This window comes from Coturnix japonica, chromosome 23, assembly GCF_054131305.1.
Source record: "Coturnix japonica strain WE chromosome 23, WE-NBRP24, whole genome shotgun sequence".
NCBI classification, from domain to species: domain Eukaryota; kingdom Metazoa; phylum Chordata; class Aves; order Galliformes; family Phasianidae; genus Coturnix; species Coturnix japonica.
Genome location: NC_140685.1, coordinates 2,907,540 through 3,029,435, shown reverse-complemented (window position 1 = coordinate 3,029,435; position 121,896 = coordinate 2,907,540). Strand labels below are relative to the sequence as shown.

General features: G+C 46.9%; 1 protein-coding gene and 5 long non-coding RNA genes across 9 annotated transcripts; 5 read left to right on the top strand and 1 right to left on the bottom strand.

Annotated features, from left to right (window-relative positions):
• Positions 1-375: 375 nt before the first annotated feature.
• Positions 376-22,147, top strand: LOC107322099 (heparan sulfate glucosamine 3-O-sulfotransferase 3B1). Of its 3 annotated transcripts, none has more exons than XM_015879737.3 (2): positions 376-1,165; positions 18,921-22,147. In XM_015879737.3, the coding sequence occupies exons 1-2, from the start codon at positions 750-752 to the stop codon at positions 19,537-19,539; spliced, it is 1,035 nt and encodes a 344-aa protein (XP_015735223.1). In that variant the 5' UTR covers positions 376-749; the 3' UTR covers positions 19,540-22,147. The 3 variants fall into 3 exon arrangements, with proteins under 3 accessions (XP_015735223.1, XP_085378592.1, XP_085378593.1); XM_085522466.1 differs by lacking the exon at positions 376-1,165 and adding an exon at positions 1,233-1,899; XM_085522467.1 differs by lacking the exon at positions 376-1,165 and adding an exon at positions 3,644-6,474.
• An 87-nt stretch (positions 22,148-22,234) lies between these two features.
• LOC107322104 (uncharacterized) lies at positions 22,235-29,431 on the top strand. Its single transcript, XR_001558810.3, has 3 exons — positions 22,235-23,198; positions 26,125-26,245; positions 26,782-29,431. It is a non-coding gene; the product is annotated as an uncharacterized LOC107322104 (long non-coding RNA).
• An 8,811-nt stretch (positions 29,432-38,242) lies between these two features.
• Positions 38,243-39,121, top strand: LOC107322103 (uncharacterized). Its single transcript, XR_001558809.2, has 2 exons — positions 38,243-38,401; positions 38,496-39,121. It is a non-coding gene; the product is annotated as an uncharacterized LOC107322103 (long non-coding RNA).
• A 3,318-nt stretch (positions 39,122-42,439) lies between these two features.
• On the top strand, positions 42,440-68,225 carry LOC146757318 (uncharacterized). 2 transcript variants are annotated; one of them, XR_014936627.1, is made up of 4 exons: positions 42,440-44,883; positions 48,381-48,569; positions 48,967-49,055; positions 66,434-68,225. It is a non-coding gene; the product is annotated as an uncharacterized LOC146757318 (long non-coding RNA). The 2 variants fall into 2 exon arrangements; XR_014936628.1 differs by lacking the exon at positions 48,381-48,569.
• Positions 62,015-67,069, bottom strand: LOC146757319 (uncharacterized). Its single transcript, XR_014936630.1, has 2 exons — positions 66,949-67,069; positions 62,015-65,600 (listed from the first exon to the last, which is right to left on the bottom strand). It is a non-coding gene; the product is annotated as an uncharacterized LOC146757319 (long non-coding RNA).
• Positions 68,226-84,196: 15,971 nt separating the features above from the next.
• On the top strand, positions 84,197-87,908 carry LOC146757317 (uncharacterized). Its single transcript, XR_014936626.1, has 3 exons — positions 84,197-84,530; positions 84,603-84,696; positions 87,513-87,908. It is a non-coding gene; the product is annotated as an uncharacterized LOC146757317 (long non-coding RNA).
• The last annotated feature ends 33,988 nt before the right edge of the window (positions 87,909-121,896 follow it).

Genomic DNA, 121,896 nt, shown 5'->3' with positions numbered 1-121,896 from the left:
CCCACCTGCCCAGGACCTGCAGGAGCTGAGGGCAACGTGGGCTGACAGGTATAATCCCGAACTGCATTATCTTTTCTTATGGCTCTATTCTGTGTGTGTCTGTACAGCACAGAGACCTCTGAACCGTGGTCTTTACTCTCAGCAATTAAGCTCACTATTCTGTGCCATTAAACCTGCTTTGGGGATAAGGGTGGGTCTGCTTCGCATTCCTCAGTGAGAGCCCTGGGGGACGGAGCAGCCACGAGGGGAGGGGGGGGGACCCTCCCACATGTGAGCTGTCATCGTGCCGAGAGACACCGACTCCGGGGCTCATCCTGACCGGGGCTGGACGCTCTGCGGGCCGGGCTCTATGGCTGCATATGGGCCCGGTCCGTCACCGAGCGCTGCGAGTCTCGGGGCCGGGCTCTCCGCCCTCTCAGCCCACCCATCCTTCTCATAGGCTGATGTCGGGCTCATTATGCGGCTTGACGCGGCGCTGATTGCCTACCGGCTCTGCCCGTCGGCCGGCCTCCCTCTCCGCCCCCTCCGCTGCCTTTGCCTGCTCCGCCCGCAGCGGCGGCGTTGAGAGCGGCGCTGTGCGGGCAGCGGCCGGGCCGAGGGGCGGGCGGCGGCCGCGGGGCCGGGGCTCGCCGGGGGGGGGGGACCCATGCGGCGCCGGGCGGTGTCTCCGTCCCCGCACTGAGCCGGGCCGGGCGGTCCCCAGCCGGGCGGGCGGCCCCAGCCATGCAGCCCGGTGCGCCCGCGGGCACATGGGGCAGCGCTTGAACCGCTGCCTCGATGTGCCCGGCTCGCTCCCGTCTCCGCTGGTGCCGCTGAAGCGGAGGTTGCTGCTGCTCTCCATCATGCTCATCCTCTGGCTCTACATGTTCTACTCGTGCGCCGGCTCCTGCGCCGCGCTGCCCGGCTTGACGCCCCGCGGCTCTGCCCCGCCGGAGGAGAGCGGACCCGGGGAGCAGCGAGCAGCGCCCGCCGCCCTCAGCCCCATCTCCGCCTTCCTCAACGGCTCGGGCAGCAAGCGGCTGCCGCAGGCCATCATCATCGGAGTGAAGAAGGGCGGCACGCGGGCGCTGCTGGAGTTCCTGCGGGTGCACCCCGACGTGCGCGCTGTCGGCGCCGAGCCCCATTTCTTCGACCGCAACTACGAGCGGGGCCTCGCCTGGTACAGGTACGGGACGGGACGGGACGGGGGGCGGCTCCGGATACCCTTAAAAAACGAGAAATAACCCCCCAAACCCTACAAGTTCCTCTCAACCCTCCGCTCGTACTGCGCTGTCCGAGGCGGTGCGGGCGGCGGCCGGGCGGCTTTTGGGCTTCGCTGTCGGCAAAGCGCCCGTCATCTTGAAATAGAGTTAAAGATTAATTTTTCCTTCCCCAGCTCTTTCCGTGCGCTCTGTTGGTTTTTTATCTCTCGTCCGCCGGATCTCCGGCCGTTCTCGGACCGGGCAGCGCTGTCGCTTCGGGGCGGTCCCTGTGCGATGCGCTGCGTTCGCTTGTTCCGAGATGAGAACTCGGCTTTTAGCAGAAACCGCACCAAAAAAATACATATATCTATATATGTATAGATATATGTAAATAAATAAAAAGGAGGGAGGAGAGGAGGGAAAGGAAAGGGGTTACATTGCGAGAAACGCGTTGATTAGAAGTTGAACATTGGAGCGGAGCGGCGGCCGCACGGGCACCGCATCCCAAAGCGCTCGGAGCCGATCCGTGCGGTACCAAAGCAGCTCGGAACCGGCGGAGTTCGGAGCTATAACAACCCTCCAGCTCATCCTTCGGCTCGGGTCAGTGGATGGGATTTCGGTGCCTCCATCCCGTCGCGAAGGGGATGCGGGATCGGCTCGTTTCGTGGAGTGAATTGCTGAGGTTTGAGCGGAGGATGCGGCGTCCCACGGCCGCGGGGTGAGACTGATCCCATCAAACATTAACTCGGCGTTTGGGAAGGAGAACCTGCGTATTGCAGAGCGGAGGAGCTGTCAGGATTTATTAGCAAAACGGTGTTGGAGGTGTTGAACTCTGTTTTTAATTAGGCGCTTAAATTAGACCATAAAATGGTTGATTAATCTTTTACAAGGAAGAGGTGGAAGGGGGGAGAAAAGAGAGAATAACGCTGATGATTGCACCGGTCTGTTATCCCAGCACGGGGAGGGGGTGGTAATTTTTAACGTTTGGAGGAGCTGTCATCGAAGTTGGGCACAACTTCTTCCATGGTTTCTTCTTATCAGCTGCTCCATTTCCAGCAGTGTGGGCCCTACCCCTGTGAGCACATTGCTGGTGCTTTGGGAGGCTGTAGCTTGATTGGGTTGAAGGGAAGGAAGGCGAAATCGTGCTCTGAGGAGGATGGTAATATTCACCCAAATAATGGCTACGTGCTTTGCAAATTCAGCCTTATTTCTGAGTTGGGTTTGAATGAGACACAAGAATTGAGCGGGATGAATTTCAGTGTTACAGATCAGACCCTGTATGGCTGCAAACCGCCCCAAACCTCGATGCGTTTTGGTTCCTCGGCTCTCCGCAGGAGTGTGCTTATATTGCCACCAGCCCCACTGAGGCTTTTATTTATTATCTCAGCATCAATAAGGAGAAGCGTTTGTGTTTGCTTGTTAACGGCCCCATAAAACCAGATAAAACCCGCTGTAAAATATCTGCCTTGCTGAGCAGGGCACGCCTCAGCTCTGCTGCTCGGGGGCTCAAACACCACCCGCTATAGGGCTGTTCTGTGCCCATCTCTGCCTCTTCAACCCATCGCCATTGGAACGATGGAGACACAGCTGTTGGCTGCTGGAAGGAGATTTTATTCCCACGGATCTGAGCTGATCAGGGTTGGATCTGGGAGTTTTGCTTTGGGTTGGTTGTGTTATCCTTTTGCTTTCCTTTTTCTTTGTACATTTCTTCCCGCTTTGCAATGCCATCCTCCAATGGAAAATTTGTGTGGATCGATGAGGGGCGATTTGGCTTCTTTCACTTTGATAAGAGCTTAAATTTCGGGTGTATTTGTGGTTCATTGTGCCCATCTCAGTGCTGTGCCGTGTTGGAACGTCCCGCACGCGGTGAGGAACTTGGGAAGGAGGGAGAGCAAACTTTTTCTTCCTCCATTTGTTTCACATGGAAAAGTTTAAATGGAATAAAATACATCTCCCCCTATACTTGCAGAACAGCATCAAAGCGAGCTGAGCTTCTAAAAAGCAGAGGGAAGAGAGGGCAAAACTAACAGTGAAATAGCTGGGAATCCAATGGAAGGAACCCCGTGTGCGTGTTGTGGGGCTTTTCCCGGTAATGAAAGCAGCATGTTAAGCACTCCGAGGGAAAATATCCACCATGACAGAGGAGGAATGGGATCCAGCCACGCTGAGAACTAATAGTGAGGAGCATGTGGAACTTTGGGGTGATAAATGAGTTTCCTCGGTCCGGCTGCACCGTCAGCAGCCTGCGAGGAGCTGCTGTGTGTGTACGGGGTGCTGCTCGGGTGGGGAATTGCTTCCCTGGGATACAAGGAAAAATAATATATATATATATATATATATATAGTATAGTATAGTATATACTATATATACTAAATATATATTTAGTTCCCTTTCTTTTCAGGCAATAATGGCGTATTTTTAATAGAATGAGGACTTGAAACCCTTTTGTCCTCTAATTAATGTACGGTAAGGAAAAAACATCATGCTGTTATGGTTACGCTTTGGGGTTTTTTTTACTTTTTTCCCCTTTATTTCTCGTATTAGGCCCCGTGGGCTCAGCACTGTGGGGCTGCACTACACGCTCGTGGCCCCGCTGCCCATTGCTGGTCTATGTGTGAGCACTCAGCCCACAGTCAGACCCTGTGCTCTGGCTGTGGCTGCTCGAGGAGCCAGACTGTGTTCTCCCCCTCCCCTTTTTATTTTATGTAATAGTTTTATTCTGATTATTAGTTTTATTTCTCTGATTCATTTCCCCCCGCATGGTTCGGATCCATTTATACACAGTGCATTCCTTAACTCCGCGGTCACCCCAGTAAGCAGTGGGGATGTTAAAGCACAGGGTGCTGCTGCTTTGTGCTGGTTCTTGAATGATGGCAAAACATCCTCATCTGGTATTTTCCTGTTTTCATCCCCAGGAGAGCCCTTTTATCCTCCAGGGTTGGGTGCATGTGTGGAGCACAGGAAGGGTAACGCATCGGGTGGCTGGAGGGGTGAAAACCTCTGAGAAGGCAGAATTTTACCCCACATTTGGCCATTGTAAAGCCTGAATTTATGGTAGTAGTGAGTACAACACCCTGATGTCCTATCCAACCCAGCCAGCTGCTTGCTAACTGCCATTGCTGCGGGAGGCTTCTCATCGCTGGCGAGTTTGGGAATAGAGGCAATTCTTGCAGCAGCTTTGTGTGAAAGCCCCATAGCTGGGCAAGGAGAAGTGCCCCCAGTGCAGTGCTGGGAGCTGCCCTGCTGCCAATGAGCACATCCCAATGGGATGGTTACATTCTCCAGGGTCACTTTGTCAATCCTTTGGAGATTTTATTTTCTTTATGTATTAAAAAAATAAGAACAAATATTAGATGTATCCGTACGTATCGATCAGTCCATATTTTTTTATGTATATAGAGGTTTGTGATATGTAGATAATGAAATCTTGGCATTGTATTGTGCTGTGCTGGATTGAGTGGGGGTTATTCCAAGCCCAGTGCCCATAGGATCAGGGTCTTGTATGCCCTTCCACCACGTATGCCAAAGCAACCAGACCAATTTCCTTAGCGAACAGCCTCAGATTGCAGGAGCTGGGACTGCTGGAATCAGTCAGCAAGGCCCTTGTGTTCGCATGGGATCATTCCTCCAGATCTGAGGAAGGTTGAGTTGTTCAAACAGATGGCCAAGATTATTCGTGTCGCTGGGGTTTCAGCGCCGCCGCTGCGCTTCCAGCATGTTGCCCGATACGATGCACGTGACGAGGCCTTCCCAGCACGACGCTGGGGGGGACGACATTGTCTGCACTGATCAGGTTTCATGGCCTCACCTGTCGAGCTGCTGAGCTCTGCCACGTTGGCCGTGCATTGGGGGGGACGTGGTGGGCTGCGGCATCGATATGGCAGCAGCCGGGCATGGGAGCAATGGGAGGAAAGCTATAGACTGGGCTCTGGGCTGAGGAGGGGTTTGTGGGGTTGTTTTTAGTGTATTTTTTTGTGCTGGGCTGAGCTTTGTGATCTCTTTCCCCATACACTTCCAAGGAAGGCTTTGCAAGGCTGGATGCGGTGGCTCTAAAACTTGCCCTCATGGAGCTGTATTTCAGAGCTGGCCAGATCTTGTGTTTGTTTCACCATCAAGCCCTGCTCGCTGAACTGCTCTGTCTGCACCAGCTTGGACTCGGTGTCATTAATCCATCCTAATTAAGCCATCTTTCAGCAGCAGCGCTCACCTCTTCTCGCCGGTGTGACCGTGGGTGAGCAGTGGGTCACAGGGAGCGGGACGGGCAGCACGTGGCTCCAAGAACAACAAATCCCAGGGCTCGTTATTTCAGCAGCGTAATTAGGGGGTCAGGGGCTATCGATGCTACCTGTTGTCACCCCGCAGGGAGTGACTGGAGGGGACGCCTCCTCCTGGTGGTGAGTAAGTGCTGGGTTGGGACTTGCTGACTGTACCGGGCTTGCCCAATTTCAGGTCTTTCAGCAGCTGATGGGAAGTTTCTTAATAAGCTCGTGAGCAATGAACGTTGGGTTCTTCTGTGAGGAGCTCTGCCTGGTGGCGGTCAGCAGAGCCAGCTGGGTTGATGGCCCATGTCTTTGTTAACAGCAAGGAGGGGGTTGGGGGTGATGTGTTGGTTGGTTAGCAGCCTGGGTTAATTTAGGGTCCTGGTGATGCTGTTGGATTTGGTGGTCCCTGTGGGTCCCTCCCAACTCAGGGTATTATGTAGTTGTGAGGTGCCCACAGCCACATTCAGAAGGGTCACCAAGGTCCCAGCAAAGGGTCCTGCTTGCTCCTTCTGCCTGGGACACCAAGGATTGTGCAGGTGTGATATGCAGAAGGCATTACTGTTCATTCATAAGTGCTGCAGAATGGAGCTGAGTTCTTATCTCTTCTTCAGAGGTTCCCTGTGGTGTCTTTTTCTCTTTGCAACAGCTCTGTAGCTTCAAGAGATCACTCACAGATGGTGGCTTTGAATGCAGCGTCCTCGTGCTGGAGGACATGAGGGACCTCAGGAGGAGAGGAGTGGGCATGTGAGGGGCTGTTCGTGGGCTGCTGGCATCCCAAATCACTTTGCTGGCTCAGGAGATGTGTGTGCTTCTGCCTTGGGGGCTGTATGGAGAGGCTCAGATATTGGGGTGGTTGGGGGATGTGATGATGCTGGTAGGAACATCCGAGGGGAAGCCAAACAGGAGTGCCTGCAGAGGACCTCACAGTGACTTGGAGTAAATGAATAATTCACTTCTTTTTTTTTCTTTCCTTCTTCTGTTGGAATACATGAGCATGACAAGGCCCCGTCGCACAGCGGGTAGCAGGGAAGGTGAGAACTGTTAAATCCTTTGCATGTCCTTTCAGTTCCTCAGGAACACCCTGGAGCCAGCTGTGTTCAGTATCTGTCCCCACTGAGGGACGCTGTGACTTAGTGCTGCTTTGACTCTATTACAGCAGCGGAGCATCCAACTCTGAGCTTACCTGCAGCTCGAGGGCAGCGCTCCCACTCATGAAGCTGATGCAGTGCCATCCTGCCAGTATTACACTGCTCCAAATCAGAGCTGTGACCCAGCCAGCCCACTCTGTGATGATGTAGGGCCTTCCTGAAATCCACAGGAGTGCCTGATGTGTGAGAAAGGGGGCGATTTTGGAGCCTCCCCGTTGAGCTGGCACAGCCAGTTCCCAGCAGTGTGAGCTGCTGGCAGCCCTGCAGTCAGCTCTTCCAGCAGCAAGTGGGGATTGTGCATAGGATTTTATTTTATAGGCCTGCATAGAGCAGTATAGGTGGGTATATATGTTACACATCCCTTGCTGAGTGTGAATGTCCCCGTGTGCAGGAAGCTGTGCGCTCAGAGCCGAGACCTTCCGTCACTAGGGGGAGGACAAAACCCCGATGCTTTATTCACTAAGTGCTCTGCTGCTTCGTAGGGCAGTGAAATATTTGCTTAAAAACTGGCATGGCCTGAAGCTCTGGCATGTCTGCTGCTGGGTGTTTGGGGCTTTTTAAAGCTGTGTTAGACTTGGAAGGAAGGCACGAGGTGCTGGAGTCAACCGGGTGGATACAGCAGCTTCCTCTGCCCGGTGCACCAGGTAAGGGATGGTGAACAGTGATGCTTGCAGGTTCTAACCCCCCTGTGACCACCTGCTGAGCCACTCACACTGCCATCCCCCACCTCTGCACACAGGGTGAGATGGGAGAGCAGCCAGAGGTGCTCAGTGGGGTGATGGGGTTTGTGGGCATCTCTGCACATCCCCTTTTGTCTGCCTTCACTTTGCTGTGTCTCTGGGCAGTGAGGCTGCAAACAGAGCCATATGAGAAATGAGCAGCCACAGCATTGCCGCTCCTTGGGGAGTTGGATGGGGATCAGCAAAGCCCTGCTGTCCTCCCAGGTGCTGTGCACTCAGTTTGCTGCAGCTTCACACAGAGCTCACAGCTTCCTTATACAATTTCCCCTCTGAGCGGATCTTCTATCTAACAAGCCTTGGGCTGTCTGCATGGTGTTTTCAGAGGGAATAGCTAACAGGGATTGTTGAGCAACGAGCAAAGCCTTAGGAGAAGATACCGGCCTTGCCAAAGCAGAAGTGGAATAGCAGGTTAGTGTTTTGTGAGCTGAGAGGGGCCAGGAGCCTGCTTCGAAGCCTCATAATTATAGTCTGGTGCAGGGAGGGGTGTCCGGGTGCCTCACACACTGCCCCGCTGCACTGGGGCTGCTGGCTCCCCCCAGAGATGGCTTCAAGGTCACGCTGCTAAATGCAGTGTAATAATTAATTAAGCTATATATAAACAGCAAGCTCATGCACTCCTAAAGCAGATTAGGAGCACAGGAGTTTCCTCCTCGTGGCTGTTTCCTCTCTGGGTTCCTCTGCACTGAGCCACGCAATTGTTACTCTCGGCTATCCCAGCCCAGATCACCAGCTGTGCTGAGCAGCTGTAGGGCTGGGGCTGAGCTGGAGAATGATGGGGTGCAGAGCAAAGCCTGCCCCCAGGCCCCCAAGTTCCCCTAGACCCCCATTAAACCTGCTCTTCTTGCTGGGGATGGAGAAAGGGGACCCAGGGTCGAATCTCTATGCAAACTTCACAAGTAAACATGTAGTGGTAAAATTTAGTTTGTATTCAGGTTATTCTTGATGTAGCTGTAGAAACCTTCCAGGAAAACTAAAAGCTGTGTCTTTTCATCCAGTAGAAGTGATGCTGCTGGGAGTTGAAGCAGGGCAGCTTTCAGCTCTTCCAGATCAGGAAGGATTTTGAAGTCAGGGCACATTCATGCTGCAGAACCCATCAGCAAAGTTCTTGGAGAGTCCTAAGCAGACCCTGTGTCCAGCTCCAGGATAAGTAGAGCAGTGAGCATCATTGCTGCACACTTGATTGTTTTCTTCTGCTGATCCTTCATGGCTGATGGGCTCCATGCAAGAGATTGCATCCAGGAGACTTGAGCTGCCCTCCTGCAGCCCTGTGGCTCTATGAGGCTGAGCTGGCTTGTCTCGGTTTCCAAGAGCCAGGATGTGGCTACATCCAGGAGATGAAGGCAGAGAGAAAAGGCTTTGTGAAGGCTCACAATGGAGCCCTGAGTTGGTTCAGTCCCAGTCAGAGGGGGCCGGCCGTCTCTTTGGGAACCCAAGGGTGTAGAGATCAAAGGTGCGGGTGAGTCAATTACAATTCACATTTGGTTCATCCATATGTTTGAGTATTTGAAAGGATTCAATGGTAACCCATTTTATATCTCCTATGCCCATTGATTTGTTAATCTGACACTCGGTTTCATCTGAATGACAATGGCTCTCATTCAGAATTCTCAGTGTTCAGGGAAAAGTCATTTCACTTGGGTTGTGCTTCATCCCTCAGCATTCCAGCCCTCTGTCTTCCCTGTGTCAGGGACTGTCGAGCTGGGGCATAGAGTGGATTCACAAGATCAGCTCTCAGCACCAAGGCCAGGGTTGGTTTGTGGTCCTACCACCTGCCCAATGGGTGGATATGCTCCCAGTTGTTGGGTTTTGGCAAGTGTGACATTGCTCCAACGAGGTCCTTTTGGGTTGTCAGTGCAGCCATGGACCTGCCCCACAGCCATCAGGGTACAAAGAAAGACAAGCCAAGCAGTCAGAAATGAGCAGCGAGCGTGAAGAGCCCTCCTAAACACAGCCCAAGTGTGTAGGATTAGATCAAATCATTGGTATAGCAGCGCAGAGTGTCTAATTAAGTGAATGCCTTCTTAATTAGAAGTAGTGCTTTGCATCTGTTGTACTTGTAGCAGAGCATCTCCACCAGCTGAGTCTGCTCTTTAAAGAGCTCTTGACTGCTTATGACCAGCCATGGTCCCACGTAATGACTGGGGCAGGAGGGGTGTCTGCAGACAGACCTGCTCCTTGTTTCCCTAATTGCTGCCTGTCTCCCTCCTCCACTGGGAATGTCATTCCTTCCCAGGGCTGTCGCTGTTCCTTCTGCTGCACCCAGAGCTCTGCAGCATTGCTGGCACCCACCAGCAATGGAGATGCTGGGGGAGAAAAATCCCATCCTGAACAAATGTGTTGTCACTTACTAACCTGATCTGTTTACAATGGGGAGCTTAATTTCCAATGCACCGCCTACACCTTTCTGGCTGTAATCACGAATCCATTAAGGAATGAGGTGAGACTGCAATCCCATTTGTGCTAAAATGCATTTAGGGATCAGTGCTGAGAGGATCACCGGTGTATTAACTCCGGGGCCTTTGTTCCAGTGGGTGGCAAACACAGCTTGCCCCGAGGTGGGACAAGTTGGTGGCCGAATGGCCACTGGGTCAGGTCATGGCTGTGCCACCTCTCCTTTCCAAGGCATGTGCTGCTGGGGCAATATTGGTTGCTTGCCTTTTGCCTTTAGCATTCCCTTATCTCCAGGTGGATTCCTGGAGTAGCTTTTTAAAGATGTTTAAAATCCTTTCTTCATGCGTATGTACATCTGTCTGCAGGCTTCCCTGTTGCCTGCCCTGGCCTTGCCACTCGAACTGCTTCCTTCTTGTGTTCTGTTCATGGGCCAGGCTGCTTTGGAGGATACTCAGAGGCTCCAGGTGCCCACATGAGATCCTTGCTGCACAGACAAGGTAGTTTCAATGCTCCCCTCTCAATAGCAGCAGGACTGTCACACAGCTGCCACCAGCACCAGTTCCTTTTGGGTCTCTTTGCACATCCTCTGTGCATGTCCCACCCCAAGGGTGCCCCATAGGAGTGACAAACAGCGAGGTGTCCGTGCAGGCAGCACAGGGCTTTATCACCAAGCTTTTATTTAACAGCAGGGTTCTGTGGGAGCAGTGTGTGTGTCTAGGTGTGTGCAGAGCCCTCCCTGTGCAAATGGGAGGCTGCTGAGGGGCATGGGACAAAAGGCAGCACTATCAGTGCAGTTTGTTACCTGCCTGTGCAGTCACACAGGTTGGGGGGCTTTCATTTGTGTGCTCAGGGAAGGACACAAAAGAGCTCTCAGTGGGGCTGTGATTGATGAACAGGGCAGGAGAGGAGCATGGGTCCCGCCTGTCTCTGGGTTGATTGTGTTCTATGGCTGTTGAGTCGTGCTGTGTTTAGTGAAGGGCTGGCTCTGCAGTTGGTGGGTTTTTTCTTTTAGCTTTCCAATAGAAGTGGGGGAAATGTGGTGTCTGGGCTGCTCCAGGGACAGGGAAAGCTGCTGGGGTGTTCTGAAGTGGTGTCCTAAAGTGATGTGGGGATGTTTGGAGTGGCTGTGGTCTCCTGCATAAGATACTGAAGATGTTCCTGTTGGATCCAGCATGAAGTTTGCTCTGCTTGCTGGGTTCCCCACCACTGACATATGGCACAGGGGGTCCCTGGAGAAGGGCTATAGGGATGAGGCTGATGGGATAACCTCTTGTAGGCTTCCTGGGTTATAAGAATATGGCAGGGATGGGAAATACCTCAAGATGCAGAGTACAAGAGATCCAGAGCCCCAGTGTGACAGCCTGAAGCTGACAGGCCCCATGTTGGGGCAAGGTGCAGGATCTGATCCCATGGCACATCCCTTTGGGGCAGCCAGGAGGCTGCTCTGCAGGGCTGATGGGCAATTCTATTCCTGCATTAACCACGGTGCTGCTGGGTTTGGGGTTCTTGAAGGACCTGATTCTCACATCCATGGGGTTTAACCCTGTGGGAGTTGATCCCATCGCTGTAAGGAAGTGCTTCTCCAAGAGGTAAGCAGAGATGTCCAAAGGACAGTGCCTGTGGTGTTCTAATGTCTTTGAAAGGATTAGTGCTGTTCCTACAAATTAGGAGAGGAAATCAATGGGTGTGGGAGCACTTTGGGGCTATGGACTCTGTGCTGGGCTGGTGTATGTGCTGCTGAGAGCTGAGTGCCACTGTTCCCTTCTACAGTACCAACGTGTCTGAGGGGCACAGAGATGTCAACCATCAAACCCACAGCCTCTGTCACCCTACATCTTTCTCAAGCATTGAGCTGTGAGTGTTGGATCCCAGCAGACCTCTCAACTTCTTCATCCTTTTTCCTCCCTTCTGGGCTGTTGTCTGCTTCATTTATAGGGAGAAATGTTACAAGCGCTTTGGGTTGAAGGGTGACAGGGGTGCATGGGGATGAATCACAGCTACACGTTCTGATGGGGTGCACCAAGAGGAGTGAAACACACAGCTTGGCAGACACAGCTGGCCCTTTGGTTCTGCTTTGCAGGTTAGCTCAGGCATGGTTCCTGCTGGGCTTAGCGTTAGTTTTCCCCCCTTCAATCACTGAATTTCCTCTTCCTTCTCCTTCTCTGAAGCACAAAAATGTTTTTGTTTTTTTTTTCTATATTATCATTATTTTTCTTCTTGGAAGCGGTGACAGGGTGATCTCACATGACTCGAGCAGTGGGCAGCGCTGCTGTGTGTGATATTCTGAAGAAGTCACCCAGAAACAGCAATTAGCTTTTAATCGAAGCACCGTGCCTGCCAGGAAAAGGAACCGGGGCTCTTTGTGCCCGGAGCTACAGCAGAGGAAGGGGGGGACCTGATGGCCCTGAATGGGACCAGGCTTGACCGGGAGGAGCAAGATGCTCATTTCAGCCCCACCCCCTTTCTGCACTCAAAAGCTGTTATTTTCAGAGCAAAGCGCTATTGAAGCGTTGGGACAATGGAGACCAAATCCTGCTGGGGGAAGGGAGGTGCTGGCAATCGTATCTTTTGTTGCTTTTCCTCCTTTACTTGCCTGTGGCCTTCCCACTCCAAGAAATCCACATAGATGCTTGCTAGATGATAATGCAATCACTTTCTTGGGACCTTGGTAATAGGATTATAATTATTACTGGAGATAAAGTGGAGTGAATGGAATATTTACCACTTCATCTCAAATTATGGTAAATCCCACCAAAGCAGCCCTTTGATATGTAAAGTGCTGTCCTCCCTCCCCTCAGCGAGATCATTATTTAGTGGAAGTTCCGAGCTTTTAAGTATGATGGGGGACAGAAAGAGGCTTCTCTCTTTACATAAAGAGGGGACCAATATAATGAACTGGTGGAGCTGATGAATATCTCTCCTGGCTCCAGCAAACAAGGAGAGAAACTTCTTGGTGAGTGTTTTAAATGTGATGCTGAGTTGGTGCAGGATGAGCAAAGCAAGGAGCCAGGGTGGGCTGTGCACATGGAATGTCTGTGTTGGTTTGGGAAGGTCCTGGACAAAGGGGTGGGAGAGGGACCCCCAGCCAACAAGCAGGGCTTTCTTTCATGCTGCCTCCTAAGTTTTCATCCCCTTGAGCCCTTCCTCCCAGCACTGGACATCAGCTCTGTGTTGAGGCTCAGAGATCTACCTGGTGCCTCTGTGCCCATTGCTGAGGGTGGGTATATCCTTCTCAGCCTCACGGAACCTCTGAGGCACATTGGTCCCTATTACTCTCTCCAGTGAAAGCACAAATTCCATTCCAATGCAGACAGCACTGCCATTTAACATTGCTGCTGCTGGAAGTTATTCCCACCCCTATAGGCTGCAGCTCTATGATGATGCATCATGTATTGCACTGTCGCTTCCTGTTGTACTGTGCCTGCATGCGGTATAAGGACCGGTGCCCCATGTCCCCACTCTCACCCCAGCATGTAGTGGAGTTTGCACCTGCATCAAAAGAGTTGAGATCAGACTTCATGGCTGGAGCCTGTTCCCATGTGGTGGTGGACACCTGGGCCTGCAGACATCATCAAAGCCCACAGAAGGGGCGGCTTCTTGATGGGAAGCCTTCATGCTGTTACCCTTCCTCTGCCTCTCCTAATCCCCAGACTCCCCAACAGGTGAAGGGACCTGGCATATTTGGGGGCAGGGAACAAGAAGGGTGAGAAAAACATGACTTTCACGCCCATGGATTATTTTCCCCTTTTCCCTTCTCCTTTATCTCCCCTTTCTCACCCCCGAAATTCATTAATTCCCGTCATCTGGTTCGTGTCAATGTCGTGGCGAGTGTTTGATGGAGCTGGATAGAGTTACACCCGTTTCAAAAAGGCTGGGGCTGCTTCACAGCCGTTCTCTTTTATTGTTGTACAGTTGGCCAACCCAAACAACGGGCTCCTGCTTGAGACAAAGGCGCACATGTTGCTCTAGGGCTGATAACAAAAAGAGGAGAGGCTGCATGCTACTGCACCGGTCCTCTGTGCAACCATGGGAGGAGAGGGCAACCCAAAGCAGGGAAATTGTACTACATTCAAGTGTATCAAATAATAAACCAGCAAGTTTTGTTGCATCTTCCCTGCTCCTTCCTCTCCATCGTGTTCCCTTTCCCCCAGCTGTATCTGCTACCAACAGTGAGCCAAGTGGGAGCCACATGGGTGATGCCAAAGCCAATGGACCTCGGTGCTGAGCTGTTGTGTAGTTAAACCTCTGTTATGCTCACGTTCTCCCTTTGCTTGCTTGCCAGGTTCTTGCTTTAAAGTAACACTTCTGTGACTTGATGATTTTATGATCAGCCTTTGGGGGAAAGCAACCATTAAATCCTCAGAGGCTTGTGGGGTGACTCAGCCGTGCTGTTAGTCCCTTTGGCTCTGACTTTGGTGATGTTCCAGTCTTCTGTAAAACTCATCCTGGACTTTCAAGGTCCTCCTAAATAGCACAGTCTGTGTCAGCTTTTGCTTTCTTGTAAGAAATATAAGGGGTTTTTGCTTGCTACTGATAACAGAGATAACAGTGTGTAATTTAAGCTCCATAAAGCCAGCTTAAAGCCAGTGGTAAATACCAGTGAATGGGGTCTGGGTGCTGCCATATTTTGTGGATGGATCCTGGAAGTTCTCTTGCATCCCAGTGAAACTGGGACAGGGTCGGTTCTCTAACAGAACAGTGGTTAAAGGCATGAGATCAGGATGGGTCCAGTGTGGTGACCTTTGGTTTTGGGTGAGGTTTTGGGGTTACCTTGCCCAGAAACTGTCATGTTCCCAAATTTTGGTTGTCTGGGCTGAAATCACTTCTGGTTGTCTTGAAAGATCAGTCAGAAATTTGGGTACAAAGTGGCCAGGAATAGGTTGGATGCTTTGCATGCCCACTGCTGTGTGGCCAAGCAAATGGTTCTGATTTACAGGGCTGAGCTCGATGTGAGCATGGGTGGTATCTGAAATAGTTTGACTTGCTCTTTTCCCCTTTCTTCCCTATTAACAACACTTCTCTTCTTAGAGTTGCCTACACAGACATAGCCCTCTCCCTTTTGGAGTGCAGTTTTGTTGTCCTTGCAGAGGGAAACGGAGACAACTGTCCAGAGGGGACTGGGCTGGAGGTGGGGGGGCTTTGAGACTGGAACGAGCCATTGCTGTGACCATGCAGTGGTGGTGGCAGAAGTGACTCACTGCAGTGCAGCAGGTATAGGGAACACTCATTCCTCCCTGCCATGGGATTCCCAGCTGGGTGATGCTACCAGCCCTGCTATTCTCCACCACATCCCTCACAGCTCTGGCTGCAGTCTGTCCTGCTTCCCATTCTGTCCTACCTGCCACCAACACTGCAGCCATGGGACGTGGAGGTCCCTGCAGCCCCCGGCCCCTCCTGGAGAAGTGGCGGCAGATTATCTCGGACCCCCTCCTGTGCAGACAAAAGCTGCCACAAAGGGCATTAGCCTTCAGGATTGGATTACCGTGGGGCCACCTGTCATTCCCACTTTGTAAATTTATGTCTCTCTGAGTCCAGTTTTCACATTAGAGAAGTTTGTACTTAAGAAGCAAAATAACTCCCCCCCCCACCGTCCAACCCCCTCCTCCAGGCAGCAGCCTGGCAGGGTTATTTTAGCATCCCGTCTAATTGTGGGCTTCAGAGCTGAGAAGGGCTGGGGATTAGGGCTGTTTGAATGAGGAGGACCTTTATTACATTAGTCTAAGTGGTTAATAGGTAAAGTAGGCCAATCCATCTTTAGACTAAGCCTATCACTTCGCCTACGGAGGATGCAAGCTTCACCGAGGAAATATTCATTAGAGGAAAAGCTTTTCCTCTGTCTCTCTTGACATGTTCATAGCTCGGAGCGAGGGGCTCTGCTCTCTGCCTGAAGGAGATTCATGGCTGTGATCCCACTGTATCTCCATCATCTCATGGGGCCTATGTGTCCTCCAGGAGCTGGCTGCTCAAATCAGGGATGCAGGAATCTGCTGGCACTGTCATCCTTCTCTAGTGGGAATGTAGGGGGAGGGTTCAAAGGTAGGGCTGCAGCACTGGGACTCTCTGCTATGGGATGTTCTCAAGGCGAAAAGAGTTTAAAAGGCTCAGGCAGTCCGCAGTCAATATAAAATGGGATGATTTGGGTGCTCACGCTGGCTCCAGAGGTCTTTGATTCCAGGTTGCCAGAAGGCAGGAGGATAACAAGACAGGAGAACTGCTTGCCAAGCTTTTCATACTGTCTTTGTTTCCCACCCTGCTATCCACTGCAGCCCTCTGCTCTGTCTCCATCCAGCCCTGTCCCGACTGGTGCAGCAGCTTTTGTCTGTGCTGGGATCTGTCTTTCCCACGGCCTGCTTCAGCTTTATCATCTCCCTTTTCCATACAGGTAGTGGTGGTGGCTGCACCTCTGCCATCACTGCCTTGCATCTGGAAGCTGCCCATGTCTGTATGACCCAGAGGGGCCATATCCCACCAGCACATCATGGCTGCAGCTCTTCCAGGCTCTTTCTCTTTCCCTCTACCACTCATGCAGACCTTGCTGTCTGGGAGCCTCGGGAGCAGATATTCAGAGTTGGAGTCTGGTCCTGCTTCCCTCATTGAACACGTCTGGTGTGTTGTGTTGGAGCTGCAGTGCTACAGCTGGGCCAGTTTGCCCTCTCCAGGTGTGGTTTGAATGGGAATAAACCCTCCTCAATGACTCTTCCACCTCTGTGAGTTCACAGCAGCGAACTTACCAGTTCCTCCTGTCCCCAAGGCTCTGTCTCTGGCTGCTGGCGTGATGGGTGATGCCTGTGTGGGAGCTTATGGAAACCATGGGAAAGCTGCTTGCTACTGAGGGGCACGTGCAATGAAACACTGCTTTCCTGGATGTAATGCTATCAGAGGTTCAAACCACATCCACAGGCCACGATATCTGACTTCTGCTGCTCTCCAGCTTCTGTGCAGACACTTTTCAGTTGGGTCTGACATGCTGCATGTCCTCAGGCACAAACCAGGGGTGGGCTCAGGTGCTGCTGGCCCTATGGGTGCCTCTCGTGCTCTCCCACTTCTGCAGTACACTCCTCTGAGTTCATGGAAATGCTCATTAAGAGTTTCCCAACCCCAATCACCTGACGCAGCAACTCTGCCCCCAGCAATTTCCTCCTCTTCCACAGGGCAGAGCCCTCCCTGAGGCCTCTGTTGTGCAAGGAGGAAAAAAAATAAGCCTTGCATCATTGCCAGGAGCCCAGTAAACACTGATTGCAGCAGCCCTGCAGGAGAATTTGACCTTGATGTCTGGGGCCTCAATGCAGGGTGACCTGATGGACTCACTGCCTTCAGTTGGACCTGGGCCCACCATGGAGAGCAGTCTCCTCTCTTGGCATGTCCCCAGCCATTAAAGTCTTCACGGATTGAAACCTTAAATCAGTTGGTGGCCAGCGCAGGATGCAGAGCTCAGATTTAATGTGGCCATAAAAAGAGACACCACTTAATGAGTAGTCTGTCAAAATCCACATCAGCCCACGTCAGATTTAGGAGTCTGAGCATTACTGACTCGCGCTGTTCTCTGAAGGCGTTACTGGTTTGTAGAGTGAGCCAGAAAGGTACAGGGTTAGTCAGAGCCGTATTTTGGTTCTGTTTGTTGGCACATCCCAGCTCCTGACTTGCAACAGCATTCACATCCCAGAGGCCTATAGGCTGGGGTGACTTTTGTCAGCATCAGAAACTCCATTTGTGTGATGCTGAGAGGGCAGCCCCTATAAGGTTTGCCACCACCATTGGCTGGAGGTTACCCCAGAGTGTTTGCCCCTTTGTCCCAGGTCTGCTGACTGCTCTATCGACCCATGTGGGTATGGACTTGATGATCTTAGAGCTCTTTTCCAACCTTAATGATTCTATGGACAGGGCAGTGCAGAGTCCACAGGTGTGAGCATGGGGTGTCCCTTGCCAGTAAACACATTGCATAAACTTAATGCCAGAAGGTGAAATAGAATACTGTGTACAATCTACCTCAAGCAGCAGTTACCTAAACAGCTACTGACCAAATTCCATGGCCATGCAGCAATTTGTTGTTCTGTCAGACTATTCATTATGGATTTTCCTGCTATTTACCCTCAGATGGGTCATTTTTTCCCCTTGGCTTCTTACTCAGGGCAACCACTGGCATTAGCACGAGTTAGCAGCAGTATTTGGAATCAAGAGGGCTCGCAGTGATCTTTGATCCACAGCAATGTGGGAGAGGAACAAGCAGCCTCTGTGCACAGTGCAGTACAGCTGGGGAAGCACTGCTGGAGGCTTGCAGATCACACGCTCACCCATCATTTCTCTGCAATGGGTGGATGCTTTGAAAACTTAATCAAGTTTTATAGCTTTAATTCTGTGACAGACTCCCCTCTCGCTGTCTTTAACTGTCTCACAGCCCAGAGTAAACGAGTCCCGTGGGGTTGTAAAGGGAAAGCATTGGCAAAGGGTCTGAAATATTTAGGCTTGTTTGGTGGGTGTTAGGAAAAAATGACTTCTTGCTTTGAGCCATTTCAGTAATGTTAGAAAGTTCTCCCATTTTTTATCTGCTTGGTTAATTAGATATGACCAGAGGAGGGAGGCTGTCCTTGCTGGGGACTGGCTGGAATGTGCTGTAGCAGCACCAGCAGCTCTTGGTGCTCCTTCTGGTTCTCATCATCAGGGAAATACTCTGCTGGGTGCAGAGGACTCACTGGTTGAGTGACCAGCTGAGCACATGCTATGGGCAAATTGCTTTCTTATGCCTAAAAATGAGAGAAGTGTCACATTGGGGATGCTAAAGGAAAGCAGAGTGGGCATGCTGCAGTGAGCTCCTGGCTTTCAGTAGCTCTTCCTCTTGTTACCCTTGGGATGATGAGCTGTGACATGGAATCAGTCTGGTGCTGACCAGAGCCATGCACAGTGCTGCTTTGGACTCATCCTGACCATCTGGCGTGGTGTAAGCAGCCACACTGCAGGTGTGGAGTACAGCCTGGTTCACCTGCCCTTGGAGAAGTGGGAGATGGCTCAACTGGATTTCTAATTCTCTTTAATAATAATACCCATAGCCCCCATTGGAAAATGGATTTATTCATACGAGCTAAATGGCCCATACAGGCAGGTTAAGGAAGAAAAATTCTTGTGTATGTTTGTGTATTTATATGTATGTGTGTATTTTCCATGCTGTTACCTGTTGATCTAACCTGTATGCTTTGCTGGCAGGGACCTCATGCCCAGGACCCTGGAGGGGCAGATCACCATGGAGAAGACCCCCAGCTACTTTGTCACCAAGGAGGCCCCAGCCCGCATCTCCTCCATGGCCAAGGGCACGAAGCTGATCGTGGTGGTGCGGGACCCCGTGACCAGAGCCATCTCGGACTACACACAGACGCTCTCCAAGAAGCCCGACATCCCCACCTTTGAGAGCCTGACCTTCAAAAACAGGACTACGGGCCTGATCGACACCTCGTGGAGCGCCATCCAGATCGGCATCTACGCCAAGCACCTGGAGAACTGGCTGCTCTACTTCCCCATCGGGCAGATCCTCTTTGTCAGCGGGGAGAGGCTGATCAGCGACCCCGCGGGGGAGCTGGGCAGGGTCCAGGACTTTCTGGGCCTCAAGAGGATCATCACTGACAAACACTTCTACTTCAACAAAACCAAGGGCTTCCCCTGCCTGAAGAAGGCGGAGGGCAGCAGCAAACCCCACTGCCTGGGGAAAACGAAAGGCAGGACCCACCCCGACATCGACCAGGAGGTGGTGCAGAGGCTGCGGGACTTCTACCGGCCCTTCAACATGAAGTTCTACCAGATGACGGGGCAGGACTTCGGCTGGGACTGAGACCAGCGTGGGAAAGTCCCCTGTAATGACTTGCCCATCACAGTTTGCGTATATAAAGAGATATATATGTATGTAAAATGTACAGAAATCTATTTTATAATAATTTATTTTTAATTCCTAAGCAATTAATTCACTAAGCTGCCTAACCGCACTGGCTAGAACGGTAGCCTGTAACCTGTTTAACATTCCACCGTGTTTAATTCTAATACGTCTCTTCTTTTTTGGGTTTGTTTTTTATTCTCCTCCTGTTCTTTTGGTTTGGTTTGTAACAGACGGTGCTTCCATTTTTTTTCCTAAAGAAGATTTGTATTAAAAATAAAGAAAAAACCAAAAAAATAACAATAATTAAAAAAAAAAAAAAAAGGCAAAAAAATAACAACATGAAAAGGGGAGGGGTGGGAAGGGGGGTGGGGGAGGGAAAGCACAGGTTTATTTTTGTTACGGGTATCTGGCCTTTATAAACACTTGCTTTCCCTATTCCGGTGTCACGGTCTCTGCTCCCTCATCCCAGGGGTTTAATGGGGCTGGTGGGTCAGAGCTGGTGGGTCAGAGCATGGGGAACCCAAGCCATAGAGCCCCTGCCTGGTATCCCATGCTCCTTTCCTAATGGGGATGCTTGTTGCAGAGTGGACACTTCATGCTACTGCTCCTTGCCTTGTGTCGAGGAAGCTCTTTCTCACAGTCCCTCTATGCATTTTAAATCTTGATTGCAGGACAAATGTGAAAATACATGTATGTGAGTGCAATGCACTCTGTGCTGCTCGGAAGCCACGGTGGTGCCTGCCCCATGTGGGGAGATGCCAGGAACCAGAGACACCCCCAGAGCTACCTGAGCCCCCAAGTCTGAGCCCCTTGGTGCCCCCCAGGGAAACAACAGCTGGCCCTCTTTGCTCCCTGTGTATTTAGGTTCCCATGCTCTCTCCCAAGAAGCAGTGGGTGCTTAGAGCTGGGAACGAGGGCAAGCCTATAGAAAAGCAGGGGGAGGCTGGCAGTTGGGCAGGATGGGGGGTTCTGAGCACCTCACTGTCAAGCCATGTGCAATGACTTGGAAATCCTTCCCAAAAGTGGAATTGAGTGTGTTGGAATGTTAGAACAGGTTGGCAGGGTCTCTCCCGAAAGCTCCAAGTGTGTTTTTGCATGCTCAGGAGGTTTTGGGAATGGCTGTGTGTGCCCAATGCCTTGTTACTGTTCTGTTAGCTCAGCTGAACACCTGCAGGGCTGTGGTGAAGCTGTGTGGGCTGTGGGCTGACACAGCAGTGTTCCATTGGGTACCGTGTCCGTGCTGCTGGGGTGTGTGGGGTTCACACCCCATGTGCATGTCCTCAAGGAATGGGAGATGTCGAACATGATGCCAGGTAGCAAACCTGCAGTGGGCAGGACCAGCTCCCTATGTGGACGTTGCCTCCAAACACGTCTTCTTACAAAAAGAGAACGGGGTGCAAATCTTCTCCCCCTTGCACCAAGCCATTTCTGGCAACAAAGCAATGGGAGTGTGGGGCCCATCACTTAGCACTTATCAGTGCACACCCCGCTGTCCCACAAACACAGCTGAAACCCACAGTGGTGGTTGGATCTATGCACATTTGGGGGCTTTGGTGCCCAGCCAGGCTCTGTTCCCTACTGACGTTATAGATCTCATGTCTGCCTGGGAGAAGGAACTGCATGGAGAGGGTGAGGTGGTGAGAAGGGAACACTTGGTGCTGGAAAAGAGTAATGAGGGGGTCTAAAATCCTCAGTCTTCCTACAAGCTTATGCAAGGTGCAGAAGGAGAAAGCATGCCTTCCCCAAGTAGCTCCCACTCTGTGGCTTCCCTGCCCTGTGCTTCCCTTTGGGGTGCATGTGCCTGTTCTTTGTGCTGGAAGATTCAGCATCCCCTCTCACTTCTAGGATACAACTTAATATCCCGATGCCTTCCTCAGCTGCGTGGCACAGCTCAGACTTCATTTGTGTTACCCAACCCTGCTGCAAAAGGCTCCCATGAAGCAATCTTGTAGAAGAGCAGAAATACAGAGGGTGAATAATAACACTTCTACCTGTGAGCAAACAGCCCTGCCTCGATACCCTCTGTAATGAAGTCTGTTAGTAAACTTCATTCACTATAAAGGCCTTACCTGACAGTGTGACAATAAAGGTGAACTCCCCGTGCTGTATGTCCGGTTGCTAATACTGGAATGAGTTCAGCTGTCGTCATTTAAAAACAAAACCTTTGGTGTTTGTTTGTTTGTTTGAAGTTTGGAGGTGTGTTTAGAAGGGTTTATTTTGTTGTTGTTTTCTTTTTTCCTTCACATTGTAACATTAATTTATGGCTGAGTTTCATTCAGTCCTGTATTCAGAAGTGCAGTACAGGTATTAGTGATGCATTCTCTGTAACACGGTACTGTAGAGTAGCCCGTTTGTTTAAAATAATGATAAAAAAAAATAATAATAATTAAAAAAAAGAAAAGAAAAAAAAATCCCCACAAAAAAATGATTAAAAAATGTAAATGGAGTATTTTTGTGGTCTGTACAAACACAAATTAATTTTACACAGAGAAAGATGTTTCTAGGAAAACGAAGCTCTGATAATTCATACTATTTGTATGAACAAATAAAAACTCTATTTTACCAAGCGATGGGCGAAGCTGCATTCATTTGGGCTGAGGGGGGCTCCATTGCTGGCACCATGTAAAGCACCACAGTGTGTTTGGGAGCTGGAGGCATCCTTGGGTTGAGTTTTGCTCGGTCTCATCACATGGGCAGGTCTGACCCATCCAATGCATCTCATACAAATGTGATTTGGGGGATGAAGAGCCAAGGCTTGACCTCAGCCCCACCACAAGACTTGGGTGCTCACATTGGATGGATGGATGGTGGCCATCCTCCTGTGCTGGGATGCTGGAGGATGGATTTGGTCCTTCCAGGCTGGTAGTGGTGGGGGATCTTTCCAGAGCCAAACTTTTTCCTGAAGCTTTGCAGTCATTGTGCTGATGCTGGTCCAAACCTCTAGGGCCAGCGGTTGCTGCTGTTCCTACGCACTCAGCACTTTAAGACATAAAAATTCATTTTCATTAAGTTCAGAGGAGTCCCAGGCCAGTGCTATAGAAAGCAGCTCCTAAAGAGCAGCGCAGATTTATGTAACAGAGCAATTGCCACTTAACTAAACTGAATTAAAATAATTTAATTTTTCTTAGCAAGTCTTTGCATCCGGTGCAGAATAATTGATGGAATCTCTCAGATTGCCCATTTTTCAGAGACATGGAATAAGTCAGAATTACGCACAGGGTGCAATGAGGCGATTGAAGAGGAATTTGACCCGTAAGCCTCCAGCTTGTCAGGATTTTAATCAGCTGCTCCCAACCTCAGGCAACGCTGAGACTATAGGTGAGTCATTTTTAAGATGAATAATAAGTGTAGATTTTACTTCAAAAGTCCCATATACTTCTTGAGTGTTGCTTCAGGTTGTGCCGAGAGCTGACCTCAGGTGGAGGAGCTGAGAAGCTCGTTACATCATTCCCACCTCACCTGGGTCCTTTTCAAAGCCAGATGCTCCTGAATGGTAAAAGAGTTCTGGGATCAAGTTCTGAAGGTAGGAGGAAACCTGAAGTCTTCTGGTGGCTCTGGGGACCTCTCTAGAAGGAGTGAAGCTCTTGAAGAGCTGGAATGATGTGATGAGAAACAAGGTGAGGCTCAAAGACTGGTGCTAATGATGGTGGTTATCAGGGTGGGTTTACTTTTGTCTCACATGGGCAAGGTGCAAAAGTCAGGTGTGGAGCTTGTAGAGATGAGTCTGCTTTAACAAAAGCACTGATGAGGTCAGTGTGGACTTCTTGGGGAGCTTGTGGTTGTTGGGTATGGGACCGAAATGATCTGTTTGAGGTAACCCTGAAGACTGAGATGCTTTTTACTTTGGCCTGGCTTCAAGGAGAGATCACTGCTGTGAGTGTTTTCTCTGGGTTTGGTGTGCATTGTGTACCTCCCATCCCCAGCTGTTGGTGGCTCTGGTTCCCAAGCCACCAGGGAACCACAACAGGGCTTGCTTTGCTTCTCTTCCTCAATTACCTGTGTTTTTCTTCCCCTTCAAAGAAAAATCTCAATTAGCCACTAGATCTGAATTAATAGCTTTAAATAAAGCTCTTCTTTATTATCCTCCGATTTATCTCTGTGGTTAAGAATCACAGTGTTAACTCTTAATGCACGTATTCAAAAAGGTAATAATAATAAATTAGTAATAAATCCTTCAGCTGTTTCTATGGGGGGCAAGTGTTCAGCACCTTGTTTAATGGCCTCTTTATTGGAGGGAGGAATCCCTGTGTTGAACGTTAGTGTTGGTACCTTTGGCTGGGATAAAACTTCACATCCACAGTGAGTTTGCAGAGCTTTGGGCCAACCAAGATTCCCCAACATGGGGGTGATGTAACTTCATTAAGAGGGGCATTCCAGATCATTGCAGGGTGCTGTGCACTAATTCAACTGGTGTTGAAGGTGGAATAGCTTGGTGAGAAGAGTTTAGAGACAGGGAGATCAACCAACCTATTTGCTGCTGCAGTCCTCTGTGACTCCTAGATCCCGACTTCTGCCTCCACAAGTGGGATTTAAATAGGATTGCTGAAGTCAGCCACTATCACTGTAATGATTCAGCTCAGAACTGAAGAGCATCCTTGAGGAATATTTGCAACTGTTTATACAGTCAGCTATAATTGCGAGGCTTAATTCGTGCTCATTGAAGTCTTCTGAGGTGCTTGATGAGAAGCACTGCAGCAGCACAAAGTATTTCTGGTTATTCAGGCTGCTCACAGCAATGGAGCTATTGCCATTTGTCTTGGCTTGATTTCTTCCCATCCCACCAGGAGCTGCTGGGAGGACACCAGTACCAGCTGTCCTCAGAACCAACTCAGAGCCGGCTCTTGGTTACTTGCCATGCCCTGGTAACAACGAAAACCCCGAACAAAAGAATCAAGTTTTAAAGTAATATGATCAAAAATCTCTTGGCAGGGAAGATGCAACTGGCTGCTTTGACATGTAGGTTATTTAGCTGGGAATTTATGTGTCAAAAGCTTAAAAGCTTCACTGAAGCAAATTTAAGAAAGCGCCATGTATCCAACTAATTAAGTCATGTCAGCCAAATATAATTTATTTCTCACCATCGCTCATGTCTACAGCAGAATTATCTCATTTTTGATTTCTAATGACTTTCTCTCTCATTAATCTGACCATGAATTATTTTTTATATAAGTCTTTGGCATCGAAGCAAAGAATTTTCTTTTTAATAAGAGCAGCATCCCTGGGTAATTCTGTGGTGTGTGTGGGAGGAGGCAGGGAGCCCACTGGGGCTTTGGGGCAGGGCTGTAGCTTTCTCCCAGCCATTATGGTGGGCTTTACCCCACATCTTCCTCATAACCTCGGCTTGGCCCTACTCCCTTAGACCTATTCTTCTGGTACAAAGTTGGGTTTTGGCTTTTGAAGGTATTTTCCTGTGCTTTGCAGGTAATTTTATCAAGTGCCTTTCAAGCAACAATTCTGACTCTTCTGTTTCCCAAAGCATCCTGGCTCTTCTCATGGATGCAAGCTGATGCCAAGGCTTTAAATTTGCTCCCTCCACCTGTTGTGTGTAACTTTGTCCCAAGCATGTGTGTCTTAATTATTGGAAGTGTCACTCTGGTTTACTACTTTTGTTCACATCTTTATACCTGCGTGGGAGTGTGTATATACACGTACATACACTATAAGGATTTGTTATCTGAAGAGTAGCTCATTTCCCAGTCCCTAGAGTTCCCATACAGAACTTAGTTTGGATGACACATACAGTTTGCAGCCCAACTCTGACCCCATACAGCTCCCAGAACTGGGGAGCTCTCTGTTCTGCTGCTTACAGGTGAGCAGTGCTGAATCTGGAGTTTAGAGGTTTGTGTTCTCCGTGTCCATCTGAGCCCTTTTTCTGGCAAAGGGAGAGATTGAACATAACTTAAAATGATGAGTAAATACTCCTTCTGAAACTTCCAGTCTCAGCTGCAGATTGAAGAAACTCAGCTAATCCAGAAAGACAGACGTCCAAGTCTTCGGTGCTTTCCATACATTGGCCTGAACCCTCTAATAAACTCCTTTGTTTCCAACCTGTGCAAAAGCAGAGCAACCCACGGTTACTGAGAGCAACCTGGTGTGGGAGGAATTGTGGTTAACAGCCAGCCTGGGCTGCTGCGGGGTGACTGGGTTGGCAGCTGCCCCAGGCAGGCAGCAAGCAGTGCTCCAGTAGTGTGGGCACAGCCCCAGCTGGCAGGGATCCTCCACCTTCAAAGAGTGAGCTGGGGAGGAAGCTGAAGGCAATACCAGATGGCAGAAGGATGATAGGGAAAATGGTGAGGTAGGAGTGTAAAGGGATGCTGCAGATATTGTCTTTCTGTGCCCTTCACATGGGCTGCAGTTGCTTAGAGGTATTTATGTCCAATGATTCTGAAACTGAGTGGGTCGTGCCCGCTTAGGCAATGCATAGGCACGGCTGTCTAGGCAGAGCTCTTGAAGCTCTCATCAGGACTGAAATAGTGCTTCTGTCTGCCTTCTGATAAGAGAAGTCGCCAACAGCTCAGTGTTTCTCTACTGCTTCACCAACAGCCTTCAAGTGGAATTACAGCTGGTGTGGATTTACCACGATCTTCCCATCCATGTTCTCCTGGATAATCAACCAGTCTCTGATGTTGAATTCCCAAAGCTGGACTCAAGAAGGAGCAGGAAGGTGAGTGAGAAGGTTCATCATGCTCACATGGCTTCAGACCGTAAGGCAGGTGGACGCTGGTGTGTGACATTTAACTGCAAAACTAAAAAGGCCCCAGGCAGCCCAATCTGCACTTTTTGTGGTAGGCTTGAGGCAACTTGAGGCCATTTCCTCTTATTCTATCACTGTTGCCTGGGTAGATGCTGACCAAGAGGAGGTGGAGCTGTTCTACCCAGTGCTACCAGATTGCTCTTGGCTTTCTTAAATCAAGAAAACACTGGAAAAAGTGAATTGAAGCCAACTACAAATGCAACTTTGTTAAGGGAAATACCTGGGCAGGCGGTACTTTCCTGCTGCTCCATCCCACCCTGTGGTACTGGTGGGATTTGATTTATTCCACGTCCCTTGGCCTGGCCAGAGAGGTTGTACAGAAACACAGCTGGCTGTCAGGCCTTAGGAAATGCGTGTGCCATATGTGGGGCTAACATCACCCAGCCCTGGGGGGGATAGAGCACGAGGATCTCATTACACTTCCTCTCTGTGTGTTTGTTTTACAGTGCTTTGTTTGGGAGCGCGCTTGGAAACTCAGCTGTTGTGCTGGAAAACATTCAGTATTTGTGTATCAACAGTGTATAACTGCCTCCAGACAGCCAGAAGGATGCAATTCGTGCAGTGGGATGGGGTGATGCTCAGGCTTTGTATGGGACCTGTCCAAGCAATTGGTTTGGGACACAAGGATGGGAGCGGTAGTGGAAGGAGAGCACATTTATGTGCTGCCTGTGCAGAGCCCAGGAAGAGCCCCCACTGAAAGGAACAAGCTCTTGGTCCACATGCAGCTCTGCAGAGATGAAGCCAGCGGTCCTTGCTGGAGTCTGCACAGGTGATCAAGCCCAGAAGCCACTGCAGATGGAGAAAACCAAGTTGAGAAGCTGCAACACTTCCAAGGACTTGACTTTCTCAAGGAAGGAGAGTGGTGGGAGACTTTGGTTTTCTGGGTGTCACTTGGCATTGCATGGGCACTTTGCAAAGACTTCAAGCACTTTTATTTTCCCCCCAGTTCTGTTCAATCTTATTTTCAAAAGCAGCTCGGGCACTTGGTATTCCCTATGGAAAGCCAATGGAAACCAGGTTCCTGTGGCCTGCCTCTGTCTTGAAGATATCAATCACTTCGCTTGCACTGACACTTGGGGTAATTAGACAGCTAATTGGGATGTGATCTTCAGAACAGATCACTTCTGCATGTGTTACCTCAGACATTTAAACTCCAGGTGCTTGATTTGTTTCTCCGATTCCTCCCAAGTCCATGACCCTATTAGGAGGTCACCTATAAAGAGGAAACAAATCCTGCCTTTTGGGAGGTCTGGTTTTTGTTCCTTGGTTGTTTGGATATTTTTGGCAAGCTGCTGACCTTGCCTGCAAGTCTCTGGTTTGTTTCTATCCCCAAAGCAGAGCTCTTGGCATTGCCTTCACTTATGCTGATGACATTCTGGAGCAGTGCTTGGCTATTACAGCTCAATGCATGTGCATCTCCTTTGCTATTCACCACCTTCACTCTCCTATTTAAAAGAGTAAATAATGACATGTCCTGGGAATAAACAATGAGTTCAGGAAGAGCTTGTAAGCTGGGAAAGATTGACTAATTCTTGGCAAAGGCAGGTTGGTACGGCTGTGTTGGCTTCAAGGGAACTGTATTGATTAATGCCAGTGACATGAACGGCCCCGCTCCTCCAGATGTGCTGATGAATGCTTGCAGATAACAAATCCTGTCTGGAAATCTAAAGGAGTTCATGAATGTTTGTGGTATAAAGATACTAGAGATGGTGTTATGTGGGTGGCTGTGCAGGCAAGGCTCAGTGCAGGGCAGTGAGCAGGCTCACTCCTATTGGCAAGGCATTGAATGAAGGCTGGAGGGAGAGGGAGCTGGACCCAGCTGCGGGCAGAGCTGTTGCAGCCACTGCTGAAGGTGAGTTTATCAAGTGAGCAATCAGAGCTTGCTGCTCCCTGTTGTGTGTGTGTGACATAAACATCTATTATCTTCATTTGTAATATTTCTCCGTGGCTCACCTCAGGGCAGATACTTCAGAGAGCTCAATTACAGGCAGTTAGTTGCTTGACAACACTTGGCAGCTGCTAGCAGAGTGCAGGCGCTGTGTCCCTGTCAGGCAGCAGATCGCTGTTTATTAACGTACTGTCATCAAGCAGTGCATTGAGTCACCTGAGAAACTGCTGCATCCCTCAAGGGGGTGGAAAAGGATGGAAGGGATGCAACCTTGAGGCTGTTGGTTGGTACAGGAGGTCTCCAGCCACACAGACACTCACTGGGATGGAAGAGTAATGCTCAGCGCTTACCCCCGAAAGCTCACCATTCATTTCAGCATTACAGCAGACAGAAATCCTACTTGAGGATGGAAAATCTGCCCTGCTGAGAGCTCAGAAGCCTGGCCCCTGTGCCAGAGCCACCAGCTGAAGAAGCCCTTCTTGTGCCCAAGGGAACAGTCCCTGCTGTCCTACAGCTTGGTGCCTCCCCAGCTGATACGTGACCATGGGGAGGATCTGTGGGCTCCTAGCACCCCAATGATACCTTTTGAAGCAGCTCAGTAACAAACTTCTGTTTTGCTGTTTGCTGCAATGAGTGTAGGAATGGGCTAAGAGTCTCCTGATAGTGATCTGGGATCTTTTCAAGTTTTATTTATTTAAAGAGACTTACATTCCCCTTCTAAAAGGCAGTGGAAGGGCTCTGTGTGGCCAAATGGCAGCTCCAGTGATCAATCAGTTCCTCGTAACGACCAACATCCTGCAGCGGTGAAGGGCCACGATCAATCATTACCCATTATTATTACATGATGAAATTCTAATTATGGGAGGGAAACACCGCATTACACTTTCACATCCGTCATCCCAGAGCTGCGTGGTCAGGTGGCAGCTTTCAGTCAAGCTCAGTAAAGAACTGAATTAAGGTCCATTAACCCCCAGCTAACAGGCTTACCTGGCTCAGCACAGGAAGGAACCAAGACACGAACCAGGCAAGGAAAAGGTGTACAGTGCACCAGAGCTCTTCTGAACAAATACCTTGAGTGTCCTTGTTGCTTAACGGGAGGCAGACCAAAGCATTGTGCACCAGCATATCCCCTAAGCAGCTCTTGTCCTTAATGAATGATCCTTGGATCTTTGCAAGGAGTTGTGTGTTTTTGTGTTGTTGTTTTTTTTTTCCCCCGGCAATGCTAAATATACATATATATATATATATTCTTTTAAATGAAAACAGCTCGAAGTTCTTGGCAGACCACAAAGCCTGAAAGAAAGACAAGAACAATCCCCTAGAGTTTTGGTTGCTCCGAGATGAATTATTTTGCTAGAAACAGTCTGGAATTCAAAAGTGCCTCTTTTGATGGGCACGCTTAAGAGTTTGATTCTGTTTTGAAAATACCTGGGAGAAAAAAAATAGTGCCTTAAGAGACTATTGTTTATACCTGAGAAAAATGAGTGAAGCGTTTTGTAGCCACCCAAAGAAAGTTTGTGTTTAAAATATTGGTGAGAAGCTTCCTCCTTCCTTTGGAGGAATTAAATACCTTGTCACATATGAGCCCTTTGTGGGGCGGTTGGATGGATTAGATGACCTCAAGGTCCCTTCTAGACTATCTTCTCTGACCCTTTGACATTAATCTCTGCTCTAATGGCTTGATCATCAATTATCTCTGAATAAAAGAAAATGTCACTGTGTAATACTCCCCTGACTGCATTTGTGTAGGCTGTTCACCAGCCCTCACTTCTGCATTGCAATTCAGGAAAAGGATCTGGTCCTCACTCTGATTTTGGTTCCCACTGTTGAGCTGCTCTACATTATTTTGAGCCTTGATATGCTGCTGAGCTACCCTTTTATTCTCTCTGGAGCACAGAGAGAATAAAATACCCATCATGTTTCCTTGCCTTATGCCTCCCCAGCGCATGGAATGAGTGCAAGTGCTTTGCTTTGGCCAGTAATGGTGGAATGGACCAAGTTGTATCCTTGTCCTGGGGGCCTTGTGGAGTGAAGGAGACTCTGAATCACAACAGCCATAGGGCTGATTCCTCCTCTCAAGATAGATCCGATAAAGCAAACAACAGACTTAAAATCATAGAAACATTAGGGTTGGAAAAGATCATTAAGATCTGCTCTGGTTGCATCATACATGAGTAATTGCTCACTTCTCCCCTGGTCAGAAGATCCCAACCAACTCAATATCTCTCTCTTTTTAGGAAATTACAGTCCTCAGTTCTGCTTTTTCTCATGGGAAGTGTTCCCAACAACGGCAGAATCCATCCCTGCTCCCATGGGGATACTTTTGTTTCCTTTCTGCAAGCTGTTGCTCTTATATTCGTGTTTGCACTGACTTCTTAGCTGCTTTTATGCTCTTTAAAATAGATACATATCTTTTTCCTGTCATTTCTCGAGTATTTCCTTCCATCTCCCCTGGGCGACAGGTCTTCAGCATAAAGGTGACAAAACTGGCTTAGAAACAGCTTAGAAATTATCCATAGGTAGCAGGGGAGCTTCTCCATTTCTTAAGCAGTTATTCTTAGTCAGACCTTGTTTATAAAAATGTTAGTACAGAGTTCACAATAACAGAACCCTAATCGACCTGGAGTGTGTATTAGATAAATAATACATGGGAATAAAGTATCAATGAGTGGTGTCTATAGCAGACATCTGTTTCCTTACTGGCCTGCAGCCATGCCTCTCTGGGCTGGGAGCTCATAAGTCAAGTGAGGTCAGGCGAGTTCAGCTCTGGATGAATACAAGTGTGTGGATGGCCATGCTGATGTGGGCTGTTGGACGAGCATCTTGGATTGGTCTTCACCAGTACCAGACACTGCAAGCAGAGGGGCAGGTCCCCAAGCTCCCAGGGAGAATCTTCTTGATATCCTAAACCTACAGACCAAAATTGGTGTTTGCCGCACGTGGATTATCAACAGCTTCTGTTTGCTGGAAGCTATGAGATACTCCCATATTTTTATGAGGTGCTGAATATCAGAAAGGTGCCAGAGTTGCTTCTTGGCAGGCCAAAAGCACAAACACCCCAACAAATGTCAATGGTGTTATTCCCAGGAAGGAAACAAAGGTATTGCAGCGTTTGGAAGGGTTTTACTAAAGAGCCAGGCAGAGGCATATTTTCACAGTGATAAAGTAGTTTCAGATAGAGCTACCTGATGGCAAGCGGACTTGTCTTTGGTGGGGAGAGGAGAGCAGCCTGTAAGATGACCAGATGTGGGCTCCAAGTCTGCCTGATTTGCAGGAGGGGACTTTGGTTTGGAGAGGTAGAGATGAATAGATGCAAAGGCCTTTCTTGAGGTGAAGAAGTAATTTTCCAGTTGTAGTCCCCCATACATTTGTAGCCTCAGTTAATGCTTTCTGTGCCCTTAAAACGATGGAATCATCCATTGCAGGAGGACGTAGCCATCAGTCCAGAATCCCTGCTCTGTGTATGCATTGAGCAGAACTGAAGACAACTTGAGATGTGAGAAGCAGTGTCTGGATTGCAGCTGGGTGAAAACAAATCTGATGTCCCAAACTAAACATCCTCCTTGGGCTTGGATTTCCCTCCTGCAGCTGCTTGGCATGGAGCTTTTCCTGGGCTGAGCAGAGTGTTTGTGCTGTTTAGCTGTGCCTCAAAGTGCTTTTCCTTTTGACATCTGTTCTCTGCCATTCCTGATCATCCTTAGTGCCACCAGCTCCTCAAAATGTAAGATTTCTTTCCCGTTGCAGATAGTCTCCCTTCTGGTTATCTCTCCCTCCCAGTCCTTTGACCTGCTCACACAGCAGCTTGTCTGAGGCTGTTTCCAGCCTAATGCTTATATTTGGGACTATGGATAAAACACCTGGCATCAATATGCTCATCCTTGGAAGAGCCCTTTGGTTTCATGAAAAAATACTCTTGTCGTGTCCAGCTACGCTCAGTCTCTTGGCTTGTCCCAGCAGACAGGGAGATGTGGGAGATTGAACGAGGTCCCTCCAGCTTTTGGGTTTTTAGTGCTGCTTTCAGTGGATTAAGTGCAGCCTCGTTCCTGACGCATCGCTTGAGCTGAATATTATCTTGAGTGATTCTGAATCAAGCTTTGCTGTCATAAATGAGGGCATGATGGCAGGGAGGGGTTCTGTTTTTCTTTGAATTAGCTTCTACTTCTGAAGCCTCAATTACACTTGGGTCATGATTTCTAGAGTCCTTTCTTTCTTACAAGCATTAATGCTGGAAATGGAGTTAAATTAAAGAGTTGAGGGTTGCATACATAATTGTGTGAGCCCTTTGCTTGGGATGTGGAAGAAATGCCAAATGTGATGGATTTCATGATAAAAACTGAAGAAAATGGCAGTTCTGTGTGTTGACAGCTCCTGGAGTTGAGCAGAAGTTGTGTTGATGTTATCATCTGCTTAATTAGATGTTTTAAGCCCAACAGACTTCAATCTGGAGAAGTTATTGGCTGTGTGTAGTTTTAAGAGAGAGTTCATAAGTAGTATTTGGCCTCCGAGAAAGGCCAATTAGTCTAAATGACACTTTAGCTGAAATGACGGAATATGAGCAATTGCCAAGGCGACGGGTTGCTAATGGGGGCTCTCAGCTCGTGTCTGTCTGCTTTAAAGCTGTCAGAAATCCTGTCTCGAGACAAGCAGTTCCTTGTTTCTGCCTCCTTGGTGCACTGAAGGCAAACATCTGCTGCTCTTCGGTCTGCTCAGAGAGGTGTAAACGTGGAGATGGAGAAGTTTCAGAGCAAGCTCTGAGGGGCTGATGGAGGAGGGCTACCAAAGTTCCATCAAACCTTAGGTCTGTCCAGCAATGCCATGGTAAAAGCATCTTCTCCATGGTTCTCCATCTCCACCCAGTACCACACAGGTTAGGAGGCAGCACTAGGTGTCCCTATTGGGTATGGAGTCATCCTGCATCAAAGCAACTGGGCTCCTCAAGTGCCTAACCCTGATCACTTCTCAGTACAGGAGGTCAACATGAGGCACCTTCATGCATGGGAAGACCAAGATTAGAGCCTTTTATGGGAGAGAGACTGGTAGAGTTTGAGATAAATTGATGCTCCTTGTTGCTGAGATGGTCATCTCTGAAGTCTTGGAGGTACATATCTGAGGAAAACGCTGCAGAAGTGGAAGGATCATAATAAAAGAAACCTCAGGGCTGATTTCCCCTTCTTGTGGCCAAGAAGGCTCCACTGAGATCATAACCCAAGGGGCCACACCACTGAAGTGGCTGAAATAGAGGGATGTCCTCCAGAAGGGAAGGGCAGATATGGCCCAGGTGAGCCCTTTGTCTTCCTGTGCCATTGTGCTTAGCTGCAGCACCTTCCATTTCTTGCATTCAGGGCTAATCTTTCTATAAATTCATCTTAATTATTAATGCAACACATCTGTTTGAAATCATGCAGGCTCAGAGTAAGGGATTAGGGTAAGGTTTTGGTTGTATTTAAAGTCACTACTGTGTTTACTGTTTCTAATACTAAGGAGTTTAAATGAACAGAAAAGCTGTTTCAAGGCCTGGAGTCATCGGCTCTTTATTGAATTTAAGGTACAGCAGGGCTAATTAAGATTTAGGAGATTGTTCTGCACGGGGGAGTGCCCTTCTCATGCTTGTAGGGACACAAAACCCCTCAGGGTTGAGGTGTGCATGGGGCTGGGGTTTCCAGAATGTGTCCCAGCTCTGGCTCTGGCCAACAGTTGACCGTGTCCATCAGACGACCACATCCAATCCCATTTCTGGGATTGGGTTTTCAGGCTGTTGCAGAACTTTCAGGGATCTTGCCTTTTATTCATGAAAAAGAGTTAAGCTTTAAGGTGGGCAACACAACCCAATTAAAACTGCATCTCTGAAATATTAAGGGTTGAGACAGAAATAACATTATAGGGCCCATGGGGTCTTAAATCCATGCTTAGCTCCTTTGGGAACTGTTGAGTCCCAGCCTGACTGATCACCTGGGGAAATGACCTGCTCAGCCCTGGGAGCACAGGTGAAGGCAATTTACCTGTGAGACAGGAAGGGATGGAGCCTGGCTGCACCTCTTAGACCTCATTTAAGGGCTTATTGCCACTGGGTAAGGTTCTCTTTCTGGAGTTCCTTCCTTGGTGAATCTCTCCCCTTTAATTATAGAATCTTCTGATACAGGTGATCAATCTTCTTCCCTTTTTTTTATAGCACCTTTCTATTTTGGCAGTCCTTCCATCATCGCACCTCTGTTGTAATGCCTTTCCCATCATATTGGTCTGTCCAGTTATTACAGTAAGTGGAAGACTGGTGATGCTTCCAAAGGTGGCTGTGGTTTGCTGTCTGCAGAGGTGGGCCCAACTGTTTGGGGTTATGTGCCCAGGCCAAAGTTAATTACCTTGGAAAGAGACTTTGCTTGGGTGCAAGCACAGCACTGTTTGGCTTGTGTTCACGTGTTGTCTGAAATCATTTGTCAGCAATCTTCCATAATTAGATCTTGATTTAAGCTAATCATTATTTGCCTTGTTAACTCAAAGCGTGTCTTCGAATCCCCATTGAAGGTGATAGAATGCAAGCACGGCTGGAGGAAATACAAAATACTTCAGTGGCTTTGCAATAGGACTGAACTGAAATATTCAGTGTTGGGTTTATTTTTCCCCTATTTTGAACATTGACTGCTCTTTCCACTGTTGAAAACAGCCATCAATCGAGTATCATGAGCTCTCTCCAAGTATTTTGCCAAGCTATGGAATTAGTGAAAATTCCATTCTGGAAATGTGAAAGCAAAGTGCCCCACTATGCCAGAATGGTTTAAAGCTGTTGCTGAGTGGTGACGAGGTGGCTTGGCTCCAGTTTTCTATCATGGTGACAAAAGGATTTAAAAGAAATTAAAGGAAAAAAAGGCAGAAATTCAGGAACAGAATCAGTTTTGCAAAGAAGAAGTCACTTAGATTCCACCAGGGCTGAGTTTGCAGCCTCGCTAATGTAATTAACATCTATTAAGCGAGTGTGTGCCCTGAGCAGCTTAATAGGAAAATCTAATAATGTTTCCTACTGGAATGTTCCCCGTTAAATTGTTGAAGTGCTTTCGTGTATGTTTGCTGTAGCTCGCCTTGTTTAATGGAAATGCTACACAAATTAGCATTAGGTGAGGTGGGATCCTTAATTTAATTTGATTTTACAGCCGGGGTGCCCAGTATTGCTCCTGCCAGCAGAGTGGGATTTGCTGGGATCACCCCTATAATGGCTCTGTGCAGCTCTTGCCTGCCGAGCACGGGGAGCCCGGTTATTAGCTGAGCTGTAAATAGCATTAATGACGTCCTGGTGGAGCAATAGCCTGGCAGGATGGGCTCCATAAAAATAGGAATCCTGGGGCTGAGCAGGGTTTTGTTTTATTTTTGTAAGGCCGAGTAATAAAAGGAGAAAATGGAAAGCTTGTGCCTTTGTTTTTGTTTGGCCTGACGGGCGATGGGAGCGGAGGTGCAGATGTGTGGATAAAGCCCTGCTTGTTCTGCGGGTGCTGCTGCTGGGCTGCCTGACCCCACTTCTGTTTGCTGAAGCCACTGTTGGGTTTCACTAGGGTTTTAGCCATGGTGTTTGAGGGAGCAGGGCCAATACCACCTCCTCTGCCTTCATCTCTATCCTGAGGGTGAAGGATATGCTCCCAGCCATGGGTGCACGTATCCATACAATGTCTGTGCTGTCCCTGCAGGGAGCGGAGCTGCAGGGTGTGATGTTCCTACCCACCCCAAAGTGAGATCCCAAAGAACAGGAGCTGATTCTCCTCCCTATAACCATGCAGCCTCCTTGGTCAGGGAGTTGGCTGGTCCACAGGGAAGGATGCTGGGGCTGGCACATGTGCTAATTCAGCTTTCTCCCTACAAAATCAGAGCAGCAAATGCTGAAGCTGCAGGAGGGAGATGCAGGGATTAGCTCAGGCTGGGCTCCTGCAGCAACGTGAGTTAAGCCTCAGCAGAATGTTAACTGGAAAGGCAAGGTTTCCTCCTCCTTTTGTTGTTTCTTTCCCATTGAGAAGAAGGGACTTGTGGGGAGAAGGCAATTTGTTTAGGAAATTGAGGAGGTGGTGCAGCCTCCTGCAGTACAAGTGCAAAGGGAAAGCTCTGCCTCTCTCCTCCAGCTGCTGCTTCCCCAAGAGGAAACTGCCAGGCCAGGGGTTCTTAAATTTTTCATTATATGGGCAAAGCAGCTTCCTTCCCTAGCAAAGATAATTTCTTCAGTGCAGGCTGATTAATTCTGTCCCACTCACCACCTCGTCCTTTGGGTCTCGCTGCTCTGAAGTCCCTTTTGCAGTGTTGGCCACTTTGCAGATGTACCTGAAGCCCAGGTTCCCTCTGGGAGCTGCTTCTGGGATACATCAGCCCGGTTGTGCCGCAGGAATGGCAAATTGCTCTGTGGAACAGCTCTGCTACCTTTAGAGCACAGATGTGTCCAGCCTGGACCCAAGCCCTCAGCCCAAAGCAGCCAGGCCTGATGTGTACTGAGGTTGGACTGGATGATCCTAGAGGTTCTTCCCAATCTTAATGATTCTGTGATTCTCTTAATGCAAAGGAAATAAAAATCAGTTGCCAATTCCTGTTACTGGAGCATCTCTAGGGTCTATGCTTGTTGCGTTGTTTCTTTTTTCTATGCTTTCGGAAGTTGCTCTGGCTCATTTCCATTCTAAATTAGAAGAACTGAGGCACAGCGGGTTGTACCTTGCACCTTGATTGTATAAGGAATAAATAACCTGAAGTTTTCTTCCTTCCAGCCCAGGTAGTGCAGGCTCTGGTCTGTTCCCCTTGCCGTGAGCCAAGCTCCCTGCCGTACAGTGTGTGTGTGTGGGGGGTGCCCTCCCAGACAGCTAACTTGGTGATTTATCTGCTTGCTGGAAGGCCTTGCACACAGGCAGATCTGACAGTAATGGTGCTTGATAAAAATCCTTTCATTTGCCTGATTTGTTAATTGCTGTTAGCAGTTTAATGCCTGCAGTAAGTGTGTTTTTGTAATGTCAGCACAAACCACATGGCTACAATCAATGTAATGTTGGGTCCTCAGAAGCAGCAGGGGCAAGAGATGAAGCTACATTTCTCTTGGAGGATTTCATTCTCATTTGCTAACTCCAGGTGCAAACAGGCTGGGGTTCCCCTGGTCATGAAACCCCTTGGTCTGGGAGCACCATCAATGGAGACTTTGAAGGCCAGTGACACCTGTCTTTCTCAGATCCACAGTGTTGCTATCTTGGGTCATTCCTCTTGGTTAAACATGGTCACCTAAGTATTAAGGCCACTTATATATTCTACAGCACTGTGTTGTCCTAGAGAAGGTGTTTGATAGTGCTGGTGGTGGACAGGGTTGGTGGCTCAAAGCAAAGTTTTATGGCAGTGTATGTGTACGTCATTGCTGGTGTCATCTGGGCATTCCTGTTCTTGTCATGCATCTCCTGCAGACATGACATGGCTGCAAAAACCTCGTCCCCACAGGGACCTCTGAGGCACTTCCAAAAATAGGGAGTTAGGAAAGTTGCTGCTCAAGAGGAAAATTACTAAAAGCTGTTGGCTGGGTTGGTGCATCCCAATCTGGGCACATGGTGTGGTTGAGGCTCAGCGAGGAGATGTTGGTTATTATTGCCTTGGTGCAGGTTGCAGTTGGATGTCCTAATGCAGGGTCTAAAAGCTGCCGTGATTGGAGTCCTCTTGTAATCTGGGGCAGTGAAATTAGATGTAGAGGAGTGAGATGGGAAGTGGAAAAGAGGAGACAAAGTGGAACATTCTGCCTGCTTTTATATCCAGCAAAGCCTCAGTCTGTGTGTGCTGTTTGAATCTGTCAGATGCCTTTGTCACAAAGACCTTTTTTTCCTGTAGGGACAGCATCTGGGTGATGCTGATACAAGCAGGAGTTTGGGATTTGTGAGGGGCTATCTGATTTGAATCAAATAAAGAACCACTCTGAAACCCTGCCCAAAACATAAATGAAGCCTGCAGCATGTTAACAAGATGAGAAAGTCTGTCCAATTCATTTAATCTGTTTCAGGCTCCTCTTTGCTTCCAGGTGTTCATCTGGCTCACAAGCCAAAACATCCTGGGAGAGGCTCTTGCAGCCATGTTTGCAGCCCATCAGATAAGGTTTGTGGCCTGGAGCAGGCATGCTGCTGCGAGGCTCCTGCTCTGGCTGGGCCAAGGACATCAGGCTGGGGCTTCAAGGCCAGATCCCAAGTGTGAAGGTAAAAATCTGAGTTGTGTCAACCAAATGCCTCACCATTTGGCGTGCATTTCACCTCATAGATCTTCCTGAGACTTGCTTTGTTTTGCCAATAGACAATGCATAAGACAATGAAGAAGTGTTCAACCCAAGGAGCAACCTCTGCCAGGGAGCCCTGTGGAACAGCCAAGAGGGAGCAGGGTGATGAGGATGGGCAAAGATGTTTTCTCAGTAGCCTGATGACACCAGAGCATGAGATGGTTGCTGCACATCCCAAGGGCTTCACTGTGCTGGATTGTCTATGTCAACCCCAGGGACTCCTCAGTGCCACAGGAGCCTGGCTTTTCCTTCCATTGGAAATGCTTCACATTGACTTTCTGCTGTTTCTCTAACCCTTCTGGCACTATGAATACTTGCAATTTCTTTTTTCCCAAAGAGCTGAATCTAGTCACTTTTTTTCCTCCAGGCTTCTGGGGAAACGGAAAGGTACTTAACTTATGTTTTATTCATTGCAGTCACTATCTCTTGTTAATTTACTTACATTATTTACAGAATTTTAAAGTATTTTGTATGTCAGGCAGCATCCCAGGCCCTATAAAATGCTAATTTTCCAACTGTATCAGAGGTAAACATCTTTCCTGGGCCTCTAGGTGGACAAAGGGTCATCCCCATTCTTAATTCATTTTTCATGTTTCTATATATAAACGCAATAAAGCCTGCTTGAATGGCAGATCTCAAACAACCCACTTCTCTATGTGGTTAAATGTTACGGAGGTCTGTTGTGATTGAGTTACTGGTACAATCAAATTCATTCTTGATCTAGTGCCCTTAATTACTAAGGATGACCGAACCTTGCTTAAATACAGGAATAACTATCTTGGATCTTTGCCCTACATGGGAATGGAACAGAAGGTTCAGAAAGTTCACTTAACTTTCTGGAGGAAAAAAAAAACTGCTCTATTTTCACAGTTGTTTCTTTGCACTTCCTGATTTTGGTGAGAGAGGAAGTGGGGGGGGGAACCCAAACCCCAGAAGGCTCTTAATGTTTTAGGTTTTAATCTTGTGTCTGTAAGCTCTTGACAAATTGCTCCTATTCCCCGCCTTGGGTTTGAAGTTTTCAATGTGTGGACACTGTTGACACCAAAAAAATAGGCAATATGTGCAGATTGAGGGATGCATGGGGTCTAAATCACAATGACATACCTCAACCATGTGTTTCCCATTGGTCAGTTGTCTCTCAAGGTTTAAGACCTGTCAATGGGAAGCACTTGACATTACCTTCCAGTGGTGTTTATACTGGCTGGATGTAGCTATGGTCACCATAGCACATCCCATGAGACCCATTCTCTCCTGGTCATTGCTATTGGCTCCAGTGCTTGCTGATCTTCTCCCATCATGTGAGTGCTCCAGGGATTCCTCTGCCAGCCACCAGGACAAGGATGGGCTCATTGTAATGGGAGCAGGGCTTACCTGGGGCTTACAGCACAGAGCAGTATTTCTGCTCTGCCTGAGTGACAGTGCCTCCACCAGCACCTTTCTGTTGGCGGGTCCTGCGCTCCATTTAATTCTGACTGGTGCCATCACGGTGCTCTATCTCTGTTGCAACCTTGCTCAAAAACTTCTCTATGCATCCGAGTGCCAGATTTGACCCAAGGGAATTGTTTCACGGAAAACTTCACTCCTTGGTGTCAAGGCAGTTGCTCCTTCATTCTCTGTGGGTGTCATGTCAAGGAGAGATCAGATTGCAATACATAGAATGGCTTAAATTAAAGCTTAGTTTGCAGGTTGCATTATTCTAGCTCCTGCAACAGGGGGATGTTTGGCTACAGTGCCTTTGAACTAAAATGTTGGCATCCTTGAAGGCTTCCTATGAATCTAAGAAATAAGGCAGGGATATCAAGTTGCAAGCACTTGGTCTTGGCAATTATTTTCCAGTGCTTGAAGTTTCCTGAAGGTTTCAGGTTTTTTTCCAGTAAATGCATCATGGTATGCAATGTATGCTCAATTAAATGCAGAGGGTTTTATATGGGAGATGGTCCTGTGCAGCATAGAGCAATATGCCCTGCAATGGGCAGCATTGTTGCCACCCTGAGACCTTGTTCCAGCAAACCCATGGACGTCCCTCACCATGAGGTTCACTGTGTGTAATGCCTCCACTGGCTCAATGCATTCCCTTCAGGTGGGTCTGAATACGCCTGGTCAGAAGTTCTTCCTTTTCCCCCAACCTCAGTTTGTCTTTTTTTCCCCTCTAAGGTGAGAAAATATTCCTTGTGGGTTTGGCAAATGCACCTCCTGTGGCATCTGCCAACATTAAATACCAGTAGACCATTTCCATCAGATCCAAAAAGGATCTTGCCCATTCTGTGATGTGACAGCCTGGCTTGGGTGACATCAGTCAGTCATCAAAGGAGTGTTGCGGTGCCCCAGGCAATTTCTGGCTAAGGCAGGAGAAGCATATTGCTGATGCAGGTAGAAAAAGATTCTCTTCAGATAACAGCAGGGGGAAAAAATGAAATGATGGAGTAATAGAGACGACATGACAAGTTAAAGGAGCTTTTCGTGCACAAGATGCACATGGCAGGGATGCATTCTTTCTTGCAGGATAAAGAATATCCAAGGGAATGCTCCCCAGATAGGCTGCTGCATGTAGATGCAATAGCAAGAGGTGGCTTTTTTAAATGAACAGTAATTACAAATCCAGAGATAAGTGAGGCAGACGTGTGCGCTGGAATGTTTCTGGATACCAAGAACCTGTTTTGTACCCATATAAACTAATGTGTTCCAAGCTGGATCCCCCCATCTGATCATTTCCATTGCACTCACTGAAATGTATTATAAATACTTCCAGGATGTAATTTGCATGAGTAAGATTGTCATTTTTATTCCTAACTGGCTGGCAACCACTGGGCTAAAGACAGCTCTTCAGTAAGTGACCTTGGAGACCACGCAGTGTTACCAGTGTTTAAATTGCAGAGAAATGTTAGGACTGCATAGTAAGCTATTGGTTGCCAGGCTGAGTGAGCAGGCTGGGATGGTGATGATGTTGGAAACTACTGCCTCTCTGCCTTGGCTGTTCAAAATGCTTTCCTTGATTCTCCCTTCATCTGCTATCTTTCCCCTGCAAGCTTCCTGGAGATAAGTCTCAGCTCTTGGGCAAATATTGTTCAGAATAAATAAGGGAGATAGAGGAAAAAATGTTTGTTTTGTACTTCAGCGGGGTGACAAAAGACTTCAGATAGGCGGCAGCCTGGGCTGTTGTTCCTTGGTGTTTTTGTACTGATTTCTTCTGAAATGAAATGTTAACAAATGTGTGACAGCAATGAAAGGTGTTTCCTTCTCTCACTGGTGGGTTTTCTGAGCCCTGGAGGCTTTTAACCTCATTCCCCAAACTATTGGCTGGGAATATAGAGAGGTTTATGTGGGGGGGAAATGGGTATAACAACTTTGTCTGCTCAAGAGGCTTCAGCCCTAGACGGACAGTGCAGCATCTGTGTCATGCAATGCAAGCCTACCTGGGATGTCTGAAAAACACCAACAATTAGATAGTCAGGGAACTTTGCTGTGCTCTGCAAGCTCAGGCAGCAGAGCTGAGCATCAAACTGTGCTTTATATGTGTCTTGCTTTGCTATTTTCCACCTTCTAGAAGGAAAAGGGCTAGTGAAGGGAAATCAATAGGGGTCAGCCCCTCCAGGCATCTGCTGGATGCTATGTTGCAAGTGGCAGACTTAATCTACCTCTCAGTAAAATGCCCCTAATCCATGGACTCCGTGTCTGTGTACTGTGCTCTGGTGCATCAGTCCCACAGTGTTTTGCTTCCCCATACGTGCCCTGGCTGCATGCAGGCTGTTTGTGGGTTATCCAGGTGCACTGTGTTGGAGGAACAAGCTTACAGTGCTCTCCCTCCTGTAGTTTATGGCTTTCACTCTTCTGGCAGGGAACAAAAGGATCTGACCTTCCTAGGGGCGAGCGGGGAAGTTACTAAATAACCAAGTCCTTCCCCTCCCCAAAAGGCTGTAAATTGTGCTGCAATAATAGTGGTTTCACCATATGCCAGATGAGAAGCTGTTGCAGGCCACTGAGTGATTCTTTTAATTGGAGAAGAATGAGAGGAAATGCTTTATCCTGGGTAACTCTGAGGGTGGAATGAAGGTTTACCTGCTGCCTGCTTGCTGTTTAAGGGTCTGGAATGGGATACCGCTCCTCCTGCAGATTCAGAGATGGATGCAGAGCTGCAGGACAGTGAGAGCCCTAATAGTCTTCTCATTTTCTCCTGTGGGACTTCCATTAAATACTATAAAAACCCCACTTCTTTCAGATAGGGTCCTTCTAAAAGGCTCTCGCTCGCTGTTCCTCCCCCTCTGTTGTTTTTTCCATACTTTGACATCATTACATGGAGGACATTTCTGAGCTGTGAAGGAAACTGTTCCAAGCCAAAATGTAATGCTGGGAAACAAAAAAATTCAACAGTATTTTCCATGGCTCCATCTGAATGCATCCAGCTCAGTGTTGGGTAGATCCAGCTTTATAGGATGGATTGCTGAAGTCTCACTCTGAGTTCACCAACCTGTGGGAAGGAGCTCCATCAGACCTGTGATTTCTCTCTCCCCAGCCACTAAGGTATCAGTGCTACTTTTCGCACCATAAGGGAGAGACCCTAATTAGGCTTATTAAAGTTACTTCTTTATTAATAGCATGGCCGTGATCCTACAAACATCCCTGCGTTTGTAGGAGTGTTATTTGTGTTGAGTTCCCTGTTGGAGTCAGTGTGGTTGAATCCATGCTGAAAGCTGAGTGAGTGGATGGGGATGGTGAGAACAAGGTCTGCACTGGGACAGTGGTTTGGTGTAAGAGGGGACTTTGTGATGATGCACTGACATAGGCTGCCCATGGAAGGCTCAAAGCAGTGTTAAGCCTGCGTGCACCCACTTGACCTGTAAATAACGATGGCCTTGTACCCTCTGAATCTGACGCTCCATCTTGGCCCAAGATCAGGTGTCCCCTGGGGACAGGCAGTGTCTTGTCTCACAGCCTGCTCTCAGTGAGAGCGTTTTTCTTCACGTGACCTCTGAGCTTCTACTTGCCAGATCCTTGACACCAGATTGTGGTCTCCTGTGTGCCTTCCTTTGTTCTGTGACTAATTAGAGCCCTCAGGAAGGAGATGTGCACCGTGGACATGAGTGTGCTGCAGGTTCTGTTCACTGCAGCGTGTCCTGTTGAGGATTTCCCAAGCTTCACTGCTGCCGTGACTCACAGTGCATTTTCTCCTCTGGGCTAAGGTTCATTAATTCCGGAATTAAACTTATTGCTTCTTTAGGCAGGAGCTGTGTCAGAGCATCCCCATGAGTTCTTTAACAGTTCTCCATGTTGGTGATTCTGATCTGTTCAAAAGCCTGGTTTTTAATGCATTGGAGCTGATGGAAAGAGTTCAATTGACTTTTCAGGGGAAGCTTACATTGGGCCATTCATGGGGATGAAGGCACCACCTGTAGAATTCCTTATAGAACTTCCTCCTTCCCCATGGCCTCCACTGGAGCTGAAGAATTGGGCAGCCTGGCTGGGCAGCAGAGCCCCATGGGTCAAGGAATGTCCTACTATGGAGCTGGAGCTGACCAGAGGATGCTATTGCAAATGCAATGCTTCCATTTGCAGCTGAGATCCCTAATGAGCCGGGAGCGCTGGAATTTTTCCAGCCTGTAGCCCCTGTTGGCTGCCCTCCCATTTGGTCATGCTAAACGACGAGGTAAATAGGCCTTTCATGAAATCTAACACCCGCCCTACCTAATCCCCCTTGCCTTCAAACTGTGGGGCTAATCAGTTGTTTTGACATAACTGGGATCCAAATTCTATAAGGAACATGGCCAAGAAAAGTTCAAATCCAAGACCAAAATTAATGAGAACTTCAAAGAAATTTACCACCAAATGTTACTAATTTAGTACACCCTGTGTTTGAAACCAATGACCTAATTGGAAACTATATTCTTTAAAAGCCATTATGTCCCAGCTCCTTAGTATTCGGGAGGTGGCTTCTGAGATCAGAGTAGGTTTATGTCACTTGGTAGGACAGGGTAGAGGCTTTCCACTCCCACCGCCCTAAAACACGAATGAAATATCCTGCTGTTGACTGCATTAGGTGATTGTGCTCTTAATGCACAATAAATAACAGATTCTGAATCAGACAAACAATTTCCTTCTGCTCTCTAAGAAGTGAGTATAATATTACAAATCCTTTAAAGCCGGTTGAAGCAATGAAAGGTCTGATTAACTTTGCTGTCACGTTGCCAAAAAAACAGCACATTAAAAGGAAAAAAAAAAAGCAAAGTACTTAACATAAAAATGTACATTGTTGTACAGGGCTGCCAATGGTGCATCTGCCTTCCCGGAGTTTCATCAAGGTCTGCAACAAGTGTGTGTGTGTGTGTGCAAGAGCTGATCCTGCACTGTTTGGTTGTGGTTTTGGGTCAACAAGGGAAGCAAAGTAGGGTTTTAGGTCTGGACATTCTCCAGGTAAGCCAGAACTCATCGCCTTTATACACAGGTGTTGGTAAAATCTGATCTTTGGTGCATTTCCCTGATCCTTTCTTTATCTCCTCCATCACTTGTTTATCTCCCTCATTTATAAGGAGTAGTGTTAAAAAAAAAAATGTTCAACTGTCAGATTGTAAATTCTTTTGAAACGAATGGAGCTCATTTAAGGTAATGAAGATTTCTTTCTTGCTGTTGAGGAAGTTGGTGTCTATGAGGCATCAACTCAAAAACACTTGCTTCATTTTTCTGGTCAAAATAACATCTCTGAAAGGACCTGTAGGGAAAGTTTTGGTCCACACACCTGGTCAACCACTAAGTTAATTATTTGGGATGTACTGGAGACCATTTCAGATGCTGAATTGTACCTGGGATACCATATTTCCAAACACGGCCATCTCCCACATAGTTCTAGCTTTGGTGATGCTGTGGAAAACAGACCATGGAAGAAGAAATGCAGCTCTTTGATAAGGGCCTGGTGATCAGTCCTGCCTTCCTCTGAGGATTTCCCAGTAATATGGAAACAGTTGTTAATTTCTGAAGGAGGTTACGTGGTGTCTTAGGCTGATAACTGATGTTCTGCTTCCTTAAGTCAAAGTGGATTTCCCCCTTTCTGGCTGTTGTAAATGCAAAGAGCAGTTATGGGTTCAGAAATAAAGAAAGAAATGGCAAAAAGAAAAGAGGACTTGATGGGACTGGAGTGATTTGGTTACATTCAACCTGTAAGAAAGATTCCTTGTTTTCACGTTGGTGAAATGTTGCCAATAACTGCTTGGCTAACATGAAGGAAGGTTTTTCTTGGGCCATATTCAGAAAAGTTTAAAAAAAAAAAAAGAAAAGAAAGTAAAATGAAAGAAGAAAACCCAATGGGTTCCTTTGTTGGGGAAGGAGCTGGCTCCTGCCTGGCGCTGGGTGACCTCATGTAGGTGGGTATTCAGCCCGGTGGCAGACCCTGAGGTGTGAACACAGTGAGCTGAGCTGCACTGTTCCCCACTGGGGGCATGGCGGTGTGTTCCAGTGGAACCCAACTCATCTGTTGGGCAGACAATGACTTATTCCTGATGGCAGTCCCTCCCTGCTACAGTGCAGGGAGCATCCCTATTCCAGTGTGCTTAGAGCACTCTGTAACTGCTGCATGTGATGAAATGGGTCATGGTGAGGGATGGATATTTAAGTGATTTCCTCTTTGGGGCTTACAAGCCTTCTGGGGTCTGTGCCACCTTCAGAGCTGGGCAGGGCTTGAAAAGCTTAAGTGCAGAAGAGACTGAATTTCCCAGAAAAGGGAAATTTGTGTTTTATAAATCCCGCAGTACCCATTTTGCTCACATCCATTTTATGATTGTAATTACTTAGATTACTTTTATTTTAGAAGAAGGAAAACAAGAATGAAAGGATAACTAAGTAAAATAGTGCAGAGAAAGAAGGAAAACACTGCGGTTTCTGTTCCAATCTTTAACCCTTCAGCAAGAGGAAGAGCTGCATCTCTCAAGGTGGAGGAGCACAACCAGCTGCCAGAATTTGTCTGCTCTTTTCAGTGCTGCATTCATTCATTTCTGTGCTTATGGAAAGGTGAAGCTCCCTTGTCTTCCTTGTGCTTCAGTGAGTTGTGGCTCTCTGGGGGTTTGCAACAAAATTGGGCATAATGTAAGTTACATGTTATATACAATATATGGTCTATATTGTGTATTATAAGTATATAATACCATGCACATATATAAAAGGCTCAGCACACAGCTGTGTATCTTGTATAGAACATATTAGGCTTATATTGCTGATGGCCCTTTTGGCAGGGATGTGTTACTGATGCATAGAACCATGTTGTCAGTACTGATCAAAACAGAACAGTTTTTGTCTGCCCCATAACAAATACATGCCCACACTTCTTTTATTCCATGTAGACTTTTAATGTGATTATTCTTTTCTGTATATGAAGTATACTGAAGCAAGTACCCAAATGCCATGACCCAACAGAGCTCCCTGGTGAGCTCTTGTGTCTGCACAAGGGGTTTCTGCCTCAAGCCATTAATGTTATGTGCTTGAATTCAGCATTCTGAGGGTGTCAGGCTGAGGTCCTGCCCACAGTTCAGCACGGAGTCCAGCCCTAAGGTTTGGCAAGGTGAGACATTGGACTGGATGATCCTAGTGGGTTCCTTCAAACTTGGGATATTCTATGGTTCTCCCTTCTCAGTGATTACGGTGTATTTGTTCAGGTTGAGAGTTGAGAAAGGCATCTCCAGTGCCTGCACCTTGCTCCAGTGAGACAAAGATTATAATCTTGTAATCGCCTGTGAGAGTGACCACTGCTAAGATAAGACATATCTCAAAGAAGGGATTGTTATTGCTGGAGATGCTACACCTTCATAGACACTGCTCACTGTATTCCCATTTCCATTGAAATGCTGGAAGCTGCAATATGTAAAACCCTCCCAAAAAAATCCCAAAAATCATTCCTTTCAATGATCTCCCATCAATCAACCTGCACCTTTGTGATGCCCACACATCATAGCATCAGCATTGACTGGATTGGTTGTTGAATTTTATCAACCCCTCCTGTGTCTTTCACCCCAAAAAGGGATGCCACATCCATTCCTGGATCCTTCATGAGCCATAAGGAGCAACTGCCATGCTCCCTACACCCACCCCAAATTGCGTGGCAAGCTCCTAGGAAGGCAAGCAGATGTACTGGGCTCTGTGCAGGGGCAATCAGGGAGGGAATTAAAATTATGATATGTTGCCATGGTAATCAAGTCCCAGGATTTGGCTAGGAGGAGAAGCGAGGTTGTAGCAAGTTGCTCATGAATTCCTCAGTAGGCTTTTCGATACTCTGTTTCCTTTAAATGAAATTGGAGAAAGACTTGCAGTTCATAGCGGGGATAAAAATTTTATGAAGCTAAATCCAGGCAGTGTTTTAGTGTCAGTCAGCATTAACCCACAGCATGATCACATAAATAATTGAGATCTCAAATACCCCAGCGCTCCGGGTTGGAGCCCTGGCAGCACTGAAGGCTCTATGGGCAGCCCAGTGCTTAGGAACCCATTGCCAATCAATGTGAGCATCCTGAAAGTGCCCCACCTCTGCCCCAAAACCTGAAATATAGGAACAGAAGGATGGATGTCATGGAAACGTAGCAGAGATCCAACACCTGAGAGAAACCCCAGAGGAAAGGATTGAGAAGCTCTGCTTGGTTGTGAGGATGGCAGCTGCTTTTGAAAATGGAGATTAAAACAAAATAATCATTTTCTTTGGGTTCTTTTTTTGTCCAACCCATCTCTTGGTTCCCCTCCTGCAAAGAGGTTAGATAGAGCTGATTGAAAATCAATGGAACATAATGATAAAATTATTGACGTTTGGAGAACGAATAACACTAAGAAAGGAATCTGGTCCTAAGGTGTCCCCAGTTGTGACTTCAATCGTTCCATCTTTCTTCTGCTTTTCTCTTCCCATCCCTTCTCTACTGCCCTTTTTCTTCCTTTTTCAGAGGCAAATGGGGAAGCCAAAGGGGCAGAACAGACAGTGGGCTGCAGGGCAGAACAAGGACCTGGAGAGGAGAAAGGGAATAAACCAAAGTACAGAGGAGTGATGGCTTTGCAACCTTCCAAAGACCATTGTCAGGAAGAAAATAAAGACATTTTCTCATGGCAGTGAGATGTTCTACACTGAAAAAGAGGTGAGGATGAAAAATGCAAACTGGAGAGGAAGGAAGGCCATGAGGAGGCCTCTTTCTTCTGATGGACTGCTGTCTGGCAGGGGATGGAGGATGGGGATGGGAGCATCCACAGCTTGGAGGCTACTCAGAGCTGTGAATAGCAGCTTTTGGAGGCCCCGCAGAGCCTGGTGATGGACCTCAGCTTCTAACAGGTCATGGGGCTTGGGTTAGAAATATTTCATTGTGGAATAAATCTTCATTTTACTGGATGCCTCCAGAACCACGGAGGTCAGAAGCACTGGGTTTGGGAGGAATAGATACAATTTTAATTACATTTTTTTTCTTCCTATTTTCTTTTATTTTCTTTTCTTTTCTTTTTTTCCTCCTGGGAACCTGGCCTGGATTTTTCTACCTTAAGGAAGACACAAAACCTCCTGAACCTCCAACCTTGGAGCATTCCCCCCTGCCCCAGCCCAGCTCACAACGCTGCTGCTGTATGCCCATGAGGTAAGTGATGCTGCTTTGGCAGCTGGCTGCACACACCCAGGGAAAATAAACACACAGAATTACTGCTGGCTCCTTCAGCCTGGTGCTACACTTGGGCTGGCTCCATCATGGCACGTGAATAAAGCACAAGGCTGGCTGCTGCCAGGTCGGTGGGTTGATTTCAGGTCTTTATTTTTTTGCAGGCTATGAGAAAACAGAAGTTCTAAAGGAAAGAGGTTTTTTTTCTCCCTTCTGAGCTAAGCCAAGACAGGCTCATGTGATTTCTCACTAAAGCCCAGGCAGCAGTGGGTTGTGGGGTGCAGAGGGGCCAGGGCACTCGCTTGGAGCAGCTCTGCTCTTTGCAGATAGGTTTAGAGCTGTTCAGAAAGGGAGCATCATTGTGGTTTGTCCCTGATGGGAATGTGTTGTGTCAGATGTTGGCCTTCTGTGGATTTCCAAAGAGAAATCTGTGACTATTAGATACATATATGTATGTATATACATATATATATGTATATGTTTATGTGGGATTGTTTAGTCTGGAGAAGAGGAGGACCAGAGGAGATCTTATCACTCTCTACAGCTCCCTGATTGGAGGTGGGGGTCAGCTTCTTCTCCCATGGTAACAGCAATAGGATGAGAGGTTGGATATTAGGAAATGTTTCAGGTTGGATATTAGGAAATGTTTCTTCTATGGAAGAGTGTTTATGCAATGGCACAGCTGCCCAGGGAGGTGGCGGAGTCACCAACCTTGGAGGTGTTCAAGGACTGTCAAGATACAGCACTGAGGGATGTGGTCAGTGGGTGTGATGGGAGCTGGGTCTATGGTTGGACTAGATGATCTTAGAGGTCTTTTCCAACCTTAATGATTCTGTGATTTTACGTAATAAAAAATAATTGAATTCCTCCCATAAACCTGTCTAGATTTTAAATATTTCTTGATAACTGCTTAGAAACACTTTCCACTTCCAGTAGAAATGTTAAAAAATGCTCAGAATTGGTTGTGCTAATGCAAATTTGCAAGGAGCTGATCCTAAATAGAGATGTCTTGAAGGAAGTTCGCATTTAAACCTTGCACCTCAGATGTTTGCTGATTCAAAGGCAGCGCGCACAAATCTCTGGTAGCGCATTCAAGGATGGCTGTTAATATCTCTAGGGTTGGGACTGACTCATGTCTCACGTTAGAGACTGTGGTGCGGAATGTAAATAAAATAGTGAGAAATAAAACGTGAACAGGAACACGGTGTTATTTAAGAACAATTCTAAATTAGTCAAAAGTTTCCCCCAGAACTTTTAACGACCTTTGCTAACAAAGGCTCCCATTTAGGTGTGTTTTTTTTTCTAATCCTTTCTTTCTTTCTTTTTCTTTCAAAAGAGTAAAAATAAACTATTAAAGCCCAAGAGGCTGCAATGTGCCACTTCAGCCAAATCAACTTAAAAAAATCCAGCTTCAAAACAAACCCCATTTTATCGAAATAATTAAAGCTTCCAAAGGAAATATGAACTTCTGCTTCTTCAGAAACAGCAAGGAGAGGGAAGACCCCCCACTTACTGAACACTTACTTCTAGCAAAAGCCCTCTAAAATAAATCTTCATTACCCACTGGAATCATTCAGATCTCCTATCAGTAGAGAAACTTCATGTTTTGGCATTCAAAATAATTGCTAAAAGTTCTTAAAAAGAAGCAGAAGGCCGATTTGGTAAAGGGAAATCTTAAGGGATGCATGTTGCCTCCCACCTGCAACCATGTCAGGTATCAGAAGGCATCTGAGCAGGGATGGTCAGTCCACCGTGCCAGGCTTAATGAGGCAAATCATTGCAAAACGACACGTCTCTGTTAGGTGTTGAATCTTTATTACAGCATCCTCTGAGGTATTTGCTTTAGTCAATGCCTGGATGGTCACATCAGGTCTCTTTGCTCTCTTCTGTGAATTAAAGTGGAATTCAGCATTAATGAAGGTCTAATTTTATGGTGTTATTGTTAAAAGGATGTAATACAAGCTGGGGAATACTGGCAAGGAAATAAACTTTTGAGGTCCATGCCAGTAGTTAGCTCTCTGAACTAGCTCTGGTAAATGAGTAGATCAAACAGAACTTTGACTTGCAGCTCAAAGCCACCACCCATTCTTCTGCCTTTCCATTAAGTTCTCCCCCCAATGCTTTTTAATTATGTCTGCTCTTCCCATTCCTCTAACTGGCTTTGGGGGAAGGACCATGGTTCCTCCCAGTGCCATCTCTGCCAGCCAGACCTGGGAAGCACCAGAGACTTCAAAAGACCAAGGGTTGCTGGGACCCAGGTTCTTCTGCCTTTCCTTGGCTGTGCTCAAGGGCATTCCTTCATTTGGCAGCTAGATTCTGCAAAGTGGATCTTTTGGCTTTTGTTTGGTCAGGCAACTGGATTTGAAAATGAAGTAAGCCTTTATCAGTGACTGAAATCAATTCAGACCAGCATAAAACTTATGGAGACTTCTGGACTCTCCCTGCATGTGTATGAGCCAAGTCACTGCTGGTGCTTGCAGCCGCAGTGGTTTCCTTAGTTCAGATGTGCTGAGCACTCTGTGTTGATGTAGAATTAATAAGCCAAGACCACTTTTCATAGAATCAACAAAATGGTTAAGATTGGAAGGAACCTTAAAGACCATTTTGTTCCAACCCCCTGCCATGGGCAGGGTGATCAGCTGCCAGCCCACGCTGCCTAGGGACCCATCCAACCTGACCCTCCAGGGATGGGACTCCCACATTTCTCTGGGCAGCAGTGACAGGGCTTCACTGCCCTCTGACTGTTGAAAGGTTGTTTTGTGTTGCGCTTATCTTAAGAACTTTAAGGGCAAAACAACTTCCCAACTCATGATGGACAGCCTTATGGCTCAGCCTGGAACGTTTCCTTTCCTGTTGTCCCTATGCCATCCTATTGCTGCTCTGAGCAAACTCTGATCTGGGACAACTGTCAGCTGGCTTCAGAAAGGGATAGTGTGAGAGTGGCTACAACCATCCCTCCTACATGCTCTTTGGCCAGAAGTGAGAGGGTTTGAGCCAGTAACTAAAAATACAGCTCATAGCCTTGGATAAAGGTAGGTTTGTCAGCAGTAGCTTCTCTGCTGGAGTCCTTGCATCAGTCCCGGCACAAAGTTGCGTGTGATGTGGGAGAGGGTTGGTGCCCTGCTGTTTCTTTCTCTTTCTGCCAAGGTTCCTTTGTCTCACAAAGCCACAGCTGGCTGCAGCTGGAGCTGCCTGGGCTCTTCTCCCAGCCCAATCCCTGTCTCCCTGGGGGCACTTCCATAGGATAAAAAGGAAAAGCTTTTCACAGCGGTACCTGTGAAATTATCCTAGTGGATGGCTGGATGGCACAAGGCAGCAGGACACAGCCCACTGGAGGGGAGCCAGCTCAAGTGGACACACTGGGCAGCTGGTGGTGGCTTCCTGGGTCTGGAAGTGAGTGTGAAGGCTGCCAGCACTAAGGCTGAGCTGTTGTGAGCAACCAGCTCTGATTTAGAATAGGTTTGGTCAATGTTCTTTACAAATCTTTTGCCCTGTGCTCATGTCTCTTGACTTTCCCTCCAAGCCTGTCCTTGATGTAAGAGGAGCTGGCAAGGTGAATCCAGGCATTACATCATGGACATCCTGTTGCTTCAGACATTTGTGTGTGTTTGACTTGGCTAATGTTTCTTCCTCAAGATCGATGAGTGCCTGTTCTGTTTGCCTTTCTCTGAAGATAAAATAACCTCCCTCCTGGGATTGGATTCCAGGTCTGGGCCCAGCTGTGACAAAGGACAGGTGTGGGGCTGTGGGCAGGGCAGGGCTTCCCTATGGGAGATGGTTTGAGATGAGCATCTCCGTGAATGTCCATATTATCCAGGGCTGCTCTTATTCACACTGTTTGTACGGCAGACATCTGGGGGAAAAATGTAAAAGGATGAAATTGGAAGACATCAGTCTCTGTAAAAGGTGTGGAAAAGGGAGCAATGATGTGGTGAGGAAGGAGGAAAAACATTAAACATTCCACAAGTTGGGCTAAAGATGATCAGTTTGATGATGCTGAATGTATCATTAATACTGCTTAGAAAAACTATTTCTAATCTCGGTTGTGTGCTTGTTACTCTCAGCTCTCCCATTTCTCACTCTTGATTGGGTCTGGTCCCAGGCACGCTGGAAGATCCTTCCATGACCCCACAGCTCTGCCCTGTCTCTGGAAGAGCTGAGCACAAACAACCCCTGGGGCTGTGAAAACCAGCAGAGTTACAGCAAAAGACAACTGTGAGCTGGAGTGCCCCATCCATCAGTAATTCAAGCTGTCTTTAAACACTGGCAGTGACTCCAGATGCCTGCAGTAGCCAAGGCTCAGTTGTTTACAGGAAGGACTGTGTCTAAGGAGAGGTGTTGGTTTCCAAAAGGAAGCAAGGAAGCTTATGGAGCAGAGCCAGTGTGGGTCATGGGCTGTAGGACTTGGAGAAGTCAGTGGCTTGGGTGAACCATGAGGTCCACTGATCACCTGAGGTACAGTCATGGTTAAAATATCATTGTGGGTCAGGGTCTTGCTGTGCTAATGTGAAGGGCCAGGGATGAATCCAGAGCCTGAGCTGGGACTGGCTCTCATGGTTGCATGGGATGAACTGCCCGCTGTGCTCTAAAGTTAAGCGTCATTACCTGCATCAGAGCTAGTTGTCCTGCACCAAGGGAGCACACAAATCCCATGTGGAAACCCACTGGTGACAGAGCTGTGACTTAGTTCTTCCATGCACTGCCACTTCTTTTATATATGCATCTACTTTAGATGTGGTGTATCTAAAACCGGCAGCTCTGTGAAGACAAAGGTTTAAAACAAAAAGAAGAAACACCAGACCCCAATCCTACAAATTTCTGTGACCATTTGTGCTATGGGGGAGGCAGAGAAAGGAGAGAGAAACTGCAGACCTTAACCTGGGTTAACTAAACACACTCTTAAACTCTGCTTCAACATAAGACTTCTAGCATTACCTGCTCGGTATGCCATAGCCACTGATGAGAGCCACCACACGGCGCAGTTAATCACAGAACCAGCTGCCATAGGATACAGTAGGGCATAAAGCTTGTAAGAGAGCTCTTTTCTCTGACATCCAGAAAAAATGAATAAAGGATGGGAAATCTCAGATGACAGGGTGAGCACCAGCCACTAAATGGGGCTGAAGACGTTATTCTGCAGAATGGCTTATGCCATAAGATCTGCATTTTCTCTCTCTCTCTTTTTCCTATTTTTATCCCCCTCTTGCTGTCTATGGAAATGAAAAGTGTGGGGAACTGAATCCTTCAGTCCTTTCTCTTCTGTCCAAGAAGTCTTTTTAATATGCCTGTTTTACTGGAGTGTGTAGACCTAAACTAGGCATCTCACTGGCACAGGCTGCCCAAAGAGGTGGTGGTGCCCCAACCCTGCAGCCAGCCAAGGTCAGGGAATGGGTTCTGAGCACTGATGGAGCTGTGGGTGTCCCTGCTCAGTACAGGGGTGGGACCAGATGATCTTTAAAGGTCCCTTCCAACTCTGACAGTTCTAAGATCTCCTCCCTGTCCTAGTGCTGTGGTTGACTCAACTGATAGATTTCAGTCTCTTGCACCCTTTCCCATTTGCTGTCATATTTTTCTCACCCCAATGCTTGGAGGGTGGATGCTTGAATGCAGGAACCCACTTCTACTGACGGGTGCTGAGGAGCAGCCATACCAGCTTTCTTCTGAAAGGAAGGTGGTCAGGTCCAAACTTGGGATACTAGGGCTCTCTTTTTGGACCTATCTGTGGTCAAACTCCTGGCACTGACCTTAGGACCCCTTCCAGAACTGCCTGAAAACCCAGCATCAATGACAGCCTGCAGAGATTCTATACAATTCCCCACCTGGCATCACTGCAGACGCCAGAATGGAACACTGGAGAACATAGGGCAATTTTTTGGACATCTCCATGGTTAAAGATGCTTGATAGAGACTTGAGAGTGTTCTTTCCTCAGCTGTGTCACTGACCTTCAGCAAACCATTTTATCTTTCCCTTTTCCTATCTGTGACAACGATAGAAATGTTCTCTTTCTTTCTCCTTTTGTCTGTCTTATCTATTTATATTTTAAGGTCTTTGGGGCAAGGACTGTCTCTTCACTGTACAAAGGCTGACAGACAAAGGCATTGACCTTATTTGGGATCTTCGAGTGTTAATGTGATAACAGCACCTGAACAGTGGATGTGTGTAAAATAGCAGCAGTGTCTATTTTGGTACAGAAAGCAAAGTGCTTTCCCTTCCTTGTAAAAGATTTTGGGATGCAACATTAAAGGCAGCAAAGGGAATCGCACAGAACTATGTGAAAAGCAGGAAGTTCTGGAAAACTCTGAAACTTGGTTCAAAATGGAGGTTATCTTCCTTTACTTTCCATTTCCTCTTTTTTTTTTTTTTTCTTTCCATATTTTTTTTTACCTGAGACAATAACAGCAACGCCTGAGAAAGGGAAGATCTGACATATAATGCATATCTTGCTAAAGCTTGAGATCCTGAGGGCACAGACAGCAGCTGTGCCACTGCAGAATGCTTTGAGGGGAACCTGGCCATGGCTTCCTTGCTGGAGCCCATGCAGCTGAACATGGGGCTGGCAGTTATCTGAGCATAGTGAAGAGGTTCAGACTATTTTCAGCCATATAAAAATGTTCTAGTATCTTTTTTTTTTTTTTTCCCCACTACAAGAGGTTTCTCTTCTGTTTCAATGCAAAAAGTACTTTCATACTAGAAAGTGTTACCCTTCTGCTCAAGGGGATGCCCTCTCATCTCCACAGGTTACCTTTTTCACGCAAGCAGAGGGAAGAAGAGTGGAGTATTAATAAGCTCTTTGCCAGGAAGCAGTTAAAATTTTCTCCTTCCCCTCCTGCATCTCAATTTCACGGTGTTTCATCTCTTTTTGATGCAGAGATTCAAACAAAAACTAAAAATGCCATTAATGGTAAACTCAACAGGAAAGCTGCTTTCTCTCCTGAGCAGTAAATGTGGATTTGACCTCTTAAGAAGTGACTTTTTTTAATTTAGTACTAAATTCCCACTAGATTAAGCACAATCTGAAGACACAATAGGGGAGCAGCAGTGGAAGGGAATCCAAGCAGCACTTAACGTCGTCTTTACTTGTGTTTCATGCTGAAAGATCAGTTCAGGTGGTGAATTATTAATGCTGCAGTCTGGCATAATCATAGGCACGCAGCCTGCCAAAATGTAAGAAGTCCATCGCAAAGGCAGGATATTGGATCCTGTTGGTGCAAACAGACGCGCTCCCGTGTTTGAAAGTTCACAGTGGGAGAATTCAAATCAACCCCCGAGGTTGGCTGCAGATTAAACTCCATTTTTAATTAGTTGCTGCACAGAGGACCTCATGTCAGGAAAAAGTAACACTAAACCCATGGAAATATCCATAATAATTATCCTCCGGATTCTGTCATTGTCAGTGGGGTAAAACATTAACATCCTTTTATCATGCTGAAGCATTTGCTCGGTTTGTGGTTTTATTTTCCTCCTGTAGTCCAACAGTTTTAAAGCCTAATGAGTTAAGAATTGCCCAGGATGATAATGGGGCTGCTGAGACCCTTTAATGATTGGCACAGCTCGCAAAGGGGAGAAACAAAACCGGAGGAGGCTTCCTGGGGAAGGGTGTATGTCCACAAAGGCTTGAGTGGGCGACGGGCAGAAAGGGACTGTTGCTTTCACACAGTTAGGTGTTTAAAGGAAGACAAACTCTGGCCACAGCTGACTAATTTTGGCTAATTGGAACCTGCATGGGTCAAGGCCTGGAGGCCTGGATGCTGTTAGGTTGGGGCAGCATCCATCACCCACCTCCCCTCTGCACAGCAGCTCGTGACAAAGAATACATGATGTAAGAGAGGCCCCAGGCCCATCCCTAGCAGAATATTGCCTTGTGCCTGCTTGTCCTGGTGCTGCCTTCCTGCAGGTCAGCTGAATGATTAGCCAAGTGTATGGCTGGAGCAGCCCCTTGATTCAGGCCAGCTTCTCACTGCGGAGCAGAATGTTTCCAAAAGCCTTTTTGGATTTCTTCCCTATAACTATGAATAGATGAGCCTTTCTTGTGTAGAATGAGACCTTTGATGGTGCAGGGACCCATGGGCTTGGCCTTGGTGAGAGGCACTGGCAGACCCTGTGCCTGTTTGCTCCATATGCTGCTGCACATGCAAGGCTGGTCTGATTTAGGCAATGGTTTGTCACCCAGCTCCATTCATCATAAAAAAAACATTTCAGGCTAAACGAGATTTTTGATAACATCTCTGCCCATTCACCTTTTCCCTCCGAACACCCGATGGCAATGCAATGCACTGCCTTGGACTCAAGGCCTCTTTAATGCCTGTGATGTATATTTTAATAAAATTGTTTTGACTGAATGCAGGACAGAGGAGGAAGAACAGTTTAAGTGTTCCCTGTGTAAATTTCACGGTAACTTGAGGGTTATGGTTAATTAAGAATTTTAGCTTCTTTTCCCTTAATAGTGCTGAAATAGTTGCTTAAGCTTTTCTTTTCTTTTTGTAAAGGAATGCCAAATAGGCCTAAGAATATCTCAAAGCAAGCTTTGAATCAAACTGACTTTTCTGCTCCCATTATTGTATACTAGAAAAGGGCCATCTGATGCTTCGAGGTTTCAAAAATGAGGGATATCTTCCCGATCTGGTAGTTTCCACTGGCAGCTGGTGCTCAGCACAGCATGGCTCCAGACAGTGCTAATAAATCCTCTGATTTCTTCAAAATAAACATGAGCACAAAGTAAACCTACAAGAAGTTACATGGCAAACCTGTCTGAGATTATTGGTAGCTGGTGTTTCTCTTTTCCAAGCTTAGTTTTTGCTATGAGATTGCCCTTTGACATTTGCAAAAACCAGCAAGTGGAGGAAATGACAGTGTGGCATTTATTAAGCTGCAGCGTGGATGTTAAACAGAAGAGGTTTCACTAAGAGTGGGATATAGCTGCTCCATGAGAAATAGACTGTTAGAGCTCACCCGGATGTGAGATACTATAAAACAGGCTTATATGGAAAATAATATCAGACTGCCATGCATTTGAGGTTAGAATGTTGCAGTTCTTTGCCCTTAAGAGCTGTGAGCTTGAATGGGTCTCATTGTGACAGATTTATCAAACTAAAGTCTTTGGAAGAGGATGGCACATGTGCGGTTGTATAGAGAGACAGCTTTCCCTTGAGCTGGGCTTTGCTCATTGCTCTCTCTCTTAAATGTTATTTTTGTAATGTGTTTTAGCCAAGATCAAAGCAAGACAAGCAAAGGCACAAATGGTTCTGCCTTGAGTTACCCATTTTAAGAGTAAAATTCTCACATATCTTTTTGGAACTGGGTTTTGTTAAAAACAAAAGAGATGTGTGCTGCTTTAGGTGTACCACCTCATTGGGTTGCCCAAGATTAAAGAGCATCAGGATGGACCCATTTCTTCATCTCCCTCCTAGAAGGACAAGTGTATATCTGAGCTACAGAAGAGGGTTGGGGAGGAACACATGTATATCCCTTCCTGCTCATTCTGCAGGCAGCAAGGTCCCATCCCAGGACATTCTCAGTGCTGAGCCATGCCATATCTGAGCTTCCCTTGGGCAGCCTTTATGCCACATGAAGGGGCATATCCCCACCATGTGTGTTCTCTTGCTACCTTCCTACTGTGAGATACTGGTAAATCCTTTAAAGAATATGCTTGTCACCATGTTCAGTTATGTAAGGAGAAGTCAGACCTTATGCTTGGAGGTATAAGTACCTCATGAAGTGCTGCTCAGACAGAATGAATCTAGAATCCCCTCATTGTAAGGGTAGGAAGATGGTGGATAATGTTAGAGATAGATTACATACAAGGGCGATGCATTTATTCCTTATGTCTTCCTGACTTAGTGTGGCAAAGACCTTCTGGAGAGGAAAATAGAATGGAATAGACATTGCATTCCATTGTGTCTATTAAAAAGCCTCTTCTTTAAGATCTTTTTTCCTCTGCTCAGATCCTGGGTAACTTGCCAGGATGGCAGCATTCACATGCTGCTGTCCAAACTGATGAGAACTGGAAATCCCAGAGGGCTCCTTGAAAAACACCAGCAGTTCCCGTGGGCTCAGCCAGTGAGCGTTTGTGCAGGCTCATGAGTTAATCTGGTTAGTGGAAGTGTGAGAATGCACGGAGGTCAGCAAAGCAGCACGTCAGAAGAACAAAAGGTTCAGCTCCCCAGAAACAGCCTGGGTTCCTCCGCGACCTCCCAAGCCAAAACATTGGTTTGGATTTGCAGTTTGACCTATTTGTTCCCTTCCTCTTTTTAAGCTATTTCCCCCCTCCCTGTATTTTCAGTGCTACTTCTGCACTTGACATTTGATAAAGCTTTGGATTTTTGTTTTCCTGTGAAACTTTGCCTTTTGCTGATTAGTAGTTTCGTGCGTACATAAGTGGAACACAAATTATTTCATACTTGTGTGTGTGTAGTCAGTCATGGAATACATGTATAATATATTACCCACCGCCTATGACATTGATGTATGTGAGCACTAGGAACGGGGAACAATCACTTAAAATGAAATTTGAACCCAGTTTCAATTTCCCTGGTGGTTCAAAAAATATCAGTCAGCTTTCAAGCTGCCTGTTGTTCGTGTCACTGCCCTTCTCCTTTCCTTTGAGGAGGATGGGGAACTCCAGCACTCATGGTGCCTGTGTTCACCTCATGCAATGCAGTGTAGGGCAGGGATCCCCAACAGGAACCCAGTGGTTGGAAAGAAGATGGCAGCAGGAGGTTCCTTCTGAGATTGAATGGCTTCATGGTGTTGAAAAATGAGACTCCTTCATGCGTTAAGGGAATGTTACTGCACTTGGACCTGAGCTGAACCCCATGGGCACTTGCTCCCTGCATAGGTGTACTGGCATAATTTGGTCCCTGTGCAGCACACTTCCTCAAAAATATACTCTTTTTTTTTTTGTCTCTAGTGAAATAGCTTAGTGAAATTAATCCTGGGAAGAGCATGGTGTAATTGGAACAGGTGTCGCATTGAAATGGGGACAGGAAACCTGCTTCAGTGGCTGCTTCAGTTCGGAGATGAGAAAGCTGCATGGGAGAGGTCTGCAAACTCATGAGAATGGTTGTAAGGGAGAACTTTAAAAAGGCATTGCAGGAAGCACCACATGCAGACACTGCAGTAATGGGGCAGCGGATACTTCCAGCATCCCACACTCAGCAGTTTGAGAGGTACAAAAGGAAGGGACTGCAGAAAGCAGCAGGGCTCATGTGCTCTCCCCACACAGCATCTCCCACTGTCACTGTCAGAGACATATGACCAACCTGCGTGAGAGGTCTGACACTGTTCTACTCTTTTATTTGCTATAACGCAGCCTGAGGACTTGGCAAAAGCAAAACTGGTCTGCAGTTTGGACTGAGCTGGAGACTTAGCTGGTGAATTTAGCTCAGACCAAGCTCCTCTGTTACAGAGCAGCACAGAGAGAACAGGTCGATCTCTTTTCCATATGGGGATCTGCAGGGAAAGGGCAGGTGTCATGCTGGTGTCAACTGCTTTATGCATTTGGAAATGTTCAGGTTTTATATTAAATCAGAACTTTAATTGGCTGATTTTTAATCATGCTGCACACTTGGAAAAATCACCTTTTTATTAGACTGGCTTTTGTAATTTCCCAGCCCCAGCTGAAGGACCTGTAGCACTGCCTCAGTCCTTCACATTTTCTGCCTCTTCTTATGCAGTTAAAAAATGCACTGTGTGTTTGCTAGTTTAGGAGCTGAAGGAGCTGAAAGGAGCAAACAGAGCAGAGCCTTAAGGTTCATCATTTATCTGAAGAGATGTACACTTATCTGCTTGCTTGAAGCAGTCGCTGTTTCAAAAGGCTCTGAGCATGAAATGATTAATCAACAGAAAGAAAAGGGTGCTCCGGAGAGTTTGGCAAAGCACTGCTGAGAAATGATGCTCTCTGTCCCATTGAAATGCAAATACTCCAAAACACAATCCCTTCAGAAACCCAGCATTATTTGTTTCTAGGGCTCCTTGTTATACGCTTATTACCATTTTGCCTATGATCACTAGGTAGGTAGGGATTGTTTCTGTCTATGCACTGCGGTAAGAGCATTAAATTAATGTCACACAACCAAAGATGCTATGGCTCAATTTACAAACGATTTGCCTCCTTATCAGGAGAGATTTTTGTTACCTCTCCTTCACAGACCCGATTTTCTGACACCAAAGTGGCAAAATCCCTTTCAGACATGACAGCAGTAAAGAGCTTGGAATCGCCGTGTTTTCATTTTGTAGGCAATTAAAAACAATACAGCCTCAACCTGCAGTTGCAACATGAGTGCTTTCCTCCTCCTTGAGCACACTCTCTGCAGTGGCCTCTGAGGCTCTGCTCATGGTGTTGGCTCCATGGGCTGGGATTGTGCATCTGGAGGTCCTTGCAAAGCTTCTGTTTGGAGAAATGATGATCAACATCAGAGCTAAGAGCCAAGATGGCTTTAGATTTTAAGACCTATGCGCAATGGTTGTGTTCCATGAGGTGGGAGTAGAATGACTGATTGATAGATTGATTCATAGAATCATTAAGGTTGGGAAAGACAACAAACATCATCCAGGCCAACCATCAACCCATCTCCACCATGAGACTAACCACGTCTCCTGGAGCCACAAGTAAATTAACTGAGAGTAAAATCTTGAGGTTCCCACAGAAGCTCAGGGCTGAAAGTGTTGGACCATTTGGCATCAGACAGAATAAAATGGGAGCAATGGGAACTGTACCTCTGTTGCTCATGCACCAGCCAGGGGACTTTGAAGAGATAGAAATGGATTTTGAGGGTATCTTGTCTGGAATCCCTTACACCAGCCATGTCTGATCTATAGCTCCATCAGTGAAGAAGGATTGGGAACCTTGACTTGTTTTTAGTGGGACTTGCTGAATCTGGACAAGATTTATTTATTTTTTTGGATATAGAAAAAGGAAAATAAATGAAGGCAGTGGGGCTGATTTTATTCTTATTTTTTCATTTATTTTGGGTGTGAGGATTGTCTTTTTTTGTGTTTCCATTCCACCATCTGGTCCTGAGTCAGTCAGAAAATATTCTGTTGGCTCTAAATTTTTAATCCTCTCTAAATTCTTTCTATAAGTGAAGCTTGTTCTCACTTCTGGATGCTGTTTCGAAAGAAAACCAAAATGTTTTGCTTTAAAACCCCACTATTTTTATTCTACAGCATTTTTCTTCTTTTTTTTTTTTTTTTTTTTTTTTTTTTTTTTTCCACAACCAAACTACATTTCAAATGTGAACAACTTTATCTTACAGGGCAGTCTGTCTTTCAAGGAGGTAATGCCTCCTTGTGAAATCCATGCCCACCTCCAGATGGCAAATGGCACCTCTGGGAGGCAGCGGTGATGATGCCTTGGAGTCACCCACAGGGCTGATGTGGGGGTACATTGGAGTAGAAGCTCAAGCTCACCTGAGCCCCATGGGCCAGAACTGGGGTCACCATATGGGCCAGCAGTGGGGCTGGCTGCAGGGGATGCAATTTACTGCTTGCCTGGGGAGATCAACCCGATGGGGACCGTGGGCATGCAGTGGGGAGGATGAAAGCCCTTTGTGATGAGGAGCAGGGCTGAAATTGATGAGGCAGCAGCACGGCCCTGGTTTTGCCTCTGGCTCTGAGCTGCCCTTCTTCTCCCCCAGTGAGGCCTGCAGCCTATGTGTGGGTAGGCTTTAGTCCTGAAAAAGGCATTTATTTCTGTGGGTAAAAGGCCAACATTAATACAATTTTGTTATAATTTACAGCGACCCAGGGAGCTCTTTCATGCCAAAGGCAACAGTGTTCACCCACCAATCACCCCAAGCAAGCCCCTGGCCCCATTTTGGGAATGGCAGCAAACCCGTCACCTCCATGGAACCAAGCTCTCACCTCAGAGCTCAGTGTTTGCAGGAGAGGTCGTTCTGGGACCAACACCCTCATTTTTGGGTGCTGCTCCCCATATTTGTTAGGGGTTGTTGAATTGCAGTCCCATTGATGGCTGTTCCGAAAGGCAAAGGTGCAAATCTTGCACAAGACTGCTGGCTGAAATGGTAGTTTGCTCCCTTTTTCTTGCCTTTTGTCATCTTCTGGGATTAAAAAAAAACAGATAAAAATCCCACAATTGTATACATGAAAAATAGAACTGCATAGGTGAAAATTCCTCCATTAGGAAAGATGTGACTGTATAAATTCTGCACAATTAGAAATCTCCATGTGAGCAGAGCTACAGAGGACACTGTACTGTTTTGATCAGGACTAAATTGCATTAAAAAAGGCTTGTTAATCCAGAGATCTGGGTGATAATCCTAATTCTCTTGTAGGCTTTCTGTGTGATACCAGATAAATCACTTAATGGCTCCTCTGCCTCTACTTCCACAGCTGAGAAACTGTGATGAATAATACCCAGCCCATCCACACTGGGGTTGGGAGGCTTAACTGTGTGATATTTGCAAAGCTCTTTGAAATCCTCCTTTGTGAAATGGTGGGTGCGTGAATGAACAGCAGCAGTGGGTGCTGGCTAAGCCAAATGGTGATGGTGTGCTGTGCAGTGAGGAGGAAGATGGGGATGAAGGCAGGGTCTATGCTCTGTAAAGCTGCAGTTTGGGGCTGTATTTGGATGGACTTGCGCTGTGTCTGGAAGGCGTTGCTCCCTTGGTGCTGGTAAGGCCGGTGCTTGGGCTGCCTTTAAGTGATGTGACAACAGCGAGTGCCTCGTCCTGCTGTGCTGGCAGGAGCTTGTGTCCATCGTCTCACTTTCACGGCAAAGGCGAAGCCCTGAAAGCAGAGCTGGGAATGCAATAAAAGCCAAACATGCTCCTTTAACCTGCTCGGCACCAGAGTGTGAAATAATACCCCAGACAGGAGCCCCGAATGCTTTTATAATTTATTCATTCCATGATTTCTTTCAATGTAGCTAATGTTGTATTTCCCTGACCAGGGCTGTCACATGAAGCGTGAGAAATCCTTATGGACAGGTTGCTTTGCCTCCCTGAAAACAAACTCATGTTAACTGCAGTGGCCTAAATGAGGGGAGTCCTGAGGGATGTGCAGCCAGGCTCCGGGGATGCTCCCATAGATGTGGGGGAGGATCCAGAGGATCCTGATGGGTTAATTCAGGTTGATCAGCACTGGGACCATTCCCTCTATCCTCCAGAATATTGAATTTGTGGAAATAGCAACAAACAGGGGGAAAAGAAAATAAGATGAAGAAGAAAAAGGCCCTGTTAGGATTGCTGGTGCACAACCTCAGGCTTCCAAGATTTGAGGTAAAACCTTAAAATGCCAAGCTAGGGGAAGCAGAGAGGGTGAATGGTCAGGCATTGGCACAGGCTGCCCAGGTAGGTGGGCAATCACTGCCCCTGGGGGTGTTCACAAGCCATGGAGATGTGGCACTGAGGGATGTGGTCAGTGACTTTGGTGGAATGGGTTGGACTCTATGATCTTAGTGTTTTTTTCCAACCACAATGATCTTACAAACGTAAATTAGTGTTGTTTCTTATGGACAAAGACCTTTTTCCAAGCGTAACTGTTAATCTCAATCTCATTTCATCTGCAAAACAGCTGCTTGGATCTCTCGCCTTGCATCTGTCTCCTATGGGGCTGTTTTCTCCTGCTCTGTTTAGTGCAGCCAGAAAGTTAATTCAGTGCATATTGGGAAATTCCTCAAACACCATGAGACTTAACACCATTTTTTCCATCAGACCCTCAGAGTTTGAGCTGATACTTAGAGGTGTGAGACTGCAGAGCTGGGGAGTGGAGCTTTTCCCTAATTTATTGTAAGGAGCTGATCTGGGGTGTTATCTCCACAGACCATGCTGTTATTGTTTCACTTACAGGCTAAGTGCAGTATAACTCAGACACAATGCATTCCCTGTAATGTGAAACCCATAACACTCGCCTGTGGCTGACACCTGAAGTAAAGTATGTGTCTGCCAGCCCCCTTGGATAATTTGCCAATGTATTCTAATTGGGTTTATATAAAGCACGTATTTATTTATAGATGTGCTTTTAAGTGCATTACTCAGTGGTTTGGGTGCTGGATTGGGAATTGCAATGGGAGAGCTCCTGTGCTGGCTTTGCAGCTGCTCCTATTGGGATTTTTGGGCAACTTTTGATGGCAGAAGCACCCCTGGATGCTGCATCCTGAGCATCTGGCACTGCCCAGTGCTGTTTCATTGCTTATGGTGGGTAACGCCACTCGGTTTAATGCATGCAATGTAATCAGTTACAGCAACATTAATGTTCCCTCAAGTGTGAGGCCTGGGAAGCCAGGTTCTGGGATGATTGCTCTCTTTAGCTCAGAAGAGGAAATGAAGGTCAGACTGTGCTGTCTGATGGGTGGTTCCCAGGCTCTGTGCAGGGGAGTTCCAGCAGAAGATCTCCACACAGGGGCTGAGGGAGCTGGGATTATTGATAGAGAGTTGGTACCACATGGGTTGGGTGCAAGAATAGAGAGCTATGGGGCACCTCAGCATCCCTGATAGACTGAGTTCCTGGGCTCCTTACCACGCTCTGCTTGCAGGCTGGGTCTGCATCAGCAAGTGCTACAGAGAAATCTGGAACAGAAATGGGGCAGAGGGCTCAGTGTGCACTGCTGCGTCCATTAGGGCTAATCCAAAAGGAAATATGGATAGTTTGGAGGTGGAGTAAGCTGGGTAGGAGGTAGCCCAGGGGCAAGAGCAGATGGGGAAGCAGCAGGGAGGTGAGCAGCCTTCAGCACCCAGCTGTGTTCCAATGATTGAGAAATGCTGCTGTGATAAGCAGTCAGGGCAAATCACTGAGCTAGCTGGGATGCACACGGTGGCTGGGGGGTTATGTACACCTCCCACCTTGCTGCTGGGCCAGTCAACAGCTGCAGGGCTCCCCAGCAGAGCTGTGCTGACCAACCACAGCAGTGTGGGAGAGGTCAGGTTTTGACATTAGGGTTGTTAACCTGGGTGCTCTGTGCCAGTGGATGAGCTGCAGCACGGCCACACGTAGCTTGTTCTCCTTCCCCAAAGGGTTGCAAAACTCAACCAAAAGCCCTGATTTGTTTTCCCATTAGCTCAAGGGCAGATGGAGCAGATGTCATGCAGCCAAAGATGTGTGGGTTGGGCATTTCAGGGGTACTATTGCTCCTAAACTATATTGCCAAGCCTCAGAGCCCTTTGTCTTAGGACCCAAAAGCTTTTTTAGGGCTCAGTCCTGCACTGACAACAGCTGATGGGCTCAGAGCAAGGCAGGCAAGCTGTGGGGATGCAAAAGGAGCCTCAGAATCCTGCCTTGCATAAAAGCCAAATCTTGCTGAAAAAAGAAGAAAAAAGCTTGCAACCTCTCACTGCTTTTTATGAGGGCGGAGGAGGTTATTCAGTAACCCGCATGCTCACAAAGGCACTTTTGTTCCTAATAGGTCCTGAAATGTTACGACCTAATGTGTAACTTCACCATTTACTCATGTAGCAGCATCGGGGTTACCGTGTAAGGACACAGAATAGCTGCTCCTTAAGGACACTGCCAACCCATGGCACCTGCTCAGGAGTCGCCATGCCAAGACAGCCTGGCAGCAGGAACACGGTGTGGCCATGCACTGCTTGGTGTGGGACACAGGGATGGCACCTGAAAGGCTACGACTGTGACAAACCCTGCCCGGAGCTGGAGGTGCCCAGGAGGAGCTGGTAGAAGCCATGTGTGAATCCAAATGTGCTGTTTGGTGCAGAAAAACGCAGGCTCCTTATCCTGTTACATTGCTTTACGGTGTTTAAGCCGATAGCTTTAAGCAATAGAGAGGTATCCCCATTAGAGAAAGGCTTCCTCTGCACTGAATGCAAAACTAAACCAGCACATGGGAAAAGAAGCAAGCAGAGCCAAGGCTTTATCTCCTCCACCAGCAGCCCCCAGGAGCACCGCTTTATCCCTCCTCATTACCTGAAGTTGTGAGTGTCACTGATACCCAGATACTGTTTGCTTTTCTAATCCCAGCAGGGGATTAGTTTGAAGCACAAGGACCAGGAGCCTCCATAATACCGAACCGAGGCAGCGAGACTGCAGCTGATGCTGTTATTCAACTCGGTAACTGAGTCTTTGAGGAATTATTCTGCATTATTTGCTTCTCTTGTATCGCATGGCAGGAAGCGCCACAGGATAATTACTCACATTAAGAATGCTTCCTTTGGTCTGTTTGGAACATTTCACATTTCATCTTCCTGGGTGCCGAGTGTCTGACAAGCATCCCATGGACAGCAGAGCAGTTTGGGGGTGACACAGGAAGGACAGCTCTGGGAAGTGCTGCTGTGCCTGCAAATCCTGCCTTAATTCAGCATTGAATAAAAACAAGCAGTAAGTTAACCCAAGTGCAAACTCCAGCAAGTAGGATAAGGTGCAATGTCTCTTCCGATGGAAGCAGCGTTTTTCCACCCACATGGTCATGGTTATGGCCATGGTCATGGTCATGGTCAAGGGTTTGTTTTACGTGGACTCTGCTGATGTTGTTTGCTTACTACTTTAACCACCTGGTCTTCTTGCAGCTATTATTGCATTAGTCAGAACAGACCAATGAAATGACCCAAACCCTTAATGAAGACCTTGACTCATCTGTAACCTTCCTGAGGAACATTTTATTAGCAGAACTGGTGCTTCTGGCTGCACATAGAAGGAATGATGCCAGATCTGGGGAGAACATACTGACACAAACAGAACAGATCTCTGTGCCTGCAAATGTTGTGCACCTTTCTAAAGAAGTAACTAGAATGTATGGCTTTCTGAGCAACTGTACCTCTGGGTTTCCTTATGCAACAATAACGGGGGTTCAGTGATGCTCAGGGATAGGGAAACTCCCTTTAATTCTTCCCTCCTTCTGTTCTGTGCTTCTGTTAGGAAATGGTTTGGTTGACCTTGTGCCATGAGATGAGATGGAGTGTGGGATGGGCAGCTGATTCACAGAAGTCAGTACTCAGGCCCCAGCGCATTTCTTACCCCCAGCACCCTTCCCATGTTCCCTTTGCTGTTACGTATCCCATATAACGTCCCTGTGTAGTATACATCCCCTGATAATATGAATGAAGCTTTCTATTTTCGAGCTTTGAGAATACTGGAAAACAGTTCTAGTCTTCCAATTGTTTTTGATATCACTTGGAAACAAACAGATTAGAAAACCTCTGGAAGAGAAATCTTGAAACAACTAAAATAAATAGAACTGAAACACACAGCACCACAGTGCTTATTTTTCCCTTTCTTTTTCTCATCCTCCACATGGCAGTGGTTCCAGTGGGAAACAGGTGGGAAAAAAATTACTTCTTGCTGCTTTCATTTCTAATTATTACTTATATTGTCTAATGGCTGTGGAATGCTTTGTCTTTGAACCAGTGTGTCAAAATAGGTCAAATGAAAGTAATTCCCCCCCTTTCTTCATCCAGCATAGCAATTGCTCTCTTTGATTTATATATCATGGGCAGATTGCTGAAGCTTTGCTCCTGCAGGAGACAGTGAATAGGTGATGTGGGTCTGTGTCATGTGGGGCCATTGACTGTGTGCCCCATTTACACAGCACTGTGTTACGTGGTGTGAAACCAACAAATGGTGGCACTGAGGTTGGTCTTGGGGAACAGACCAAGTGTGAACCTTGAACCACCATCAGAACTGGTACAGATCTCATCAGTGAAAGTGTAGGACACTGCTTGTGCCTGGTGATGGAACTCAAACACCTGCACACCGGCCTTTGTAGTCTGTTTTATTTGCATTCATGCCTGGGATCTTGCTTTTCAGATGACAAAAGGCCAAAGTGGTCTTGAGTTGAACCTTGCTTAGATCGCATGTAGTGACAGATGTCCAGACTGAAGCAGTGAAAAAGCAGCAGTATTGGGGTGAGCAGAAGTACCGGGATGAGCAGAAGGTGGAGGCTGCAGAGGTTCGTCCATCAGCCAGGCATACTCCCATCCTGGCCATCAGCTCCCCCCAGACTGTGGGCTCTGAGCTATCTCTGCAAGATGCCCTGGGGCTGTTTCTCCCATAAACTTGCTTTTCCTTTCCCACCCCAGCCCCAGTGTGTGGTCAGCGGGCCCAAGACGTGCCCACCCTCTGTTCCTCCACACTGCCCTCCATGGCCCCTCAGGAACCACTGACAGAGAAAGCTGGCCCCCAAGGCTTGAATTACAGTGAAGCCATGGATAGAAAATACACCATGAAATTTTATGGCTCCTGCAAACGGGCTGCCATCTGCTTTTTCTTTTTTCCCCCTCTTTTCTTTCTTTCTTTCTTTTTTTTTTTTCAATAGCCATTCCACAGTCTATGAAACCATTACTGTCTGCTCCCCCACTTCCCAAAGGTCTGTGTCCATTTCAGAACACAACACTTTGGATTTCAAAGCAGACCTTGGGAGCACACCAGCTCATTCGTGTTTTATAGGGTTTTGCTGATTCCCCTTTTTATAAGTTGAAATCTGTTTGTTCCCGTATGTAGGTACATACCTCTCTCAACCCTTGACCCTTCTCCTCCACCTTCTTCTTTTTCATGCAAAACTGCAAAATCTGAGTCTGGACCTCCAGCTATGGGAGGTGGAGGCTGCAGGTACATGCTGATGACTGGAGCTGCTTTGCAGGGTGAAGTAGAAGCATTTTCCACCTGAGGACATTGCCAGCCCTAAGTGCTCTGCCTCTTCATGTTGCCATTGCATCTCCTCGCTGCTGTTGCATGAGCAGGGAATTGGATTCCACTTGTTTCTGGCAATTGCTTTTGCACATGTTGTGAGGCTGTTTGTTGTGACGGATGGCTTTGCCTTTCCTTTCAGCCTTTGGGTAGGTTTCACGTCTCCCTCCCTTGTGCCTCTGGGAGGTGGAACAAAGCCCCTCCAGCTGCAGCAGGTGGGCTGAGGGCAGAGCACGCCTGTGTGGCTCCATCCCACGGCTGATCCATCCCTAAAACCATAGGAAATGCATCCCTATGACTTCAGAATCTATTGAATGGGAGTTGCAGGTGCCAGGGGTGTGATTTTGCCAGAATAATGCTGTGGTGGTCCCCCAGCCATTTGCTCCAAAGCACCCATTTTTCTCAAGGTGATGTTGCCACCCCCATCTGGAAAAGTCCCAGTGTGAATCTGATGCAAGCAACACCCTCAGTATCTTTGTAGCACAATCCTGACGGCCTCGCTATGTTCTGCTTTCAATGAGCAAATAGCTCCAGTCATTTGGAGATGCCGTGTGACAGCTTAGGGCATGGTAGGGAGGAGGAGAGCTCGTGTGCTTACCCAGCCAGATCAAAATGCTGCATTTAATCTCCGAGCTGTGCAAACAGAGCTCGGTGCTGCACACTCAGCTTCTCTGCGGCTCCTCCTTTCTGTTTGCAATTCTCCGTGTGTGCAGGGCTGGCGGAGCTGCGTAACCACTAGAGGGAGATGATAATGACTTAATATCTGTAATTCCCACGTTATCGGCAAGAAATAGCAATTAACCATGCAGCTGCGTGGCTGTGATGAGGCTAAAGTCATTCTCAGGGTCCTCATTTTTATGAGCTTTTTAAAAATTATTATAAATATAAATCATGTAGCCCTCACTCCAGTGCCGTGTGCTTAAAGCTCAAGCACAAAACTTGGTTAACGCCTCCGCTGAGACTGAATGGGAGTTGTTCACGCTGTCCTCTGAAAAGTTATGTGACACATAGGACTAATTTGGTGTCCTTCAGCTTTTCTACATTGGGGAAAATCAGGTTTGGGGGCAGCTGTGGTCTCACTGAGATGCCTGTTTTCCCCTATTCCTATTTTATCCATAATTCAGGGTTGTCTTTAAGGGAAGGGCCAGGCTGTGATGCCAGTGGTCAACTGGTAATTAGAAAATGGAAATGAAAAGGATAGCTGCTTCCCATACAAAACGTGGATCTTCCTTGGAAACACACACAAACCTGGGCTTAAAGTAAGTTTATTTGATTAAAAGGCAGAAAATCATTTCCAAAGTGTTTCTCTCAAACACTGTTTCTTCCTTTTCCTTTCCCATGTTCCTCCCATGACTTAAGGAGAAAGAAAAGACATCTGAAAGTGTGTACGTGTGTAGGAAACATTCTTGAAAACCGAGACTGAGTCCCTTGGTTTGAAACAATGCAAGAATTTTCATTACTAGCGTTAAAACAACCCAAACCCTGAGCAAACCGAAACCTCATGTGCAAACTGTCAGATTCTTTCAGAAGCTATTTTGCACTTGAAAGCACTTGCTCAGAGAAAGCATTTTGCCCAGCTTTATTATGAACACAAAAGCTGCACCTAATTGGTTTATATGTTGACAGGCATTTGATTGCTGAGGATAACTGTGTGTGTGTGCCTTTGCTCAGCAGAGAGCATGAAGGAACCACTGCTCCAGCAATGAGAGGCGCTGGGAGAGGAAGCAGCAGATCTAGATGCTTTTTGGTCCCCAGCTCATGGAGACAAGCAATTTTGGGAGGGGCCATGTGGTTAATGGCACTGCCAGCAGTGGCACAGCAAAGTGAGTGAGCAACGTGCTGGTGCTAAATTCATTGTGTTGCACAGCCATGCTTTCTCAGGATGTGTTTGCACAATTCCTGCTGCATATTTAATACGTGCAGGAAATCAGATGGAGCTTGAGACCAGAGCAAATATTTTTAATATCTGTTTAATACCTTCATTGTTGATCCGGATAAGGGAATTGAGAGCAGCCTCAGTAAGTTTACAGACAACAAGATGGAGGGAAGTGTCGATCTGCCTGGGCATGGGAAGGCCCTACAGATGGATCTGGACAGGCTGATGGCCTTTATTTTCCTCAGGCTCAGAATGATGCAAAAGAGGAATTTGGAGAATGTGTTTGCTGTCCTTGCTTTGGTGATGCGATGAGAATCCAGCACTGGTGGAGGGCTGGGGACAGCACGGTGAACCAGCTGCCTACAGGGACTGGCATCAGAGCCACAGGGTCAAGGGACAACTTGGGCTGAGTCTTTCTGCCTGTGAGGCTGAAATCACCAGAGGGCCTTTCCCACCCTGAGAGCTCAGCCAAAACATAAAATTGGAAGGGGCCCTCATTTTGCACAAGGAAACTTGTCCCATCTGCTAATGTGGGAGAGGGGAATGTCTCCTAGGGCAGCGAAGGAGGATGTCTGCATAACAAAACAAAACTGGATTTGTTTAGAAAGGGCTGGAAAATGTCACAAGACGTAACAGTATTTACAGCTGTGCTGCTCTCATCTTCCCAAGAGCAGTGGCAAGAGGGAGAGATGTTAAACTTGTCTTTGCATGGCTGACTTTGCTGTGTTTGTGAATGGGAGGAATCAGTAGTAGAAATCTTGCCTGGAGTTGTGTCCATGCAGCCCAAAACCCAAGCAAGGACATGGGCTGGGCATCAGGGGGCTGTCAGAGTACATGGCTCTGTGTGTATTTCAGTAGAGATTGGCACTGTCCATCTCCAAAGTGGTCCAGGGGAGCTGTGGGCTGCCTGCAATACAGAGATGCAAACAAACAGAAAAATAACAACCCAAAGAACTCTTCTATTTGTAATATATATATATATATATTTGCTGGCATATGCTCAACTACAGGATAGCGATGGTGTGTTAATTATTACCCTTTAGCCCTGGAGCAGGTCCACTGCAAGTCACACACTTCTGAGCACGAGCAAGCAGGGTCTGGCAGAGCACTTGCACTCATTAAAGCAATGCATTTCCACACCAGGCAGTTGTCAGTGGTGCTGCAGATGCCATGTGGTGTTCCCAAGGCTGTGGTATCTTTCACAGTCAGTCAGACATGGCCTTGATACAGCCAGCAGCGAGACTTGCCAAGGATCTCTGTGCTGAAGGACTTTCTGGAGCAAACACGCTACTTGCAAGATCTGAATGTTGATTAAAAAGCAAGAGAGCCCACAGTGCCATAGGAGACCCACGGTATGGAGACCTCGCTGTCACCAGCAGGACTTCTCACCCAATACTAACCTCAAGGAGTGAAACAAGAGGATGTCAAAAATTTTTAATTTTAGGTGTTGAAATTCAGCTATTTCCTGCGCTGTACATTTGTGTGACACATCCATGACATAATCAAAACTTCTGGAAACTCTTATATATAATTAACCCCCACTGCTCCTAGTGCCATAGGAATTGGAGAGCAGGAATTGAGCAGCAGGTGGGACATGATGTTCATGTATCCACATACAAATCCTTGCTTGTGAAGGCGAGGGGTTATGTGATCTTCAGCCTGGTTGTGCTGCCCTGTGCCAAGGCTCTGTCTGTAGGGCTGAGACCTCACCCGCCAGTCTTTGTGGTCTTTGTGTTTCTTCTTTGCTCATTCCCACTGACAGAACATTTGCTGCAATTCTTTGCCTGAGCACATGCCTATCTATTCTCTCCAAGTGCCCTGCTAATTAGACCCACGGTATCTGTTTAGATTATTAATGAAGCCAAAAGACTTTTTAAGTGAACATTAGATGTAGCTGGAAAGACATTACAAGGGGTTTGGAGTTTTGAAGTAGCCTTGTGCTTGTGATAAATGCAGATGCCCATAGCTCAGACCCTGCACCAAACTCAATCACAGCCCACAACACTGCCCTCCACCATGATGGTCCCACTGCTCTATGTCACAGCTGGGGGTTGTCTCCAAGGCTCTAATTGGAAAAAGGCAAAATGGGCTCTGCCCACCCCACAGCTACAGACAGGGTTCATTGGCATCTGTGGCCAGTTCTGGGGTGGCAGGAGGGAGAGGGCAACCCGCAGCTGGGTGCTTCTGGAGCATGGTGTGGGTGCAGATGCATGAGCACAGCCAGCATCAGTAGCCCAGCTGCAATCTTTAAGGTCTACACTGTCCGAGGCAAGGCTGGATGTGGCTCTGGGCAGCCTGGTCTTGTGGCTGGCAACCCTGCACATAACAGGGGGGCTGAAACTAGATGATCATTATGGTCCCTTTCAACCCGGGCCGTTCTATGATTCTATGATGTGGTGGTGGGGGAGAGGGCTTGTTTTCAGCTCAGCGACACGTTTAGCACTATGTCTGTGGCTTTCAGACTAGACAGTCCCACCTTGAATGCAGTGGCAAAGGAAAATGTAGTGAAGGATTGGAAGTTTCAATCCAGACTTGGTGGTTTATTTTAATAATACAAAAAAAGCCTTCTTATCAGCAGGCAACACATTTTCTCCCCAAACCTTCATTTTGCATCTACAATGAAGATGTCTTGTTAAAAGATTTTTTTTTGCTGTTTTTTTGGGTTTTTTTTTACCTTTCTTTGCTTAAGATAACACTATTCTGGGAGGCTGCTGCAGCATTTACCCCAAAGAGCACCAGACCTGGGCAAGGTTTGGAGGATGCCAAGGTCCCCAGAGGATGGGATATCGCTGTGCTCAGCTCTGAAGAGAAGTCATGCCTCTGTTATTCATCATTTGCCGTTCTTAGGCAAGATATTTCTATTCTTATGATGAAAAATAGGGTAGTTTTAATGGGGAGCTGGATTAGGAGAGCGGAGCTACTGATAGAAATGGGCTTTTGGTCTAGCAAAGCATCTGTGTTGTGTCTGTTGACATGTTGGCAGAGAAATTTCTGACCTGCCTTTAGACATGATAGAAAACAAGCCCTGCTGGTAGAGATCAGGGCATGCCTGTCTGTGACTAACAACCTTCCTCCAATCTGAGCCCTCTCGAGTGCCCAGCAGCTTCACCTTGACTTCTCATTGAGTGCCCCCAACCTTTCAATCAAGATTGCTGTTCCTGGGTTGTTGTGCACTGGGCAAGAGCTGCGTGGCCCAGCATGATGGCCAAAACACTGATATAAACCCACATTTCCCCAACTCCCTCCTTGTTTATCTCACCTCTGCACTGTCTGTTACCCTCCTAGTCAAAACTGGAAGGCTGTCTCCCAAAACACCACATGCTGTTCTAGGAAACATTGCCTTTTAGAAGCGTGTTTTCAAGCAAACAGAAGCTGTACCTCAGAAACATTCACACTGATATCTTCTCCCAGTAAAAATCCAGGTTTTAAATAGAAACAAGTATTGGTAAAAGGTCATTAGCAGCAAGTTGAAAGATAGAAAGTCCAGTGTCAGAGAACCCCAGGGTTTTTGTTTGGTGCTGTCTCATCAATCCTGCTCTTTGCCCCAGCTTGTCACAAGCAGCACGGACTTCAACCTGCACAGAGTGCCCTGTGGGCACCATTTTCTTCCTACTTTTAAAGCTTGAAAAATATGATTGATTTACAAAAGGCATTTCAGCAGCTATCTGGCCTTCAGGGAGGCTCTCTAGCAAGCAAACAGCAAACCATGGACAAGGAGCATGAGTTTCCATTCCTGGTGTTTTGGGCTGTTTTCTCTGCTCCATCCTAAAAGGAGTTTTGTTGGGCTCAGGATTGTTTTCAGGGGCCAGCTGAGCAGATTGCTTCTCCCTGACTTGTGCCATAAAAGAAAGCAGTGTTTGTGTTCTTCTGCCTTCATTCCCTACTACTCAAACTCAAAGAAGGTTGCCTTTGGCACAAGCTCTGAGCTCACGTTTGTTCTCCTGTGTCCATAAACACATGCTTTGCTCTGCATCCTACATTCAGTGTCTGGGGAAATATATATATATGTATATAGTATATTGATAGGATACAGTTCTCGACTCAGAGAATGGTAAGGCATTGGAATAGGTTGTCTAAAGAAGCTGTGGGTGCTCCATCCCTGGAGGTGCCCCAAGGATGGAGCTCTAGGCAGCTTGATGTGGTGGGGAGCAAACACCGCATGGCAGGGTGTTGGGGATGGATGATCTTTAAGGTCCCTTCCAGCATAAGCCATTCTATGACTCTATGATTCCACAAAACATCTCACAAACCTTTCAGCACCAAACAGAACCAAGCCATGGAGATGCTGCATCCTGGCATTGTGTGGGCAGGAGCCCTTGCTCATTGTAGCCACTTCTGTACTGCATGGGGTGTTTGCTGCTCTGGGTGACTACAATCAGATGGAGGTGAGGTGGAAACATGCACAGCTCACATGACTGGGTTTGTTTACTCTGACTTCAGCCCTCAGCTGCTTGTTCCTCCTGCTGAACAGGGTTTCCCTGTGATGCTATCCCACTAATTAGGTCAGCACAAGCAGAGGGCCTCATGCAACTCTCCAGATGTCTTTTCTTTCTTTGCTTTTTTTATTCTTTTTTTTCAATTAGTTTTTTTTCTCCCCTGTGCTGAATCCTTTCTTTAAACTCTTCCCATAAGCCTGGAAGAACACACAAACCTGTGTATTTCACAAGCCCAGTCCCTTGTCTAAACAACATTCAGACATGTATTACACATAGATCACCTCTGTGGTCAAAGAGGAATGTCTCTTCTCCAACACTGCTTGAGTGTCAGGGAGGTGGTGTGGGGCCAGGCTATGAATAGGCAGTGGTGGGGAGGCTTGGGTATAATTCCTATATAGGGGATTTGGACAGGAAATCAGTTTCATGTGATCCCCTCTGGCTGCATCTTGGGGTCTGGATCTCAGAATGGTCTTCCCATCCCCAAGTTTTTTTTTGCCCTCCCTGGAGTTATTCGTGTTTTATGCAGTGGTGTGAATATGAAATAATTACAGCTAAGGACAGAACCTCGGTGTGAAACCTGACCTCTGGTGCTTCTCTAGGTACAGTCCCTCAGTCTCTGAAGCCCAATTGCCTCTGGGTGCATGTTCTGCTGAGGAGAAAACCCCAAATCCCAGGGACTGCTGGTGGTAGAGGTCAGGGATGGGAGCTGGATGGTGCCGGTCAATGGGTGAGGATGTTAGAAAGCACATTATGAAAATATAATCTCACCAGTGAGAGGCAAAATGAATCAATGTCACCTTGAGTAAGTATGGAGATCAGCCTGGCTGCATTCCTGAGATAGCTGTGTGAAGATCTGACACGGTTATTCACAGGAGACTTAAAACAGAGTCCAGGACCATGGGTGTAACCCAACCTCAGGAGCAAAGAGGGAACTTGAATGAGATCAAGGTCATCTCAGGAGCTGCAAAAGAGAAGGTCACGTCTGGGTCAGCAAGTGCAGAGCAGCTCAGGTTAATTCCTCCGTCATGTCCTCATCTGTGAAAGCAACTGCCATTGCTCAGCACTCTGCCCTGCAGTCCTCTTGTCTGCAGAGATGTGCTGCTGGAAGGTAAGTACAGGAAGAGCAGGGTCTGCAGTGACTGGGAAAGGAGCTGTGTCTTGGTGTGCTTGACACAGTGCAGACACCTGCTTTGCAATCAGACCTTCATGGAGCCGTTGGACTGGAGACCAGTTTCTATTTTAGCAAAGAGGATAGATAGGGAGCAAGAGTTGCAAACATCAAATTACTTATAGGGAGCTGTGCTTTGAACTGGAGCTACTGTGGGCCTTTAAGGGTCAGGATTCACTTATGTGGTGGGTGCTGAGGAAATCCCCAGATAAATGGCCACAGGGTCTTGTTGCTCCAAAATTGTTCAGGTTTAGGATCTTTGTATGTTTTCTACCAGGATGTATCTGGAGGGGAGACACTGAGCAGGGTCCTGAGTGCTGCTTGGGGCAGGAGAACTTGGGGACATCACCTCCCCAGGGGCTGATGGTTAAGGCTCAGGGCTCAGTCTCAGTGGAAAGGTCTGAGAGAAACCCTTTGCTCTGCTAATACAGTGAGGTTCTCTCGGCCCCACTAAGTGCTTCCAGAGTGCTTTGTTGCTCATGGATGCGAGGGGAACCCAGCCCTTTTCTAATTGTCACGTTCGAGGCTTGTGCAGGCAGAGATGTGTTCCATATGGTGACAGCAATCGAGCTGCCCGGCTTGGCACAGCCAGCCAGTCGATGGGAAAACGATACATTTAATTGTACGGATGTCATAGTACTGGAGTCATTTTCTTAATCCTGGAATTGGAAATAAATACAGCAAATAACAAATATACAGTTGGCTGGGGATGATTCAGAGTCTTCATTGTGAGGAGTTGGAGGGCAAACATATGGAGAAGGTTCTCGTTTTCAGGCTGAACAGGACATATCTGATCTCCTTGTAAATTCATTGGGTTGGGCTTACAGAGATTTCAGCCAGCTGAAAATTCAGCCCCTTGTTTTCAAATGGGATTCTGAGAGTCTGTTCTTATTCCCAAGGAAGCACCTTCTGACATTTGAAATTGGACTTTAAAACCCAGGTAAGGTGTGAGCTGCCCCAGCTTGGAGCTTGTTCCTTTTTAGGCCAATGGCTGCAATGCTTCCCACCTGAGAGTCACTTCTTTCTGTTCTTCAGACTTCCCCTTTTGCTCTTTATGGCTGCGCTTGCTACACCCCTCACTCCACACTCAGCTGCAGCTCCCATCTACTGGGATTAATTGCTGGCAGTCCCTGTTCCTGGAGTCAGAGGTTGGCAGGACAGTCTCACCATGGCTTGATGGAAACCAAAGTGGAAAAGTGGGCTGGGAACGCTGCTGTGCTTGCATACCATGAAGCAGCATTTTGTGAAGGCACAGAGAACACTTTGGTCATGGGAACAGGGCCGTTAAACACAGCATTTTCCAACTGACTGCCAGTACCCAGTGTTTCTGCATATTTGTTGAGGGTTTCCTAGACAGATATGAGCTGTAGGGCTTGTGTCCAACATTTCTGGGGGCTGACATACACCCGGCACCATTGTGATTTGCCTGTGGTAAGGCCAATGCTTACCAAAAGTGTTGGAGCTACCACAAATGGACTGTTGGGTTTTGCACATTCTTTACTTTCCATCAGCCTCCTGGCTGCTGAGATGCTACACAACTGCTCCAATCAGGAATCCTGGAAAACCAAGTAACATCCCCACCCCCTATATATCCAAGCAGAAAGACCTGGACAAATCAGCCTTACCCAGCTGTTACTTCTGCCAGACAAAGATGTGGAATTCAAAGTGAAAGCCAAAGGTGGTTATCTGTAGCCCACAAGTAATTTCAGCTTGGTTTCTAACAGCAGTTTGAACTCTGGAGTGTAAAGTTTAGCTTTACTCCTAGGCTGTTTATTATACTAAATACTCCTGATATCAGTATCTACCTCCTACCCCAGTTTTCTCAGTCCTGAGACAATCAATAACCATGGCTCTTGCCAGCAGTGATAATAGAAATAGCTCTCTCCGACTTAAGGCTGATTACTCTCAGGTCACTCCAAAGCAACTCTCTCCCAGTAGCAGATTTGGAGCTTACCAAGGGATGGGAGAGATGTTAACCACACATCTCAGCCTGTGCTGCTATCTCTGTGAGTTGCTCTCATCGTTAATCATACCGAGCCACAGAGCTCACCAATTTGTGGCCAGGTAAAGATGCTCTGCATGTACAGGCAGATGTGCTGGGAGTGATTTTCTCCTGTTTGTCCCACTCTATGAGGAGCCACAGCTTCAGACAATAATATCCGTGACCCATCTGCTCTTCTCCTGTTGAGCACTTTGTATTCATCCACCTGGATTCATTCTGCTCCAGATGTTTGGGGCTGTTCCCTGGGACTAAGTGAATGACATTACTCTTATCCCTTCCCTTCTGAATGTCCTCCCACTTGGTAACGACTCTACTTAATATTTCATTCTGCATTTTCATAGTTAGGCACTTATACACATTAATTATTAAATGGGCACATTGCTTGAAGTAAATGTACAGATAGAGGCAGCTGCTGGTCTTTTCTAAGGAAGTTGGTCACTAATTGGGATCCGCTATTACAACTTTCAGATAAAAATCTCACAGGCCCCTTTCCTGTTCAATATATTCAAAGCTTCATGCACTTGGTGCAGGGTGGCACCTTCAGGTGTGTTGGTGCTGATCAAACCTTCTTACTTCCATCCCTAAGAATGTAGGGCTAAGCCACTGCAAAAGTCTCCCCTCTCCATGGTAAAACCAGCACTGTGGCAATATTCCCATGCTAACAAAGGCTGCTACATCTGTCCAGCAGGAAAGGCTGGCTTTTTTAGCCTCATTTCTATTAATCATCTGTGGTTATTCTGTAGCACTACATGTGCCACGTACCTTGGTAAGACAGTTTTGCTTTGAAGAATAGCAACTTTACTTCCTCTTCATAATTGATGTTACTCACATCTTTGAGAGAAGGCAACCCAGCCTGGTAAACCTGCCTCCTCTCCAAACTCAGCCTCCTCTCCTCTGTTCTCCATCCACCTGCCCAGCCTGCCTCACTTAACCACATTAGTCTTGCACCTTACTAACATGCTTCTTTTGGGTGGGAATCTGGGCAGCTCCTGGTGACAGGAGGAGGCACCTCAATTGCTTTCCTGGAATACCAAGTTCACCACAAGCAATCAACCTCCATTCATCAGTTCCAGCAGGGTCGAGCAGGGTGGATTTGCTCATGGGTGGAGCTGAAAGAAAGTAATGAGCTCCTCTTAATGAAGAGAGTGATTTGGTTTGCTGTGTCTGGCAGACTGTTTTCGTCTTTTGTACTTCTGGTAGTTGGCATCCTGGGCAAGACTGAGGGACTTCAGTTTGGGAGTGGTAGGCATGCACTCAATTTGCTGCCTACCACTGGCAGAGGATCAAGGCTGGAATTTTCATTACTCTTGCTTTGCTTGCCAGAAAGAAGTACTTTGATTTAATTCTGGTGGCTTCTTGTTCAATGCCAAACTTGGAACGTGATGCTCTGATGTCTTCCAGCTTCTTAAAGTAACCACAATGTCCCGCTGAGGAAATATATATTTATACAACAGAGGAATTGTATTTAAGTATGGAGTCTTTTTATTAACAGCAATTGCATGCTAAGCTCTAGGTGGATCCTATGCTTTGGAACTTCAGACTGGCTCCTTTAGTAAATCCCATGTACCATGCTCCGATAGCATCAGATACTTGTGATTCCCCAGTAACTATTCTTAGAAGGCTCATCTTGTTAAAATACAGCCACCATGTCTCTTATCCCTGAAAGAGGATAAGGGATGCTAGGAGAGCTGATCAGATGCTTTCTGGCATAGACATCCCTTAAGATGGAAGATTGTGCTTTTGACAAGATGACATTTTACTAGAGAAAGCATCTGCTCTCCTCAAAATGTCCTTTTCTTGCCAGAAGAATTACCTCAAAACCCAATTGTATTATTTTTTTGGACAAAAATTCAAAAGCTATGGGGTTTTGGCAAAAGATTTTAAGAATTCAACAGAAAAAAAAAAACAAAAAAAAAAAAACCACGTTTTTGTTTTCCAAAAAGCGAGAAGCTCAAACATTCTTTTCCTTTTTAATTCTGTTTAAGAATTGAGGGAAAATATTTTGTGACCATATTTTCCCTGTGAGGGAGGAGACCCTGTTTGCAAAGCCTCTCTAGATGCTGGCAGAAAATGAGCGTCAGTGGGTATGAAATTAAAGCAAAGTTCTGTAGTGTCACTGAGTTTTCCTGGGGGCTAAATATGTTCTGTTTCCCATTGCATTACATGAGCTCTCTTGGTGCTGTTGGCAGAGCAATGAATGGACCCTTACACCAACAGCACTGTGTTGGGTGTGATGCAATGGAGGGAGTGTGGAAGAGCAGACCAAGTGAAATGGAACCCAAACTTGGAGACAGAGGACGTCAAAAGGGCACATGCTTACAACAAGACTGAGGAAACAAGTCCTCATGATATTGGCATTCTGCTCAGGGAAGTGTGAGGACACAGGAGCCTCTGGGCAGCCTGGTCTGGTGGCTGGCAACCCTGCACATGGCAGAGGGGTTGAAACTAGATGAACACTGTGGTCCTTTTCAGCCCAGACCATTCTATGATTCTGTGATTCTATGATTCTATGATTCTATGATATTGTACACTTGATGATCTTCAAGGTCTTTTCCAACCTGGGTAATTCTATGATTCTACGTCTTGCTAGAAGCCAAACTGTAAGCTTTGCATTCCTTTCTGCTATTTCTCAGACAGCCGGAGTTGCTCCAGTACAGGAGTAACAGAACAAACACAAGGCAGAAAGAAAGTCTGAAAATGTTTGAGGCCATGAGAAGTTTCATTTTAGACAGGACTCACACATCTGGTATGTGCACTGTCTTTTCCATTCATTTTATACGTACTGTTATATTCTACAGCAATAATAATGTATTAATATATTCATAGAATGTCAACATTTATATATAATGCAATTAGTGTTTTAATACAAAAGTCAAAATGAAATGAATCAACATGACATTTGAAACAAAATCTTTTGACATTGTTGAAATGGAATAGCCTTATGGAAGAATTGTTACCCATCCTGCTCCCCTTTCCTCTCCTGCTCAGTTTTCAGACGTTCCGTTCCAGATGTGGTGGTCAGACTCCATTTGGTCCAATGGACATATTTGAAAATAGAGACAGCTTAACACTGACCACTCTTATATCACTTTCCTTAGAGAAGCATGTATAGGTCTCCCTTGAACTTCATCTCAGATTACTAGAATAGGCCAGAAATGAGGAGTGCCCATTTGGCGTAATCGCATTTCTGCAGGAGGGCCAATAGCTGCTACTTGGTAGGGACAGTGGGGTCTAAGAGCACACTTGAAAACAAGAGCAATGCTCTTAACACTATCTGCTCCATTTAGGCTCTGATGAACTAATTCCCACCAAATCTCATTGCAGCTGCACCCACCCTTGAAACACTATTTCATCATGTCCAGCACTTGATGAAAGATGTGCAGAGCCTCACCTATGGGTCATGAGATTCAGGCACTTGGCTTCTGGGGCTGATCTGCTCTTATCTGCTGGTGTTATCTCATGTATCTAATCCTCCCCTGTGTGGGTCCTGTGCATGCTGGAGGAGATTCAAGTACATGTAGGTACTCTAGTGCATGCAGAAAACCTTTAATTCAATCCTTAACAGTCATTACTTCCAAGCACATTTTCATGGACATGCTTTCTTTTCTCTGAATGGAAACTTCAGGCCTTCATTCTTCAAGGCTGGTAGTTTATGAGCAAGAATTTCAAATATCAAAAATGTACATCGAATCACAGAATCATTAAGGTTGGAAAGACCTTTGATGTCATCTAGTCCAGCCATCTGCCTGTCACTAGTACTGTCCACTGAACCATGCCCCTAAATATGACATCTTTTTCTTTAAACATTTCTGGGGATGGTGACTCCCCCACCTCCTTGGGCAGCTTGTGTCAATGCATTGTCACTCTTTCTGAGAATCAGTTTTTCCTGACATCCAACCTGAATCTCCCCTGCCACAACTTGAGGCCATCACCCCTTGTCCTGAAGATAGGATACAAACCATCTGTACAGAGTCAGAGCAGTGACTGTGATGCTACTTGGAGCAGTCAGACTGGTTGCCCACAAGATATAACATGCAAGCACAGACAATTCCAGCTGGGCAACCCCCAGGTAATAACTCAGTAATGCTTCCTGTGAGCACTGCTCTGTGCCAGAGGCAAAATCCCCTTGGCACAAGCATGGGATTTCCTGAACTGTTGTATTTACTTGTATTGGGAACACAGCTTCTTCCAAGTCAAACTTATTTGACTGACTCCCCAAATTTGTACTGTTTGTGTCCCTTCAACTGATTGTAATTACATTTGCATACATGATATACAGATAGAGAGGAATTTAATCAAACCGTAGTTGCCAAAAGGAGAAGCAGTGAGTGTGTGTTTATCAGAAAATCATTATTAAAGACCTTCCAGGTTGGCAAACTTCACTTCAGAACGAGAAGCAAGATTTTTCATTTATCTCATTGAATATTTTCAGTTATTTCAGATGCAAGAGCCAAAAAAATAAATCACTGCCAGCTTGCAGAAATATGAGTTGGTAGAATGCTTATTATTGTTATTTATTAGATTGCAAAGAAAGATCTTGGCAGGTTTGTCTTGATGGGTGAGTTACAGGAATACAAGCTCAGTAATAGAAGGGTGGAGGATAAGACATTCACATTCCAGACAGTGCTCCACTTTCTCCACATCTGATTTAATTTCTATAGAGGTGGAAGAAAACCTGAACAGATCTCTATAATTGCAGTTGCAAACTGAGGGTGGTGCATCAGATTCCCTGTGAGGTGGATTGGAGCAGGGAGATGGACACATACTGAAGGTCTCTGCTAAACCCCAGGGCATAGGAGGGATGCTGGTGAATGAGCTCATGGTGAGACTAAGTCCAATCAAACCATATTTATGTTTGCTAAATGTGTGTCAGCGAGGCTGGAATGGCTTGGCTGCACCAGGGCTGTATTCAAGGAGAAGGATGAGAAAGAAATCCAGCAAAATGTGTAGAACTCTCTATAAGATGGGGAGGCAAATGGGTTAGCTTTGTGTAGATTTCTGTGCAGATGCATCTATTTAATGGAGCTAATTGTGCAGGACAGGTGGACAGATGGACAGTTGTGCCTGTCTGACCACACCAGCAATGGCTCCTTCACCCACCAATATGATTCATGTATTCAGTTTTTAAGCAGTAACAGATAATATTTCACAACAACACAGGGATGGAAGGGTTTGGCAGAGGAGGCTGTTGATCAGCTTTGCAAAAGATAATGAAGGTCACGAGCATAGACACAGTAAGCAAAACAACAAATGTGCAGTGCTGTCCTCAAACCAGGCTGAGATTAGGATTGTTTTGGTACAGAGGAGCTCACAACAGCCTAAGATATCCAAGCAGCAAGTGTTTCTCCTCAGCAGTGGTAAATCTTGCAGCACCAGAGATTACAGGTACAAGAAGTCCCTAAAAGGTACAAAAGATACGTGCTACAAAGGGTTTCATTGCAAATATCTGTGTGGCAGAGTGGCACCTTTTGAAGAGTGAGGGCTCGGAGGAGATGAGCAGCACTGGAGATGCCTGCCTTGAGTTAAATGAGGGAATCAGATGAGCCAAAAGGTATGGAAATCTTCCATTCTGCACAGTGCTGGAGGGGCTGCTTTGCTTTGTCCCAGGCGGGGCTCTGCAAGAAGTGTGAAAGGATGAAAAACAGCAGGAGAAGCAATCTTGCTTTACTGATCTCAACGGTTAATCTTTAATTAAGCCATGGACTGTTTTGGTCATTAATGTAATGTAGCAGGAAGGAATGAAGCCTCATAAAAACTCCATCCTTGCTCTGAGAGATCGTGCTGAACCTCAGGGGAACATTTGGGAAATAGGTGCTTCATGGGAATGCCCTTGAGAAGGGGATTTCTTTGGGGCTGTCCCATTGCACTCCATAGGGAAGGGCTCCCAAGAGCCAGAGCTGCTCACTGGGTCCATTTGTGATCGTGCAAGTTGGAGGTTGTTTGGGTGCTGGCCAAAACCTTATTGAATAAGAGCTGCCTCGGAGGATTGTGGGGCAGACCCGAAGCTGAATGTAATTACCGGCTTATTTCTAAATTAATATTTTGTTAAGGGTTTGGGATAGAATTTGTTTTCCTCCTCCTGCCCTCCACTGATCTGAGTTTGTTCAGCTTCAGAGAGCGCTTCAGGTTTTACCGCATGTGTCTGAGGTTGTTAAAACCTGTGAAAGTTGGGACCATTTAAAATCAGAGCAGAAGAAAAAAGAAAGAAAATAAAAGAAAGAAAAAAGGAGGGGGGAGGAAAAACAGCTAGGAATGGGTGAATGTCATATAAATAGCAGTAAAACTGTTAAATCTATTTGCATTTCACACCCAATAATTTTAGACTCCACCTCGAGAGCACTGCTTGAAAGTCAGCACATTTAATTGTCCAGTAAATTTCCTTTCAGACAGCTGCTTCATAAACTGCCATGCAGTGCGCGGTGAGAAAAAACAGATAAGTGATTTATCTCGGGAGGGAAACCAAAACAGCCATTTGTGTGCTGCTGGTTCCCCCCTCTGTCTCACTGCAACCAACACACGAGCTCCTTGGGTGCAGATTTGCAGTGTGGGTGCTGTCCTGGCCCCAGCAGCACCAGCCTGCAGGGGTGAGATGTCACCTGGCTGTGTGGTACCTGCATGGTCCACAGCCCAGTGCCACACCACTGGGTCCAAGAACTGACGACGCTGGGTAAGGAGCATGTGGGCTTTTTACATGCAGCCATAAAGTGATGGCTTATAATTCAATTAGAGCTCAGGAAAACCTGCTGAGTTATGTCACCACTACTTAGCCTGGCACTGGCTTCTTGGAGGTCTAAGGATGTGGTCAAAGTGGGGGAAGAGGATGAAGAAAAAAATCTACATTTTTATGGGACTGTCCTCAAAAATGGGCAGAGAAAAGACCAGCCTGGTTTGATTTGCAAAGAAACTTCAAAGCCACTGCTCTTATGTCCCACTTCAGAGTCTTTATGGACACATAAAGATATCTCCTTTATGGATATATCCTGACTTTCATAAAGATCCACTTCTCCTTTCCTCATTGTTTTCCTTTCTCCATGACTTGTCTTTCTTTGCCATCTTTATCTTTCCTCTTTTGACAGGTCAAAAAAGCCCGTATGCATACATACATATATGTATGGGGTTGGAGCTCGATGATCTTTAAGGTCCCTTCCAACCAAAGGCATTCTATGGTTCTATAATATGTATAAATGCATTCTACACCTGCACCACTGTTCCGCTTCTCTCCAGAGGCTGTTGGGTAGAAAGTCAACGTAGGAGTTAAAGAAAAAAGGATGGAAGCTTGAAAAAAACCAGCTTGCATGGGCTCCTTTGGGTGCTTTTCCCTGCTGCTGGAGGTAAGAGCTTGCTGCCACATCAGCACAGCTGCACACATCTGCAGGCTGCTGGGACTTAGGCAGGTTGCAGGCAGGTTGCTCGCAATCTGTGCCTTCGAGCCGTCTCCATCCCATAGCCATGGATGCAGCAGCAAAGTGTGTGTGGTGTCAACGTTGGCAAGCTGTTTTTTTTCAAGTCAGCTGCTTTAATAATGAGGATATTACTGTTTCCTTATTCATTTTAAAAGGTCCTATGTGATCATGAATGGGTTTATTTATCAGCTATTGTTTAGATATGTACAGTAAAGTAACCACCATCCTCGTCTGTTGATGCGTGTGCTTTATCATGCATTTAATAGTCTTATTTCTCTGTAATGAATGAGTCCTCCAGTGGGAAATAAATTGAAATGCCAGTTTAGGGATCAATCAGTGCACATATGAAACCTCTATAATGGGAAGTTCATGTTCTGTAGTGAAGGCAATGGAATGGCTTGGCTGCACATTGTGCTGCAGCTCTTGCCTAGAAGGTACAAGTCCAGAAGAAATGGATTAACTGGTTCTGGAGAAAAAAAAATGGAAGTGAAAGAAAATGTTATAAAAATGTGAATATCCCCAGATGATAAAGATGCTTCTCCCCATTACTCTGTGCTTGTGAGACATTATTTTAAAGAAAAATAACTGAATGTCCTAAGTGGAGCCTTGTATGAGGTCAGGGACGGGCAGTTCTGGGAATGGCTCAACACTGAGGAGCCCTCTGGAGCCCATGGAAAAGCTTCCTGCTTTGCCTGGAAGTCTTCAGGTCCAGAGCACAATACCAGGAAAGCAATAAAACCACAAATCTGGGGATGGCCCTTCAGGACATGTCGGATGAGCAACAGGGGTGCTTCACTGCTTGCTGGGGCTAATATAATTCCTCCATCCCTTCCTGGTCCACCTGTGGATATGTGCAGAGTAGAACTGGGGAAATATGGCTGAATTTCTAGGGTGATTTGAAGGATTCATCCAAAGCTCGTTTGAATCCATGGAGTCTCCTTGTTGTCTCCATTGATGTCCATAGGAGGTCCAGTGGGAGCAGAGTCAAAGAAGCTCGGTACCAGCAGGATGGGCTTTTTGGGTTGAATTTGTGTGCCTTTGCCTTGGCTTTCCTGGAAAGTTGTCATCATGGAGATAGAGTCAGTCCATATAACAAGAATCATAGAATGACAGAAGATTCCATGTTGGAGGGACCCATGAGGATCATCAGGTCCAACTCCTGACTCCTCACAACCACACAAAACCTCACCTTGTCTTCCTCCAATTGAGAGAACTGAGGGCAACCCAGCATCATCCTGAACGTCCCGCAGTGTCTGCAGAAAGCTTGAGCCTTTACATGCAATGAGGAGCACAGACATTGCTGCAGGTGTCAGCTGAGAATGGGATCTTAATACATTAAAAGTTAATTTGCCATAAAATATGTCCAAGCCCCCTTTTTTCTTTTTCTTTCTTTTTTTCTTTTTTTGCTTTTACGACAGGTTTTTAACCAGTTGGGCTGAAGTGGTTTGCGCCAATAACGGGTCTGTCGCAGCAGTGATAGATATCCCTTTACTGATGGTAAAACGATATGAATCAGGCTTGTCTGCCAGCGTGATTACCTAATTGTGCCGGGAGGGTTCAGCAAGGCCACCGCAGTCACTCTGATTAGACAGAGCCTGTGGGTTATCCCTCTCCCAAACCTCATCACTCAGCATTCAAGGCTCGGGAGAAATACATTGGGGCAGCTGCCAAGGACTGAACACCACGTCCCCAGCAGTGGGCAATTCTCCTTCCCACACTGAGCCCATACCCTTGAAAAAAGATGGAGCATTAAAACACGGAGCTCCTTGGCGGGGAGGGTGGGAGGCGGATGGATGGCGAGAGCTCTTACTGCAGCTTCGGCAATATTGATCTTGTCATTAATAACGCAACGAACCTTAAGTGAAATTCAAGTGTCAGTGCCAAGGCAGGTTATTTCTGTCATAAACGGCACATCAGGCAACTTGAGAACATAGATATTGAGATGGATGGAGGGGAGAGAGGGGGAGTGAGACGATGCTTCTTGGGAGCCTGAGCTGCATGGGTGGGAAAGGGAAGGTTTCACCTCAGGGATGGGGTTCAGTGTAAGTTCAGTGCTTCTCCAGACCAAAGAACTCTACATGAAGCACCCTACAAACTCAGCAGACCCCTGATTTTCTGGCAAGTAATTGCAGCTCCTCCTGCAAGTGTTCACCCTGCCCTCTCATTCCTCCCCCTCTTCCCATTTTCAACATCCTTCATTTTTATCATCATCCTCCTTGACTCCTGAGAGTTATTTTCAAGTATTACAAAACAAAGATATTCTGATGTTGTTGTTGTGTTTTTGGTTTTGATTTTTTTCTTCTTTTCCTGGCCCTGAAAAATTATCTGCTTTCCTTCTCTCTTGAAAAAATAAAGAACATTTCTTTTGAAAACAATCTTTTTTTTGTCAACACATTTCTCTACACAGTTGACTGCTCAGTTCCTGTAGTAGTAGTACATAACGGGGTGCTTTTTTGGTCAAGAGGGCCTGAAGGTTCTCTAAAAGCAAAGCTGTGATTCCTAAGTGGAGATGAGGCCATGTCCTCCAGGTTCTCATTGGCTCACCAGTGGCATTGCATTTCAAATTCCTCTTTCTCATCCCTTTATTATTTGCTGGAAGTGTCATTGTCAGCTCATTGTCAGCAGTCAGTGCAGTGAGTTATCTGCTCTATGTGCCCTGTTACTCAGCACTTCTGCTGATTTTGGACATCTCAAAGCACTTCTGTATTGTATGTAGCCATACCTTCAGCATGGGTACATGACCTCAAGATTTGGGCATCTCTTCTGCATTTCTCACAAGCCTTGACTTACCCTGCTAAAATATCTCATTCGTTTCCTCTGAAAACTAAGCCTTGTTGGTCAAAAGATTATAAGGGGAGAAGCAGTTGGGTAGTTTAGAAGACCCACAGTGGATCTGGTGTGTCAGGATACCTCAGGCTTTGCTGGTTACATGAAGAAGACTGAAGCCTCTCACAGTATTTTGCATTTGACTGAAAAACATGTAGGGGTCATTGGGATCCCAGATCTTACATTTCATCTTCCTTTTTTTTTTTCACATTCCACCTTCCTAAAGACCTTTCCTATGCAGCATTTTCTGTCTCTTCTCAAGGTTCTTGGAGGATATAGGAGTCTTCTAACATTTCAAATGCTTTAAAAATGCACCTGGGACCGTGCAGATCATAACCTTCAAATTTCCTTCCCGTAGCAAATTTCTTCTATTTTAGCATTCAGTGGAGCTACTCAGCTTACTTTTTTTTTTCCCCCCTTTAGGTCTAAATGGGACACAGAGAAATGTAGATATTTGCTCCAGATTAGATGCATATACAATGCAAACACACTGCAGAGGAAATCCTGGCAGGGTCAGGTTCCCTCCTCAGATTGTATCTTTGCAGTGGGTTGCTCAGCACAGTAACCCAATCTTATTTAACAGTTTCCTTCAAATCAAGGTGATGCTGTTTTCCAAGGCATTAAAAAGCTGCAGCTAATTACATCTTTATGCTATTAAATATCCAGAACATTGCACATATATTTCAGGAAATGGTATGACCTAATTTACAAACCTATCACCACATGCACAGTGCCCATGAAAGCAATTCCATAAACATTTCTTTGCTGCTTCCAACTCACTGCCTATATTTTCAGCAGGACTTGGTGCAAAGATGCTGCTACAAAACCATCCTCTGTGCTACTTTCCCCCAAGAAAGCCCAGTAGCCCTAGACATCCATCTCATGGATAATGGGACTCTTTGGAAAGCTTTGAAACCAGCAACCCAGGAGAGATTTGAAATGGAGCCTGGCTGGACTATATGTGCACAGAGAGGAGAAGAGATGAGATGAGATCTCAGCAAAACAGTCTGGGCAGGAGATAGGAGGAAATAAAGTCTTTTGCAGCATCCAAGACCTCAACAGCAAGTGATCCACCTGCCATCTCTTCTGCCCGCTCATTGTAACAGCAGAGCTGGATGCAGTTGATGAGAACTGATGGTGAACCTGATGACCAGAGCCTGAAAGCTGTGATGAAACAAAAGCCCTGGGAAGGATGGTGATATCCCAGTTGGCTGTCCTTTTGGGGGAATGTCCCCTGCCTTAGGGGGAGCAAAAGGGAGGGAGGGGAAGTGCTCATACCCCTGTGCTACACTTTGTCAGATAAACATTCTGTTAGTTCATTGCTGGTTAGTCCTCACCACGCAAAATGATTTATTTTGGAATCTCTTAGGCTCGTTCACATGCTGTGATGAGTTCACATGTTGATGTATTTCCAAAAGTGACATCCGAAGGCTTAAGTTTTCCATCAGTTTGTAGCCAAAAATGTGGCCAGTATCCCAGAGGGCACAAAAAGAGCAGGATGGAATAAGAGAGGATGCCTATCACTAAGGTTTGAAAGGGATTATTCTGGGTATGGCATCACCTCTGTGTTTGCTCTTCCAGGTTTCTGGTTGCCCATGACAGGGATCTGTGAGTCCCTCACACTTCAAACTCAGGTCTGGGTATTCTGAAGGTCTACAGTCCCAAATGATGTTTCACCAACTTCCCTTCCCAATGTCCTTGCTGCCATTCCTGCAGTTTCCTCCAGCCTGATGGTTGGGATGCTTGCAGGCCCGATGCCCTGGAGATGGGCACCTCATTCATCGGGTGCTTCCAGCAGGAAGCCCAGAAAAACTTTGCAAGGCTCCTGGCTGCTGTGGTTTGTGCTTCACAAGAGATAAGACCACCAGCAATGCCCTTGCTGGAGGGAGAAATGAACAAACTGTCCTGCTGGGCTTTGTTATCGCTTTTGTACTCATCTGGATGTCAGCACAGTCATGTCCTGGTGTGCTCCTCCGCAGTACAACCTGATAACAAAGGGGCTCTGAGAAACCACATTTGTTATCAAACATGCCGACTCAGACGTCAGCTTTGTGCTTTGTGAAAGAAACCAGTAGTTTCTGTCTGCCTCAAACATCCCAGGGGTCTGATTACATTGTACTCTGATTATTTGCCCCATCAGCCAAATCTTGCATGTTCCAGCTCTGAGGTGTGTAGCCAGGTGGGATTTAGGCAGATGCCCATTGCATCCATTGCCTTACCATGTGGTGGGTTCAGTGCCTCCTCCTCCTCATAGTGAGGCTGCAGGCTCCAGCTGCTGGGAGATACAATTCGTCCCCCACTAGAAACAAGAAGAAAAGTATTCATATTAACATTACTCTCTTTCTTCCTCCCGTGCCTTCTCTTTCAACAAGCTACCACCTTACATACTACTACTACTACTACTACTACTACTAATAATAATAACAGCTGCTCTCTCCAAGCAAAGCTGCTGCTGAATGCCTGACCACAGCTAACAAAACCCTCCCTATTTTTAATCAACATGAAAACCTCCCCTGTGCTGCCCTACCCACCCACCAGCTTGGCCTCCCACCCATGACAGCCCCTTCACTTTCCCAAACAGGCAACAGATTTCAATTTAGCTTTGAGCAAGGGAAGCTCAATTGGGTTATTAAATTTCACACACTAATTGACACGCCTGCCGTAAAATATAACTTGCACAAACACAATTTATACTAATGACACAGTGGTGGTGGGGATGGGGGGGGGGGGGGGGGCTGGGGATGCTTGCTGCTTCCAATGCCTCTCCAGTTCCCTCTCCAACAGCTCCCATGGGAACCTGGCTTAATTGCCCCTCCAGCACAGGGCAGCGAGCAGGGCGGGAGGTTAAAGAGAGCTGAACATGGCCCCACTGATGGGATGTTTCCTGCTCCTGCACAGAGGGGTGGGCAGCTATGGGGCACGTGGGTTTTGGTGCCCAGCTCCCCAGGCACTCTGCAATGCTGTGTCATAAATCCTTAATGGCAATGGATTAACCTCGGCTGGGTCTCTGGGCACGAGTTAAGCGCTGATGTTTTGCAGCCAGGCTCCTTGCAGAGCTGCTGGAGGGCTTTGTTTCCTGGTGGCTGACAGGACAGCAGTATCCAATTGGTATTTGCACAGTTTCCATTCATTTTTGGAGGAAAACATTGCCTTGATCAGATGCTTACTGCAGGTTCCCTCCTGGCCACACTGCTGCAGAACTCAGGGCACATGGTTCACTGCACGTTTCTCCTCCAATTTGCCCTTATAACAATTCATTGGTTAGGAAGTTATTGCAGCAAAGCCATATTCCAGTATGCAGAGCTGATGTCAAACTGGTGATGGGAGCATCATGGCTGGGCTGCGGTAATGTTTGCATGGAGGGAGAATGGACATTACCATTCCATGTCTTGCATGTCCCCTTTTTTGAGAGGAAGAGATTGAATCTGGGCATAGATCATCCCTTTTATCCACCCAGGGAGATGCAAAGCTTGGCCCCGTTGCCTCTGCCCCTCATTAATGCAGAGCATGGATTTCATCACAGTGATTGCTCAATTCTAGTATTAACAAGGCATAAATCTCCTCATCAATTGCTCTGAGCCTTCAAGCACAGCCCCTGGGGAAGACCAGCAGCCCCCAGTCCAGGCCATCACCCTCCACCCATTTCCCATCCCAATTCCTGCAAGTCCTCAGCTGTGCCCATGGAGATGGGTATGGGCCAGAAGCCAGAGTGGGCTGTTCCTTTTGAATTCACCTGCAGCTTTTCCTTATACATTGCTCCACTGGAGCTTTTTGAGCTTTCCTAGTGATGATCCCAATTCTGTTGTCTCAGTGTCACTGACCCAAGTGAGGTCTGGCTGCCTGCACAGCCCTGCTCGTGCCCACCTTGCATGTGCTGGTTCATGCTTGCTCCCAGCATGCCAGCAATAGACCCACTCAAGGAAGATCTTGCACTGTAGCCCTTAAAGTGTGAAAATATTCCAGACCAGAAAATCCCTCCTTCCTGCTGCTTCCACTCTGAACTATTTTCAGAAGGTCTATTCAGGAGTGTGAGTTCATGGCAGTACTGGTAACTATTCCAGCAAGCAAACATGGGCAGTGCTCACCCCCTAACCCACAGCACACAGGAAGCCTGGGATGCTGCTAATAGCTTCACAGCAGCTGGGTTCATTTCTGGCCCAAACCTCTTTGATATGGCTCTCAGATAACGTTTCTGACTATTTTCCCTGAGCACTCACCCAGCGTTTCCTGTTGTGTGGATCCGGACTGCAAGAGCAAACAAACAGAGAAGGGGTTGAAATCAATCCTTTCCCTTCCTGCGGTGCGGGTGTCAACTCGAAGCACAGCTCTGAAGTGGAGTAATTAATTAGCAAAAATGCAAGGCAAGCTGACAGGTCTCATTAAGAGGAGGAGTGACCATGCCCTGCACTGCCCGCTCCATTTCCCAGGGGGATGTCCCTGTGCGGGTGCTGACCCCAGCTTTGGGGTCACAGCTGTGATGCTCTGCCCCTTTTCCAGCCATGGGGATTTTCCTCCCAGCTCCACAGCAGCCGCTTTTTTGACTCAAGAGGCCGTCACCCACGTCATCCCACTTTTATAACTCCGGGTGCTTGAGTTCCTCCTATAACTTGGCAACTTCGGGTCATATCTTGTAGCCATAAGCACTACAGGGAGACTGGCACTGCTGGGCACGGGATCAGCTCTGGGACAAGGCTGCTTGGCATCTCTTTCTGACAGTGGTTTCTGTGTTGTCTGTGCTCCCCTTGTTCCATGCTTTCCCTTTAAATCACTCTATGTATGGTTACTCTTCAGGGGATTACTTGCGGAGCTGACAGGCAGACAGGTCTGGCTGTCTGTGCTTAGTGCTGGCTGTAAATGCTCTTGCTCTATAGCATGTGAGCCCAGGATTAAACGCAGAGAAAGAAACAATTCACTGTGACTTGGTCTGCGAAGTCTTTTGAAAGTTAAGTTATGGCTGTTAAATGTTAACACCGTATAATGCCTGTCTTTATCGTATCTTTGCAATAAAGTGATGACATGGCTCTATTATGAGCTGCTCACACAGAAGCTCCCAAACCTACAGTATTGTGACGGCATTTAATCTCCTTTCCAAGCGCCTGAGACTTTCACACTGGCTTTGTCTGCCGCGTTCCTCCGGGCTCACACTCAAGCGAAGAGGTTTACCAGAGAAAAGATGAAATCGTCAAGTCCACCCCCAGCTGTGCAAGGCCTGGGAAATCCCACACTCTGCCACAATACGGGTCCCTGCCACACTACCTGTCCTTTTCCCATCTCAAGGACGAGCAGTGTTGCTTATCAGCCCGTAAATCAGCAGCGGCAATAAAGCGCTGGCATCCAGAGCAATAGCTTTTGTCCTAATGTACTACTTTGCAATTGCTCCGCGTAGCCAACATATTAATGACACAAATTCATTACAATAAATGAAGATAGAGACTGGCCACAGGCCAGAGTTGAATCAGGACGGGGAAAAAGAGTAAAGAGTTGCTTTGGCTCCTGCCAGTTTGGCAAGTTTGGGATGCCAAGTGGGATGTGTGGGATCTGGAGCTTTTGGCAAGGGGAGGTAAGAATCACAGGACCATAGAATGGTTTGAATTGGAAGGGACCTCAATGATTATAAAGCTCCAAGCCCCATGCCATGGGCAGGGTTGCCAACCACTAAATCAGGGTGCCATAGGTATCTCCAGGGATGGGGCAGAAGTGGCTGCTTAGCATAGGAGCAGAAACACTGGGCTATGTGGGGAGGCATAGGAGGCTGCCCCATGTGATCAGCAGCAGGATATGGCTTCCACATGAAACTGGAGTCAATGGCTTCATTACCAGAGCAATGGGATGTGTTATGAGGACATGGCACAGACTGACCAGAGAAGTGTGTGTGCCCCATCCTTGGTAGTGCTCAAGGCCATGGATGGACCCTGGCAGCCTGATCTGACCAGGTAGCAGCCAGCCCACAGGAAGGAGCACAACTAAATGATCTTTAGGGTCTATTCCAACCTAAAGCACTCTATGATTTTATGTACAGCAGCTCTCCCTGGTCAGAACTGCTGCCCCATTAAGGCCACTAAACCATCCATTGATTCACCCATTGCTGTCTTTGTGTCTCCTCCACCCATGGATCTGTCCCTCTCCATTTCCCAGTTCAGTTGCAGCTCCATTGCTCAGTGTTGCTCCTCCCACTGGTGGTCTGCTCATCTATATATTGATGGGGGGACACAGGAATTATTGAGCACCTGAGATGCTGGATTGTGAGAGATTTAAAGATCATTATGTGTTTAGTTTAGCAAAGGAAATGCAGTGCAGTATGTACCAGCTGAATGAAAGGACTCTTAATAGTAAAGGACTGTTTAATTTAGCAACAAGAGCCAATGGCTGCTAATTAAAATTAGAGATATTCAAATGAGAAATAAGGCATGCATTTTTAAGAGTGAGGAAAATTAACCATTGGAACAAGAGATCAGGAGAACGGAAGGATTCTGTTGCTTGCAAACAAAATCTTCCCAAATCTGGAAGCAGAATTACAATCAGCCACATCCTATTAGGTTAAAAGTTGAGTGATGCCGTACGGACATGCTTTATGACCTATATTCTGCCAGCTCATCTCAGAAGGTGTAACTGTCTGCACAAGTGCTCTGCAGGCAGCTGAATGGGGAGAGCCCAGAGTGGGTCCATCTGTGTGCAGAGCATCAGCAGCAGTCACATAACAGTGTAAGATTGACTCTGGTTTGGAAACACATGGTTGGAACTTGGGGCTGTGCAAAGCAGCCATGGTTTCTGCCTCTCCATGCTGAGCACGCCTGCATCTCCACGAAGGGAACAGATCCCCAAGCAGGATTGAAATTCCCTGTGCACCATTTAAAGTCCTTCTGCAACTGTGCATTTTAAATGGGACTGTGGATGGAAGTCAAACTCCTCGGCTGTTTTTGTTAGGAAACACCTTTTCTACCACCTCCTTTCTTTTGCCAACGGGAACATAAATAAAACCGTCTGCACCGAGGGCAGATGTTGAGCTGTTTCCTGGCAGAGCTGTGCTGGGACAGCACTCCCAAGCACCCATTCATTTCAATCCTGTGAGGCGAGAGAGCAGTTGTAAGAAACAGAAAGTTTCTGTTCAGACCATGGCGGCAATTGAAGGCCTTCCCCGAACAAAAACCCCCGCATGCATTCATGCTTCAGAGAGTTTGCAACAAATTTTAGTGGCGAATTCAGCTCAAATGAAGGTTGATTAAAGCTCCTCGGATAATTACTCGTTTAGCTGCAGAGTGTGTGCTCAAGGAGAAGTGTTGCAATGCTTTCTAAAGCCTGGAAAGCCCAGTGCTGAGCTGGAGCTGCCAAGTGAACGGATGTGCCAAGTGGAGCACCTTAATGATATCGGTAACAGTAATTATACAGGGAGGGAAGCAAACACTTACCCCATACAACTGCAAATCTGCCACAGCCTTGTGCAACCATGTCTGTGCCTGTGACTCGGATGGGAGCCTGGCTGGGGCTGAATGTATAAATGGGCTTTTTCTTAGCTCCTGGGCTGAAGTTTTGGCTTCCCTTCTCCCCCTGTAGCTGGGAAGCAGGCACAGCCCTGCTGCAGGCAATGACCCTGTGCTCAGCATCAGCTCAGCTTCTGTCCCCAGCTGTTTGGGAAACCAGTGCCCCATGTGCAGCTTCTCTGCACCCAAAACATCGAAGGACCCTGCCAACATCCTTAAGTTAACATGGAAAGAATTTGGCCTTGTTGGAGGAGCCATGCCCAAGCTGACTTATGCTCTGCCATGGTTCAGCTATTTGGTCCCGGTGTATCAGGCAAAACAACCCAACCTGGCTGCAGCAGCACCCCCAGAAAACCCCATAGAGCACAATGCAGCTGTCCTACAAGAAGCACAGCCCTAGTAGTGTAGGATCAGAGGGGTGGAGTAATTGTCCCAGCACCATGTCATTATCTACAATTTCCAGGTCGTCACAAACAGCACTTAAGGTCATTTCTCTCCTATTAGAGTGGAGCTGGGAGTGCAGGGGGCCGAGCCCAGCATCAGGCTGTGCTGCAGAGTTCGGGGGGGACTGACTCTATTAGCGTACAAATTGCAGGCTTTAGAAACCGCCTTCTGAAAGTCCCCTCACCAGCCTTTTTCCTCACCTTTATGTAGGAAGTTAACGTTTTTTCATCTAATTGTGACCCAGACAAGTTTGTTTGTATTATCTGAGCTTGTGTGCGGCTTTGCCCACTCCTTAAGTCAATGTTGACATTGCAGCTGAGCTGAGTGCTGCTGCTTCATTCCTTTCTCCTCCCCTCTCCCTCCCTTTGCTCAGCTCAACCTCTCTGTAACCTTTGAGGTTTTTAATGCCATGCCCAATGCACAGGGATGTAAATGTTGCTAAAGTAAACAACAGATGAAGTTTCTGGTAATAAAAAAGCTAACCAGAAGTTATTACCTGCTTAGATAATTGGCTCCATTAGGTAATTTAGCTCCATTCATGGCCCATTATTTAAGAATAGCTCCTGATCTAGAGACCAAAGTATCATTTACCTGAGCTACTGAGGGGATGCATTCCTATAAATGCCTGACATGAAAGAAGGGAGTGTGTATGCAGTGATTTGGAAGTGTAGGGACCAAGTGGAAAGTGATCATTTTTCCCCCCAAAAGCTGTGGATGGGGCGATGTGCACATTAACCACTTTCGGAGCTGAAAAATTAGGGTGCATTAATCCCTTTTGGAGAGGTACTCTGCACAATGAAGGGGCTGCAGTACAGGCTGCAAAGGGAAAGTGAGCTCCCAGGTGAGCACAGCTTTGGCTTTGGCTCATCATTTGAATCACAAAATCATTAAGGCTGGGAAAGTCCACTAAGGCCACCTAGTCCAACCATCAGCCCATCCCCACCACACCCACTAAACCATTTGAGTCCATTATGCTCTGCAGAGCAGCCTCGCAAAGTGGGTGGATGCTTATTTAATTGGAAAGAGGGAAAGTCCAGCTGTCTTGAGCAGCAAAGCTGTTGCTATCACGGAGCCTCGGTGATTGAACTTTCCTAATGACTGTGTTTTACTTTCCAGGGCTTCCCCAAGCAGCTCTTGTGCTGCCACTGGTCTCATGCTTCCCACAAATGAGAGCTTCCTTCCCTGGTGCAATGAGTGTTTACTCGCAGTGCTGATACCGGCTCAGTCTGTCACTACAGGATCAAAACCAGAACTGCACAGCAGCTGATAAAAAGGCCAGATGTGCCACTGTAATTAATGCAATTTGCTCAACACTGCAACAATTAAGTGCAATGCGATAGCTCAGTAATCTTCAGGGCTAGGAAGTGCCATCCCCCAAGGCATCCCCAGCTGCTCCAGCTTTCCTTTCTGCTCTGCCTCTTTCATAAATTTAGAAACATAAAAGATTTACTGAGGAGCCACAACATCAAGTAAAGGAACAGAATGAACACAACAGGAGGGTGAGGTGCACCTGAGGTGGTTTGACACCCAAGGCACAGGCACACCCTTATCAGCAGGTCCTCCATCAACAGTCTCTGCTAGGGATCCACCCAACCCAACCCTTTGCCACTGAGACCAAGGCTCATGGGCTCTTCTGCATTCAGTTATTTGCTCAGTGATGTTTTTCACTCTCATGTTCTTGCTCCAAAGCCAAGTTCCCATTTGCATCCCTCTCTTTAACGACCCTTGTGATCAGTTGGGGGTCATTGCAGCTCTGAAGTGAGAGGATGTATTCATATTCCTCGTTACTTCTGTTTGGTTCATCAAGAAGCAGAAAAGCTCCAAAGTTTCTCTTTTAGACACAAATCCCTCAGGATTTTGTCACTTGAAAACTGGGGGAAGTAAAAAAAAAAAAAAAAAAAAAAAAAAAGAAGACAGTAATGAGGGGAAAGTGAAGAAGTTTTGCTAAAAGCCTCCATATTTTCATGGAAAATAAAGTGATGGGAAATGAGAGGTGTTTGATAGATGGGCTAATTTCCCTACCTGACAACCCAGACAGTGTGATACAAAAAAACACCATGTTTGGGCTTGTTGTTTTGTTTTTTATCCCCTCTGTGTGCATGTATGTATGCCTTCAGGAGGGAAGATGCTACTCTTACATATTAATGCATGTATCTCTACCATCCACTAACAAAACCATTTGGAAAAAGGTTTATACATTTCTTTTTTCCCCCAGCATTTGTAAGCTGAAGGCAATTAAAAACATCACAGAGAAGACAAAAGGGAGCGTTGCCCTCTTCCAGCCCACTCAGAGAGGGGAAGGTTCTTGCGAACTTAAATGAGTTTGACAACCTTTAAATATAAACAGCTGATCTGAATGCTGAGAAATTGTTTAAAAAGAAGAAAAGGAGAATAAAAAGTTCCCAAGAAGGTCGGCAATGGAGTGCCAGCCACGTCAGCATCTCTAGCACAGTTCAAACGACAAGGACAAAGGGATGTAATTAGGTCTTGGTAAAAGGAATGAGCTGGAGGTAAGATTACATTGTTATGATCCTTTGGATTACTTACACCTATATACATGTCCCTGTCCCATGTACAGACATAGGAAATGGTATTAAAGCTTCTGCATTTGGTGCAGCCAAATTCAGGGCATGTCTATCTGTACTGACATGACCCTATGCCACAGCTCCAGATGCCATCCAGACTGACAAGCTGAGCTCCCTCCCAGGAGATGAGCTTTGGAAGGGAAAGGGACACGTAGACAGGACCGGCTGTGGGGTGGATGTGCCCCAGACAGCCCCACTGGGGTGAACTTTTGGGAGGACCTGGCAGGAAAGCTTCAGAGTGATGATCTTCAGAACAAAGCATCTCTGTACATGCTATGGTAATTGTGTAACTAATGGCCTTACGTTGAGTTTCAAACTGGATATTAGGAAAGAATTCTCCTTAGAAAGAATGGTGATGCAGTGGCACAGCTGCCCTGGGAGGTAGGGAATCACCATCCCTGGAGGTGGACCCATATCCATCTCCAGTGGAGATGTGGCACTAAGTGATGTGATGGGGATGGGTAAACAGTTGGACTGGATGATCTTAGAGGTCTTTTCCAGTGCCCTTGATTCTATGATTCTAACCCTATCCCTAAACCTGGCCCTAATGATTTTATAAACTAGGGCTAAGCAATGAAGCTGGGGTGCCACGTTGGGCTTGGGTTGAGGTACCTCAATCTTCTTTTGTATGTGGCTCTGGAAACAGGAGGTAAGTTTCTAGTTCATTTATATTAAAAGACTCTTTTAGGCCAGAGCTTTGGTTTTGTTGCCAGAAAGATGGATCCCTTATTTGTGAAGGTAAGAACTTGCACGTGTTGCTGCACAACTCAGAGCAGAACTCCCAGGTTGACTTTGAAAGTCTGAATCTGCAAATCCTTCCTTAGACCACCACAGTAGTTTCAGGGAAATGCTACCTCTCAACTCAGGTAGGAAATTAAAAGAAATTAATATGCTACTCAGCAAGATTAATTAATTAGCTAATGTGCATAGATCACTTAGGAACAGTAAAGCCCTTGATAACTTTTATGTCTGAGGAAATATGGTCTAAAGTGGTTCAATTTCAGCCCAGTAAAACTGACATCTATTAGGGAAGCTGATTTGAAGAGAAAGGTGCAGGAGGGGATCGGTGCCAGCAGCTACCTGGTAATCACGAGGAGGAACAGAAAGGCTCCAGCAGGAAGGACTTGGGGTTACAAGACCATAAAGCATCGGAGTCCATAAAGTTTCCGAGTTCTGAAGGCATGCCTTAAAAGTTAATATCGTGCAATATCAGAGCCATAACAACAAGTCACCTAGAGCCATTTATTATTCATTGAGAGTCACCCTCATGCACATCTACCAGAAGTCCTTTAATGTCTCAGCTCTGTTCCTCTTATCTCAAGGAGATTTACAGGGATATGATTGCATCTTAAGGAAATGCCAATCAATTATTTTAACATTAATTTCTGCCACTCTAATCACTCTCCCAGGGCACAGACTGACCATATTTAACGGTGTAGCTGTTAAGCTGCAAGAGATACCATTTCCCCCTTTATAATTGGACATTGTGTCAGTCATGCTATCGATAACTGCTGTATAATACAATTACAGTTGCACGCTAAATTGCCATGTATTTCTTGTTATAGCCCTGTGTTATGCCTCTAAACATCCTCTGGAAACGTTTTTACATGCTCTCCTGTACAGAGGACATGAAATTCAGTGTGTTTCAATCATTAAATAAAGGGGATTAGGTGGTGACATTCCCCTGAAATATGACAGACTTTTCACATTGTCTTGAGCTCTGAGCCATCAGCCCTTCTCAAAAAGAGTACATAGTCCTCAATGCTTTTAAATCACCACTGACTGTTTGTCTTCTCTTCCTTGTTTAAAACTGATTGGTTTCTTTTTCTCTTTCTTTTTTTTTTTTTTTTTTTCTCTTTCTTTTTTAAGCAAGCCAATGCATTATCCTAAAATCTCCAAAGAAATTGCCCTTAGGTGACTTTGAAAAATCCAACCCTAAATATATCATGGTGATTCCTTTAGGAGGTCCCTCGTGCCCCTGAGATGTATTTTACCACTTGACTTGGAGCAGCATCCATCCATTGCCACATCTATCTCATGAGTCAGGGGAACAGCTCAACACTCCTCTGCAGCAGGACCTTCCCTTGTCACTCATTAACAAACTAATCCTCTTCTCTTGGACTTCTGGAGTTCTTTCCTGGCATCAGATGTAAAACGACAAGTGGAATGAATGGTGGTACCCCTCCTTCTGCTGATTCATTTGGTGTCTTTCAATGAAGATGCTCATTAGAGTAAAGAAAAGCTATCTACCAATGCTGCAGCACTGACCTGCTCTGGTGAGAATGCTTAGCAAGGGCAACCTCAGCAGCAGAATGGTCAGTGTACAAAAAGCCGGGCTGAGATGTGGACGCTATGGGCTTCAGAAAAGAGGTCGTTGGGTAACCACATCTCTATGGGGAAAATGAACCATGAGTGTTGAACACCTTTTGCCCTCCTCATGCACTCAGCCCATGCTCAGTGCTTACCCTGGCACTGACCTTGACCTTTACTGAAATTTAAGGCCATGATTTCTCTCTTGCATGGGCACACACAAGACTTTTCATCTAGAAAGGAACCAAAGTTGGGTGTTTTCATGTCCTATCTGCAGAGCCTGGCAGTATGGCAAAAGGAGGGAGGTGTGACTGCTCTTCAGCGTGCTTGTCTTCTGCTCCACTCAGCACTTAGAACAGTAGTTGTAGTGAATCTCCACAGGGACCTTCTGCAGCTTGAGGGTTTGATGTTCAAAGGAAAGATGTGCCCCCTTTCTCAGACTGCATGGTGCTAAAGGCACTAGGCAGAGCCCTGGAAAACAGCAAGTGGTAAACAGCTCGTGGATATTCCTTTCTAATTGTTTTTCTACTCAATCATTCATTATTTTAAATCAAAAAAATGATGGGGGGAGGGGAAGACAAAGAAAAGAAATATGAGCAATGAGATGCTATTTTCGTCAGCAAAATTTGGAATTTCAAATCCTTGATGAAAATGTGAAATATCTTCAACCAGATCCTAGAATAGAAAGAACAGTAAAATCCCTTCAAGCATAAATGCAGATGGTATCTTGTAGCGACTGTGACTGCTCATTTCATCTCCAAAAATGAAGTGGAGTTTTCTGCATTTTTCTGGATATAGGCTCTTATATTTAGAGTCTCATTTGAAATGCTGAGCCAGAAGCGCTCCCATAGTGATTATACCAAATGTCCTTCCTGGAGAAATAAAAGGTGAATTCTTCCCAAGTCTCCATTAAAATGAGAGTATCAACTAAAACGTCAAAGCATGTAAAGCTTCCCAGAGCACTGGGACTGAATTCAGATGTCTATGTCCATGTATTTTAGAAAAGCAAGGGATGCTCCCAAAGTCTTCCAATTTGGTTGTAAAAGGTTATTTACTCTTGAAGCAAATCCTGCTGTGCTCCATGAATGACTCAAGTAACCCAAGCTACCATGGCATGGTATCATAGAATCATAGAATGGTTGAATGAATTGGGTTGAAGAGGAACTCCAAGATCATCTAGTTCCAACCTCTCTGCTGCAGGCAGGGTTGCCTTTCATGTGGGATCTTGAATGGGCCTCAGTCATGATGGTGTGATGTGAATCTGTGTTTTACAGATGAGTTTTCAAATGGAGGAGGGTCCACTTCACACTTCTTGTATTCCCACACTTTGGTACTGAAGAAAACCCCAATTGTGTCCTGAATGATTCCGCAGTGGTCCTGGGTCCTCCTTTTTTGCTGTGTCCAAGCCTGGGTCTACACAGAGCTGTGGATAGGGATCTGGAGGAGCAAATCTGGGAAGAGTTTGTCTCTGGAATAGTTTGAAGCACAACCAGGTCCTTCTAACTCATCACTGCCCTTGACAACTGACCTCTTCACATTCACACACAAAAAAATGGATGGTCACTATGCAAACGTATTTATACGTTTCTGCAGGTCTTTATTTCTTCAGTATTGTCCTAACTTCATGTCTTGCACTAATAACACTTCCCTATAGGGAATGCCAGAGTCCTCAGAGCCTTCCCCTTGTCTCCTCCCTTGGGATGGAGCTCAGCTGGCAGGGCTGAGGCTCTCCCTCCCTTGATGTAATCAAGACACAGCATCACTCACGCTGACACAGCAAAACCTGAGATGATTATTCACATTCATGTGATATTATTAACTTATACCTTTGGCCAGAAATGCTCTGGAGAGCTGTGCAGAGCTGGGGTTTGGTGAATAATCCTAGCTGGACTGGGGGCTTAGCAGCCTATCTGTCAACCCAACACCCAGCACATTCATTATCCTATGAACATTGGCTCCTACAGACCTATCCAACCCATTCTTACTCAATTCCTGGATGAGATGGGCATGCGTGGAATCAGCAAAGCGTGGTAACAAGAACCAAGTCCCCATTGAGCCAAACTCATTTGGCAAGGATATCCTGGTTCACCCATTGCATCAACCTGAGTCAAAGCATCCTACACTTGTGCTGGAGTAACTCAGAGCAGAATATGGCCCAGACAGAGTGGTGCTTGCTCAGCACCGACCTTGGTGTGGGATTTCCCTTTGCTTAGGGAGGCAGTCAGATGTAAGAATCAGCAATGAACCTCTTCATTCTTTTAACCATATTAGTGTCAAAGAAATCGGGTTTTGGGGACTCCCTCTCAGGGTTTGCTAACCTTTCTCACCTCTCCCTTTGTTTGACACATCAAGGGCACAAATAGGAGACCTCAAGGAACAGAAAATATTAACCATTTGTCTTTTCACTTAGTTTTCCCTTTCTTCCCCCGAGGACAGTATCTGATATAGTCTTTATTTCTTCTTTGTCTTTTCCTTTAGCTGGATGTCCTTGGAAAGAATAAACAGAAAGGGTTCGACCTGCATCTGCTATTAACCACTACTGCTCCCCTGCAGTCAACAGTCACAAATCCTGCCCTGTATCTGCACAACCCTTCAGACACAGATTGCAGCCTGAAGCTCCCTCTGACACTCTCTGATCAGCCTGGCTGCAGTCCAGCAGGAAAAGCCAAGGGATTTTGTTGTGAGAACTTTAGGTCAGCTTTCCTGAGACCATGGGAAAGGGCTGTCCCCTTGGGGCCAATGAGGAGAGGCATTTAGATCTGCTCTCCCAGCAAGAGTTGGGGAGAGTTCATTATGTAGCTTCAGCCTTTGCTTCCTTAATGATCCCAAACACAGTGGGACAGCTATGGTCTTCCCTTGGCTTGCCCAGATGCTCAGTGCTAGAATGAGAATTTGGCTTACAAGCAGGCAGCATTCAGACCTGGGCCAGGAGGTACCAGATGCATAGGGTTCTAAAGCAAATGCCAGCTTTCTGTCCCAAAATGGTTCTGGTTCACAAAATTAGGAACAGTTTCCAGTGAATCCAAAGCAGATGGATGGGTTCACTGTAAATTTATGCCTTTGAGCCATTTCAAGCAGTGGCACTTTGGGTTTTTCCTCCTTCCAGCTGCACATGGAGGTGGTGGTTGAGCTCTGTTGTACCAGTTGTCACCAAACAAACACGAAGAGTCAGCTCCTGCTTTGATGTCTGTGTATCTAAGCTGAGAGTTCCAACCCTGAGAGGGCTCAGATTCACAGGCAGCTCTGGGGGCAAAATCCACATCTCACACCACCCCATGTCCTGCCTTTGTGTGTTGCTGCCTCTCCCAGCCTCCTGAGAACCAACCAAATCCACCAGCCTTCAAACACAGGCTGGCAGCTGCAGGAACTGGAAACCTTGTTGGACCACATATCAGTTTTGGCTGTTATGTCAATCGAAATCTCCTCCAAAACCTAAATGTACGGCACCTTGACATCTGCAGATGTGACCCTGCTCATTCAACCGTGCAAGAGAAAACATCTCTGGGCTTGAATCTTGCTCAACTTAGCCAGATTTGTATGGTGGGGACCCCAATTTTCTTATATCTGGTGACAAAGTGTGAGAGCATCAGCTGTGTGTGGACAGTGAACCTCATAGAATCCTTCAGCATCACAAAGCAGTCATCTAATTAGGATTTTGAGTAGCAAAGTTACCACGTCTGTGTCTGTTATTAACATTTAAAGGTAATGTGCCTACCACCATAAATGCTAACTATTCTGGCATGCCCTTGACAGGTATAATTGTCTGTAGCCCTGTAAAAAGTAATAGCCATCTGGCAGAAAGCACTGATGCTGTGTGAAGAAACAGAAGATGGGTGCCAGCAAGAGAACAAAGCAAATCTCCCAGCACAGGTTACCTTGGGGCTGTGTGGTTGACAGGCAATCTGCTTGTGTCCCCCCTTTTCAGCTGCTTTCAAAGTCATAGGAGGAACGTCTTTCAGTTTTAGCCTTGCAGCCAGCACAAGCCCTATCTGAATTTATTACAGACAAGGAAGCAGAAATATTTCTGCTTCACTGGAACTGACAAACATGAAAAAAGAGCCAGCCTGGTGGAGATCAAACTCATGGGCTTCACAAGAAACCTTGCTCAGTTTCTGCAAAAAGCCTATTGCCCTGTTAATAATACACTGTATATCATCTGGCGTTTGCAAGGAATGACCTGCCTGCTCCTCAGCATCTCTGGCTCTCTTCATTATTATAGCCCTTGTAAAAAATGTCACATTAAGTGCAAAGACCAACAGACCTGGAAACAGATCAACAGTTCTGTTATTCACAGAGCACTGTGGGCAGCCAGATGCAGGTTTCTCCTGGGGCACCCCAGCACCAACCTCAATACAGAAGAGCTTTCCTTGGGGCAAGAATACAAGCTAGTTCATATTGCTGATTACGCATCCTTGTTGATGAAACTGCTAAAGAATCTCATGACAAGGGCAGGTGATGGTAAAGCAGGTGCATTTTCCAGCAGGTGCCATGCTGAGACTCACAATGCAGTGGGTGCTGATCAGCCAACAGCAATGGGCTCAGCACTGCCTGCATCCATCAGCCCTGCTGCTACCTGCATGGGGAGGATGGAAGATATGGAAGGAGGGGATTCCCCAGCAAACACCATTCCCAGGCTCTGACAGAAAACAGGAGCAAACACTCCACGTCAAACTCTGTGACCCAAGATACCCAAACAAGTTCAAACCAGCTTCCAAAAGCCATTCACCCTTACGACTGCTTTCTCTGAACTTCACGGAGGTTATGACCAGATTGTCACCGTAGCAGAGGAGGGAAATCCATCTGCAGAGTGTGGGAAAGGAAATCTGAACTTTAGTGTAAATGAAGGGCTGCACCCACAGGCTGGGCTGACCCATGTGCTGGCTTTTCTCTTTGCAGCTTTAAAGAAGTGCTGAGTTCATATGCACCACTGATGGTACATGGCATAACTTCGGGTCCAGGTCCATTTCCAAGGACAGTTTTCACTCTCACAAATCTCCCCATGGTGTTTTAACACCCTTCAGGAAATAAAGGAGTGCAGTCCCTGTTGCAGTGAAGCCTCCTGAGGATGGCTTGACCCCAGTTAATGATAACAGCGACCACCAGGCCAAGGCAGAAGAATTTAGGGAGGAAAAGGGCAAGTTCCAGTCCTGCTCCCTGAAAAGCTGATCTTGTCTGTAACCTCTGGATGAGTGTACACGAGCTGCAGATCCAAGCCATCTGCTGCCAGACAGCTGCATTTATACACAAAAGCATCCCACAGCCTTCAAGCAAAGCCACCCCAAAGGGACAGCACTGCACCCCACTGCCTGCCCGTGGTGGATGAGAAACCCCACATCTGTCACAGTGACCCCATTCTTGGTGAGCACACCACAGCCATTGCCACCGTACCACCATAGCAGTGGGACATCACCCACCAGGTCTCTTACACAAATGTTGCTATATGATGGACAGCAGCTCACTGCCAGCAACTGGTGATCAGCCTGTCAGTGCCATCTGATTTAGCTTTCAGTTTTTCAGTCCATAGATCTAAGGTTGTCCCATGGAGGAGCAAAACAGCACAAACCCTTTGCAGCCTGTAGCTGGAGGAGGCAGTACTGCTGATCCTAAAAGTCTCATAGGAGGATTTTCTCCAAATGGTTCATATTTGGCCCTTTGCTTGCTCTCAGCTGCTTTCCCTGACCACATTGAATGGTTTTCAGGACACTGACACTTGCTTTTCTGATTTTATCTCATCCTTCTCCTGCTCTGCATAAATCAGGAGCATTAGCATTAAAGTCTATTCCTTCCCCAAGTGCTAAAATGCAAGTAAAACTGCTACAAGCACTGAGATTTATTCCAGGCACTGGCTTTATTCCCAATCATCAATAGCTGCAAGTCCTGCTCCTCACCGAAGGGACAGAGTGCTGTGTACTGAGTGGACGTGTAGAACCAGAATGGGGCAATGAAGCTCAGCCCTGCCTTCCAGAGATCCACCTGCATCTCCCTGACATGATCTTTCATTACACGTGAGCTACATCTGTCTGCTTTGCCTTGCTCCTGTTTTGAGCTTTGCCAAGGTTGCTTGCTGAAAAGGTTTATTTTAACTGTGCTGTCGTGCTCAGATGGCTTTTGTTGGGGTTCTTTGCTCTGCCCTCAGTGACAGGGGACAGGAGCTCCATTTTGCTGTGTTGGATGGAGAGTAAATGAGGAAGCACAGCACCAAATGCATAGCATAATTTCATTCTTAGAGGGAGGGGCAAAGGAGAATGCATGGAGCAGCAGCAGGTCAGTCAGATGGGATGATGCGCTATGTTCAGTGTATCTGTGTGCATGTGCTATGGATCAGACTGGGGGGAATGGCCATGGGGCTGAGGGGTGGGGGGGTCCATGGGGTGAGCTGGGGTGCAGTGCTCCCTGCTTGGACCCCTCCCACTTCCACCACTTCATTGAACACCAGATTCACACCACTGTGAATAGCAGCCGGGGGTGGGGGTGGGGGGGAATGTACTCAGGATAGAGAAGCGAGCGACAAAAGCTGCACATATTTCCATCAGCCAAAGGCCAGGACATAATAATAATCGCTTTCCCAGCCCAGAGGAGAAGAACAAGACCAAGGGTTTCTTTTCAGAAGGGCTGAGACAATAGTGACAAAGGGCCACACAAGGTCAGTGACACTTCTGCAACTCATGTCAGCGGAGGAGCTGCTCCGGATCTGTCACCTCCCGGCCGGTCACTGACAGCTGAGCCCACGGGGCACAATCCACCTCTGTCTACCCGCACTACCCTGCGCTCAATGGAGCTGCACAGCAAAGGGGATGGAGCTCGGCTGCATTCAAGCATAGGACTGCTGCACATCAGGGTCCTGCCGTGATTGTCACATGGTTCTGCTCAGCCCCGAGAGCATTCCGGCCGTCTGAATGGCTGAGAAGGGAGAGAGACCCCGCGGTTGTTGGCTTGCATTGAAAACGTCCTCAAAAGTGCCACTTGTTGGCATGCAAATCTTCCTGCCATTCTGCGAGGCCTGTGGAGGCACAGCTTTTGATAGACGTTTTAGGAGAGCTGTTTTAATAAATAGAACGAGTGGCAACTCTTAAAGGAAGCCGTGGCTCTTTGCTGTTTGGGGTCTCAGCCAGCAGCGCAGCACAGATCACATTTCCTCTTCAAGTCACCGTCAGTGATCCATGTTTGGGCCGTGGCACCTTCTGCACCCTTTGCTCCCCAGAACTGAGGTCTGTGTCACTGTGGGATGTCCCCGCTGCTACCTGCCCATGGTAGAGGATGGGAGCAGATACATCTTCCCTCTCCTTTCTATAATGCCAGTTAATGAGAGGATGGAGTAACCATAAGTCTGTGCCCAGGATTGTTAGGAACGCAATGAAAGACCTTATGCATGGCCAGTGGAGGAGAGATGGGATGTGCCCTCCAGGTCCCTATGGCCATGCAGCCTATGCACTCTGCCCTTGGACAATGAGGTTGAACCAGATTTGCAGAGCATAGCACTGCTTAACACTGGGCCCTTCCTTCTGAAAGTGTCTCCATGCATTCAGCTCCTTCTGCAAGGAAAGTCATAGTGCCGTTTGTGAAGTGATATAAGTGTTGATTACATCCCTTCTCTTCCTCCAGCACCCAACATTGGCAAAGCCCAATTCCTCCCAGGAAATGGTGGCTTCTGTTGTAATTCTTGGACTGCCAGGACCCAGCACAAACATATCTGTAGTGCAAAAGGGACTGCCTATATCCCATTCTGATTCTGTGCTGCTGCAGTGAAAGACAGTGATGAGGGATTAAGGGGACCCACTGTGTTCCGTTGGGATGCTGCCCATTGCCCACTGCCATTTGCATGCAGGACCAGAGGCGTGGACATGGCCATACACCTGCTGCAGGGCTGGGCTGGGGGTGCACGGGAGTGGGGTGTGCTGGGGAAGTCCTGGCTCAGGCAGAGGGAGGGCAGACAAGAGGAAACATGAATTGGGAGGGTTTTCAATGCCGACTGAGGGCCGGGAAAAGTACAGGCTTTGAATTCTGCATGTTCTTTTAACTCGGCCTCTGATTTGAAGAGGCCCCCAAAAGCCTGGTAAGCCTCATTGAACTTGAAAAGCTACAAGCTTCCTTTCTTCCCCATTTGCTTTGTCTTCTCTTATCTCATTCATGTGAGACATCGCTCCCAGCCCAGCCTGGATGCAGCAAGGAGCCGGCCTGAGCCCCGTGTTGGGAGCATCAATAGCAGCATAATGCAGCCCTGAGCCCACTGCACAGGGATAGCTGGGCAGTCCCAGGTGGGGGCTTATCAGGGTCCTGGCTCCCCCTGCAAGGCTGAGTGGGTCAAGGGGTCTGTGAAGGTCTGATCTACAAAAACATGTATGTGCTCTGCTAAAACATGCATGTGCTCACCTGAAATACGTGTGCACTGCTAAAATGTGTGTGCTCTGATAATGTGCATGTGAGTGTATGTGCCTTACAGCAGAGTATTTTGGGGACTGGTTCAAGAGAAATAGGATCTACAGAAGGACGGGGCACTTCTTCATTTCTGTGGCTCTCCTTGGGGCTCTGCTCAGTGCTGCTGTTGCTGTGCTATCAGATGCCCAATGGCACCTTCTGAAGGATGAAGGTTTGAAGTCACTGCACACCAAGGAGTGTTTTGCAATGAATGCTGTGTATTGAAACAACTTCCAAGACCCAGCAAGGAAAGGGCAGGAATCACAGAATCATAGAATCATTAAGGAAAAGACCATGAATATCAAGTCCAGTAGTCAATCCATCCCCACCATACCCACTGACCATGTCTCTATGTGACATATTTATGCTTTTCTTGAACACCTCCAGGGTCAGTGACTCTCCCACTTTGGGGGATTTGGGGTTCACCAGCTGGTGGTGTTGGTGGAGGCAGAGTAAAGACCATTAGCACTGGGGAGGGTTCATTTCCATCCACCACTCTTACCTTCCGCAAGCTGAAAAACCAACGGGTAAAAGTTATGGCCAGTTGTGCCTTTTCTGATGAATATGGCACTAAATGACAGCTTCCTGCAGCGTGCCGAGTGGGGACAGGGTGAGGGCTGGGGGGCTCTTAGTAAACAAGTAAAAGCTCAGATATAATGAGAAAACCTTTTGTGACATAAGGACCTCTGCATGTCAAGTAAATTCATTATAGACCAGCTTGAATGGCAATCCGACGGCCTCCAAGTGTCTAATGCAATTATGCTGAGATGGGAGAGATTGTACAGCTGGGCTTCTCTGCTAATAAAAGGGAGCAAAAGTAACAAAAAAGGGATGACAAGAAGCCGAGGGCTTTCCACCAGGCACGGCAAAGCTGCTGGAGTTCGAGGGTTCAGGAAACCCCCCTGAGTGGTTTGGGAGTTCACCAGACTCATGGCGTGGGCAGGGCGCAGTGCTTTGCCTTGGAAAGCCAAAGGTTTGGAGTCTTCTCTCATCCCTCCCTTCCTCAGGGAGACCTCTTATTTAAATGCACTGAAGGGGACCACAAATCCCAGTCAATTTGTGCGCATCTGGGGCTGCTGCTGACAATTTGGTATGAGTTCTGAAGGTTTCTGCTTGGTTTCTGGTAAGTTAGCCTTGTCTTTTTTCCCACTTGAAGGGTTGCCTTCCTTCAGCCCACTCCAGCTAACCAGGGACCTCCTGATGGACTTTCCAGCTCAGGTTGATGAGCTGCACCAGGATAATTACACCCACAAAACAAGCCAGTACTTCACTTGTGAGCAATGCCTTGGGATACACATGGTGTCCTGCCATTAAACCAAAATGACATGAGAGAACCTGACGGTGATTTTGGGAACTGGAAATAGGAGTTTCTGCACAGAATTGTTAATCTGTTTCTTCCCATAACAAACAATCCCTTATCCCCATGCAGCTCCATTACGGTGCTGACACCAGGCGAGCTCTTTGAAGGAAAAGTGCACAGCAAAGGGTATTTCCCAGTAACAGACTAAAGAAAGCAAATCTAAATTATCTTATGGGAGATTCCTTTTAGGGCATCCAATTTAGCCATGAAGGGCTGAGGGGAAGCTCATGGAATTGCACTTTGGAATATCTTTTGTTATTTAACTGCAGAAGAAGGTAGCCCCAGGTTTTCTGACTGTGATAAACATGGGATTAGATGATATTCTGCTCCTACCAAAGTTATGGCTGAAATATGGGCCTTGTTTAACTCGGTGGAGAATTGATGGAATAAAAATAAAATATTTTATTTCAGCTGTATACGAATTAATTGTGTTTGGCTCTGAAGGGCTGTCTATCTTCATTATTTTAGTTTAGGCTAGATTAGATTAAATCAGCTTAAATTGATGGATGGCGGGAGAAATGGAAAGACGTTATATTCCCTTTTTTAGGCGTGAGGCACAAAATAATTGAAGTCAGATGAATTTCGCAAGAATATAAATCTGAATACAGTGAGATGACCTCTGTGGTCTCTCTAACCTTGGGATGGTTAGCCACTCACATCGAGACACATGTAATTACTTCTCCACACCGTGTACTCCTCTATAATATCCCTGTAGTGTAAAATCATTCGCGCTGAAAGATATCCTAGTGGATCTCTCTGAAAACTTCAAAGATTTTCAAAATAGCAGGAGTTTGGCAGCAGAAAGCTCTTTGGCTCGGGAGATACCATGGCTTTGCAGACAGTTTTTTGTGGCTGTGCCTAAGTTTCAAGCAATTTGCTAACCCAGAAATGCATCTGTCTGCTCCTACGCAGAAGGAAAAGGGATTCTCTGCAGTGAGACAACACCTAGAAAGCAATTCTTTGCTGGATCAAGTAGTTTTCCAGCTCTTCAGAACAAAGCAGTTGACTTGGCTTGGAAACTCAGCCAAGTAAAATCACAGAATTCCATTCAGTTGACTACAATTGGGAGTTTATGAAAGAAAATCCATTCCCCTACCAAAACCAGGCAGCTTAGAAGCAGGAAACACCAGATGGGACTTCAAAGCTTGATTATTTTTAGTATTTTTTACGCTGTGCACAGTAGAAAGATTTCCCTCTGTCCAGTCTCATCTGAACAGCTATCTGAAATTCAAAAGGTGCTGAAAATGTATTCCCGACCCTGAATTACTCACACAGACTCAGTTGCACAGCCCTTCTATCCAGTGTTTAACCGCCTTTGGACCTCAGCAAATGCACACTGCTCAATAAGAAATGGTGTAACCAGCCCAAAGACAGCCTACCCTTGTGTTTTGCCATGCAGGCATGACTTATCCCATGCAATAAGAGTAATAAGTAATTTTCTGACCTAACCTAGCTGCTCCCTTTGTTCACTGCTTCCTTGGGTAGGCACAAATTTGTCTCATTTCCAATGTGAGCCAGCAGCCCTTAAATACATGAGCGTAGCTTTTCCTCCCCTTCATCATTCAAATATTGACATTATTTTTCCCCAGTTGATCCCTATCCAGAAGAAGAGATGCTGTAACACTCGACACATCACTGTGTCTGCTGAAAGGTGTCACTGAAAAATGGCAGGAGACCAGCGATGGAAAAAAAAAACCATGGGCATCTCCCCTAATTCTGTCCATAGTTTAAAACAAATCTAAGCTAATAACTTCACTTCTCCTCAGTTTGCACTGACTGTGCAGAGACATCACGCTTTGCACCATCCTGCCAAAGCCAACCCTCATCCACAGGCAGCGTGTCGCTGCACAGAGCACACAAACAAGGATGGATTACACGGGGGGCTGATGGACCACCCTGATCTGGCCAAAAACCACGGCCCAAAAGCCTGCATCCTTATCAGCCAGCACGTACAGGGACGTGTGAGCTCCCAGCAGAGCATGAGCTTTCCCTGTGAAGGAAATGCCACGCAAGCAGCAGGGCAGCCGAGCGCTACAGACACCCTGTAGCTTTGCAGTCCATCTCTGCTGCTGACACCACTTGGCTTCTCTCACTTCTCACACTCATAGCTGTGGCTTAAAAACCTGGGGTCTTGTCTAGACAACACTTCCTTAAGTCTGAGTCACAGCGAGCACGGGCTCCTCAAAGCTTGTTCTGTGGCATGTCCCTCTGCCTGACAGGGAATCAAATCCTGCAGGCTTCTGCCCAGCAGACAGAGGGAAAATGCACAGAGAACGGACCTCAGTTAAGATGTTATGTCTACAGTCACAGAAGTACGCATCTAGCATATGTATTTGATCTTATCACTCCCATTTTTGCCACAGCCTCATTTGAGGCTAATGAATGAGGAGATGGATTCATTCCCTGGCTTCTGTCAGGAAGGAGGGAAATACTGAGTCACTCAACTCGTCACAGCACAGAAATAAAACCCACACTTTTCATTGTAATGGGGTTTTTGAGAACTTCACACCATTCAGGGGTAAGAAGAAAGAATGAGATGCAGAGGATAATGCACCAGCTTGGGTTTTACTATTATTCTTTATTTGTTATTTTCTATTTTGATCTCTTTTGTTTTTCTCAGTGCCCCAATGCAGTATTTATGTGATATAACTACATAAGAAAGCATCCATAGATTTCCCTGCATCATCTGGGAAAACCACCAACAAAATTCAGTTGAGTCCTTTCCATGCTTGGTAGTTCAGGTTAATAACTTCCTGGTCAGGAGTGCTGCACCAACACAGAGACCCACATGGAAGGAACCTTCACTGCTCCTGGCATCATCCCTCAGCTATTTTGAAAGACCTCAGACCATTTTCTCCTTTGTGTGCTGGATTTACCACCCCAGGTACAGATGGAGGCTAAATGTACCCTTGATCTACACATTTGGCCAAAGCCATGGATGCTCAGGCAGGTTTTGAGCAGAAAACTCTATATTTTTTCTGAATGAGCACTTGAATTTCCTATCTCACACTCTTTAACCAGTCTTCCTGTGCTTCCCATCAAGCACAAATACATAGCAATGGAGTTTACTTTCCAGTGGGGATGTGGTCATGCTGCTCTTCTTGATTATGTCTGTATCAAGAAAATGAACTGGGCCAAAACTGTCATCATAGTTCTCCCTGCTTCATGGTGTGCATGTGCCTTAGTGGGCCATAGCCCTGTGTGTTCTGGTACAAGGTGGGGTCAGGCAACACTGAGCAGAAGTGCAGATGAGTTGTGTGAAGAGAGCTGAGCTGGGCCAGTGTTCTCCAGAACAGAGGATGAGCCTTATGCCATTTTACTTATGTATATAATTTAGTATAGATGCAACCCTTGAGTCATGTGTTCATCCTTTAGGCACCTGAACCACACAGTGGTGGGGGAATGTATTTCCAGGTCAGATTCTTCCTTTCAAAGCTGAAGAGGAAAGGAAGAAACTTCTTCCAGTTTCCCTCTATCTTCAGCAGCTCATTGTTAGATTTCTATCACCCGCTGTCCTTCTCTCCCCCCAGACTGAAATAACCCAGCTGAATTTCGCTCAGTTTCATTCTATGTCTCTCCTTCTCTCTGCTCCTTTCTGTGGCAATTTTCATCCTGGCTTAAAAGCCCCTTTGAGAAAGCAGGGAACCCGTGTTTGAAAAGAAAATGCCGCCTTCTTTTCAAAGAAATAATTTTGCTGGCCCTGCTAATGCTGTTCTCACACTGCCGCGAGTTTCAGGCCCTCCCATTTATTAACACGGCTGCAAAGCTGAAGAAAAACTGGCAGGCAGGAGAAGGGCTCTCAGAGCCCCGTCATAGAGCAGAGCAGCAGGCAAGCATCACAGAGCCCAGCACCTCATAAACACGGGAGATGATGGGGAGGAGGGCGAGCAGCCAGCAGGCAGCTCCTGGAACATCTTTCTGGGAGCTGGAAGGCTGAGCACCGATCATAGCACTGGGTTGGCTTTTCAGCCAGGCAAACTTTCTTCTTCCTTTCAAAACACAATGCTGTTTTCAATAGGATTACTTTTGCAAGCGTTTTATTCGACTTCTGTTTTTTTGGGGGGTCCAAATCAGAGAGCCCTAACAGAGCCTTTGCAGAAGATGCTGAATATCCAACATCAGCTCCAATGAAATGTCCCTATCCTGGCAGCTGGGTTCTCTGGTAACTCTGCAAACCCTTTGCTGATGTGTCCATCTCACTGCTCTTTATTTCTGGAAGTCCAGCATGTACATAAAACGCTGCTTTGTGCATTAATTAAATCTGGTGATGCATACCATGCCTAATATGAAACCACACAGGAAATGAAAAGTTAAGCTACCCACCAGTGTACGCCCCGAGCCTCTCACTGCACAGCTACATACAGCCACCGCAGACCACTGCAAAGCTGGAGTGACTCGAACCCTGTTAGTGGGGGGCTCAGCACCTCCTGCCCCCCTCCCTGAGGGCTGTTGTGCCAGGGCTGTGTGGTCTGCACAAGGCTCAGTGCTGCTGAGTGGCTTTGGCTGCGTCTGACGGTGCGGTGGCAGATGGCAAATGGGATCTGCTGCACTGGTTGTGTCAAATAAGGCTTGTTTTCTGCTAAAATAAAAAGGCAAAGGAATTTAACAGCTGGCTGTTTCCAGGTAGATACAAACACAGAAATACATAATACAAAGGAGAAAGAAAAAGGGCAACATCTTCAGGCTGAGTACATTCAAAGTAGAAATTAATTCTGCCTAAGAAGTACAGGTGCATATCATGGATTTGGTCCATATGTACAGACCTATACACAATGGACTAGAAAGACACCGAGGCAATGAAGTGTGTTCAGAGAAGGGCATCAGAGCTGTGAAGGTTCTGGAGCACAAATCTTATGGGCAGAGGCTGAGGGAGCTGGGATGGGTCAGTCTGGAGAAGAAGAGGCTCAGGGGAGACTTTATCTCTCATGCTTCTCTCTCACCATTTATCACTCACCATTCTCTCCTCAACAGCAGTGCCATACCCAAACTATGAAACCATCCAAGAGTGACAGCTGAGATGTGAAAATTCAGCCTTTGGGGAGAGAAATCCTGAATGAGATTACTAACTTGAGTGCTGCAGTTGGGTTCCTACGGACAGGAAGGGTCCAGCTGGGTTCCTGCTCCAGCCTTCGTCCATTTGTGCCCTGCTCTCAACCCATGCCTGGCTGTTTAGAGCTGCTTGTAAGCTCCCAGGGACACAGAACCCTCCTCTCATCTGTTTGCCCAAAGCCCATCACAGATCCCTTATCTTGATTGGAGTCTCAACTGGTAAGACCCCAATAGGAGTCTCCCATAGGGCAAATACGTTCTTCACTCAGGCAGCCCAAGAAGCCTTCATGGAGTCTGGCCATTCATTGCCAACATCACACAAAGCCTGATCAAAATCTCACCAGGAAAACAAAATGAAATGAAACAAAATTTAGGTGCCAATACGAGCCATTTCCTATAAGAGAAACAACTGTTTTTACAGGTATAAGCGAGGCCAGATTTTCTACAGATGCAGGGAAATCCTTCATTCTGTGAGTTGTGATTGTTCTTTTCCTTTGCAAGGGGGAGGGGGGGACAGAGGAGGCAGGAAATGTAAGAGATTTTGGAAACATGAAATGAATAGGTCAAGACACATCATTTTGCTCAACCAAGGCAGGAGGCAACAGCTTGAAATTGAAGTTAAATAGACCACCTGCAAGGAAAGGAGAGGAAGGGGAGATGGGGAAGAGAGGAGGGAGGGGTAGCGCTGGCATGAATATAAACCACACATGTATTTTTTTAAAGCATCGGTCGGTGAATTATTAAGGATGCTGTGCTGCTCGTTTTAGGTTTGGACATCTTGGCAGTTGTGATGGGAAATGTGCCAAGGCCCACGAGCACGGCTTGAATACTTATTTCCCAATTTCTGGCAGGCACCTTTCCTTTGAAACACCAACTCTGGTGAGTGTTTGGAGGACAAAGTGCTTGTGCTAAGACCCAAAAAGACATCTTTCTCCCACCTCCCCCAGACATGCAGGGATGTGATGGGAGGGTTTATGCAGGGGTACAAGAGCATCTTTGAGGAGTTATGGACTCCTCCGCTTTGGCCAGCCCAGTCTATCTCTGTAAAAGCCATCTTCTTCCCACCCACCCGCATAGAGATCAGGAGCATCCTTTGGGCAGCCCCGCCGAGCACCTACCGCTGGTTCCTGCCCTTATCATTGCCACACCTTGCGTTCCCACGATGGGCTCAGAACTCCTATCAGAACACGATGGGCTCAGAGCTCTTATCAGAACACAGAGGCTCGAACCCGGTGGCCCAGACACGTCTGTGTGTCTGCCCAGATTGTCCCAACCCAGCGCAGAGGACTCCACACGCTGCTGTAAATCCTATTTGGGTGAGCACCCCTCCCTCCCTCCTCCCCCTCCCCAGCTTGACGAGCGTTTTGGAATGGGGGGACGAAGCAAAGTAAAGCTTAGCGGAGGGTAAATTCAGCCTCTCCCTATGACAAAGCGAGGGAAAGCGCAGACCTTGGCTTGAGAAGGGCGCAGAGGAGGAAGTCGCAAACGCACGGGACAGAATAAATTCGAGCACATGCCAGAATATTTGTAAATAAAATAATAAGCGGTGAAGTGAAATAAGCTGACACACAAAATGTGCATGTTGATTAAAACAGCCCCGGAGACCATTAAATGACAAAGTCACTGTGTATGCCAACAAAACCCCAACCGTAGCCCTGATGCATATTCATAGCATCCGAACAAGATCCCATCACGGCGCTAACGAGGCACGGTGCTTGGGAACGAGCTCGCACGGAGCCAGGGGAGACTGTTCGGTGCCTGACAAATTTGGGAAGGCTACAAGCGTTGAAATCTGTCTTTGTTACTTAACAAACATGGAAGTAGGAGAATGCCATACCTCTTGTTATGGAAATAGCGCACAGCGCTGAGGATATATGATAAGTCTTAGGAGAGAATTGCAAACATTCAGGACTGATCCCTTTGAAATCTCTGGGAGTTTTGCCATTAGTTTCAATGGGGGTTTTACCGAGGCCTTACAATGGCCACAGTCATTTGTCTGCGGGTGTCGATGCGGTACACTTTGCCTTGCGGACACCTGGGAATGGGGTCACTCGTGTGCAGCAAACTGTCCTCAATCTGCAGATTACAAATAGTAAGCAGGTATCACCACCCCACCCCTGAAGCAACCCCAAAAGGGCTTTTGGCCAGCTCTTGAGCCAAGGGGTAATTCAATACTGAGGGATGAAAACCCAAAAGCTACCAAGAAGAGCACGGATTGGTGCAGCCAGGTGTTGTCGTCTAAAGCCTGGTCGTAAGGACTGGTGTGAGCCCAGGAACTGCACTACATCTGTCTGTAGATTGCTTAACTTGCATAAGGTGCTGTGTACTTTGGGAAGCCAGCAAACTACACAATTACACAGACGGACTGAGGGAGTTAGCGCTAATAAACTCGCTCTTTGGTCATGTTGAGGTTGATATCTCCAACCACAGAGGAAGGCAGCAGAGCAAATAAGGTCACATTGATGGGAGTTATCTTAATTGTAATTGCTACCACCGATCGATGCAACTGTTCACTGTCAATGTGCTCAGCCAGACCCTTCTCTTTATCTTTATGACTGACTGAAAGATACCCAGGAAAAGAAAAAATCATTGCTGATGGGGGTGGGCATAAAAATAGTTTAAAAACTGGCCGTAAATCTGCCCTGCCACCTTAAGAAGAAACCAGTGGTCCAAAAGCAATGGGGAGAGCGGATTTATTATGCCTGGGTTTTCCACCTCAGGAACACAGAGCTCCCAGTGGGGCAGGCGAAAGGATGGAGCACAACGAGCCCAGCACTTGCAGCAGAAGCTGCTGATGTGAGTGACAGGTTGCTGGTGGGAATAAAATGTTTCTTGTTTGCTCCAGGATGGAGATAACAGAGTCAAGAGGTCAAGTGGTGTGGGAATGCAAAAGCCCTGTGGGTAATGTAGCATGATAAAAATGAGGGATCCTGGGCACGGGGCATCATTGCCACAATAGGCTGAATGGCAATTCCGAAAGAGCTCAGATCTTGTCTGTATTTAAATATTGACCGATAATCTCAGCCCATTACCTCCCTGTCCTGGAGGTATGCAGATGGCCTCTGTGAGCGAGCCCTGCTCAGCGTCCTGAGGGGTAGGTCCTCTGTTTGATGAAGTACTAATTGGAGTGGGGGGAGCCGTGTCCTTTCTCATCCATCATTCTTATTGTCATAAGCACAATTAATGGAGCTATTTAGATACCAGGAGTGACCCAAGTGCAGGAACTGACCTGAAACCTGCTGAAGCCTGTAGGGTCTTGCATGGCAGCAAGGGGGATGAGCTGCCCCTGGATGCAGCAGGCAGCACCTGGGCTTTGGGCATGGATACACCCCACATGGAACACCCCCCTGGACATCACCACTCACTCCCCTGCATTTAGTGGGCATGGCAGTCGTGGGTTGACCACTGGACTTGATCTTAGTCATCTGTTCCAACCTTAATGATTCCATGGTTCAATGATTTGGGAAGGAGGTTGCAGCTCAGGTGCAGTTTAGCAGAGGTGAAGGGCAGCTGGGCAGCACTGAGAGGGGACAGGCAGAGGAGAAATCATCAGCAGATGTGGAAAACCACAGCAGGGAAGAGGTTATATAAAAACCAAACCTGCGGGGGTTTTTTAATTACGTTTTCCTCTCTCTGGCCCTGCAGCTGTTAGCTTGGCAGGAGGACGGGCTTTGCTGTGGCTGTTCCTTTAGAATTCTCTGGGCACCTCTGCAGGTTTCTGGGTTTCTGGTTCAACACAGAAGTGAGGAGCCCAGTGGGATCAGTTTGCTCATGGGGAGCACACAGCACCCAGGGTTCCCACTCAGTTTTGATTTACAGGCTCACAAAATGCTGCAGATGTGCATCAGTATCAGTAATTCCCAGTGTCTGTGATTATCTGAATGGAAGCCTTGGGCTGTGACAAAGAGAGCAAAGATCCCTGCCTGGGTTTTGCTAGATCCCTCCCTGTGGCACTTCCCAGGCTTTCAAAATAGACACATTCACTTAGTTGGGAACCAACTTCCCTTTCATCCCAGCACAAAGTCATTAGGAGATGTTCTGAAAAAAAGGCCACCAGATCCAAGACAATGTTATTCCAGCTGGCTGGCAACCCGTGCCACCAGATGCCAAAGCGTGATGTGTCAGCAGTGAAAGGATCAGCTGCTCCCTGTAACATTTAGGATTTGTTCTATTCACCAGAATGAGAAACACAAGGCTGGATTCAAGGCTGGTGCCTAGATAAAGTGTCGCGTGCAGTCGAACATCTGCCCAGCTGTGGCCCTGCTGCCCTCTCTGTAAACTACTGCGGCTTCCCTGGCTTATTGTTACCAGATTAACAGCGCAGGAATGTTCATCTCTTTAATTCTCAGCAGTATGAAACCATGAGGGAGTGTGGATTAGGCCAGCAAAGCAAACTTGCTTTGTGAACCTTGCTCCAACAGCAGCTTTTTATTAAGAGAAGTGGGAGGTACGCTCAGCTGATTCCCCCGACCTTTTCTCATTAGAAACCAGGCAGGGCAGGCCACGGAGGAGAGAAATAATAATAATAATAATAAAGGAAAAAAGTCAAGGTGTCAGCCAGGTTGCTATTGCATTTTAAGCAAAAAATGTGAACCAATTTCCTTTCCAGTTTTAAGAGAGAAGGAAACGTAACCTCAGGGTACAGCTGAATTCAGAGCACATCTAGTGCTTCTTCCAGAGCCCCAGAGAGCAGGAGAGAGCCCCGCTGCCCCCAAATCCCTGCTGAGCTCCTCCTGATGCATAACCCTCCATCCTACTGAGCAATTGCAACTGCTTTTAACCTGGGAACACATGGTAAAATGCATTCTCCATCTCTAGAGATGTCCCTTGAGGCCAAAAGCAAGGGGATAAGCCAAAGAGAGAACCATAATGCAAGCTCAG

Excerpts from the sequence above, each read along its gene's own strand:
- LOC107322099 (XM_015879737.3), top strand. The coding sequence starts at position 750 with ATGGGGCAGCGCTTGAACCGCTGCCTCGATGTGCCCGGCTCGCTCCCG. Across the intron at positions 1,166-18,920 it reads CGGGGCCTCGCCTGGTACAG|GGACCTCATGCCCAGGACCC; the intron begins GTACGGGACGGG and ends CTTTGCTGGCAG.